The 144,179-nt window shown below is 41.8% G+C and overlaps 4 protein-coding genes and 1 long non-coding RNA gene across 9 annotated transcripts; 1 reads left to right on the forward strand and 4 right to left on the reverse strand.

Annotated features, from left to right (window-relative positions):
• Positions 1 to 3,612: 3,612 nt before the first annotated feature.
• tm9sf4 (transmembrane 9 superfamily protein member 4) lies at positions 3,613 to 21,935 on the reverse strand. 2 transcript variants are annotated; one of them, XM_086213995.1, is made up of 18 exons: positions 21,895 to 21,935; positions 18,436 to 18,546; positions 17,240 to 17,339; positions 16,953 to 17,109; positions 16,665 to 16,809; positions 14,830 to 14,953; positions 14,631 to 14,752; positions 13,857 to 13,968; positions 12,806 to 12,876; positions 12,311 to 12,443; positions 10,864 to 10,945; positions 10,693 to 10,768; positions 10,175 to 10,258; positions 9,456 to 9,631; positions 9,294 to 9,357; positions 8,484 to 8,603; positions 8,137 to 8,226; positions 3,613 to 6,781 (listed from the first exon to the last, which is right to left on the reverse strand). In XM_086213995.1, the coding sequence occupies exons 1-18, from the start codon at positions 21,910 to 21,912 to the stop codon at positions 6,632 to 6,634; spliced, it is 1,935 nt and encodes a 644-aa protein (XP_086070121.1). In that variant the 5' UTR covers positions 21,913 to 21,935; the 3' UTR covers positions 3,613 to 6,631. The 2 variants fall into 2 exon arrangements, with proteins under 2 accessions (XP_086070121.1, XP_086070120.1); XM_086213994.1 differs by lacking the exon at positions 21,895 to 21,935 and adding an exon at positions 18,654 to 18,692.
• An 873-nt stretch (positions 21,936 to 22,808) lies between these two features.
• hck (HCK proto-oncogene, Src family tyrosine kinase) lies at positions 22,809 to 48,789 on the reverse strand. The gene is made up of 13 exons (XM_086213996.1): positions 48,550 to 48,789; positions 38,500 to 38,639; positions 36,291 to 36,321; positions 34,136 to 34,226; positions 33,875 to 33,970; positions 33,075 to 33,178; positions 31,184 to 31,333; positions 29,967 to 30,119; positions 29,702 to 29,884; positions 28,611 to 28,687; positions 27,764 to 27,917; positions 27,433 to 27,564; positions 22,809 to 25,760 (listed from the first exon to the last, which is right to left on the reverse strand). Exons 2-13 carry the CDS (start codon positions 38,629 to 38,631, stop codon positions 25,558 to 25,560), a joined length of 1,506 nt encoding a protein of 501 aa, XP_086070122.1. The 5' UTR covers positions 38,632 to 38,639; positions 48,550 to 48,789; the 3' UTR covers positions 22,809 to 25,557.
• Positions 48,790 to 51,320: 2,531 nt separating this feature from the next.
• rbbp8nl (RBBP8 N-terminal like) lies at positions 51,321 to 64,648 on the reverse strand. 2 transcript variants are annotated; one of them, XM_086213997.1, is made up of 14 exons: positions 61,874 to 62,024; positions 60,548 to 60,643; positions 60,429 to 60,471; positions 60,239 to 60,334; positions 59,937 to 60,049; positions 59,697 to 59,772; positions 59,429 to 59,607; positions 59,291 to 59,340; positions 57,869 to 57,927; positions 56,693 to 57,440; positions 56,513 to 56,576; positions 56,349 to 56,413; positions 56,066 to 56,210; positions 51,321 to 55,924 (listed from the first exon to the last, which is right to left on the reverse strand). In XM_086213997.1, exons 1-14 carry the CDS (start codon positions 61,899 to 61,901, stop codon positions 55,863 to 55,865), a joined length of 1,824 nt encoding a protein of 607 aa, XP_086070123.1. In that variant the 5' UTR covers positions 61,902 to 62,024; the 3' UTR covers positions 51,321 to 55,862. The 2 variants fall into 2 exon arrangements, with proteins under 2 accessions (XP_086070123.1, XP_086070124.1); XM_086213998.1 differs by lacking the exon at positions 61,874 to 62,024 and adding an exon at positions 64,558 to 64,648 and having other exon boundaries at positions 51,322 to 55,924.
• Positions 52,954 to 60,456, forward strand: LOC147256081 (uncharacterized). Its single transcript, XR_015117885.1, has 3 exons — positions 52,954 to 53,538; positions 59,435 to 59,511; positions 59,756 to 60,456. It is a non-coding gene; the product is annotated as an uncharacterized LOC147256081 (long non-coding RNA).
• Positions 64,649 to 106,542: 41,894 nt separating the features above from the next.
• On the reverse strand, positions 106,543 to 115,362 carry gata5 (GATA binding protein 5). Of its 3 annotated transcripts, XM_086212698.1 has the most exons (8): positions 115,345 to 115,362; positions 113,961 to 114,066; positions 112,781 to 113,448; positions 110,732 to 110,901; positions 108,808 to 108,936; positions 108,087 to 108,171; positions 107,842 to 107,972; positions 106,543 to 107,665 (listed from the first exon to the last, which is right to left on the reverse strand). In XM_086212698.1, the coding sequence occupies exons 3-8, from the start codon at positions 113,292 to 113,294 to the stop codon at positions 107,546 to 107,548; spliced, it is 1,149 nt and encodes a 382-aa protein (XP_086068824.1). In that variant the 5' UTR covers positions 113,295 to 113,448; positions 113,961 to 114,066; positions 115,345 to 115,362; the 3' UTR covers positions 106,543 to 107,545. The 3 variants fall into 3 exon arrangements, with proteins under 3 accessions (XP_086068824.1, XP_086068823.1, XP_086068825.1); XM_086212697.1 differs by lacking the exon at positions 115,345 to 115,362 and having other exon boundaries at positions 113,961 to 114,222; XM_086212699.1 differs by lacking the exons at positions 113,961 to 114,066; positions 115,345 to 115,362 and having other exon boundaries at positions 112,781 to 113,464.
• Between the last annotated feature and the right edge of the window lie 28,817 nt (positions 115,363 to 144,179).

Consider the following 144,179-nt stretch of genomic DNA (forward strand, 5'->3'; position numbering starts at 1 on the left):
AAATGTCATATCCTTAAGTATTAGTTTTATGTAATTTCTAAATACTTCTGTCCACAGTTCTTGTGCTCTAGTTTTGTTTGGATACAACACATTAACTCACAACAATCAAGACTTTTGTTAAAGGCATCAAAGAACTCCAGAATCTCCTACAGTCATTTACAGTACAGTGTCATGACGTTCTATGATAACATATATACAGTACATATATTTTTTTTTACTGTTTATTTGCACAGCCAAACTCTTGTCCTCTATACAGGTCTTTGGCCACAACAAGCACATTTCCTCAACTCTCCATTTAGTGGTGATGAACATATCACTTGGTATGGACAAGTAGTAAATGATTCAATTCCATTGAGAAGCTTTCTGGTACGAACCACGAGAAGCGTAAATATGCACTGTGGCAGTCGAGCTTCAGTTACAACTCCCTTAGGTCACTGAACTGAACTTACTCTCCTTTATGAATGAACAGAATTAACGCCGCCAGCAACCATTCCTGATCCGGAATGATAGTCTGCTGTGGAATGGAGGACCACCAGGCACTCTCTTGGTACAACTCTCCACTTTTAAGATGCAGGCTCAAATGAAAGAGAAAAAAATATTGTATTATTGATTGCCTCAGTCAGAGCAGATGTAGTCAGTGCCAGATGTGTGGGACCCAACACACTCGCGGGTAATGTGTCAACTGATGGGATTCCAATAAAGAATGTAACCGAAGAAATATTTTCCCCGTTGGTGGTTTGTTAGTTTGCTACGCGACCAATCCGTTACAAATCATAATGCGTATTTAACATGATAATTTAGATGAACCACAGTTACTGTGTAACTGTAATCTTTGCATCATTAATGTGTGAATTGCAGTTCTCGATCCAGCTTTTTTTTTTTGAAAAAAGGATGTTCAATGCATCGAGACGTATGAAACTCTGGCAAATCTGCCTTGACTTGAACAATCTTGCCTTTATGTCACAAATAATAATGGGCTGGTTTCTCTACATCCAACTCCTTTCATAAAGCTGTAAGCTGTCGCTATGGCTAAAAACCAAACCCAGATATTGTGTATTGATCCATTGGTCTGGTATCGGACGGTAGAGAGTTTTCCTTTACTCCCACTTGAGGACAGTTGAGTTTCCCTTCAGGGGACTGACCTGTTTTAAATTAGAATGGTTTGACCAGACTCCAAAGCTACATGACATGTAGGGTAGATTATCTGATTGAATTAAAGAAAAACTATAGAAACCTAGTGAATTTCTACACACACACACACACACACACACACACACACACACACACACACACACACACACACACACACACACACACACACACACACACACACACACACACACAAAGGTTAATCTCAAAATATCCCTGGGTTTTTGTTACTGATGGCTTGTGTCCCACAGGCTCTGGATTTTGTCTGGGCGAGCTGCTCCTGCGGGGCGACGTACATAGCTGAGTGTCAAGGTTGCCCTAATTATAGTAGGACAGGGCAAACCTATACTTACATCAACTGAGCTGACTCTCACACATACACTTACAGGATGCCAACTGTGCCGTAACTCAGAAATAGCAATTCTTTTTTTTGCTTCTGTAGAATTTTATTTGGAGGAATCTGGAGTGCTTGTAAAGTGGATTTCAGAGAACTGAGATGCCACAACACACACTTTGTAATTTGATAATGGCCTTCTAAACACTGAACGGCTACTAGGAGTTAAACCCCACACGCTTTTAACGGGAGACATATCGTCGCCTTCTTAAAATAATCGCATACGTCACCCCCCCCCCCCCCAAGTTTTTCAGAAAACGCAAAAAAACGGAGGAAAAAAAAACACCACAAGGGGTTGTTTTTAGGGGGAAAAATTGTCCAAAAAATGACTGAAGCGAATATTTTAAGGTGATAATTTAAAAAAAAAAAAAAGTGAAAGTCATTTTAGAGCCACCCAGGCAACCTGCTTTCATACCTGAAATGACCCCAAAAAACAACAACAACAACAACTACAAAAAAACCCACAAATTTTAATACTGCATTATGTGGCTCAGTCATGGAAGCAAGAAGGAAACGATCTTTATCAGGCTTCAGGTTGTGTGTTCGTGTCCGATGAGCATCCCTGAAGGAGATAAGACTGGTTTACGTGCGATGAGAATAGGAGTGCGAACAATGGCCGAAGAGGCTAAAAAGTTCAGGTTGTGCCTAATGATCACATACACGTTCAGATTAATACGAACATGACATCACGCAACACTTAGCAGCCAAAAAAGATCCCAACCACAGGAACTATACAGCAAGGTCTGCATTTTCTACAAACTCAAAAATACCCCACTGGATACATTTTAGGTTGTTAAAAAATAAATACTAAGCACATGTTTTGTTTTGTTTGTTTTTTTGGGGGGGGAAAAGTTCATTTTACACACAATTCTTCAAAGCACCAGCAATTCACATGCTAAGTTTGACCACGATTGGTTAAGTGATCAGAGACGTACATTTGTACAGGCAGTAAAAATTTCTTGCCCTGTACGGTTAGATGAGTAGGTTGGCTCCCTGAATGGCCTCCCATTTGTGTGTGTGTGTGTGTTAATGAGACCACATCGTAAAGTGCTTTCAGTGCCTTGAGAGTGGAAAATTGCATATAAATTGAGTCCATTTAGTTAAATCAGCTCACCATCAACTCAAATTAGGACACAGGTTCGCTCAAATATTGGTGGGGGCTGTCAACCCTTATTAGAGGGACATGTCCCCAATGTCTGTATACAAACCTACACCCCCTAATCAACTGTGCACACACACAGAATAGACGGCTACTCCTCTGTGACACTGCGACAGAGCCACGGATGAAGAACTGCTTTTCAACGCATGAACCAACCTGGGCTGTGTAAGGGCGGCCATCTGCCTCAACCAGTTGGGGTGAACCTGCATTGACGACAATGGTCTGGGCCAAACATGCCGAAAGAAGACAGTACAGGATACGTGAGGATGAAGTGGGACAAGGATGGAAACGTACTGAGCTCAGAGCAGAGCTGAGAGGAACACCACCATGGATCTCAACAGGCTCCAGTATTCGTGAGAGTTCTGTTGGAAAATATGGTATACTATTGGCAGGAAGTTACAAAAAACTCATGAGATATGGCCAAACACACCAATGATCATCAGATTGATATTGCACATGGAATCTACATAATAGAAAAGCTGGTATTTTATCTCTCTACTGTGTGTGTATATATATATATATATATATATGTATATATATACATATATGTGTATATATATATACATATATATATACATGCATATATAACGACCATAATGATACAAGCTCCCCAGTTTTACTGTTGTACATTACAATGACTGAATGACTCAAAAGAAGAAAATTTTTGAGAAGCAATATTAATGAAGACATTTGGAATTTCTGAAACCACCATTCCTAATTTCCTGTGGCTAGGAGGTCAAAGGCTGAACAAATAATTGAAAGAGTATCAAGTAACATCTGTAATTTTGTAAAGACTACATACAGTGAAAATGGAAAGAACTTTTTCAGAATAAAAAGAAAAATCAAAGAAAAACCCCAAACCACACATTGAGCTCAGAAACACACTGGAGGCTAATTTCATATACAACTTTTCATCACTTTATTATTTAGTCATTGTACATTTTTGTAATTTAACATTCTGTAAAAGAAACCAAGAGAAAAGTAACAGAAACAAGCTCCTTTGAGAGTCATCATGAGCATCATGCTTTTGGCTAAAACTCTTGATGGGAATCATTACGGAGAGCGTCACGTACAGCAAAAACGCAACAATACAAAGCTGTTTTATTTACATTGTAAACCCCTTGCTCATACATACGTACACACGACACGGGCCACTTCATCAGTGTAAAAAAAAAAAAAAAAATCTCCCCTGGCGAGTGCATTTTTAACTGCAGGAGAGGAGTTAGCCATTTAAAAAGAGGGTTACACGGTAAATAGAAGACAGTGGTGGTCAAAGTAAAATAACACAAAAATCATGTGAACTGAGGCCACCTCCAGGGTTAGGACGTTGGATTACTTGGGCTGGTCTTGCTCTCTCTTCGCGCAGCGTCTTGACTTGATAACGAAGGAAGTGGTGATGACGGGAGGCAAGTTGGGCACAGGAGAGTAAGTCATTAGCCCCTGGAGAATCAGAGGCGATCTACTGCAGGCACCGGTCCCTCCTCTCTACAGCCCCGCACCAGCTGTACTTCTGTGCAAAAACGCAGACCACGACAGACTGATCGAGTCTCCACTTACATCAGTTTGACTTTTAACCATGAATACTGCAAGGAATATGGCTCCACAAGTGGCTGCCTGCATGGGTATCCACCTGTGGGTCAGAAAGCGACTTTAATCATAAAATTTAAGATTTGATTTGCTTGGAAAGAGCTTGATTCTCAGACCACCCACGTTATCTGTTAAATAGCATGGCAGTTTAGGATATCCACCAATTCATTTTTGGATGGGTTTGGTGAAAATATTGACACAGGTCTCATGCTTGTACACCAAATATGTAGCAATGACCTGTAGCTTGTTAGCTAGCATAAAACTTGGAAACCAGGTTTGTGTGTTCAAAAGTAGGGGTCATGATTACAGGGGCAGTAACACAAGCAAAAATTATTAAAAAATAATACAACCCGTAAAGTGACCAGCAAAACATCCAATGTTCTCTGCACGATGCTATCAAGCTAGCTATACGATGGATGCTAAAGCTTTGTTCCGAACTGTAAGCTAACTACTAAAAACCAACATAAAACCATTACCCGAGGCTTAGTCAGTACTCCTGGTGGTGTGAGCAAGCTGTTGGGAGACTCATTGGTGAGTTTTATGTAGTAAACAGACAAAACCAGGTTTGAAGTTTCCTAAATTCTGTTCTTTGCTATGCTAAGCTAACTGGCTGCTAGCTAGAGCTACATATTTAGTGTGCAGACATGAGTGTATCAAGCAAATAAATGCATTTCCCAAACTATTCATTCAACGATGGTCACTGTGTTGTTATTTGTTTCATATATATTTTGTGCAATTCAGCTGAACTGCACTGGATGTTTAAAAGAAGCTACTCATATGGGCATTTTTGAATGAAATTTGTTTTAAAATGCACAATTTTTGTGACCACACAAATGCAACGGGGGGCTTTAGAGCATGTATAAAGGTATCACAAAAACATACTGACTGTACAGACCTAGTAGGAACACTGGGTTGTAGTTCAACAGGGAGCAAAAGTAGCATTTTTCTCCACCAGCTAAATGAGTAGCTCACATTTTACCAGGCACTCACAAGATGGCTGGTGAGGGAAGCTAATCTAAGACCCATTTGCATATTTCACCAACATTTGGCTGGTGGATAGCGCTAATGTTGAGCCCTGTATTTCAACCCTCCACATCCTGTGAGAACTTTAAGACTGACCACTACAGGTGGACTAACACACACACACACACACACACACACACACACAAAGGACAGACACGCACGCACACACAGAGGACAGACGGACACACGCACTCAGGTGATCATGCTGGCTTTTCTCATACACAAAAAAATGCATCAAGTTTATTTTAAACTTTGAAGAACCGAGGAGTCTTTTTGTGAAGCAAACAAACAGCAGTTGACCTTTCTATGACTGCATAGTTGAGCAGGCGCTAGGCACTGCTTCGGCTACACTGACGGCAAGTTAATGAGTGGAAAAACTTTTTACTACTGGAGAAGCTTCAAACACATACTTGTGCTGAAGGCTCTCAAACACAAAAGGTCATTTCTCTGTTGACTGTATTTCCAGTGGCTTCACCAAACAGTCCACCGCTTCAGGCCAACGGGTTCACATCACCATTATAGCGCCGTTCAGTATCATTTAGAGCAAATGGACCGTTCTTTTGACATTAATAAGAGACTATTGTCTTGGAAGGAGAACCTCATATTTTGATTACAGCTGTGGTCACACCATGGACATGGAAACTGAAGTAAAAAATAATAGAACATTTAATTTATCCTTTCTTGTGTTACAGTGTAGAACTTCCCAGCTTAATTTCCATCCGCATCAGTTCAACACAACAAACTTAACACCGTGACCACAGTTGGACTCTCCGATTCCTCCCTGATCTGTAAAGTCTCTATGATGAAACTAAAGTGACATATGAAAGCAGAGAGAAGGAAAGACATCAAGTAAGGAAAGAAAATGAACGAAAATAACTGCCCAGGAAATGATAGAAAGCAATCAAGTCTCAAAGATCAGTTTTGTGATGAAAAACAAAATCACGGATAAATAAAGACAAGAACAAAAGGAAAGTGTGCAGAAACTGTTGGTTGACAAGCTTTGGCCCGATGTGTTGTGTGCAAGGTGAAACAGCAGAAGACACAAACTGTCCCAGCAGAGGAAGATGCCCTCTGTGTCTGTACCAGAAAGGAGGAGGAGGAGGAAGAGGAGGAGGGGGGATAGAGGGAAGGGGACCCTTGCTGTTCTTCACCGTGAGGCCAGTGGGCGGGGCTGTTGCACTGTAAAAAGCACCCCTCTTTGTCCCCTCAACTCACAAGTCAGTGCTTGTTGGACATAAAGAATAAAAATATATATTAAAAAAAAACAAACAAACAAACAAAAAAGAAAGGCCGTGACGAAAAACAAGAGCAGCAGCGACTCAGTCGATCTTGACCGCGGCGTAGATTTTCCTGATGAACATGTAGGCTGCATAAAAGCCGATTGTGCCCGTTAGCAGCCAGAAGGACAGGACCATCAGGGTGGTGTAGCCGAAGTACAAGAGCGAGGGGATGAACTCCACGATGTCCAGCTGCAGAGCAACAAGAGCAACCACTGTCACTGTGCTGCACATTTATTAGTTGTTAGAATTTCGCTGACTCAGGTTTGGCTTTCTGGAACATTTAGCTGAATATTCAGTTTGTGCATGGGTGAAACCCGAATATTCAGGACAGCTACTCTGGTTATTCCCATGGTGGGAAATGCTCTCTGCTCTGTCTCCTTCAGTGAGGCATTTTACAGATAGTCCTGACATGAGATGGGGGGGTGGGGGTGCAGTGGTTTTAAATCATCACATTATGCAGGTCAGTGTGCTGCTGTGAAGTTCTTGAAAGTTTAAAGTCAGGTCAAACATAATCAGAGAGGCGGATGGAATGTTAGCCGTCAAAACTGGCGGTCTCCGCGTGGCGTGACGAGGCTCGATGTGTAAACACGGCGATGCCTCGACATCAACCACTGCAGTGAATTTGAACTTATTTGATTTCATCCAACAACATGTCATCTGTTCTTGTTTGTTATTGCTGTTTTGTTCAATGGTCAGTTGACTCGATCAGATTTGACCATATAAACCACCCTGAGAGGGAACGTTTACACAAGTGTGTGGTTGTTGCATAGCAGCAAGAAGAAGATTTGCCTAATCATAAAAAAATCATTTGGAATCTACAGTTTAGCCCAGTTGATGTTGTTTTCCGTTTAGTGAGGCAAAATGCTCTTTAAACATAAGGCATCCCTAGTTATTATTTTTTTGAACCAGACAGCAGAGGACGTCAGTGTGATATTTGTCAGTTACTGTACGCTGTGGATAGCTAGTTAAGGAATCACTTCCTGGTTCTGATTCTTTCAGAGTTACCTGCACATTAACATTGTAGAAGCGCCTCAAAACAATATATTTTGCTGTTACTGGAACATGTGTTAAGTTGTAATGGAACTAGGTGGAAGCCACAATAATAATATACAATTAAAGCTTTGTGTCCACCAGTCTTTATTTCCCCCCAGCTAAAAATGCCAGGTGCTCTACTCAAAAGCGCCCAGCTGGGATTGTTTGAGGGTGTTTTGCATGAGCAACGTTTGTTCAGCTGAGATTTTTTTTTTTTTTTTTGCTTGGCTTTGTGTAAAAATGTAGCGCTCACATTGAAAACAATTAAACAGAAACGCCGGCCTCAGGAAAGAAACCCAGCTTTGGTTGACACAGGCCCTGAGGGAACTTGTGATCTTAGTGCCAGTTTGTATTGTAACAACAAAGGGAAAGTTTGGGCATCCATATTAAAATGTTCGACTAGCTATGTCCCAGTGGCTTCACTATTAGTTGAAGTCTGTAATACAATGTAAGAATGTGTTCATCCTGCAAAGGAATCTAGGATGTGTGATGAAACAATCTTGTGCTTTTACCTTGTTGACAAAGTAGAACACAGCGTAAACAAGAACATAGAACGCCGAGCCTCCTGACACAAGGAAAGTTCTCCACCACCACCGGTAGTCCTGTTAGTTGGAGAGGAGAGAGACGGAGAAAACACAGAGCGTGGGTGTGTGTAGACACAATACCAGGGCTGTGTATGACAGGACAATGTTGACAGCAGTATTTAATAACTACACAGGTTTATAGACTTTGACAAGGAGTGAATTGGTTACGTTTCTGCTCATATTCTCAGGCCGACCATGTATGATCTGGCTGAATGTAACAAATCTGATTCCGTGAGTTCAGCATTTGTCAGAGCTGAAGCAGAAATACCTCTTACCTCTGCGCAGAGCTGGAAATAAACCATGACAATGCTGATCTGAGAGCAGGAGACCACCAAGATGATGAAGACCAGAAAGAGGAATCCAAAGAGGTAATAGAACTGATTCTCCCAGATGGCCTGTAGGTGGAGACACATACATACAATACAGGGTCGCAAATGAGCTTTTTACTCAGCTGTCACATTTTTGGCCGACAAAAAAATTCTACCAGGTCACCATCTCTAGAGGATACAAACATTAACACGAGCACGCACTGGGCTTTTGGTGTTTTGTGTCATACGTACATAATCCAACATTGTGATGGTAAATAAACACATTTATTGTACACATAAGATTGTTCTGCTGGGTAGAAGAATTTTGTGCGTGAGAAGGAATCACGATACGGGTGTGTTTATTTCCGTGTGGAGAGCTTGACAGCTCCAAAAATAGAAGACACCTAGGAGCCTGGGGCCAGGCTGAGGGTGGAGCTCCATCATCTGCTCAGGTCATCTCCAGTGCTCAGACAGTTTTGTTTGGATGAGATCAAGCCACAACTTGTATTACACTACTATTTGCGGTTCAAATATTTATCCACCAGTTGGCAGACTGCCCTCAAATTGGTCAAACTGAAACGCTATCTTTTTTTGGTGATTGGCAGGCTTTTTTTGGTAACTAGAATCAACTATTTAATTTAGTAAATAAAGCAATCAATTAGTTAACCTTTTAGGCAGCGTCGGGAAAATTTAATGGGCACAAGATTAGTTGCAAACACATTTGATGGTAAAAAACAGGGGTGATACAGAACTGAGCAGGAGAGAAGTTGTACTCACGCTGAAAATGAAGAAGAGCTCAATGAACATGGCGCCGAAGGGCAGGATCCCAGCCATCAGGATTCTAGTGTGAAGACAAGAACATATTTGCTTGAACCAATAAGCCGCCATGTTTGAGGAGTAAAGGCTAATGATACAGACGAGTGGTTGCCAGACACTCACCCTACGAACTTGTTCATGTACCAGCGCTGCTCTGGGACCTGCCGAGGGATTTGGTTGGTGCGCACAGGGTTGTCATACGGCTGCTTACGGAAACCAAAGTAGTAGCCCAGGTAGACTAAGGGCATGGATATACCGAACCACATGCACAGCAGGGCCAGCATGGTGGTGAAGGGAACCTGAGTGGTGAGCAAAGACACAGGGAGAAATGAAAGACCAAGCAAAAACACTTTGGCTTAAGAACAAAGTCCTTTCTTGGGGTGAGAACTATTGTTACACTTTCTTCTGTGTGCCTCTTTCTCTTACTGCGTTGCCTTACTAAATTATTCAGTTTGCTTTTTTTGTGGGAGTCTGCAGCCTATCGAGTCTTAGTTTACATTTGAGAAAATGGATTGAACAGAATCGATTTTGAGGGTTGAAGAGGAAACACAACAGACCCTCTACTGAGCGATTTGAACTTTGTGGGACAAGTTTCTCACAAACACATACTCTGAAAAAAACACAAAACAAAACAAATCTTCTCTGTTACCCAGCAGCAGATCCATATGTGAGATTCCACCATTTGGACTTTAAATTACATTTTCTTTAGTTAACATGCTCTTAAATTGCATGTATAAAAACAAACAAACAAACAAACAAACAAAAAACGGCATTTTGTGAGTGGTCTGAATTCATAACTTTTAAAGCCTTCGGGGTCTACGTGTGTGAGTGATGAGACTCACAGCCCCTGAGGAGTGCTCTCCCCAGATGAAACAGTTGAGGATGAAGCAGATTCCAAACACCACTGCAGGATACAAGGTTGCTGTCTAGAGGGAAGAAAGCACAAACAGCAGCTCAAGCTGAGGGTTCCCAGCTTAGAAACATAACTCAGAAAAAGAGTCTTGCTGGTAGAACGTGACACAGACATTGGGTATGTAGTTGATTTTTGAAATTTGACTTGATGGTTTCAGTGTGGTAGTTTGTAAACAAAGCGGGAGGGTTTATTTAATCACACAGTACTTTTAAAACTATGAAATATTAAAAAATTATGTTGGGATCTTTTATTTTTTTTCTAAATCAAGATTGTTCAGCAATGGCATACCATACCTGTCTTCTCATTGAAAAAAACAACCAACCTATTTTAAAAAAACAGTGTGCCCTTTAAAATAAAACATCCAGGAAAAAATAGAGAGAGAGAACTGAGACACTTGAGACAAGTAGAGGAAATTATGAAGATAAGAAGCAACACTTATTGACTCACACAAAATGCTCCTTTCTTCCACCGATGACCTTTCAGTGTGCGATACAATCTGCCAGCAAAGTAGCCACCAAATACCCTACAGGAACACAGACACACACAAATAAGCAGTGTAATGATGAATCGATGAAAGATGTGAACTGAGGGTCAGAGAGAGATGAAGATGGTTCTTACCCCATAAACATGAACAGGAAACATGCAGTCGTCATCAGGGCTCCTCTACTGGACGGAGACAACATGCCCAACATGGCAACAACTACACACGCACAAGCAGAGGAAGAACTGATGGTCACTTTAGTCGGAATATTTTTTCAAATCATATTGCAGACAAACATCATGCACACCGCACGTAATCTTGTTTTTGACATCTCATGTACATAAGCGAAGTTTGAAATCAGGTCAAGAGAAACGCATGCAAAGACAGTTGCCTGCAGTTCATGCTGCAAATTGGAGACGTCTGCATGGACATTAATGTTTATCATTGTGTAATCAAAAAGGTGCTACAGTGATTCCTCTAATTTAGAGGTTTTTCAAGTGTGAGGCGGGCCTTCAGGCAGAGGGGGTTCCAGACAGGGAGGGTTATTGAATGGAGGGGAAAGAATATCAGTTATCAAAGGACATCATGTAGAACAACCTGAATGATCGTGATTTGGTTCAAGATACATCAAATAAGAGATTTGTAGACTATAATAGTGGTTTTCCTCTTTCAAAAAGGCAGAAACTAATGAACGGCTCAGAGCAGACTGTTTTCATGTATTTAGTGTATGCTGAAGTTATTGAAGACTGCAATATTAGGCTAGCTTGGCTAAATAGTTGATCTGTAGCCTAGTCAGACCACCTGACTCTCACAAGCTGCAGTTGAACCTGGATCCACCTCCAACTGAAACCTCTATAATAATAGACAGCTCATTCAGGGAATCAGTGAAACATAAATGTGTCACCATTTCATGCCAAATACATTGGAAGAATGGCAAAAACGTCTTTTCCACAAAGAAACCCCTCAAATGCACCCTCCTGAAGGTACATATCTGCTGGGTGGCAGTGGAGCAGTTAAAACACAGCTCTGATTGGTTGATTATTTTTTTAAATTTGAAATAGTGGTTGTAGACAGGGCAGCACGGTGGTGCAGTCACAGCAAGATGGTTCCAGGTTCAACTCCTGGCTCGGGCACAGGATCTTTCTGTGTGAGTCTGCATGTTCTCCCTGTTCCTGCATGGGTTCTCTCTGGTACTCCAGCTTCCTGCCACAGTCCAAAGACATCAAGAGGGGACGAGGCTGATCGATACTCTAAATTGACCGTAGGTGTGACTGTGAGTGTGAATGGTTGTTTGTCTCTAAGTGTTGGTCCTGTGATGGACTGGTGACCCGTCCAGGGTGAACCCCTCCTCTTGCCCGAAAGCCGTTGGTATAGTTCAACTTACATCATTTTCAATTTGAAGTTTAAAATTAGGAACTTCAGAGTTTTGAACTGTATCAATGTTTCAGATCAGAAAAGTTCTAAAAGTATGTTGTGCCACATTTAGAGGGCTATTGCAGATATTTGAATGTGCCAGATAGGCAAGCAACAGATCAAACTCAATGTTGTGAAGTTGTGACAAGAATGACAGTAAATGCCCCTTACAGATAACGATGAGGATCATGCAGAAGAGCTGGATCCCTGAGCCCAGCAGGGAGCTGAGGATCATGGGATACTGAGGTGGCCTGAAAACATCACCGTGGACATTCTTCCATCCTGACTCCTCCATTGTGTCCTCCTGGTAAAAGAATGGGGGTAAAACTAGTCAAGTAAAAGGAAAACACCGACATATTAAACAAGAACACTAAGGGCAGAGAAGTGGCCTCCCCTGACCTCTTGTGTGGTTTTGACAAGTTTCAAACATTTGTCTGTTCTATGAACCTGAATATGTTACAGTGTGCGGACTAACTAACTACATAACTACAACTGTTATCTGAATTTTTCAATTAAAAACACGGAAGGTTCTCTTCATATAATACTTTTCAGAGACATGCTAATCACTTAAAGAAGTGGTTCATCTTTTTTTTCTTGTAAACCTGAAATCTTTTTTGCCAAAGGATTAATTGTGATCATGTTTCTCAGTCATGCAGTCAGACTTACTATGTCGTCCTCTCTGTTGTAGTTTGCAATGTCCTTCCTCAAGGTCCTGATAATGATCATACTCAGGATACCTGAGAGAGAAGAGAGAAGCAAATATTTCGCATGCTCTCATATTCAAATGTATAGTCACCACCCTGACAAGGTAATGCTAACTGAGACCGAGCCCAAGAAGCTGCGGCACGACCCGAAGCAAACCACGCTGGACAGTGACGGTGGTCGTTGCCACAGGTTCCCATCTTCTTCACAGAGGTCGCAGAAAATTACAGCGTCCATTGCCTGCTTTATTTGTCAGGATTTGAGACCTTATTCGGTGGTGGAAAACACCGACTTTAGGCGCATGGTGAACACGTTGGATCCCCGCTATGCTATGGGTTATACTATAGTCACCCGTGAATTGAATTATTGGCTGCCATGGTTTATTTTTAGTTAACCTGTTGGCTAGACTGGCTAGTAGCTACCTCATATGTTCAGTATCAAGCTAAAAAAGCTGCCAAAGAAGGCCACTGGCTGCACTTAAACTCTCCATTGTTCACTTTGCTTTTCAAAAGCTTTTAAGCTACAATTTGCACTCAGGTTCAAAAAATGAAACTAATTTTCTCACCACATCTTGGATTCATTTTGTCCAGCATTTGCAAGCTGCCAGACAGAGCCATATATTGTGTCATTGATGCTGTCAGTTCAATTGATTCAATCCGAGACAATGGAACACGAGATGCCACCAAAATCACTTTGTCCCTTTAAAATCTTTCAGAAAATGATGTAAGTGTATCAAATTGTATCATGAGCTGAATATCGTGTATCGTATCGCGAGATTAGTGTCTCGCTACAGCCCTACTGGATACATAGTTATGGCTTATGGAAAAAACATAAGATGAAAAATAAATGAAAATATAAACCTTATTGTTTTTCTTTGGTGAATGACTAAAGCAGGATAATGCCCTCTGAAGTGTCCATAATCAGAAATCACTGAGTTGCCCCACCTCATTTCATCAGGCATTATCCCTTACATGAAGAGAGTTGGCTGGGCAGGTTTGGTTGACTGAGGACATACCAGAGAGGAAGAAGACAACCACCACAGAGTTGACGATGGAGAACCAATGAATCTGGACATCACTCATGGTCAGATATGTGTCCCATCGAGAGGCCCACTTCACCTCACTCTCCTGCACAGAAAACACAAGAGAATATGAGTTTTTTTGCGCACTTTTTTAAGCTTTTCTGGGACATTTAAATACAGTAAAAATCCTACAGAGGCAGTCTAATTTGCCACCTGTTAAGTCAAGATCACACTATATAACTTGCTGTCTTGAATCAGGAATCTTCAAGTCATTGTGATTTGTTCACTATACAACTGTCCTACACCAGGGGGTCAAAAAAAAGTTAAAATGCATGAATTTAATGTTTAATGCATTCAGAAGACATCCTTTTGAACAGCGAATTTTCAAATGTGCACACTGTCTATGGCCACTATCCTGTGTGCGTTAAACTGGAACATGCAAGCAATAGCTTCCCCATCACCACAGACAGTAAGCTGTGCTCACCTGTGAATAGCGGCATAATATGCACAGGCGAAGGACTGGGGTTAACATACCTGTCATAATGTACATTTTGGACTATTTTCTTCAAGTCCGAAAGAATACATCCTGTTGCGGAAAATGGCCCTAAATCCTAGAGACCATTTTCGACTACAGTGTCTAAACATCATAATAATTTTCACTTATTAAAAAAGAACGACTCAAGGACTTGGGAAGTAAATCTCCAACTATTTCACTCATTAGATCTTTTTCTTAACACTACTGGTGGAAATTAACAAGTTACCACTGACCTCCCAGCGGACAGAGTAGGTGAAGAGGACCTCGTTCTCTTTGTTTGGGTCAATTTCCTGGGGGGCAGAGCCACTGGCGTCAGGCAAGGTGCAAGTTTTAGTGTTTTCAACGGCCTTCAGATCTGAGGATTAACAAAAAGTAAGAAGTTGTGTGCAGAGTTGACCTTGAGCTCCTCCAAAAGAATACGTTAATACCTACCATCCACTTTTACACTTTGTGGTATGACCTCAAATCGCACCACCCTATAGTTGTGCACCTCCCCCTCCTCTACCTTCTCCCTGTGGTAGTAAATGATGAAGGACAGGTGGTTGTGCAGATAATACTGAAGGGGAGAGAAAAGAAGGTGCAAGACAAAGATTACTATGCTTCATGTGGAAACACCTTTACAAATGTATAACATAGTAACAGTAAGGATATTTGATGGCTAAAAATGAAGATGAACACTACGTGTTACACTGGGAGAGTACTGAAGTCTACCACTCATTACGTCAACAACAGGCTCTAAGCCTCATCAAGCAACTATTCTGAACTGACTTATTGTGATGACTAGCGTTGGCAAAAAAAAAAAAAAAACCCACATCAATTTTAATGAATTACTCAAAGAATTGTTTAAAAAATGTACACAGTTAGTTGCACCCTTTCCCAAACATTTGGATTTAGCTTGTAAGTGGAGAGCTGTGAGTAACCTGTGGAGGGCAGTAGTACCCTGTGGCTGGACTTAGTCTGCCAGAAAAATAAAAAGAAGATTCCATGCTAATGTTAGCTGCACAGCTTAGAGCCAAGGTGTATTTTTCCTGAGTTATAATCAGTGATGCCCCACCCCAGAAACACCCCACTCCGAATACTGTGCTTCAAAAAATTAAGGGAGTTTAGAAGAGATATTTAAGAATAAAACTAAAATAACCTAAAGCTAAAACTAAGTTGAACAATTCCTTTTTTCCCCCACACATTTACCAAACTCCATCCATTTTCTACAGCTTATCCTGTAAAGGGTCATGGGGCGGGGGGCTGGAGCCTATCCCTGCAGCCTTCGAGTGAGAGTTCACCCTGGACAGGTCACCAGTCCATCACAGGGCCAACACATAGAGACAGACAACCATTCACACTCACAGTCACACCTACGGTCAATTTAGAGTATCAATCAGCCTCGTCCCCAATTGCATGTCTTTGGACTGTGGGAGGAAGTTGGAGCACCTGGAGAGAACCCACACAGGAACAGGGAGAACATGCTGACTCCACACAGAGAGATCCCGTGCTCGAACCCGGAACCTTCTTGCTGTTAGGCTACAGTGCTAACCACTGCATCACCGTGCCGCCCATATACCAAAATCTATGTTGTATCTAAGATTTCATAGCCAAAATTGATATAGATTATTTCAATTAATTACAAAAAATTCATATTTCTTTTGGATTATTGCTTCACAGCAGTATATTGACATAAATGAGTAATAGCATAATCAATATTCAACAATAGGGTCACACTGCAGCACTCAGACATTTGCTTACAATGCTTTAGGCCACGATTTTATTTGATCAATATGTGACGTCAAATTCTGCAACTGACGAAAAAAAAAACTAAAAATGTATAATTGCACCTTCTGATATCTGTGAATAGTTAGATTATGTGCCTTATTTACCCCAAAATGTATTTCTTATTTCAACACTCTTCATTAAGTCAAGAAAAAAAAAACCCACTTGTACCGCCACTAATAAACCACTTACAGCATGTTCTTTTACAAATGTAAAGTGATTTTACATGTGAACAGAATATGGTCACAATTAATTATATGGTATTGGAAACATTCCGGTTCTGCTGCTGTGATGACAATTTCTGCTATTTCTGGCCATCTGTCGCTATTAGCATCAAGCTAAATATTTACGGCTTGCTCTTCTGCATTCTGGAGTACTAAGGAGGAGATGCAGGGGTGGAAAGCATCATTTTGAGCTCAAGACACTCATTTGTGAGTACTTGAGAGGCATAATACAAATCTTTGGTGAAGTATGGCTCTTAGAGCCAAGGAGACCTAACCTACCTTGTTATTATCCACAAAGCCCAGCCTGTAGCCGTGTTCAAATTGGATATCTTTCATCATATCCTTCTTCTGCTCTTCTTCTACTCCAGCCTCCCTGTTGGGGTTAAACTCCAATCTGGTGGCAACTGGCAGGTTATCTGCAATACTAAAAAGAAAAAGTACACAAAGGAGATCATTAAGGCTTAGTCTGCTTCGTCAAACTAGAGTAGATTTCTTTACAGATGTGTTTTTTGCTATTCAGCATATTTAAATTAACATGAGTAACAACAGCGGGGAAGGGATGCTCACAGGTGAACATAATACTCCTCCTGTATTCTCTCAGCAACCAGCTTGCTCTCTTCTATGCTGAGCTTTTTCTTGTTGCACACCACCTCACATTTCTTGTTCTTGTTCATCTCCACATTGTAGAGAGTATTCACAATACGGTCCCCACGTAACACCTCACCTACAAGTAATTCAAATCCAAAGAGGTGTTTAATAGTTTAAATAGAATTATAAGAAAAAGTGACATAGCTTTTTTAAAAATCTTTTTAGGGAAAGGTCATTGAGGAGCAGAGCAGCAGTTAAAGACTTACCCAGGTTCTCTCCCTTATAAACAACAGACTCTGGCTTGCAATAGGGCAGGGAGTAGTATTCATAGGGAAGCTGGGTTCGAGAGCTGGTCAGCTTCACCGCCTGAAAAACAAATGACAAAACTGATTGACTGAACGGCTCGGAATGATGGGCAAAGCTATTGTGTCGACAACTTCCTGGGTCAATATATAATATTGTGTAATATGTTGATCTTACTATCAAAATTATTATGAATTTTGCCATAAGCTTTCAGCCTTGCACCTGAAATGAAATGCATCAGAGATAAACATGTCACTGAGCAATCATATCTTACTGGTCAGGTTTGGTTCCTTCGGTGATAACGGTACAGTTTTCTGGCGTTTTGGTCAATAATTTCTTTTTTTTTTTCGAGAACCAGGTAACTAAGCTGAAGTTAATATCTAACCACCACTTAATTCTCTGACAGGGTTTTCAAACAGCTCACCAGCAGCTTACAGCTCAGATATGCATGACTCTCTTACTCTCACACACGCAAGCACGCTTCCATACGTATACAGAAGTTGCATAATCAACAATTCAACTTCTGATTCATAAACACCTGCAGTTGTATCCACACGTTTCCCTTACACTGTTGTACTAATCATAAGGATCTGTGGTGTCATACACAACTGTCCAGTGCTTACTTTTCTTTTTATTCTTACATTGTAAGTTAAACTGAAACACACCAGTGTTGATTTGGTCCAAAGTCCAAATGTGAAAGTATGGATGTCCATGTTTATTGTTGATAGTTGAAATCTGACTGCCAGTTGTGTGTGTTCCATAAAACACAACATACCACAAATTCCACACCAAGCTACTACTGTGACGTATCAATGCATCCCTACGCAGCAGAATGCTTTATTGACTCATCAGCTGACTGGAAGAGCTGTCAAGCCATTTGGGAATTACAGGCATGTAATGGGGGGTAACTAGTAGATTGTTTCCTAGTGTCAAGCTCTGTATAGTTTAGGTTTTCCTCGATAAAATATTTAAGTGCAACCTCGCTGTCAGTTTCAATCACTTCCCGAGAGAAGTTTCAAGAGAAGTCAAACAAGCTAAATGTGTAAAAGATGTTTACATGTTTTTGTCATGGGGAATAAGAAATGAATCTCAAAACATGAGGAAAAACTCCAAAGAAATCCTCAAATTTCACGATGAAAGGAGGCACCAGTGGTCTTACCTTAATATCAACTATTTCACCCTCACGGAAGTCCCGGGGAGCAACTCCAGGAACATAGAAAGGCCGAGTCCCAGGCAACAAGGACAAAAGCAGCAAGGCCCACCACGTCTCCTGCAACATACATACAGCAAAATATGCTACATATTATACACTGTATATCACACTATTTGGAAAATAATGATTGGGTTAGCATGACACATTTCAAACAATGAACTTACCTTGCCATGTAAAACGCAAAGCATAGCACATATATTTATTTACCGAAGACAAACAATGAGCTATGCTAAGCTGCAAACTACAAAAGAAGAACAGAATTGCAACACACAGGTAACAGGGTGTGCAACACATCTCATTCAGGAAATGCCTTCAGGTAGAGCAAACATGAAACTCCTTCCCTAACAATTCCATTTTATTGTGTCATGACATTCACACCACCACAACAGAGCTGATTTTAAACAGGTTTACAACTCCCAAGCACCCAGTTGCCATTTGTGAAGAAGTTAAAGACTCTAAGCCTAGCTGTCCTCTAAAAAACAAAAAACAACAACAACAACAACAACAACAAAAACAAAAACACAACAACAACTAAAAACGTTATGGTCGCATATTCAAGTTTACTGAGACACATCAAAAGGCCTTTATCTTTTAGGATTTACTTTGGCACTTTCTGTTACAGATTGATATATTTGTACACAAACTGTTTTTTTCCCCTTCTATTAAGTTTTCTCACTTTTCTCTCTTAGTCAATTAACATCAGCTGGGTATTATGTATTATAAGATTATATAAGTGGCACATCATCCATAAAGTGTATTTTCCCTTTCAAGTACCTACAGATAGGTGTCTTGAGCTTACTAAGATTTTCTTCCCCTCCTGCATCCCTTTTTGGTGACTGCAGAAAGCAAAACATATTTAGCTTGACACCAATAGCAACTGATGGCTAAAAACTGTAACAATGTCCCAATATCCATTGAAAAACTCTCAAGCACCTCATCTGGTCAAGCTACTGCCTAAACATTAGAATTATGGTTTGTTTTTAGCACAAATCAAAAGGGCTTGTGGATTACTGAGCATACAGCTGGTCAAAGAAAAAATGGATTACACTGGACGATGCACTTGTGCGGTTGTAAACATATTTTGGGCAGTTTTGCTGTTTGTAGTCGTCTGTGACTACAGGGTACAGGTAGCTATACATGCAGCCATCTTCATATGCCCAAGACAGCTATTTGTGAGTACTGGAATGGCACTATACACGTATATGAAGTATCTCATTAAGAGCAACAACGTTTGTACATTTTCTGACAAAATAAAAGAAATTCTAAACAAATCCAAGCACTGATGACTAGCAAGTGCGTGTGTGTGTGTGTGTGTGTGTGTGTGTGTGTGTGTGTGTGTGTGTGTGTGTGTGTGTCTGGGGGTTTGGTGTTTGGGTTTCAGTCAGATCTCATGATACATCGAGAGGCCACAGGATTTGCAGAGAGAAGAGCTTGTGGCTACTGAGTGAGGGTAGTAACACCTGAACAGAGGAACTGCGTCCTTGTTGTGGGATCTTGAAAGAGGGCAAAAATCCAAAGAGAAAACCTCACTGACATGAATTCTAGGCTATTTGACATAAGCTGTGTGGAAAAGTTCTCAGAATCCCCTCAGAGAAATTGGCTGCACACAACATTTTAAACCAGAGCAAAGTTTATTTTTCACAATAATCCCTAAGTGAGTTGTATCCAGAAATGAAATGGATTTTTACATTTTTTTTTGTTTTTGGTCGGGCTCTACTGTTTGCACGCGACTGTTGAGTAAAATCACTTACTTCTCAATCACTTACTTAATCTGGGTGACAGACAGGAAATTGTTTTGAAGAGGTCTACAGGAGACCTGTACTGATCTACTCATGGTGAGATTGTCTGAAGACTGCACAGTGTCATACTAAGGCCCGTCATGATAACATATTAAATGATAAACTGCACTGAAATCACTAAATTATATTATTGTCCGATATCATAATAATATAATAGTTTCACACTGAAAGTAAACCCTTTAAGAGTGATTACTTTTTAATTTTACAGAATTTTCAGTCAGTCATTTAGAATGTGATACATAATAAAGTGTCCTAAAATAAATTTAACTGCAAAAAATGTAAGGAACACTTACATAAACAAACCTGCATCTAAACTCATTGGGCAAAAAATTCTCATTTATTGATTGCACTTTCAGTCAATACAGTAATTATTGTATCATGCTAAGTCATACAGTTACGACTGTAAAATAACCACAGTGCACTTAAGAGGTACTGTGTACTTAAGAGGCAGCATACCACAAGCCATCTTCACAAATCACCCTGGCTAGTTACTCTCTCCTCCCCTCTGAGAATGAGGGTGCGATTAAAATATCAGAGGGTTTAACATACTGCACAAGTAAACCCCCTCACAATGCTATATCTAAAAAAATCCTAAAAGGAAAATAACATATAACCCCAGTTTTTGCATGGGTTTCCTGTACATTAAGTACTTATTTAGCCTTTTATATAAGCACTTAGATAAAAGGTTCCCGAATGTATTTTCAATTTGCAAATGGTCCAGTGAGCCATTTATCTTTTCACTATTATCATTTCTTTTTCCCTGCACATCACTTTTTTTTAATTATGTGTAGACAGTACACTAACTGGCTTATTATTACTATTACTGCTATAATTGCTTCTCAAAATACATCTACTACATAATATAAAGAGTCGAGTGGCGACTTTTTCATTCATTGAAACAATTCTCCTTTAATGAGTATGTTTTTATTCTTCAGTGGATAAAAGCTTCGATATATTAATTAGATCACAACTCGAACCCAACAGGACATGATGAACACGAGGTGACAGATACTTAAGGGCATTATGGGTATGACACACGGCAGACACGGAAGTTAGCAAACATTGCTTCTGATATGCAGCAACATAAGACAGTAAGTGACCAATACTATGCACAACAAAGACAGCGTTGTAAATTTCTGTGTCACGACTAATGTACAGCTGTCACTGTGGCATTTTAACCACTTAACTGCACTGTAACTACCTGAACACTGATGTAGCCCCAGTAGCTAACAGCTAACATTAAAACAAAGTTGGGTAAAGGCTAATATCTCATGGCAGTACAGGGAATGACAGTTGGATATCGTAGACAGTGGCAACTTGTACTCTGTCAGCACAAAGGAACAACCCAGACGAAGACAACTCATTCGTGTTGAGAGCCACATCTCACTTACAATCTTGCTAGGTAGGTTAGCTAAATGCCAGGCAGTTAGCAACAACGTCAACATTCAAACAAGAGCAAAGTCTTGTAAACCCAGATGTAGTCAACGTCCAAATATTGTTTATTGGCTAAGCTTGCCACCTACGGTATTACACTCACAACATTATGCTGGCAAGATAGTCTCAGCGGTTCGTAGTTTGAAGAAAAAGTGTTCGCTTCTACACTTACCATAGCCGCGGCCGCCATTTTGAATACGTGTCATTCGTGACGTCAAGGAAGTAGTGGCTTTTTTTTTTTATTTTACATTGATTAATTTATTCTTTACAAAACTCGGACATACCCTCAAATGTAAACATTACTGAGTAAATATGATTTTCTCTCATATGATTTACAAGGTTGCCCATAAAAATGTAAAAGCTTGGTTAAGAAAACATTTTTTTTATGTCATATCTGTTTAAATCAGCGCTACTCCACGGGCGAAACTGGGCCGCCATAAATAAATAAATAAATAAGTATATGGTGTCACCTGTGTTACCATATAAATTTGCAAGTGACAATGTTTTGAAAAAGTCAAATTCACTTCACAGTTCATAGTTAATATTTTCAAAAATATTTTATTTTTTAAATTTAGAGCAGGTGCATTATACAATGCATCAGACAAAATTATGAGAAGTTCTTATATTAATAAAGAAAAACATACGTTTGTAATCAATAATGACACAAAAGTGGGTCCTGATTCAATATTGTCAGACATCATCACTGCTCTATGTTAACTTTTCATAACCTTCTCTGATACTGTGACTCACAGGTTTTTAAATTCCATCCATCGTCGTCTTCCGCTTATTCCTTACTAGTAAGGGTCGCGGGGGGGGGGGGGGGGGGGGGGGGCCGGAGTCTATCCCAGCATCTACGGGCGAGAGGCGGGGTACATCCCGGACAGTCCATCGCAGGGCCAACATACAGAGACGAACAACCATTCACACTCACATTCATACCTACAGTCAATTTAGAGAATCCAATCAGCCTAAGGTATTTAAATTGATTAGCCCAATTTATCATATGAAATGTTTAGTATATTCCATTCCTTCAAGAAAAAAATGACCATCTTTGATCTGTGAAAAAACATCTGACACCATCTCAGATCAGTGGTGAGGAAAAAGTTGTTTATTACTACTGAAATAAAAATGATCATTCATTTTCTGTATCAGCCACACAATTTCCTTTCAAGAACTATTTTCCAATTTCTGTCCATGTAGGAAACTCAATGACAAAACAATAGAATAAAAAAGGTAGAAAAAGATTTAACCTTGGAAAAGATGATTACATTCAAGATACAAGCATGCTCAGAGTAGCAGGATACTATTTGTACAAATAAATTAATTTTCCAAACCGATAAATGAACGCCAATAGATTTTTACATTTCCAAATAAAGAAATAGCATTTAATGGGCCATTAAACAATCAATAAGCATTATGAGTTAACATGTTTTCACATCAAAGGCCCTATTAATCCTAATTCCCAGCATCCTTCGAATGTCCTTTGAATGTAAATGTATACAGAATATATGGAATGTATTAATTAATCTGTCAGACAAGAAAACATTGAAAAAGGCACAAAGGAATAATGTGGAATCAAGCAACAGTCACATGGAGAATATTTATGTAATATAAATACAAGTTGTAATTAATCAGTCGTAAATGTTTCACTTTGCAAGCTCATATTACCTTCCTTCCTTCCACAAGAGCAAAATGCTGGGTTTTAATAGAGGCTGTGTGGACATGAATGGTTGAGTATCATCAGAGCTGACCACTGCACATGAACATCTGTGCTGTAGTTACAACTTCCCCTCATGGATACACAATATGTGGTGTAGCATAAAAGCAAAATCCAGTTATTTTTCGATGTGACTGCTTTCAGATGGTCTATGTGAACATGACGAGAACATGCATCGCTCACGATAGGCGTTTCGGTGTATGAAGCAGTTATTGCTGCATCCATGTTGTGTAGAACTGAAATTCCCAAAAGTAAGGGTTGGAAGATACATGCGGGGGGGGGGGCTTCTGCTGCTGTAAGATGGTTTCCAGAAATTAAAGGAGAATGAAAAATTGTTTTAAAAAAAAGGCTTTAACTCTGTAATAATAGCAGCTGAATTTCAAATACACTGAAATTTGGTCATGTCTCGTCTCATGTCACCTCTGGAGAGAGTCGAAATAACGACCCTCTGGAGGTTCTGAGCCGAAATGTTTCGGAACCCCAATATCGTAGACCATGGAAGGCGCAATGAAATGTACAAAACTGCACTGGGAGCCAGGACAGAGAAGGATAGGGAATGAAAACACATGTTGACAGGCGCATCTTGACTAATGTTCAATTCCAGCTCTCCATTGCTAATTCATTCGCAGCATCCCATTCTTGCTGTTCTTGGTCTTATAACATCGGGGTGTATCCAGGCACACTTGTTATTACTTTTTTTAAATTCACAATTGTACAAAAGAGTTCTCCATGAGTCCATTTTTTTTCTAAATCTGCACCCCAATCCTGCACCTGCAAGACTCAGTGATGCAGTTGACATGTTATAAACAAATATCTCTGGACAGTGATAGTCAGGTCACATCTGTCTGAATAAAACTAACACACCTTTCACAGTCATTTACACCATTAATCAGTACAAGAAAAGTCAAACGTTACTCATTTTTTGTACACACATCTCCTCTTTACATCCAGGGATCTACAACCCACCTCGATGATGCTTGGCATAGTTGATGTAGCCGTAGCCATAATTTAGCCAATAGCCAAACCTTCAGACATGCGCTGCTCTGGCCCTGACATGAGCAAGAGATAGGATGCTACAATACTAAAATATACATGACAACAGCTGTCATTTTCCTGTATGACGTATTTTTGAATTTCAGCTGTGGTTATATTCCCATAAAATCTTGTTATTTCAAATAGGGAGGGTCCATAGGCTCACGAAAAAAAAACTAGAGTTATGATGACAAATTTTATTTTGCGAGGTCACAGTCACACTGACCTTCGACCATCTTCTTTAGGTCTGACAGCTGAAATACACTGACACAACTGCCTCCATTATTTGGAGAATCTACCCTGACCTCGGCAGTCAGGTTTTGTGCAGCCAGTCTGTGAGACTTGACAGTTCTTCAGTTTGATAAAATGAGAGAAAGCATAGAAATGTTTATCAAATGACCACAATCTGTTCAAAATGATAAGGACAAAAACCTTATAGAACCAGGGTTATGCAAAGCAGGAGTGCAACATTGGGGCTTGTAACCCCCCCCCCCCCATTAAAATAGATAAATCAATGGACATTCATGATTATGTAGTTAAAAAGATCTGATTAAAACTTAAGGGAATTTCTCCAACTTTGTCACAGACATCCACTGTGACTCAAGGATGAACTGAAAAGATTTGATGGTCAAAGGCCAAAGGTCAAAGGTCAAAGGTCAAGGTCAACGCTACAGGTACATGTTGAAGAGGAAGAGAAATGAGATGCGGTATTTCTACTTTGAAGTTGGTGTGATGGCAACTCTGTATTTGCAGATCTCAAACCTGAAATATTAGTTGTTTAGTAATAAACCAATTAACCTCGCTATCATTCCCCGATCCCTACTGCCTTGACTCATGATGTCGTGCTCAGCTAATAAGTCAACCAGGATATTTTGGGTCATACACAGTGGGAGGAATTAGACACATGCTGTCCTGATGTAACATAAAGTACTATTAATCTCTCTCATTATGATTGTACTGCCCCATGTTAGTACACGTGTTTGTAAAGAGGAACAGAGAGAGGGTATATGTACGCATGTAGAACCTGGACTTATTGTGAAAAAAATACAGTACAATGAAACTGTAGAGGAAATGTGTGTGTGGGTTTCATGGCTGCTGCTGATATTGGCTCTCTGTGGCAGTGTAAAAATCCTCCAGGACACTCTGCAGGTATTCAAAGGTAGGACGGTCATCGGGCTTGTTTTTCCAGCACACCAGCATGATTTCATAGAGTTCCTTGGGACAGCTTTCCAGGCGCTGCATTCGGTAGCCCTTCTCCAGGGAACGGATTACCTCTGGGTTTGTCATTCCTGAAAATAAACGCACATGAGTGAGTTCAAAAGGGGGTTGAGCTACAAACTCTTGGGGTTCTTATGACATTCCCTGGAATTGATTGGCATGAAATCTGGGGAGGATAAATCCTGAAGACAAGTAGCTAGAAGACAACCAAGAAATAAAATTCATGATCATAGATGATAAATCAGATTCCAAAGTGTAACAACACTTTTATTTCTAAGGCTAATTTAAAGCCAGGAGAAGAGAGTTAAAGCAATACTTGACTCAAAAAGTCTATTTTTGCTTTTCAAGTATTCACAAATAGATGTCTTGAGCTCACAAAGACCTTTTTGTCCTCCTGCTGCTTTGTGACTCCAGGAATGCAGAAACAGCCAGACACAAATATTTAGCTTATTCAGTGTTTCCTCAAGCGTTATATTGTAACAGAACCCTGCGCCCCCTGAAAATCAAGTTAGTTTATATATATATATATATATATATATATATATATATAAATAAATTACATGGAATTAACTTAACATAACATAAGTCATATGAGATCATATTTGGATAGAAGGGGTCAATACATTCTTTTATGAAATAAACTTATTAGACTTGTGTTATTGGTCCAATTTATGCAAAGGCATTTAAGTTCACTCTCTACATCACCGTGCTTTTCTGATTCTCCTCTGATGTTGGTTTTGCGAAGCCTCCGCCCTGTGCGCATTGCACAGACACATATAAACGTGCGCACATACCAACAACCAGACAGAGAGAGAGATCGGAGGACAACGCGGCTCGTCAACCCAAACCACGTGAAAAGCACGTGAAAATATCGGTGTTTTTTTATACTCAAGCTCAATGTAGGACCAGTGGCGAGGATGCTAATATTAGCTCTGCCGCTAGTAGCAGCCAGAGTAGCTCGCTTCCTTCTGGGCCAAGCAGAGAACAAGCAGGCTCATCTGCTATACCCCTCCCCCTGACAAGCGGCTCAAATCCAAGTCACCACAGAATGACAGGATTTGACCCAACTTGGCTGTCAGAGAGGAAATATTCCTCCTGGCTGTACAAAACTGATCTTAGCAAGTAAGTAAGAAAGGATATAAGTTAAAAGATAGCGAGATAGAGAATGTCTGGGGAATTATTTCAGTTTACTTTTTTGGTTTGAGGCTTGATCTGTCAAATATATAGCCAGCACACACACAAAGTTTTGAGAGGGAGCCAAACTTGGCCCATTATAGTTTCCCTGCCAGTCCGACAGAAAGGACAAACTCAGTCAACATGGCATCTGAGCACGCCTGTCAGCGCCAGCCAAGTTTAAACATTACTTATCTCATAACAGGTTTAAAATACAAGTAAAAATAAAGGAAAAAAATTGTAAAAGAAAAATACGATATTATTATTATTAAATAAAACATGAAGACTGAGTCCTTTAACTGGTTGTTCAGGTGTAATCAGGTTAGGCGGTGGTCATTCATTCATTAATCAGAGAGAGATGACGCTTCAGTTAAAAAAACAACATCTTTTTGAGGTCGGGACATCGATTTGTAAGGACTTGGAAGTCAAAACAGAATTATCCCTTTCAAGGCAGTTCAAGCATATAAATGGGATGGGATATTTATCTCCTGGCTGCAAGTGCAAGGTCGTTGCTCATCAGAGGGATTCTGGAAAATAAGATATCGTTTTGAAGCCATACAGCAGCTTTACCTGGGTACGGGGTGCGTCCGTAGCTGATAATCTCAGTCAACAAAATCCCAAAGGACCAGACATCTGATTTAATGGTAAACGAGCCGTAGTTGATAGCTTCAGGGGCTGTCCACTTGATGGGAAATCTGGCTCCTGGCCATTGAGGAATATTGAAAAATGTTATAATCCTGCAGAGATCTTTCCTCAAAGTCATTCAGTCAGCCATACAAGTCACTTTCAAAATTTCCCTTGAACTGAAGAAATCCCTCAAACTTCTTATTAGCACTTTCTCAGTTTCTTAATTATTAACAACAACAAAAATTCCAGAATACATTTGGTATATTTTTCGCACCTTCCCTGGCTGTGTATTCGTTGTCTTCAATGATTCTAGCGAGGCCAAAGTCAGCAATTTTGCAGACTAAAGCCTTATTCACCAGGATGTTGGCAGCTCTCAGGTCTCGGTGGATGTAGTTCCTGTGCTCGATGAAAGCCATGCCCTCAGCAATCTACAAACAATCAACAAATGAGAAAACGTAGTTTCAGCTCAATAGTAATATCTACTAGCGACAAAATGGACCTGACCAAACAGTTAAGTTCAGAACTGCTCTGCGCACACACACACACACACGTGCACATACACACACACACACACGCGCACACACACACACACACACACACACACACACACACACACACACACACACACACACACACACACACACCACAGAGCCTGCCCTGCCAGGTGCCAACCAAAATATTAGATTTCAGATTTTTTTGTATTGAAACTGTACAATAACCAATAAACTATTTTTTTTTGCCCACTTAATTGCAGAGATCTCTTCTGTGGTGGAATTTACATATTATTGTGCTTATCCGGATGGCCCACTGGCAAATGAAGACATCAAATAGCTTGAATGTATATGCATACATAATAATCAATCATTGTGCAAGATGAGGAAAAAAAGTTTAATCTGGGTTTTATAAAAAAATCCGTCCATCCATCCCTCCATTATCCTGTTAAGCCACCGTGGGCGTGGCTGTGAGTGTCAATGGTTGGCGACCCTTAACAGGAATAAGCGGAAGAAAATGGATGGATGGGTTGTAATTCAAACATAAAGGGTGTGAATTTTCTGATACGGAATAAAGTGAGTCACTTTCAACATTAACCAAATACTGAACTGATGCTAAATGAATCTCACCTGGGCAGAGAAGTCAATGAGCTTGGGGAGCTGGACACGGTTGCCTTCATCACTCTTTAGGAAGTCTAACAAACTACCTGTTCACACACGCACACAGACATGGAATTGAATACATGTAGAGCTCACTGCTGGGCGCGAGGAACAACAACGAATTCAGATATTTCAGGATGAACCGAAGAAATTTTCCCATCATTATTTAAACTGATTTTAAATCAGATGTTAACCACGTTAACTCATTAATGCCTGCAACTGAAATTTGTAAGGTCCCCTTCACATGCATCAAGGCATACAAGAATACTCTAATAGGCTAACTACCATAATGTGTACATAACATGGTTTGATATTAAATTATAATTTCTAGATGAATATTAGAATCATCAAGGGCCAAAAGTATTTGGCATACAAGACATACAGAAGGCAGTGTAACAATACACAATAAAAGACACGCTGAATAAACTCACGTCAGCTTTGTTCCTTGTTTGATTTACAAATCCCGATCGTTGATTAAAAAAAAGTGCGATTTTTCACATGATCTTTACCGCAGTACGAGATTTTGCTCAAAATACATCCAAGACTGAAGTTAAGACTTCAGCCGATAAGAACAGATATTGGTGGCATCATTTTTACCCATGCTCATCCAACATTTTCCATTCTTTGAGCTAATTGTATCAACATTGTTGTATTACTTTCAGCAAATTGTAGCAAACATTTTTTTCTGTTAACTTAGCTCGTTATTTCCAACATTTTACAGTACTTGTAGCTTACCAGAGCAAACATTTTTCTATCACTTTCATTAAATAATAAAAAGGCATTTTTCTATTTCTTTTGGTTCTTATAGCAAACAAAAAAAATGTTTTCGCTACTCATTGGGAACATTTTTCTTTTAGTTTGCTTACTCTACTTGCTAACGCACATAGTTTTTTTTTTTAAACCCTCAGCTACAAGTACTATTAACATTGTAACTTCAGGGTTTTTTTCCAAATACTTGGGCTACTTTTCGTCGAACCCCTGTAACCCTGAATATATTTCCCCCTCCTGTAAGACAGTTAATGTATATATTGATAAATGGGTGTTAAGTGCAGCGTACACACCTTTCTCCATCAACTCAGTGATAATATAAATTGGCTCCTCCTTGGTGACCACAGCATGGAGCCGGACCAGTTTGTCGTGCTGTAGAGACTTCATCAGGTTGGCCTCGGCCATGAAAGCTTCCACTGACATGCTTCCAGGTTTCATGGTCTTCACTGCAACTTTGGTGTGTTTATTGTACGTAGCTTAAAAAAAAGTTTAAAAATAATAAGTAAATGATTGGCTGGTATCCTGAAGCCACCAGTAACTGACTGTGATCTGCCTTACCCAACCAGACTTCCCCAAACTGCCCAGCTCCTAGTCTCTTCTCCAGTTTGAGCGATGATCTGAGGATTTCCCAGGCATCTTTCTCCCATGGCTTCTCAGGTTTGGGGCTGAGGCAGGGGTTGGTCAGGGTTTGGCAGAGGCCGTCTCCCTGCTCTGTTATAAAAAAATACAAGAGCTTGAATTCATCACAGGCTGGCGTTCCTCACAGAGTTGCTTATATTTCATCACCTCAGCAAAGGTGGGTGTGTTTTTGTTTGTCTGTCAACAAGATTACACAGTAACTACCCAGATGATTGTCACCATATTTGGTGGAGGGTTTGCTGAAGACCCCGTTCCATTTTGGAACAATTCTAGATATTAGTACTAAGTTCAAAGGAAACACTATGGAATTTGTCATGTCTTTGCTCCCTGAATGCCTTTGTAGTTCAGGCTGGATGATTTTTGTCTTATCCACTCTTTTTGAACATTTTTTTTCCATTTCAATTCATTTCCCAGGAAATACTTAACTAAAAATAGTTGAATATATTTACAGTGATGTCTACAATAATGTAGGACTTAGAGCAGCTCAAAGACATTTGATAGAGCACAGTGCGCTCTCTCTCTCAGTGACCTTTTAGTTTAAAATACGATCAGAATCAGTGCTGTGTGTTGAGTTATCATCCTGAGTGGTCAAAGAGGGAATAAAATAATATTTTGAGGCAATGAGTCATTACCTGTTCCCTCAGTTTAATTATTTTGAAGCCATGAGACACAACTTGGTCCCTACATTTAATTAATTTGTGGCAAAAAAAAGACATAACTTGCATAATTATATATATAGTAAAATAAACTCAAGGGAAACGTTATATCTTGTTGCCTCAAAAAAAAACAAAAAAAAACAACCTACGATGAGGGAAAAATTTATATCTCATGGCTTCAAAATAACTACATTGTGGGAAGAAGTAATGTCTCATGGCCCAAAACAAAAGCTTGGCATGCCAAAATCAGCAGTCTATTCATTTCATGTCATAATGATTGAGGCAGTGTAACTGGCCAGCAGGTGGTGCTGTGCATCAGTTTAAATGCTAGTGTAGAAACATTTTGACAGTTTTGCTCTTTACACCATTGACTTCGACCCAGAGAAAACAAAGGCATATTACATCATCATCCTAATGGAAACCAGCAGTAATGACTCAGCAAGAATAAATGCATAAAGTATCGAGAGAGGGGAAACTCACTCTTGTAATGTTTCACCATCTCCTGTAGGGTATTGAAGCTGATGCGGGGAGAGATGTAGAAACCTCCATTATCCATCATACGGATCTTGTAATGTTTCACAGTATCCCCAGACTGTGGGTCCATGTCCCTGACGGACAACGAGTAGCTGCCTGGGGTGACAGAGAGAGAGAGAGAGGAGGAAGTTAAACCTTACATGTCAAATGCAGTGGATCTTATATTCACCATTTCTTTTTATTGTTTTTTTTAAGAAAACTGGATCCTTCTTTACATTTTCATACTATAAGTGTTCTGTGTCCCCAAGTATCTCACGTTTACTGTAACAAAAATGCTGATACAGTGAGACTCAGCATGTTATTAAAGGTGGATTTTTCCAGTGCAGCTCACGGACAACCTGCACGAGGGCTGGCATCATTGTTAGCTTAAAGCGATACATTTTATATAGCAATATTCTACGAGAATATAACACTTACAAATGGGGGTGATGAGCTGACAAAGACTTAATAATCCTTCGTGCATCACTTCGTGTACGGTTAGCTTGAAGCTAAATGCTGCCGATGGCTATCAACATGCTCAAGTGCATTGTCTGGTGTAATCCGTGCTTCGTTTATTGAAACGTACACTCTGTAATCCACAAACTCGCTCATGCTTGTTCACAATAGTATTGAAAGTTCTATGAGGCAATAAATACCTTTGACTGCTGCAGGGTCATCTGTCTAATGAAAGAATGCCAACCGTATTTCCGTGCAGATCGTTTTTAGATATTTGTATTTTATTAGGGCCTGAGCCTGATGGTACTTCAGTTTGTTGTTCTTACATTTATATATTTTTACTTCTGTGAACGAGATATGATTTTCTTGCTTACAGTCCAGTTGGATATTTTCTGAAACATAGCTCTGCCGTTGGCATGTCTTTATATCACTTTGCAAAAGCTAGTGATTGTAAAATATTCTTTCTACAATAAATTCTAAATGAGTCAAGTAGGTTAAAGAAAATTGGACAAAACATCAAAATTGAAAGTTTTTTTGAAGCTATTTCTCTTAACAGAAACAGATGTGGTTCTGGTAACTGCTGTATGTGTGACAATATTTACAGAAAAGAAGTTCATTTGTGTTCCAGCAGCATCAAGATCAAATGATGACCATTAGTTTTTTCGAATGCATGGTTCCTCTTTGTCCATCTGTTGCTCCACTGAGTTGTTGAGACTGATCATTATTCGTCGTCGTCGTCGTCCTCCGCTTATCCAGTTGGTCCGGGTTGCGCGGGCAGCAGCCTCAGCAAGGAAGCCCAGACTGTCCTCTCCCCAGCCACATCCACCAGCTCTTCCGGGGGAATCCCGAGGCCTTCCCAGGCCAGTCGTGAGATATAATCCCTTCAGCATGTCCTGGATCGGCCCTGAGGCCTCCCGGTCGGACATTGAGCCTCCTGAGGGGGCATCCAGGAGACATCCTCACCAGATGCCTGAACCACATCAACTGACTCCTCTCAACATGGAGAAGCAGTGGCTCTACTCTGAGTCCCTCCTGAATGACCGCACTTCTCACCCTGTCTCTAAGGGAGAACCCAGCCACCCTGGAGGAAACTCATTTCAGTGGCTTGTATTCGCGATCTTGTTCTTTCGATCATTACCCAAAGCTCATGACCATCGATGAGGGTTGGAAAGTAGATTCACAGATAAATCGAGAGCCCCACATTTTGACTAAGCTCCCTCTTCACCACAACGGACTGGTTTAGCACCTGCATCACTGCAGACACCTCATCCACCTGTCAATCTCCTGCTCCATCCCACCCTCACTCGTGAACAAGATCCCGAGATACTTAAACTCCTCCACTAGAGGCATCATTATTTGAAAAGGACACGATATAATCTGCACCTGTATGTGCTTCACTCACCCTTGGAGGTCTCACTGTCTCGAATCATGAAAGATCCCACTTTGTTGCCAGGGGCCAGCAGCTGCCTCTCAGCGTCTTTCCTGCTCACACCCTTGAAAAACCACCTCGATGGAAACGGGAAACATCCGTTAGTACAGAAACACTCGTACTACACATCATGTATGAGAACACAACCTCTATACTCTGTGTGCGGATGTAGTAATGCTTTTTTGAATAATTTCTAGTCAGTCATGACCCTCCCACTACAAAAATATTTTTAAGTACATTATTTGCAAAGGTCTTGTACTTCTTTTAGACAAGTGAGGGTTTGTTCCAACACCTCAAGTCACTGTCCATGAATGTACTGTAATGTAAATATAGTATAATGTCCAATTCTATCACTGTCATGAATGGGTTTAACAATGTACAATTAACAATGAAGAGCATCCTATAGCTTGCGTGTGCATGCTAGCTAGCATAGAGCTAACATTAGCTATTTATCTCTAGTTAACTGCATCAGCTAACAGTCTTTGACACAACATGGAACAGTAAAAATCCTTTTCTGAGTCACAATAACAATGACCTAACGCTTTCTTTTGAGCATTCAACAGTTTCATTTGTTAACAATCCAATTTAGTTGTATTTTTGCTTCACCATGACTTTGAATCTTTTATCTTCTGCCACTTTATGTCAAGTGGGAAATCACATGCAACCCTGGCTTGTGTAAACACGATCGATTTATTTATTTATTTTTAGTGTGTTTAGATGAGGTTTATCTGGAAGAGGAGCTAAAAACTGGTTGTCATTGCGAGCAAACTTACTCCTCAGCCTCCAACGTATCTTTGGCTACATAATTACTGGGGATGTAGCCTTCCTGACCTGTACTGATCATCTTGGCTCTCCACCACTCCCCGGATCTACAGAAAGACAATGAGAGAAAACACAGTTCTTTGTTAAACCCTTTTTTGGGGGTCTTGTCATATACACACAATAAACCACATGCTTCACACATCCATCCACTTCAATTACAATGCACAAGAAACTGAAGCAAACAAAGTTTATGCATTTGATGATCTACTCACTCCTCTAAGATTCTGAGTTTATCTCCCTTCTTGAAGCCAAGATCTCCATCATGAATGGCTTCATAGTCGTACAGTGCCATGGCGATGTCTCCTGTGGCAACACAGAGAGGAAAGAGACAAGAGGAATTAAGGATGTTGTCCCCACTGGGGACATTATGTTTTTAATATGTACAGGTGAACAAGGATCTGTATTCCAGATTCCTATTCCAGCAGATACTCCTGTGGGTGGGTAGGTTATGTTTTTTTTTCCATAAAAAATAACAAAGGTAAGTCATCTGTTTCAAAATGATGTCTGTGCGCCTGATGACATGAACTGCAAGAGCAACTTTGTAAAAGACCTCATTTGGAAAACATTTGGACTACATCTTTTGACACAAGAAAAAAAAACAACCCATCATATATAGATACAATCTAATCAATCAAGTTATTAACTTGTTAAAATCGAATCAGGAAATCATTGCAAACTGTTCATCGAATAATGTACGTGCAGAAACACCTCTGCATATATTCCGACACTATGACATAGCAAAAGACTGTGGAATGATTTGAACCAAATTGCCTGATCTGGATTCTTTCATTTATGCCAAGAAAATTTATTTGGTTAAAAAAAAAGAACAACAATAAAAAGAACAACAATTCATTATCCATCTTATTATTCTTTTAACAAAATATTATAGAAATAAATCCAAATTTAGTAAATCCAAAATCAGGTTGTTGTTTTTTTTTTTTGGCTGTATTTCAACATGAGACCAAACAACATATTAAATCTATTCTATTTTCCAAAAACTAAAAGGTGTTACAAACACACCCTTGATATAGCTTCTTTAATGTGGTTGTTGGAAATTTTATGCTCTCTGGCTTTTCAACTGATTGACGTGTCTTCCCTGGCATTTGTTTATTTGTTTTGTTTCATGCGATTAAGTAGAGGGGGGAAAAAAGAGGAAAGAGGATTTTTTCACAAAGGGTTTCCCAGTGCTCAACCCCTGTTCTTGCTGAGTACATTCAGGTGTGATAAGGGGACCCTCTGCACTTCCTCATCTGCTTGATAGAAACAGGGAGTGTTTACCGCTCTCGAAACACAAACTCACTTCTTACTGTCTATGTCAATGGGGATATGAGCTGTACTTCACTACATTCCCATCCATCCATTTTCTACTGCTTATCCTGTTAAGGGTCGCCGGGGGGCGGCTGGATTGTGGGAGGAAGCTGGAGTACCAGGAGAGAACCCATGCAGGCACAGGGAGAACAAACTCCACACAGAAAGATCCCGTGCCCGAGTCAGGGTTTGAACCCAGAACCTTCTTGCTGTGAGGTGACAGTGTTAACCACTGCACCACCGTGCCGCCCATATACCAAAATCTTTATTATATTTAAGATTTCATAGCCAAAATTGATATCGATTATTTAAATTAATTACAAAAAATCAGATTTCTTTTGTATTATTGCTTCACTGCAGTATTGTGACACAAATGAGTAATAACATAATCAATGTTCAAATATTTCCAAACTATATTAAATATTCATGTGAGAAGGAACTGAAAATAATAATACCATAAAGATCACCCTTTTGAAAGGAATATGCTCGAAAGATGAAGGTAAGGTAATTTAGACGATTATTGACCATAAATAAGAAAAATCACTCAAGTCCTTGAAGGGAATGTGGAGAAAACAAGACCGGTACTGTATGAGTACTGGTACTGGTAAAATATCTCACATAAAATCAAAAAATATTAGCAAATGCAGGTACCAAGAGCAACACAGTATTCTGTTGGGAAGAAGTCCAAGAAATCTACAAGAGGAAGAATTACATCATCTTTGGATTCTTAAAATTACAGCACTCAAGGAAATAACAAGAAATCGGAAAGAAATTGGAAACACCCCAATTTAAACAAGAGGCTGGAGACAGTAGTGGGTGTACTGGATATAGAACGGAGACAGTGAGGGATAAATTCAACAAAACTCAAACTGTTGTAAACAAGATGGGCTCCTTACATAATATGGAAATGTACTAATTAAATTATATAAATTAATGTTGAAAGCCATCCCAGTAAACCTGCGAATGTCTTTACAGATCAGTGGTTGACTTTAGCACATAAACACACGTTTAAATGAGCAATAGAGCCGAAGTAATGTAAAGAGCCAGATTGTGACTTACCATCTGTGTTCGCACCGGAATGCATTTTGCCCTGTGGGCAAAAAAAAAAAAAAGAAGTAAAAAAAAATAGTTAGTATGAGGCAACAGTGAAATTGGTGCCTCTGTATTTCTCACTGGCACACTTGTGGGTGTAATGAGCTGGGTAACTGTAAAGAACCATTTGCCCCGGGGCCACCACAAGCGCCACCACCATTGTCTTCACTATTATCTTTCTGTCTTAACTTTCTTTCCGCTCATCAGCAGTCACTTAATTTGCCCTTTTTTTTTGGGCCTCGGACGTAGATTGATTTAAGGGATGCTGCAGTAAAAACAGATTTACAAAAACCTTTCGCTAATATTTTCACACAGATTCCAACATTTAACAGTGCTGGGGACTGAACGGATTCAATCTTTCCTCATCCTGTTAGGTTTAAAAGAATATGCTGAAAACTGCTGTCAAAAAATTGATTCGAATGTTTTATAGAATTGTACTTTGCTATGTTTGGGTTATTTTCAAGATTATGGCAGTAGAAACACAGTCACGCAATTTAATGTGGTAGTTTTTCTAATCAGCGGTTCAGTTCAGAAGGTGGCAGCAATGAACCTAAAAAGTGTTTACCAACCATCGTTAAAGAAAAGAAGAAGAGAAATATTTTTTGTTGCTAACTTACTCTTTTGTAAAAGGTTAAAAACCTTCCAAAGCAAAAATGGAGACTTGAGGGGTTTTAGTTTCTAAACTCTCTTCACCAGCAAGTCTCGAAGTTGATACACCAAAAAAAGCACAAAAAGGGAAAGCAAACACAACACCTTTACAGTTGGTGAACTTTAAAACGATGACCTCAAAGATGTTACACAATCACAAGACCTGAGCGAGAGACGTAAAGACAGATGATGTCTGTGAACGTCACGATGAGCGACCCCCTCCTTCACCACACGGCTGCTGAATTGGTCTTCATTATCTTTGAGTTTTGGATTTTGTGTGGTTGAAGGCAAATCAAATTAACGTCACATGTTACATTTGCATCGATTGCAATGTTTAAAGCAGAAAAGATACAGGCGCTTATTTGAGAGGGGTGGGGGTGTATTTTTGTTTCTCTATTTCAGAAATGTGCTTATTTTTATCTGTTGTAAAAGCAAACCAGACCGGCAGTTTCTATATTTCAACATACGTAAAACGATACTCTTCAAGCCGAGGCGTGTCTTAGAAGTTGCTTAATATTGAAGTTTTGGTCTCCTGTCTCAGTGGTCTTGTTCTGCTTCTGTCACTTCCTCTTTCATCATTTAGGGTGAAAAAACACACTTGAAGTCAGCAAACAGAAAGCAGTGGCCAGAGGAACCGGCAGCTTCGCCGATCCTCTCATGGCCAAATACAGGCTGGCACGTGGTCACAGTGACCACCAGTAGCTAATCTGTTCCCTCTGACAAGACTCGGAGAGACAAATTCTGATGCGCCTACTTTCTTTCTTTTTTTTCAACACTTTAACTGTGTCTTCATTTGGCACCTTTTCACTTCTTCATATAGAGCAACGGCATGTTTGCAGGTGTTCATGCGGCCATTTGTAAAAGGGTTCACACACAATAATCAGCAATGTGATTAAGACTCTAAATTTACATTCGGTGGTGGAAAGTAACTTGCCCAGTGTATTTATTCACGATTTTAGAGGTTTTACTCATTTTTGTCATCACTGTTTGCAGTCTCAACTGAAGGTAACAAGGTCCCATATTCAGTGATGAAGGTTTTTTTTAGGGGTTTCTAATCCAGCTCAACAGTGACATTGCCAGTCATGTTCCCCATAGAGGAGCTGATTATTAGCCTTCCCGTCATAACCAGCATAGGAGCATTACCATAACTGAGCAGGTTGTAAACGCGAGCGTCATCTCCTATGGAAGATCCTGTGATACCATAGCTGGAATATTTAGTAGCAATCCCAGAGTTTGACCTTTAGAAGTCAACAGGTCAAAGACTGAATTCTACTCAGCACTGGAATACGCAAATAACATGGAGAGTGTATTTTTTACCTATAAGGATTTGAAATTTGCTTTTCACTAGAGTACTACTTTATCCTTGTATTTCTACTTTTGCTTCTGCCACCACTGCATTAAAGTGGTAACTTTTTCCTTAAGCGACGAGCTAAAATTTGACTGACGTTATTATTATCTGTCCTATTAATCATATAAAGGCACGTCCAATCTTTATATTTCAGATACAGTCGGTTCAGTTAGTGCTTACAGCTTTGCTTCCAGAGTTTCCTGCAGTGGGATCTTTGACGTAGTGGGCTGTCTGTGTACGGTTCTGTTGATCATTGTTGGCGGACCCCTTGGCAAGAGGCTCCTCCTCTTTCTTTGAGCCAACACAGCCCATGGTTCCTTCTGCAGGAGGACAACAGAAGAGAAAGAGAGAAACTTTAGAAGCTAGCAGAAAACCACCATTGATCACAAGATGCTTGACAGTTTGTCACACATAAAGACAAATTGTTACCCAGTTTTTCAAGGTACATGACATTACTGCTGATGTTTTTCACAGATAACAACTTTGCTTCAACCTCCTATTGCCTAAGGTGAAGTGAGAGTGATAGATCTTGTGATATTTTGTCTTATCGTCGTGTCTTCTTAAGTTTATCTGCTGTACATTTACTAGACGAATCGTTTCCAAGTATTTGTGTGACATATGGATGCTGCAAAAAGTCCCATTCACCAAAAAAACAAAACAAAACAAAAATTTGTTTGAACTGGCGTTGCTGTAACTGTACAGGTGAAGTCCATCCATCCGTCCATTTTCTTCCGCTTATTCCTGTTCAGGGTCACAGGGGGGCTGGAGCCTATCCCAGCGTCAACGGGCGGGAGGCGGGGTTCACCCTGGACAGGTCGCCAGTCCATCACAGGACCAACACGTAGAGACAGACAACCATTCACACTCACAGTCACACCTACGGTCAATTTAGAGTATCAACCAGCCTCGTCCCCTCTTGATGTCTTTGGACTGTGGGAGAAAGCTGGAGTACCAGAGAGAACCCACACAGGAACAGGGAGAACATGGAGACTCCACACAGAAAGATTCTGTGCCCGAGCCGGGACTCAAACCTGGAACCTTCTTGCTGTGAGGTGACAGTGCTAACCACTGCACCGCCGTGCCGCCTTGTACAAGTGAAGTATTAGGTAAAATATTCTGTGTGAAACTACTCTTGAGTCAATCTAATTCAAGGTTTTGTAAGGTACTTGTATTCTCTCATGTAAATGATAATGGCTCTATGCAATCATGAGTGTTATTGCAAAATATATAGTGGTGCCCGAATGAGTTCTTCTACCCAGTGACCCAAGTGACTTTTGAACTTCCGGTTCCCTCTTCTTCACCGGACATCTGATGCAAGGTCAGTGATTCACACTATGTTATCTTTTTTCTACAAAACAAAACATATAAAAAAATGCAACGCTCATTACTTTTAAAGCATTTATACATCTTAAAAATGGCTGTTGCTAATTAGTTGCTAGGGACAATTATGAAGATCATCACAGAGCTGTAAAAGAGCATGGGTTGACGTTGAAGTCGTTTTATCCTTTGTGTGATGATAACTACTTCTAATGGGTGTATTTACAATTCAGACATCCAAAATGCTTAAGTCTCAACAACTTTTGAGAGCTATTTACAGAGCTACTTTTCCATGATGATCCAAAAACAAAAAAGATGCAATCAACTTTTGGCAGAAAGAACTCTTGGAGATGCCAACTGGGTTGACCAACAAAAACACATCATCCCTTGGGTGCTTTATAGGTGTCACTCCTGGAGTACTGCAAGTATCAGAGGGCATTTGACAGCAAAACAACAACATAATTCTTCAAAGAATCATGATGTAATATAGATGAAGTAGAACACTGTCCATCCATCCATTTTCTTCTGCTTATCCTGTTAAGGGTCACGGGGGGCTGGAGCCAGGACTTGAACCTGGAACCTTCTTGCTGTGAGGCGACAGTGCTGACCACTGCACCACCGTGCCGCCTAGAACACTGTCAGTGTCAATTATTATGAAGAAGTTGTCCAAACATAGGCAGATGAACCACGCGTCAGTCAGTCGTATCAGTGGCGAATTTGACCACTTATAGTTCTTGCTGAAAAGGGACCATTCAGATTCTGTTCATCTTTATATCTTTACTGCAATTCCTTCATCCGAGAGTTTTACCCTCATCAATTTGACAGTAAAAAAAAAAAATAAATGTGTTGTTCTATCCCCCACCAACCAGGTCACTAGCTAAGGTCATCAAGTTCATCCTTCTTCAAAACATTAACTTAAGCAGACTTAACTCGTGATCTTGGTAAATGATCTGCTGACTTAAAACCCATAAAATAACTGATCCAACTGTGCTCTCCGCTTAGTTACCCTTTACATCTGTAGTTACATTGGAACAACAAAAGAGGCTTCTGGTGGAAATTTGAAGTCCTTTTCAAAACGTGGTGCCAAAAACGAGACAAAACATGAGGTCTGCATTGGCATAACGTTACAACACTTTATTAATGCTCACAAAGTTAAAAACCCCTATAAAAGCCTGAGTGTGCTGATTTAAAAACAACACCAGTACAAAAAAGAAGACGGTTAAGTGAGTTTCAACACAGAACCCTTTGATCAGCAACACTCTTGTTTGTTGGGCATGATGACATTTTCCTTCTGGAAAGGCAATCTCAAACTATAGTGGGCTTAAAGGAACTGCTCATTCCCAAAAACTGAAGATCTTCACTGGCCACTTCTGGCTTTTCATTGGCTGATTTCTCATTGAAGTCATGGTTATATTGCTTCACCAGTAACTTCCTTATTGATGTTTGGTTGGCTGTAACTGTGGGACAATGACTTTCAGTCTCCCTATTTCCTCTCAGCAGTCCATAGACAACCAACCCCGGCACAAGGTTCAATGTCTTTGCTGTTTACCACTTCCCATGATTTCATTCATTTTGAAACCTTGGTTCCAATTAATAGCTGCATGTCAGCATCAATGACCGGAATTACCACAGAGTTTAAGTGTGGCCAAGCACTCAACTCCTCCTGTCTTGGAATGTCATAAGTCACAGACATCTTGTTTTATCTGAGCACATCCGGCTACTTGTAGTAGATGTTACAGTTGAGCGCAGTTACCTCAAAGCCAGACATGATGCAACTATCCACAAATTCCTCTTGGTTCATTGTTCTCAACAGGAATTAACTGTTTCATCCTTTCACCTTTAACTTACTCATTATTTGCAGACAAACAAAAACTTGGCCACGCTGCCAGGATCTAAGAAGCAGTCTTTAGCCTTTTACTGCCTTTTGTTGCTTCAATCTGACCGGGCACATTTGGAAAGCACAATCCTGTGTTCCAGCCTCTATACGGTAACACGTTTTGGGAGACCCTGTTTGACTCTTCTCTGATGATTCTTGCAATGTATCCATTTCCTCCTGCGCTGAGTGGATGTGGAGGGTAGTGGGATTTCACATGACACAACTGGTAGGACAGATGACTATGGCAGTCCTTACTCATGTGTCCAATGGATAAAAGTAAAAAAAAAAAAAAACACAAATTTTTCCTTCGAAGAAGTCATTTTTCTCTCTTCTCTCCACTTTGAGGAGCATCTTCAAATTTTGACCTTCATCACACAGCAAATGGGATACCTTTGTTGGCTTATGAGGTAAGTCCCTCTCTCTTTGCTGAACTGAGGTGCAGTTCTAAGACCGACAAACTCAACAGGGTGGCGAAACTACTTCGTCTTTCCTTGACCTGTAATGTTTTGCTTCCATTTTTATATTTTGGTGAAGCACTAGGCGTGTCCTGAACGCCAGCATACAGACAATTGTCACTCAGCGAACTCGAAAACGTTACTGAAACCTGCTTGACGATGGTGCAAGTAGAGCATGCATACTCATATTCAACAGATAGCTAACGTCCTCCATTGCGCTACAGCAGATGCTGTGAAACAAAGCAAATGCCTGCAAAGCCTTGACATCCTTTGACTTTACTGGTGGCCGTAAGAGCTTTCTTCCTGTATGAATTGGCTATTTTTTCCAGACCGTTCTTGAGAAGGTGTCTTTGGTTTTTGACATCCCCTGTCAGGTGGCAGGCGCTGACAATTTTTAACAAAATCACTAAGGTCGTCCCTTGGAATACTCTTCCAAAAGAAAATGTAAGCAGGCAATACTTCTATTAGCATGAGCCTACACTTGATACACAAATACTCAAGAAAATGCACAGTAATCCAGAGGTTCTCCATCAAAGGTTGGTATATTCCTGGGGGCTAATGACAACACGGACTGCTGCAGCATTAGATTGTCTTGATCCGCATTAGTTTGAAATCAATATGTACGTTGGCTTGTGTCATGTACGACAAAGGTAGTGTTTGGCATGTTTTTTTTGACATCCTTGAAGCAGTTTGGTATAGGGCTCATGAGATTTTGATCCATTTCCCTTATAGGTTGTTTCCCTTTTTCCTTTCTTCGCGATACAAATTTGTTGCCTCCTACTGGTAGATAACGAGGCTAATAGCTTTGATCTTTGACCCTACACAAAAGACAGTGTTGAAGTCAGAAGCGCGTTTATAGCATAGCTATAGTTTTTAAACTTCATTCATCAAAAAATCACAAAAGTGGCATTTTTTTATGATGATGATCATGTTATTTTCAATATTCAAGAAAGTAATTGTCATGTGCACAGTAAAAAAAATTCAGAGGTAATACCATCCATCCGTCCGTCCATTGTCTTCCGCTTATTCCTGTTAAGGGTCGCGGGGGGGCTGGAGCCTATCCCAGTGGCTGCAGGCGAGAGGCAGGGTTCACCCTGGACAGGTCACCAGTCCATCACAGGGCCAACACATAGAGACAGACAACCATTCACACTCACAGTCACACCTACGGTCAATTTAGAGTATCAATCAGCCTCGTCCCCTCTTGATGTCTTTGGACTGTGGGAGGAAGCTGGAGTACCAGAGAGAACCCACACAGGTACAGCAGACTCTACAAAGAAAGAGCCAGGACTCGAACCTGGAGGCGTCAGTGCTAACCATTGCACCACCGTGCCGTGTACGTAATACCATACAGTGAAATTCTGTCTTGCCTTTCTCCCTTCGTGCAATAACAACAACAACACCACCACCACCACCAACACCACCACCAACAATAATAATAATAATAACAACAACAACATTTATAATACCTATAATGATAGATGGGCAGCTGCGATAGGCTCCAGCCCCCCCACAACCCTCAACAGGATAAGCGGTAGAAAATGGATGGACGGATGGAAAAAAAAAAACATATCACAAGATAGTAAATACCCTTTGCAACAGAAAACTGCAGACAAAGATGCCTCGCAGCACCACAGTCAGCTGACTGTCGGGAGGATATGTATGACACTGCACTCTGCTGCTGATTCCTCAGTCTTGAAAGTTATTTAGACGTCTGCACCACAACACGTCAGTCAAGCAGCTACAATACTGTCATCTGATGGGTTCGTGTGTGTCTTCATCTGCGACACTCGGGGTGCAACTACGGTTTTAGAATACTGTAATGCTGTGATTCATCGTATACGTTAATGCCGTTGTGCAAAGCTGAAGAGGAGAACAATGTGTGTGAGTGTGTTTTGGGAAACAGATGCTGAGTGTCACTGCTTTTCTCATCAGAGAGGAAGTGTATCTCCCAGTAGCTGAAAGAAGAAACATTGCATTCATACCGAGCACAGAACGATAGATGTTTAGGTTATCATGAAAGTTCACCTTCCGTTTTTCTCTCATCTTTTTCCTCAAACCTTCTTCCTCTTTCTGTCTAAACAAAGAAGGTTAGAATTTTTTGAATGGTTTCCCTCTAATTTAAGTGTTTTTCAAAGTCAGTTCATTACCTGTCGCTTTCAATTCCTCTTGCAGCTGGAAACTTTGACCTGGCAGGCTATCTGTCATAAATGAGATAAGAGAGGCTGATGGTAACACATTGCCCCAGTTTGGCCGTAACGATGCACATGCCATTGATTCATCTTTGCTTCTGTGTGTGTAAAAAAAAAACAAAAAAACAAAAAACAACCCACAATAAAAAAAAAAAACAATACACACAAAGGGCAATCCAAGCTGTTGGTGAAGTGGAACGCGACTGGATTTTCAGTGTCAATGAGCTTGAGGTTGACTAATGCACATGCAGCTCTAGCACACATGCATAGCCTGCAGGAAGCACTCCCACCACTGACTAGATGGCAAAGTGTGCAGCTTAAATTGTTTTATAAACCCATTTAGAAGTGTAAATCAAAGTCCAACTTTAAATTTTCAATCTGAAGGTTCAAATTTTCACTTCAAGCCAACAGGGGGCAGCGTATTATCAGAAAGTTGGGGTATCAACTGCTACAATACCCTTTTCCATCTGCACCAACCAGGCACACACATGGGTTTTAATCCAGGGAAACCAATTTTCAAATGTGATTGGACCTGTTCATTTTATGATGGACAAGTTATTGACTGTCTTCTTTTCTGGTGCTTCAAATTCTACAAAATTGACGGATGGTGTCAAACTAGCAATAGAGTGTAGGTTCATGGTAGGTGTGTGCGTAGGTGTGTGTGTGTGTGTGTGTGTGTGTGTGTGTGTGTGTGTGTGTGTGAGAGAGAGAGATTGAGTGAGACAAACACAAACAGCTGAAGTTGTTTTTCACTTCCAATCATCTGTCTGCTAGAAGAGGTTTTCATTAACTGCACAACTGTGAAAGTGCCTAACCAGTCGACTGCTTTTCACCCACCCTCCTTTAAATGATACACAACAAAGCGTTACACCCGACAAAGCATAGGCCGCTGCAGGAATGATGTATTTTTGTTGTTAGCATCCCTGCAGGGTTCCTTCCACCAAAAACCAATAGGATTGTTACACTTGATTTTGGATTATTGCTGAAAATAAACTCTGTGGTGAGCAAACGTTGGTGAGGCTTTTTCTTCAGCAAGATCATCTTCACTTATCAACTCCACTTTTTGAAGTGTCAATCCATTGATTAGAAGTAATAAAGCTAACGTTATGCTATGAACAAGCTACTTCAACATCCTCACAGCTAGCTTAGCACCTTTAGTCTCATTTAGCCACTTCTTAGCAAAAGCCATTTTTAGGATAAATTAACAAATCTCAATTTTCAAAAGTCACAAGTTTGGTATTCACTAAACGACATAACATTTATTTATCAACTATTAGGCTTGAATGAACCTCAGACCTTATTTCAGGCTTTTTTTTTTTCTCAAAAAAAACCCCAAATTCAGTCCCTTTGACTTTCAGACGAGGGAACCAGACGTTTAGCAATGCTTGTAAAACTTATTTTGGGGTTTTAGGACACATTCCTGTGCCACTTTATGGACGCGCAAAGCCTGGGTGAAGTATTAATAGTCATATATTAAAACATCAGTGTTTTAAATGTGCATGTCATGATTACGTGATTTAAAAGGCCAACTGTCCTGAGAGGTTCGGTTAAGTTCTTCTTTCCCTCCCTCTTTCTTTGTAAAGCACTCTGAGGTTTGGTAAGATGGGAAAGTGATCAATAAATGCAGTCTATTTACTCCTGCGCTTCTCTGTGAGCACATATAGATGGGAGGCTAAAAACAGAGGACGACGTAAGAAAAGCTGTAATTCACTCGGAGAGCTTCGACATCCACCGTGTCCCGTCCAAATAGCCAGGGAATAATGCAAGTGTATATGTCACTGAATTGAATTTTACGATTGGAGGTTGATTTTCAAACACAATTCAAGCACCCTTCACGGTTGTACTCTTGTGACAGCATTTTATTCAGCGCCATCAAATTATATCCAACCATGTAAATTTGTTCCACTGCAAAGTCTGGGTGGGAGGCATCTATGCTTTGATTGGCCTGGAAATTTGTAACCATCAGAAAAGAGACACGCTAGTTCAAAATCCCCCTGATTACAGAACGTCACGCTGTACACCCGGCGTATACGGCGAACTGGATCTACTTTACTGTGTTCTACCAACTCTGGGAAACAGAAATAATTCATGAGTGTTCTGTTATGAAGTAAGTTTGTTGTTGTTGGGTTTTTTTTTTACCCCCAGATGAAATTTTCATGGGCTGTGAGTGTACCTGTTTGGGACTGCCTCAGGCCACAACAACATCCCCTGTCCCCCTAGCACACCCCCAACAGCACAGTAGCGAGGCAGGAAGAGAGAAAACGAAGGAAAGAAAATGTAATACACTGCACTGCTACTTAATAATACAGGAAAGAAGGGAGGACGTCCATCAAATGTGAACATCTTACAAAATTCAATTTCATCGGTTGTTTTTATTCATGTGTTTTTGAAAATGAAGAACATTGTACTTTTGAGGGCATTTAAAAGCCAGTAACACTTTACTTTTGTAAATACCCTGAATCAGTACTACTCTTACCATTTTTTTCTTTTTTCTAGAGTATCTGCCCTTCTATGATTTTGTGTTCTTTTCCAACTGCTGCTTGCTCACGCCTCCAGACATTTCTTCCAGGGTAACAAGACTGGATTCCATCCTAAGTAACTTCCATAGAGATCCATAACGGCATGTACAGAATCGCCACATTTGGTGTTAAACCTCACAGTGTTTTGGAAGAACAAACACAAGTTAGAAGGTATACTTCTATTTAACACACACACAAATTTTCATGACACCAACTACTTGTATGGCTCAATCCAGGAGCTGTGACATGCCATGAGAGTCAAGAGCAGGTTCTGATCCTACATTTTTTTCAAATTATGACTATTTAAAGTATTCAAGTGTTCATTCGGAGTCTATGAATCTATGAATATCCGTGAGTTTGATGGGTTGTCATCACTACTTTTAGAGATCCTCCTGCTTGATAGAGAAAAAAAAGAAACATTTACTGACTTAATTTCCATCCATCGATTTCTACTGCTTATAATGTTAAGGGTTGGGGGGGGGGGGGGCCTATCCCAGCTACCTTTAACGTGCGTGAGATGGGGTTCACCCTGGACAGGTCACCAGTCCATCACAGGACCAACACATAGAGACAAACAACCATTCACACTCACAGTCACACCTACAGTCAATTTAGAGTATCAATCAGCCTCGTCCCCTCTTGATGTCTTTGGACTGTGGGAGGAAGCTGGAGTACCAGAGAGAACCCACACAGGCACAGGGAGAACATGGAGACTTAATTCTGTTCAATATGATGTGTACACAGAACATCTCTGCAGCACCACAACATTGAAGTTAAAATACTATTTCAAACAAAAGAAGCCTTTCATCAATATTGCATCTTTCTGTGATTTGAAAAAAGAAATAACTCATTTTGCATTTTGATCAAGCATGGAGTAATTGTGGAGCTCTATCTGATAGATTCGGAGATACATCCAGACATGTATCAGGTGGCGGTCCGCATTGCTTCACATTTCATTCAATAGAAACTGAAAGTACTTTTTAAAGAATTCAAGAACACCACAATAACAAATAACAGAAATAACAAAAGTAATAATAGCGTAATAACAACCACATATGAAACAAGCAAAGTAAGGGAATTAAGGCGTGTTTCTTAAAGAAACACAGCATCCACTTCCACTACTTATTATTCCATTTTATGGGATTTTTTCTAATATATGTAGCAAGGTTATTTCAATGTTACATCATTTGATTTTATATATCTAAATGATATGCTTCTTGAAAAAAATGTACTTCTGTTTATATATTTTTTTAGCGCATGCAGACAACTGACGTTTCATATCAGCACAGAAGTTCATGTTCAGACCGGAGGAGGAAAGTAACAAGTGGACAGTCTAAAAACAACACACGCGCACGCACACACGCGCGCGCGCGCAGACACACACACACACACACACACACACACACACACACACACACACACACACACACACAGAGGTTTGCGTAGTTATCCTTGTTTGGACATTCCGTTGACTTCCATTCATGTGGACGGCCAGACCCCAGCCCTCATTTTAACATCTCTAATTAATCAGTTTAAAGCCAAACCCCAATGTTTACTCAAACTGACATTTTGAGAAAAGCAACTTCTACCAGTGACTGTTCCTGTCACTTTGTAACTCCTTTAAAATTATTATAACTATTAAGAAAGTGCTGGTTTCACCTCGAGAAGCTGCAGTTCCTCTTTTTTATCTTTCAGGCGGAGAAAAGCATCCTTGTAGTAAAACTGCATTGTTGTCTTTACTCATCCTCTTTAATTAGATCTTCCTCCATGAAGGAAGATCAGAGACACGATAAACTACGTAGAATTTGTTCTTTTCACCCCGACTGGCTCATGTTTCTCCATAAAAAAGATAAAGAATACTTAACACTCACCGTTTCTCAAACGAAACCCTTGACACGATGATTTCTGCGCTTTTTGGAGATCTTCTAAAGTCGGATTATCGTGTAAAGTTTATTCCTCATGTCTTAAATTGCTTCCATGCCTTTATGACCGAAGTGGAATACGTGAAGCGCAGCGCGGCGCGGCGCACTGGACTTGAACGAGGAAGTTACATGTGTGCGCGTCTGATCGAGCTGCTGAAAAGAGGAAGAAGCGGTCTGCCTCATTACCACTCGCCATCACTCATGGCTTCAGTGGCTCAAACAGGCAGTTTATCGCTTGTCCCGCTGGCGGCCTCGTCACTCTACATCAGCGTAACCGAGAGCTGCGCCGTGCGTCAAGACGCGTAAAAAAAAAGATAAAAAAAATTGGAGTGACTACATTTTTTACCTTTTTAGTTAAAGGTTTATTTTTTCCTCTTTTCACATATTGTTACAAAATTCACTATATTGTAGGATGCTCGTGCCATTACATGTTTGACGTGTCAATGTAAAAAGCTAAACAAATGAGGCGTAACTACTGCTAGGATTTGCATGATGTGCAGAATAACATGTATTCAAATGATGGTTTGGCAGCTCTCCTCTGGGTGGAGGCGTGGGTGGCTGAGCTGTGGGGCCACAACAGCAGCTCACTAAGAACACACCAGAGCAAGCTGCTGTCAACTCTTACACCATAATCCTTAATCAGCAGGCGGGATTAGAAATTGAGTAGTTCCGCCCCCATCCTGAAAACCAGGCTGAGAGGGATGTGTTTATGACAATGAAATAAATGAGAAGGGGGGAGGGGTCAAAAAGGTAGATAAGAGTTTTATAATACAAGCTTAATCAGCAGATCAGGAGAAGGAATTGCTGTCCTGCAGCTGTTCTGTAGCAGATGACCTGACATAGTTTAGCGTTAGCACAGGAAGAGATGAGCCTCTATTATTAATGTGGTTTGTGCTAATTTGTACCCAAACATCCAGGGGAACGAGTTTATTGTTCAGCAGCGCTTCAACTGCTCTACCTTTCCACTGACAGTGGAGTATTCATTTCTTTTTGGACACTTTTCCAAAATATCACTGAGAAAGCAAATGTAAAAGTGTGTGCGAGTGCATGGCGTGGCCTGGTCAATGGCTGTCTCGTTACCAATAGGTCACGGGTTCAATCCTCGCTTACCCTTGTGACCATTTGGAAATGTTCTTTCCCCAGCGAGGTATCAACTCCCATATTGCTCCTGATGAGCCGCCTGACACCCTCCACCATCACCGTGCGAGTGAATGAGACAGAATTGTAAAGACTCTTTATACAGGCACCGTTTTTATATGAAAACCACCGCCAAAAGTGTAGAATTGACTGCATCATTTAAATATTCAGAAAGTTTCACAAGTGCAGAGTCTAAAAATAACCAATAAGTTAGGAGAGGAGGGCCGCTGTTGTTTAACACAAAAAGTTCTGTTTTGTGACTTTTTCTTCGGCCTCATGATGTAAAACGAAAAAAAAAAAGACTGATTGACTGACATGTCATCCCAAAGCTAACTTTGCTGAAATGTCAAAAGGTGAGAAGATTTTTTTTTTAACTTACTTTATAATGTAATAAAACATCTTATAATTCAAAAATATAGATTTCAATAAAGTGGTTACCAGATCTCAGTAGCTGCTGATTCTCATCTGGTTGAGGCTATCAGTTTCGTGAGCCGCTAGTTAGCATAGCACAACCGCTTAATTCCTCACAACCATCCAAGATGGAAGATCATCATCATCTCTCATAATGTGCTCACTTTTGCCAGTCACATGGAAAAAAAATGCAACTGAACAAATATAGATGAATAAAACAGAGGTATTGTCAATTTTTATGTGATATGTTGAAGATTGTAGATGTGTCTCAGCTTGAAGTATTTCTAAATACGTCAGTTGTCCTGACTGAGCAATGAATTCATCTCTCTGCAAAGAGAGAAAGATGAAAAAAGTCTAACTTTCCACTGTGCCTCCAGTGAACTGGACTGAGTGATACTGAAAGACAGTTGTGACTAAGTAAGATATCTCTGCTTCTGCGTCACTAATTTTTAACTTTTTAAAATCCAAAATGTGAACATGACAGGGATTGGAAATGGAACATTGTGCTTAATGTGATTTTGGGTGGAATGAACTTCTTCTTCGAAGAGTTGCAGTGGACGCGTGTCAAGTTCTGTTTTAGTTTCACAGAGTGAAAAAAAACTACAAAAAAACCCAACTAAATTTAAAAGACAGGGAAGTTAAAAAAACAAGTTCACCCAAGGCTGGTTTAACTTTCCATCCACCATTTCCTGTGACCAGAGATGTAACCACACCTTTAGTGAGATTTCAGTTCAGAATTAATGAAATGCCCTGCTGTGTTGCTAAAAATTGATTCTGAATCAATATTAAATAATATAACAAAATGGGCTGATCATGATGTTGATATTCTATAACTTTTATGAAGAAGAATTTTGTTTCAAAAACACTGAGGTAAATTCCATCCATGCATCCTTTTTCTGCTGCTTATCCTGTTAAGAGTCGCGGGGGGGGGGCTGCCTCACTCCCACACTCCAAGTATCCTTGAGCAAGACACCAAGCCTCTAATTGCTCTTGATGGCCCTGCGACGGTGTGGTGACCCGTCTAGGGTGAACCCCACCTCTTGCCCAATGTCAGCTGGGACAGGCGACACCCCCGCCCCCACCCCTCACACACACACACACACACACACACACACATGGAGCCAGACTGCTTTCCTCTGGAGATTACTCTTTATTTAAGAAATTTGTTTAGTACTTTCAACGATGACATCATGATTATTGAGCTTCAGAAGGAAAAGACAAAGAACTGAGGAAGAGAAAAAGCTTGCAAGGGAACGCGAAAAAGACAAAAACGATCGTGACCCTCTGTGAGTTTCGTAACACTGGCCCTTCTTATGTTTAGACAAGTTCACCTTCATCATGCGTATGAGAAGTAATAAAAATTACTACTGAGAGTTTCCAACACTTTGTAGTCTATGAAAATGCACTTTATAGTGGCAATAGAATTAAATTACTTGGCTATAACATTGATTGATTTCACAGCTTTGTATTGATTATAAAATAATGACATCTATAATGTTTGGATCAGATATAAGCCTTTCTCAATGAGACAGGACTTTATTGTGGTTTTCATCATTTCATGTCAATCAAGAGATGAAGCATATCAGCCAAATATACCTCTCTATATAATTTTTGGTATATGGCAGGTTCATTTAAGTACCATTGTGATGAAGTACAACTCCTCCATGTCATTTAAAAGGAATCATTTATTTTCTCGTTTGAGAGGCAGAGCGCCATGCTTATTTTTTCACAGGGCAACCTAACATTTTATAAATCTACTCTTTATGACCAACCTGTGAAGGTTTTCCCCGCATTTCCCCATCCCTGATTGTCACATCACAACTGTTTTACATAATATCCTGCACAAAAGCATTAGACGTGGTGTTACCGCCATTTCCCAGAACTCTAAGCATTTGGTGTTCATTAATAGTGTATAACTGTGCGTGCGTGTGTGTGTGTGTGTGTGTGTGTTTTTCAGGGTTTTTGGCAATAAAGGTGAAACACTGAAGAACAAAAAATCACTTTAGCAAAGGGAGTAAAGCATCCTTACCAAAGTGTATAAGACTACGTTGTAGTATTTGAAGTGATGGATTAGCATGTTATGAAGGTCATTTCAGAGAACACTCACGGTGGGACAGTCAGTACAGACAATGCCACTTTAATCAACAGAGAGATGAACATAATGGACTATAAAAGCAAGAGGGACATGGCAGAAAACAGCAAGCGGATGCAAGGTCATGGAAGTGCACGCTAATAGAGGAGAAAATTCAATGAAATTAACATTCTACAGCAATCCTGTTTTCAAATCAAACGTAACGTTTGTGATCCAGAGGAGGATTTTAAGCCGAAAAGGCAACAGTGCTCCAAAAAAAAAAAAAAAAAAGTCGTGAAAAGAGATTCATAGTGCAATAAGGTAATAATGAACAAAATACAGATGTTTACAGGAGTACAAAGTATATCATACACATAGAAACTAGGCAGATTTCTCCAATTGGTTGGGACACGTTCATAATATATACACAAAACGAATGCCCTGACTTTACAGTTCTGTACAGTTTAGTGTGACTGTGCCGCTGTCCCTTTAACACCCACTTGACTAAACCTGTCACAGCTGCGAATGGAAAGTTAATACTTGCAAAATATGTGCTTTCTGAAAATGAAAAGAGGAAGAGGAACGTTTTTTTTTTTTTTTGGTCACTTACTAGACGTGGTTTGAGGAAGGCGGCTTTGTGACAAAAATAGACAAGCAAGACAGTAATGCTGGGAAAGTGAAAGAACTATGATAATGTTACTTGAAGCACGATTATATAGTCGTGAAACTCAACATGTATAGGAGACACCCATGTTCTGTTTGGTCTGTATCGTCTGGCTTTTAGTGTTCTGTTACTGTTGAGAATGCAGTGATTCCTAATCAAGAGTTGAATGATTTACTGGAACTGGATAACCGGAACAGATCATAGTAGCGGATGAAGGAAGGAGAGTGATGGGTGGATTACTGAGGGAGTCAACAATCTTTGTTCAGGTCATCCTTCGAGAGCAGACTCAGAGGTCAGCCATGTAGCATTTTCTGTTTTATATTATTAAGGTTTCAAACAAAAACCTGAAGAAGATGAAGAGGATCTGAGCAGGAAGTCCATATTGGGTGGCGCGCAAACACCAGTTTCTTTTGCATAGAAAGACGGCTGGTTGAGTCTAGTCTCAAAGTTGGCTGTGAGAGGTTCCGAGGTTTAAGACAAGCCACTAGGACTCTCCAACGATGACGCTCAGTGCATAACCCAAAAGGGTTGATGCTGCATCACAGATCGTATCAAATGTTGCCCACACTGGGCTGGATATTGATCTGTTTGCAACAAGCCCGATACCGGCTGCTCCCACTGCACACACCCACATATGTGCTCGTTTCTCAAACAGGTAAGCCCACATCATCTTAAAAAGCTAATTAGTTTCATCCTCATTGTGAGTAGACAAGAAGCTGCCTGTTTTTTGTTTTAATCACTTTCCTCATCTTTACGTTCAATGTAGCAAACACAATCACCGCAGCAGAAAGACGTAAAAGATCTTGTCAAAACAGTACCGGAGTTTAGAAACTTGGTCTTATGTACAATCTTTGGCAGTTGGCAATTTTTTGCTGGAGTCCTTTATTCATACTTAACCTGATCTGAACAAGGATGAATGGATTTTCAAAACTCAGATGACAAAAGTTCTGGAAGCTGCAGACGTAGGTGGCAAGCTTTCATTGTTTCTGTCAGTGTCTTTCCTTCGAAGAGTGTGTGTTTTTTTGTTTTGTTTTACGACAGAGAAAACTGGATATCCGGCGGAGGGTTGGTCTGTTACAGTATGATGTGCATTTATGACACAGGCTGATGTTGAATCTTGAGCGCAGCGGTCAAAACTCTGCGTATTCGTACAAAAACCTTGTGCAGTGTAAACTAAAGCAACCACACCTTCACTTACAAGCTGTGCAGCCACCTCTGATACATGGAGCTAGAAATACTGATCGACATAAATGTCTGTGGTTTGCAGATATGTGTGTTATTCTTGTGACTAAGTTTATGTCACGTTAGCTTTGCTGAACTTGCCTTAACAGAATTGACGAGATGGCAAGCGAAAACAAAATGGCTGCCTCTTGAATGCAGAAACTGATGACTCGATCAAGCTGCTGTCACTTCTGATGGAGGAACAAAAATGGCCCCCCCCCCCAAATTCTCTCAAAGAAAATGATTTCAACCATTTGAACACTACAAATTCCCAAAAGTCTGAATGGATGCTTGTATTAGTTATTAGTACACGACCCCGAATGTTCCAGCGTGTAAGTTTATACAATGTTACTAGGCAGGTTCTTTAAATCGTTTCATGATTTAGAGCTCTCTTGTTTCTGTCTATCATCCCTGTGAAGTGTGCGTATGAAGTCTGTATTGTATTGTGTGTGAGATTACAGCTGTAAGATATACTCTTGCCTCCAAAATAAAAGTCCTTTAAAAGGACAATAAAGCTGATCTCGATTAAGGTTCGCATAAACAAAACAAAAAAAAAAGAGAAGTTCTCTGACAATGTGAAGATCCACTGGAGCTGAACTACCGCTGGGACCACGAGCAAAACAAAATGCAGATGCTTCGGAACAGAAGTGTCTCTATCGTGTTTTCGATTTGAAAGCTCCAGATAAGTTAGCAGGAAAACGCAATGAGTCTGTTGACCTCTGCATTACTCGTGACCTTACATTCCTACATTGAAATTATGATTATAAAGCGATGAAAGAGTTTATCAAAGAGTCATAAAGCTGCTTATCAGCATCAGATAGAGGAAGTTATGGAGGGTTGACAGATACAAATAAGTTCCAGCCTGTCAAGTGCAAGATTTTTCTTGCAGTGTTTGAAATTAGCAGATAAAAGAATAACGAAGAAACTAGATAATATTTACTGTTTAGGCACACATGACAACACCAGGGCCTGTCAAGCATCTACATTCATTTTGCATAAAAACAAAGCCTAACAATTTTAGTCGGATGCTTGAAATCAGGCTTGTGGTTAACACAAGCTTAAGACATTTTAAAATCTGGTTCAACTGCGTAAAATACGTCAGCAACTACGACATTCGTGAAAGTGTGAAAATCAGATGCAAACAAGACTAAAGAGGCTTTCGCAGACATTAAACGTCATCGTGCCAAAAACAGAAAAAAAAAACAAACAAAAAAAATGCAACAAATGAAGTATTTAGTTGCGGTCAAGTTGTGTAAGTTTGTCTGCGGCATAAAGTTAGTGAACGGACACGGATCAGGCAGGACTCTCAAATCAAATGTCCCCCTGGCTTTGGGTTGAAGGAACCTATGAAGGGTTGGCCGACAAAAATAGATGTCAGGAACAAGGAGTAACAGTGCAACTAGCCCCCCAGGCTTAGGCTCCCGTCTGTCAGACTAACATGAGACCTAAAAAAAAAAAAAATTCCTATAGAACACTTTTGTTTTATAGAACATTTTGTGAATGTGGCCCAATGATCGGATGAGTGTAACGGTGTAACATACAACATATCCACTCCAGCCGTAGCGGGACACGTTCATCATTCCAAACGAGTTCTATATTGAATCAAATATTAGGAACTTTTCTCGGCGTAGCTCAGTCCAGGTGAGTAGCGCCACAAGTTAAGGCTTCCAAACCAAACGCGGAGAGAGAATTCGTATCGCCGCTGACTGTAATGCACCTGTCAGGGAACTGAATATGTCTTGTTGGTGTATGTTCTCTTTAACTGGAGCTCTTCTCTGGAGTTCTCAGTGTGATCCTGATCTTCCTCCCCTGTGCGACATCTGTCAGGAAATAAAGGAAAATGTTCAAAAAAGGTTTTTCCTCTTTTTTCTTTGTGAAGGTAGAACGAGTACACCAGAGCATGTGACTTTACACTTCTCGGATAGATTCATCCATTTTCTACCCCTTATATGGACGCTTACTGTCTGTGTCGGAGTCTCTTTCGGAGTCCGTCTCCACAGACAGTCTCTTCCTCTTGCAGCTCTGGTTGTTCTCCTGTCCTGGCGCACCCCCCTCCTCTTCCTGCTCCTCCGAGCTGCTTCCTGGCTCAGCTGCTGACCATGATGACTGAGGCAGAGAAACCCATCAATGCTATTGTTACATTTTGTCACTGTTTTCATTACCTTGTGTTTTGTGGCGTGTTTTTCACTTTGAAGGAATGTTGAAATGTTCGTGCTGTCTCCGAATTGCTGTTTTGCATCTTACCTGACCATTGGTTGATAAGGATTCTTGCTTTTGCAGAGCAGAATTCAGAGTCTCCAGCACTACTACTGTTACAGAAAGATAGCATAAGCAAGCGTGAGTCACCATATCATTGTAAATATAAGGAATACAATAAACACATGTACATATGAGTCCTCAGTCCTCACCTGGACGCAATGATGACGTGAGGACAGAAATCTTCTTCCCATTCTCCTCCTCTTTGATATCCTGCTGGAACAGACCATTATACCTGAGTTGTTATAAATCCACCTAAAATCTTCCTTCCCCTCACTCCCATGTCACTGTCTTTAAAATACAAAAGCAAAAATGCACAGGGCTTCTGTTACCTTGTAGTTTTGATAATTGGAGGTGGGGTCTTCGTCTTGTTGGACTGACAGTGCTGAGCACGCTGAAGGAGACACGGCAGGTGATGGCAATGATACCGGCAAGTTTTCGGACGCATTTATCTTTGCATCCTCGTCACTGCTTTTCTCCGGTCCCTCTCTGTCTTCTAAGGCCCAGGGCGAATCACTTCTTGGCACTTGGACAGATTTGGACTTTCCTCTATCGGACAGGTCCAGAGGCCCCTCGTACAGCTCTCTAGGCCCTTCACCAGAGGCTGTCTCAACCTTGGATGCTGGCATTTCCTTTTTCTCCTGGGGCTTTGTTTGACTCTTTATAGGCTCTGAAAAATTACTCAGCCTCAATACCAAAGTTGATTCTTTCGCAGGTGGTTGAGGGCTGCTCTGCTTATGCCAAGGCGATCCAAAAACGTGCCTCCGAGGATCGGAATGGTTGGCGGGCTGGGTAGTTTGTATGAGGTTTGGAAAGCGTGGTAGACTTGTTTTTGGGGAAGGTTGTATCAATACGTTCGCACCTGTAGCAACCACTGAAACCCAGTCAGAGGATTCAGATAGCGTCCAGGGCAGGGTACCAGGGCTGCCCTTGATTGGCTGTGGTCGGCAGGGGACAGGGGAGTTGAGCACATGTCTAACGGGATTCTCATCACCACTGTTTGAAGAAGAGGAATTCTTCAGCTGGAGAGCTTGAGGAGCGATAGAAGGTCGCTGGTCCGATCCATCTATACTTTTAGGTCTAAAAATTGAGAGACACAAGCCACACAGAAAAGGAGATGTTAACTAACGATGTTTGTAAAAGTTATCAGGCTCACTTTATCTTGTGAAGAGGCTCGCAGCATGACACAGAAAGAGCTTCATATCAAACAAACACACACACTTGCAAAATATATACTGTATATAGAATGCAAAATAAATTTAATACAATTTTCAAAATCCTAAGAGAGGTTATCTTAAGGCCCTTTCCATACAGACCCACTCTACATGGACTCATATACATTACGTCTGTAACGTACATGAGTCCATGCGTGGCACTATGCGTGGCACTATGCGTCTATAATAAAAAAAAGCCTGTTTTGTCTTCTTTTTTTTATTTGGAGAATATTTCATTTAAATTTCATTCACTAAATCTACTTGATTGGCCTATACCACGACATACTGCCTCACCTCCTCTCTCCGGTGTAGGATGCAATGTGCTCTGTCTTCCAGGACGTCTGAGAAAGAGGCTTGCAGGGAAGCAAAAGAACACAGCAAAGTTATTAGTCTTCAAATTGCTGAATTAACATCACAGTAACAGTAGTTTTGGTGGAAAAAAATGTATTCCCTAACTCTCTATGCAATGAGAAGACTGATATGTTACAACCCAGTCATAGTCTATTGTTAACATGAGTCAACCCACATCGACTGTTGACTCGGACTGGGCAGCAAAGCTTGTGCCCGCTCAGGACACTGATACATTAATGACAGATGCCTCCTAGTGGTCAAAGTAATTATGGCCACAGGAAAGTAAGCACACCAATCACGGTCTGATAAGCACTGGACTTAAGAAATGATTAATGACTCTAAAAAATATCATCTTCCATAAATTTTCACAAACCTTCTAATGAAACCGAAACAGTAATCTTTACGAAAGCCTAACCAAAATATTTGCTTGCTGAATCCTAAAGACCGTAAAGAAACTTTATTACTTTATTAAGAAACTTTTTTTTTTTTGCTTTGTAAAAGGAGCACAAAGAAACATTCTGATGTGTCGTATAAAAAGGAGCAGAGTAAACCAAACTATTTAAAAATGTACTTCACCTAAATAATACCTGACATAAACTTTTTTTTTTTTTTAACCTTTCAAGTGATAGTGTTTCTCCCTCCTGTGCAGCCAACAATAGCTACAACAACAGAACAACAGCAGAAGTCCCCAAAAATGTCAGTTTACAACCACTCCTACGCTCGGAAATCCACAAAGTCTTTGATTTGAGGTAAAAATAAATGATCACTTCCAGTCCAGTACTTATTCACCGAGCGTAATCAGCCGGCACATTCAGTTGAACCAAGTTGCTTGCAGTTGTTTCAGGTATCGCTGAACCACGAGTATTAGAATTTGTTTTTAGCTCAGTGTAGACCAGCGTTACTGAGCATACAGCTGGATATAGAAAAGACATAGATCATACCGAACAATGTCCTTGAGAGTTTGTAGAGCGACATTTTCAGGTAGTTTTGCTGGTGTTAGTCAGTCAATCTCGATACACGTGGCTAGCCCTTGAGCTAAAAAAGATGTGTTGGCTGTTTTATTAACTTTAGATGGCAATATACTGACTCTTTACCTCTGTTTCCGCAATGCATGCTAAGCTAAGCTAAGTGCCTCCAGCTTCATATTTGATAAACAAACATTTAACTGGCATGGATCGTCTCATCCAGGTCTTGAGAAGTAAGTAACAAGGACATCTCTTATTTATTCGTTTGCGTTGTTCACTAAAAAGAAATATTTATGTAAACGTCACTTGGGGTTATTAAGGAAAATGAAACTGTGCAGTCAAGGGTTTTATTTTTCTCTTATTTGTAAGAAATGTCTTTTTTGCTGATATTGGAACTTACAAAGTAGCCTCTGCTTGTTCCTCTCAGTGGTCTGTGTTCAGATGGAGTTTCTGTTCAGTTAAATAGAAACAGATATGACAACAGGAACAAGATAACTGACAAATTAATGATTGTGAATTTCCCCTTTGTCCACCTCACCTTCAGTCCTTTGGTCTGCCTCAATTTTCACTGCAACATCACCACCTGCTGGTTGGTTTGGAGCCCTGCAAGTTGCTGTTGAGGTGAGAGCTACTGGTCTTGAAGGAGGTGAGAGGTCAGGGGAGTGGTTTTGTTTGACCTCTGTGGTGGTGGTGGTGCTGTTGTTGTATGAATGATCACTGTCACACACAAATGCGTACACGCACATTACCCATCATCCTCCTCTAACACAGCTTTCCTCTGCTCAAACACTTAGTAGCCTACTCACACAAGTGCCGCTCTCAGACTCGCGACCTCATCTCTCAGTCTCCTGTTGTCCTTTTTCAGGTTGGTCGACTCTGCCGCTATAACGTAAAGGAGTCATCATCAGGACATGGTTTAAAGACAACAGCGGGCAAAGAAGAGACCAGGGTTGAACTTAAAGGTGGTTCTTCTCTGTGGCGATGCAGCAGGACTCATAAGAAGATGGATAACAGATGGCTGGATCACTGATTAAAAAGACGCCTACCCAGGAGAGTGATGTGCTGGAGGGTCTGCATCTGTGAGACTTCAAACTCCTGCTGTCTTCTCTTGGCCACCTCCTGAGTTACTGTACATCTGTCACATAGCCCTGCCCTCAGCCTGCACACGTAATCACAAAAAAACCCTTACAACAAGACAGGCTTGAAAAATAATATTCCTGTTGTGATTATCTTGACCTACGAGGATCCTTCTGCCTCCCTCAGTGATTGTTTCACATCATTGTCTTTCTAGCTGTGCACTCATAGATATTCTGATGGTGAACTAAACATGGACTATTGCATACAGCACCTGTTTTCAAGTGTTTTGATGTTCTCTGTGAGTATCCTCTGCTGTTCTTTCATCTGCTGGTTTCTCGTGAACAGCTCTTCCATTCGCTTCGTATCACTGTTTGATTGCAAAATAAGCATGTGAAAATCAAATCCAGAAATACACAGTCGAGGCAACAATGGCCAAAACTTGAACTGAAGGAGACACTCACCAGCCCTTTTTGTTGGACAACTCTTGGACCTTCAATTGCCATGCTTGAAAATAAAAACAAAATATGGTATGACACTGTTTTTTCTCTTTTATGTTCGTTTAATGTTAATTTCCACTTACCTTCAATCTCTCGTTCGTGGACCTCCCTCAGTCGAAGGAGAAGCTCATTGAAACAGTCCATTCCTATGGTGATCACCTTTAAACTTGACGAAGAGTCTGGGGGAACGACAAGAGAAGACATTTCCTTGGAGATCAACAGTTATTGGAAGGTGTTGTCCTACAGCCCTGTACCTTATGGGTTCCAAAACTTGTTCAAGTCAGAGGCGGGAAGTTAAAGTTCAAAAATAGCAAATTGTTAACAGTAGTTTGAAATATTTGTAAAGAAAAGCAAGAAGAGGGTGACACGGTGGTGCAGTGGTCAGCACTGTTGCCTCACAGCAAAAAGGTTCCGTGTTCGAGTCCCGGCTCCGGCACGGGATCTTTCTGTGTGGAGTCTGCATGTTCTCCCTGTTCCTGTGTGGGTTCTCTCTGGTACTCCAGCTTCCTCCCACAGTCCAAAGACATCAAGAGGGGACGAGGCTGATTGATACTCTAAATTGACCGTAGGTGTGTGTGAATGTTTGTCCGTCTGTATCTGTTGGCCCAGGGTGAACCCCACCTCTCGCCTGAAAGCCGCTGGGATAGGCTCCAGCCCCCCCCCCCCCGTGACCCTTAATAGGATAAGTGCAAGAAGAAAAAATGATGGGAAAACAAGTTGAGCTGTTTCTTTTCTTGACTTTCACTTTGGATGGGAATGGACATACTCATGATGAAAGGCCGGTTGGATCTTTACGTGTCCCAAGATCGACAGAGGACGAAACTTTGACTAGGATACCATGAGCTTGAATAGGCTGCAAAATGGGAGGAAATAGACCAAAAAAATACACAAAAATAAAATAATAAATGTGCTCTGAATTTTTTCCAGACTCTTCCTGCTTTTGCTTTTTAGCCAATAGTATCAGGGCTCTCTCCGGGTCTATTGGCTCAAAAAGTGCTTCGTCCCTATTAAATACCCACAAAAAGATGTAATTAGCTTCCAAAGATGTTTTCCATTCCTGTATTTTTTTTTTTTTTTTTAGACTCCAAGATGCAGAAAGAGCCAGCCATGTATATTTAGCTTGAATCTAATCGTGACTGACTGCTAAATTGTCTCAAAAATCTATTTACAAACTCTCAAGTGCATCATCCGGTATAAAGAAGATACGGATAGTGCCGGATGATGCACTTGAGAGTTTGTTAAGAGTAGTTAACTTCAGGCTAAATATACATTGCTGGTGCTTTCTGTATTCTGAAGTCAGAAAGAAGCGATGCAAAGGGGAACTGTCTTTGTGAGCTGAAGACACCTGTTTGTGAATACTTGTAAAAACACTTTAAAGTTTGAAATATAACTTTAAATAGAAATTAAACCTGCTGCGGCAAACTGTTGATTCTTCATTGCAAACTTGGTGACAGAAAAATCCAATTTTCTGTATCAGGCTATGGGGATGCTGCCAACAATGCCAAATTGATGAACATACTATCCATTAGTGTCTGGTTTTAACTGCCAGATTAAAGCACATGCTTTGACAAAAGTATCATAAACAGAGATTTTATGGCTCCTATTTGCTATCTTGTATCCTCTCGACATGTTCTAGTCAGAACCAGTTTCCAACGGGCATATCTCAGGAAATGAACACACCCCTAGTTCCCTTAATCTTTACAGCGGGACAGTCAGCAATTTCTCACACTTCAAAGGTCAATATTCAATTTGTGGTTTAAAAGTGGCGCATGCATTTTCTCGACCACAACTTTTCCAACCCAGTTACACCTTGAATTCATGGATTTTAGTAAATGACAAAAATCTTAAGGTGTTAATTGAGGGTAAACAAGAGTGAGAACGTGCACATGTGTTATAGCCTGGGGACTTCTTCATAACTCTGAGGGTTGACAGTACGGCACATCTTGCTAGTTCTGCACTTCTACAAGCTGTTAACTCAAATGTGAGCAAATTTGGCTGTCATATTGAGGTTTATTGTCATGTGGCTAGACTGGTCCTGCAATGTCTGTTGGCAGTTTGTTGCACAGAGATAAACCTCCATTTTCATGGGAATCTCATGCCCTCAATTGAAAAATGAAGTCCTGAATGTTAGCAGTTGACTTGCACAGGTGTCACCTCTGGAAAACGTGGACATAGAATTCATGTCATTTATATGCTGCTCATCATTTATCTAGAACAGATGAGTAGTTATATAACAACTGCACCAGATCACTGTCATATATTGAGGGAACTTAAACAGCATCTAAAAAAGGTCTTGTCTGGCAGGGGTGATCAGAACAGCCACACACACACACACACACACACACACACACACACACACACACACACACACACACACACACACACACACACACACACACACACATCCTTGTACTTATATCTTTGTGAGTGTTTTCATTGATATAATACATTCCCTAGCCCCTCACCCTAACCCTAAACCATCTCAACTGACTGCCTGACCCTAACCTCGACCCTAAACATAACCTGAGCCTGATTCTAACCTTGACCCTAAAACCAAGTCTTGACCTTCAATCGGCCCTTTGAAGATGTGAGGACCGGCTAAAATGTCCTCACTCTGTTGGTTAAATACGTATTCTAGTCCTCAATGTGTAGCAAGTAGAAGAACACACACACACACACACACACACACACACACACACACACACACACACACACACACACTACTGCTGAGACTAGTGACAGATGCCTGGATGCCATATTATTCCTCATGTGTGGTATCAATCTTACAGTATATGAGTTGGGAAAGCAGTAGTGACCCCATTAATGATCGATCGAGATTTTTGCTATTCAAAGGTAGAAAAACAAATAAGAAATTAGATAATTAGGTAGCAAGAAAAATACTATCCTGGCAAAACTTTCTTGGCACCTTTTAAATCATAAATAGAACAAAGGAAGAATTCAGATCACGGAGCAGTTTTCTCTCTGGCCTCGGAGCTTCTGTAACGTCCAATGTTGACAGCTGAATTAGATTCAAATCATAGGATTCCTGTTCATTTTATTCTTTTTGATATGTTAGAGATGGACAAAAGGAAAAAAAAAAAACGTTTGGGTGAATAATGTGATAATACATTTGAATCATTTCTATGAAATGATCACTTGAGAGCACAAAAGCGAGCATTGAGTTTATTTTACATTTTGATCGGTGTGGATCACACACTCCCTCGACATGTCCTGATATGTCAGGGAAATGGCTGTTCACATCACCTCTGTGCAAGAAAAGACCTGTCTGCTTTTCTATCTCTACATCATTAATCACAAACACACACACGCACAAACACACACACACACACACACACACACACACACACACACACACACACACACACACACACTGTCACAACTGCTGAGACCTGTGACCCATGCCTGGATGCAAAATACCTGTAGAGAAATACATCCAGTGTAAACAAACTGTCTGCATACATTATAGCTTCTCCTTCCTTTCTTTTAACACCTCACATTCACCAGGGGGTTAAAGATCACACCTGAGAGGACGTTTTGGCATTCTGACCTAATTCGCCGTTGTCAGCAGATGCAGGCTAAAGTCATTGTCCTGAACTCGTGTGGAATTGCCACCAGTCAAGGACTCTTATCTCAACGCTCATTCTGTTCTATGACGAGCTCAGAGAATGACTTTAGAGCAAATAACGATAAATACGGACATTTTAAGATTGCGCACCACCCTGTAAAAACACTCCTACACACACACCAAAGCCAATAAATATATCTGTTGTTCTGAATATCAGCATCTGAACGCTTCATGCTTAAGTGTTTAGCAAGTTGCTCAATTAAAACTGCATGCACACACACACGCACGCACGCACGCACACACACACACACACACACACACACACACACACACACACACACACACACACAAAGGCCATGAAGGTGCCGGTGCCAGTCCACAAATAACACCGCCTACTCTGAAGGTGCTGGTGCCAGTCCACACAAAACACCACTTACTCTGCCCACCCGTTGGCCAATCTATGGCCTGTGGGCAGAAAGTCAACACTTAATCAATCGTTTAACTCACCTCATACGGCTGGGGACTCTCTTGGCCGATCACCCTTTATTCTCTCAGACTTCAGAGATGGACTGAGTGATACAGAACCAGGGGAAGAGAGGAAAACCAGGTGAGTGAGAACGCCCCACACCCTCCCTTCACTCATCTCTCCACCCCAGAAAACCGGTTGGAGCGGTTGTTCCCTTAAGGAACACAAACATTGAGGCCCGGGCAAGTTCTCCCTTGATATTCCTGTTCTGCTGAAATCTCACATAACTGGCTAAACCAGCCCCATACAGCCTGTGGGGATAGAGGGACAAAAAGCGATTGGGAAACAGCAGCAGTCCGATGCAGAGCCAGAGAGGAGTGTAGTTCACTCCAATTTATCATTGACTGACCATTTTTAGCCCACAATCCAAAATACATGTGAAATATTCATTATAAAAAGTTGGACAGATCGTGGAACCAAGATGAACCCAAAACCGACCATAAAGTAAGTGTGTGTATCAAGTGAGCTCTTTTGTAGGTTCAATGGCAAACATCAAACAATAGAACTAACATGCATGTCACTTCTGAAACTGGATATTATGCAGAATAGACACACACACACACACACACACACACACACACACACACACACACACACACACACACACGCACACACACACACACACACAAAAAGCATTTCCTGATACCTGAACCAGATTCCTCATGGCCGGCCTGACTGGGCATCTTCATTGTCATCATATTTGTCTCGATTTTCCTCTACCGCTCCCAACTGCAGGACGCAGGTACCAGAAACATATTTACCAACATTAGCAGAGACCATAAAAACACACACCGGTTATCTATGAGCAATCGGATTTTTTCAACATCAGCGTAGCAAGTGAGAAATGAACAATTTTTGGACGCTCATAGCGAACCATGGCGTGTCACGTTGATAGATATTATCAATACACTTTCTCACTGGGTCAGGGCGAGGCCCCAAATTGATCCTGCTGAGGGCCCCCTAATGTATAAGATAGGCTCTGCTAGTCAGGACAGTTCAAAGTATGTTGTGTATAACATTCACACTCACAGTCACACCTACAGTCAATTTAGAGTACCAATCAGCCTCGTCCTCTCTTGATGTCTTTGGACTGTGGGAGGAAGCTGGAGTACCAGAGAGAACCCACGCAGGCACGGGGAGAACATGCAGACTCACACAGGAAGATCCCGTGCTGGAGCCAGGACTCGAACCCGGAACCTTCTTGCTGTGAGGCGACAGTGCTGGCCACTGCACCACCGTGCCGCTTTATATTATTACCTTCTACACATTTTTATTTGCTCAGTATATGAAACGTTTTTATCAGCTCAAACTCCATCGCTATTGTTTCAGCTACCATTGTTGAAAGTCAGGCTTTACTTGTCTGGCTGTAAAACAGGTGATTTATTGCTGTGATTCAAAACTTTTTACAAAAAAACACAAGATTTAGAGAAAACCAATGGATTCAACTATTTCATCCACATTATTATATCTTTCCTCGTGCCCTGGTCATGCTTTATACTTGCTGTATTTCACAGTATAGCGAATGAAAGCAGTATAAATATGCACGAAATGTTAATAGTCTGTCATATTTTGATATAAGATGGAAAATGCGCAATATGTCATGTTGGGGAGGTGACGTACGAGGACCCAGATGCAGAAAACTGAGATGAGGGGAGAAGCATCCAACTCAAAAAAGTGAACCAAAATAAATGAAAAGAACTTTGGGAGCAAGATGGATGAGCAAAGTGGAAAGAGAAGAGTGAAATGAAGACCTGACAAAGAACCGATTGACAACTGAACTAAGGGGCCGTCCAAATGGTGACTGGTTTAGGGACATCCACACATCTCGTCCACACAGAACTGGCATTTGGGAGGCCTGAGTGTGGGCCCCAGACTGAACAAATCTGAAGACACAAGTTATGCATTTCCATGTTTACAATCCATACACATCTTTAGTGGGATGATGGCCACACAGATAATTGACTTGTTTTACGTTCAAGCTCCATGTCTTCTTCTCTGTTTTGGTGCATTTCTAGGGCAGCGTTACAGCACCACTTAAAGGCCAGGAATATATACTACAGCGTTTTCAGTGGTTGTGTGGAAACAAATTTCTTGATATGACGCTGAGTTTACGGAAAACATTTTTATTACAAGCTCATTTTTATCTCAGTGTAGAGAAGGCCTAAAAATACACGCTCTGACACAAATAATGCACAACAAGAAACAGGTGGAAGCACAAGGGCAGGGAAGGAGCTGATTGGTCAAGAAACACCAAGCGCAAGGTTGTAACTGACGAGGACTGATTAACCGACTCGACACAGGTGATTACCTGACAAAGCCGAAAAACATTTTCACCTCACATAGTGAACCTATCTGCTTTTGAACATTTCTGCAGGTCCTTTTCAACACTCAGGATTTCATATTTGAAGAGAGTAATTCAGTTGGTCAGCCCCTGACATGTTTCTAGGCCGGCTCGATACTTGTTCAGCGTAAACAGGGTTTTTTTTGTTTGTTTTATCTGTGTATTATTACAATATATTTTTTCTTTTATATTGGATTTATTTTTACTCCGGAATACTTTTTCGTCATGCCCCATTTTGTGACTGAAGGACTTACACTGTGCTGAGGAGTTAGGTGTTAGGCTGGTACTCTAATCCCATTGTAAATGCCGAAACATGCCGGGCTCTCTTTGTCTTGTAAGTGGCTGGAATGTTCCGCGGGTATCTCAAGAATGATCTAATGGCTCTGGCACTGACTGCGTCGTTCCATTCATAGCAGGTATAGGCAGCTTGTGGCACCTGCGTCTCTGTGCTCCTAGTTCTATTTATTGCAGAAAACTTGTCTGAAAAAAACAACAACAACAACAACCCAGTACGAAGAGTTCTCAGTGCCAGTAAAGTGAAAAAGGACCTGAGTCAGTTTCTAGTGGCTGGAGAGAAAATACTTAATTACAAGGAGCAAAAAAGTTAATTGTTTCGAAAGATAGGCACAAGTGGTGGGGCAGAGCATACAGCAGGAGAAGGAGATCCAGACCCCAGACGGGAGGGTACGCAGCTAGAAAAAAAAACAGGTAAAGCTTCCATATTCGTTATCCAATGTCCGGCCACAGTGAGATCCAGTGTTTTTCAGAATGGTTACATATTTAGTTTAACTGATATTTAATTGATACTATACTGCATTATGGAGACCCCAAAGGAATGAAAGAATGGGCAGTTATTAGAAGATAAATATAAGTTCCATACTGTAACTTCAGATTCTACGAGTGCTGGGTTTGCCCTCTTCGACTATTACAAGAGGGTTTATCCCTTCCTCTGCTCATGAAATACTGACCGAGCTAATCCACACCACATTGACCCCACCTCAGGGTCCTTTCACACCTTCCTCATTTTGTCTTGACTTTCTGACTTTGCAGTTTGATCTAACTTAAGTGACTGGTGTGAAATTTCACTTTAACCTAAGTCTAACCAGCATCAGCCCAAACAATCAGACCATGGTCCTCCTGGAAAGTCAAGACATGGTCCATGTCCAAGTGAACCTCAGTCCAGTTTGCTACAGGTGAGAACAAGACCCGATACAGGAAGGGATGAAATAGTTCCTGATGAAAATGCTGGTAGGAGACAAGTTTATGCAATATAAAAGGAAATCAATCATTCATAATACACTACAATTTTCTGTATCAGTGTGATTGACTGTAATTTCTCCCAGCGTTCTTTTTTGGTCAAAGACAAAAGGTATGTCATTTATTTACAAATATGACATACGTCAGAAATGTGATCGCATACGGGTGATGTGCTCTGAGCATGAGAAGGAGTACTTGTGATTTCTTATCGAAAACTACTTAGGTAGCTTAGAAGAAACTGGTGTGTGGATTGCAAATACGTCCTAAAGTATGGCGTGTTGTCCTTTGGGTCAAATGACAGATGTAATGTGCTCATTGCAAACATGGAGTGAAATATTCATGTGATTCAAACAAAGCTAATGCAAGGACACAAATATACACTAACTCGGGTTTATTCATGTTGGGTGCCATAAATGACTTGAATAGAAATTTGCTTGAAGTTGTGTTGTGAAATTTTAGGAGCCTGCAGGTCACCCTGATGCCTCCGAGACCCTTTGAGTCAGATAATGGAGGACAAGTGGATCGTTGCTTCTAAAACACACTCTGGTGTTTTTGCACCAAATTTGAAAAGTTTAACCAAAACAGAATAATCAGAGATAGCAGCAGATTTCAGGATGTTTGGGTTTTGGCACCAGTGAGCACTACATTATGTCGACAAAACAAGTTGAGGTTTGCTGCTGGCTCAAATGTTTCTGTAATTCCTGATTTAGAGTCGAAGGGGGCGGGGTTCACCCTGGACAGGTCGCCAGTGCACTGCAGGGCCAACACATAGAGACAGACAACCATTCACACTCACAGTCACACCTACGGTCAATTTAGAGTATCAATCAGCCTCGTCCTCTCTTGATGTCTTTGGACTGTGGGAGGAAGCTGGAGAACCAGAGAGAACCCACGCAGGAACAGGGAGAACATGGAAACATACAGAAAGATCCCGTGCCCGAGCTGGGACTCAAACCCGGAACCTTCTTGCTGTGTTAACCACTGCACCACCATGCCGCCCTGCTTCTGTAGTGGTTAAACATTATATGTTGTCAGAGATGCGAGCTACTGTGTGGGGACAACTAACCTTGGCATTCACCAGTAGTTGTGAGCGATTAGCTCCTACGGTTCACGACCACATCAACTCGGTCGGCAAAATTCAGGCATCACACAGATAAAACTACCACAGATTAAAACTTTAAACATGTACATTCTTAGCTAAAACATACTTAAATGTATGTATATAATGGTAGTAGTACTGCAACAGCTTTTGATAATCTTGACGAGATTACTCATGGACTCGCACAGGGCAAATATACATATACATATACATATACACTATTGCCTCAATTATATACCATCACTGTTCTGACATTGACAAATGAAAAATGATGGTAGAAATAGTATTCATGGCTGAGCTGTAATGGTTTGCATGTATTACAAATAGTGATTTGCCATATAGGGATTGCAACTATGTATTCAGAATAAGGTGCTGGTGTATTGTTACAAAGCAGTGGTTCCCAAATTTTCTTCCAAGTCCTATGGGTGCTGAAACATTTGCGTGCCATTCACAGATAGCACCGCAAGCTACCACCGCTAACCTTAAAGTAGCACTAAGCGTTGTTGCCTGACGTCACATCCGTTGGCGTTCAAGCAGATCAAGCTCGCCCCTCACCCCGAGTTTCTATAAATGTCATGAATGCGCATCCACATGGAAAGTGGATCTGTGGTGCGCTAACGTCGCTAAGATGAGTCAGCAAACGCCAACTGTTCGGTGACTAAATTTATATTCTAAGTCTTTCTAGAATATCTTTACAATATTAGGTTATGAGTTACAGTTGATACATATAGCTCAAGGAATAAATTTGGAAATTAATGACTTCTCACTGGCACGAGGACCCAAGTGAGCAGCGTATGCATATACAACAACCACTCTTCAGGTTTACCTACCTATCAGGTAAAAACTTAACCAACTGTACATGGGATAGGAGGCCCTTCTGCCGGCGGAGGTTTTGCCACCTCTGAAACGATTCCTCAATGTAAATGCGGGTTTGCTCCTTCTCAATCTCTTTTCCTCACTAAATATTCATCTAAGCGTCTTTTCTTTGGTCGTGCCTCAGCCATTTCCCAAAGTGTAACAAAGAGTTGTTAGATGCCGTCCAGCTATCTAGCAGCTTGCTACTATGTTACTCAATCCACTCTGCTTATTCCCCAATTTAGGCATGCGGAACATGGTTTGTGTGCACATCCTGTGCACTCAGTCTTTGTGTGCCGTTAGTGAACCCTGTGTTGTCTCCAGAGACCAGACTTTTTCTTAGTCTATCCAGGGGCCAGGCAGCTAGCAGATCAAGGGGAGATAGCTATAATTTGAGACAAAAATAAAATGGCGCTGAAACCATGCAGCAAGGCTTAGTGCACCTTTAATGCTATTTCCGGAAGCACTGACAGAGCAGATGGTTTCGACAGTCGTGCGCTGTCCTCAGTTGATGTCCTGTGCTTAATGCTGATCCCGTGAATGTAGTGGCTACTGAAGGATCCTATTTTCTAGTTATAGATTTGTGCAAATCCCCACCTGTGTCTCTACCATGCCTCTGATTGGTCAGTATTTGGTGCCTTTAGACGAGTGAAGATGAATGAAGGTCTGGGCCAATCAGAAGAAGACAAGGAACCGATCCTTGCAGATAACAGAAAGAACAACAAACATCATTGCTTTACTTTCGTTTTTTTGATAGAGGATTTTAAGAGGGGGCTGCAAGGTGGTGCAGTGGTCAGCGCTGTCGCCTCACAACAAGAAGGTTCGGGGTTCGAGTCCTGGCTCGGGCACGGGATCTTTCTGTGTGGAGTCTGCATGTTCTTCCTGTTCCTGTGTGGGTTCTCTCTGGTACTCCAGCTTCCTCCCACAGTCCAAAGACATCAAGAGAGGACGAGGCTGATTGATACTCTAAATTGACTGTAGGTGTGACTGTGAGTGTGAATGGTTGTCTGTCTCTATGTGTTGGTCCTGTGATGGACTGGTGACCTGTCCAGGGTGAACCCTGCCTCTCGCCCGTAGCTGCTGGGATAGGCTCCAGCCCCCCGTGACCCTTAACAGGAATGAGCGCAAGACAATGGATTGATGGATGGATGGATTTTGAGAGGTCACTACAGATCTCTTGCTGTGCCTACATCCAGGGTACAAGTAGCCCAGTTTTGGAATAAACCTATTATGAATAGGGATTAGAAAAATACATTTTCTATTTTGAGGCAGCAGCAGCTTTCTAAAAAAATTCTATCTAATTTATAATTTATATTCTATCTTCCAAGGAAGGAAGTTGAAGTGGACTGAATTCCCTCATTCACTAATGTAATGTCTTTTTCATCCACAAGAGGGACCAGTTAAACCTTGAAGCTGGGAAAGGACCAAGACAGGTTTAATGAAAACAAAGTATCTGTGCTGCCTCCCAGTTTGTGACAACGCCACTGCAGCCATGGTAGTGATGAGCTGAGGGAGGTTGAGTGGAGGGTGTGTGGGGGGGACCCCGGGGTGAAAGGTCAAGTCTGCAATTTATCGCTGTCCAGCTTTCCTCTTTGCAGGGGCTCCGTCCTCCTTCACTTACCTCTCAGTGGTTGAGCTGAACAAAACATATTTCATTGTATTTACGGAAAAATTATATTTGTGAGAATACAACAAATACATATTAATGGAAATGATATGAGAGTCATACCCAGCATGAAGTGTAATGTTTGCAAACTGTAACACAATCAATTACCTTACACAGTTTGGCAAGAATCATTTCCATCCAGTTTTGGTCATGACCTGATACTGCAGAAATGCAGTGCAGCTGAGTCCAGCTACTCCTGCGTCCAACAGGGACATGAGTAACATGAACAAACACAGAGCTGCAACGACACAATCCTATCAGAATAGGTGTGTATTTTACAGGGTGAGTCTGTCTCAAGAGCTTTCAGGTACTAAAACACAGACCAGTGTGTGTGTGTGTGTGTGTGTGTGTGTGTGTGTGTGTGTGTGTGTACGAAGGTGTGTAAGTGTGTTTGCTTGTCTGAGTTGATACATTCAGCTAAATGTGTTCCTGGAATAACAACTGTGACTGAGACATTTCACTAAAAATATGGACCAAATAAAAGGAGAGGACCTCATGGGACCTGATTGTGGTACCTATAGAATGTGTTGCACCAGCTCAGCCCTTAATAAAAGCTAGTTTTAACTTGGACTTGGAAAAATTTGAGGAAGAGCATGAAGCACCAAACCCTCTTTTATGTTTTCCCTTTGGATGTTCTTATTTTGCTCGCAATTCACGAATAAGATCATCTTCAGATTCACACGCTTTGTCATAACTCATGAATGAAACTTTTAGGAGGCCAAACACTTCATAAATGTTTGACTCGGCTTTATGCGTATGTGACTTATTACATGCAGTTAATAGTGTTTTTCCAGTTTGTAGGAGGAAATGTTTGTTTGAATGCTAACCTAAGTGATGCAGTAAAGTAATTCAGTGTGTTATCAGCGCAGAATTTGTTATTTGATGTATATTGTGCTGTTCTTATGAACTGTAATTGAAAACATGACATATTTATTACAGGTATATCAATGCAAAAACCCTTTTATGCTATAAGATCTTAAATGCTAGCAGGTTAATGGAGGGTAGGAACAGAGATATAATCATCTGTCATGTAATGGGCAGAACCAAATATTTTTTATTAATTTACAGCAAGTATCTTTATTTAACCTCAGTGCCTATTTGGAAAACTTGGGAGGGAATTTCTTATAGAATCTGGCCAAAGGGTACAATTTTGAGGGTATGACAAAATGTTTGATACCCAAATAACCACATGTAATGAACATGTACTGAAAAAAAAATCAACATTTGCTGTTGAACAGTGACGCTCTCACGTGTACTTCGGGTTACGTTATGAGTTTTTTTTTTCTTTTTTCTTCTAAATCGGAATAATAAGTCACATATCTCCTGTGTGCTGGCGCAGCAAAGAAGGGGGACATCTGGTTGGGTGAGACCATCTCTAGATCAGTGATAGATTTGTGCTGTCTGATGTATCTGATGATCTACTTTGTAGTCTTTTCTAATCATGACTGATGATGAACAGAGCCATGTACTTTTCTTGGGGTTTGACGCTCAAACCCGTTTTGGTATATCAAATCACAGTGAAGATTCTGCTCATGAAGTTTCACGGACGAGCAAAATTTTATTTGATGCGCAAGTACCGACATTCTTGAAATACTTTTTGACTGAATGGGTTTTCTTCACTACATGAAGGTAAAATTACAAATTTTGGTAGGGAGACTACATTATTAAGTTGGCCCTTATAGAAAAAGTCCAACTTTTGCAGGAAATGTGATTATTGTCCATCCTTTTCGATTGAAAATACTTACATACTTGGAATTACTTCCCTGACGTTAATGCAGGATACAGTAATCTGACGGAAAACTGAAAAGCCCCATTTATTGATGACTAGAAGAGCAACGGCTGTCACTAGACATGGCCGACTTTGTTCGAGAAGATGAGGAGGATTGCTTCTGGATGAAACCAAGATCCTGATCTTTTTGAACCTGAGTTTACACTGAGGAGGAACTGCGAGCTAAGGAGGCTGAGAGAACACGACGGGATCGGGGATAGAAGAAACCAAGTAGCCAAAGGTAAGTATCCAAATGACATCGTGCAATTTTCAAGTTTTTTTCACAGCAAAAGTTAAGCACAACCCTAATTCTTTTAATGCAGTCAAAGAGCATTGTGGGGGATAAAAACCATCAATTACAAATCATTACTATAAGCTAATGAGCAGTCAGCCATTCTCTGGGGTCTTAGCACCTTAAAGCAGAACCTGTTTGCTTGTCTGGCTCTGAAAAGGACTAAAGATACTTCAAAAATTGACTGTGTACGAAATCATAGACAATGCATTCCATCATTAACGATGCAAATTGCATTGCACCCTCATCTACATATGCAAATAAGCACTGATCAAGACTGATGAAGGTAGCTAAGGGTGATTCCATGTCAGAAAGTAGTGCAGGGAGAACCATTTCTAAGTTGACATTGAACAACTCCGTCTTTGGGTCAACACAAGGTGCTGTAAGTTACGACATCCATGAGCTGTAGGAATTTGAACCCGTCCTTACACTTGTTATGATCTTCATCTACTCTCTCGCTCGTTGGCCCCCTCCACACACACATACACACACACACGCTCACCCCTCATCCGCCTCCTCTTCTGCGCCTCTTATTTATGATCATTACCTTGACCTGCACCAGCCATCACTAAAGCACTCACATGCTTGTAAATCACCGCAGTCTCGCTCTCTTTCAGTTACATAAACAGCATTTAACAAATCTTTGGTGGAGGCGATATAGGCCTACTGGGAGCTAATCAGAAAGACACTGTCACTGTCTTTCTCTTGGAATGTTAAGAGCACGTTTGGCTATTTAGTTTCTGTTTCTTGGATGAATTCATTTCTCATCCCAAAGGCAAAGTTTCACTCAACTCTTCGGTTTTGACTCAGGGCCCCGACACATTATCAGGCTTGTTCTAGCTTAAATCACTGCTCAGCCTGTCAAGAGTGACACGGCCGCACCATACATCACTCGCCTGGACTAAAAAGCAAGTAGGAGGTCTGCTGCTAAACAAAACGCAAACTTCTAGGAATTTGAGCGATATGAAAAGATTTTTGGAGATGCTTCTTCTTCTCTAACAATGATTTTTATAAAAGGTGTACGCACAGCAAAAATTACATTCATTCCACTCGCACACCCAGGCACAAACACACACACACACACACACGCACCTCAGCAGATAAGACATCAAAGCTGCGGGCAGATTTACAAGACACTGCTGAGGGCCTTTAAAAAATACTGCTGCATAAATGTTTATGCAGCTCTCTCCATGTCAGGCACTAGGGGGAGGAGAGCATGGTCGTGCAGCGCGAGACTAGACACTTGGTTAATTAATGACCGCCTATGAATCTGACCAAGCGTTTGCATTTCTGTGAGGGAGGTATCGTAATAGCTTTAAATGGCTCGTGTAAATCTGCTCTGCTTTGCGGGATCTAGCAGGTTTAATCAAGGGGGGGGGGGGCTTTGGAAAGTGTGCAGAGTTGGAGTGAGGAGTGCTCTTATTAGAGAATGAGAGGCAGTGCAGGTGGCTGATTTTGTAGTGGCTTTTCTTAGAAATTTTATGGAGTTTTAGAATTGCAGGACCTGGCAGAATTTGCGGTTTGGTGTGATGTTTAGTTTAGTGATGTTTTGTTTAAAACAAACGAGCAACATCCCTCCTATCATACTAGCCTACCTAAAGAGTCCTCGAATTAATTCCTAGTATTGTAGACATTCTAGAGCAAAGAAAGACCTGAGAATATCTTAGTTTTCAATTTGTCTTATTTTCAAGACCCCATCCATACAAACAACAGCATTAGTAGTCTTTATAAAAACATAACCCAGACAAAACAGTGGCACTATTATATATTTTGCGGCTATTTTCTCTGCCTCTGCCTCGCTTAGCTTTGCAGAATTCCCCTTAAGAAAATGGCGACTGCCGCATCAACGAAAAAACGCGACATTTTCCAGCTTTTTACAGTGCGACTACTGACTTTATGAAGGAAAAATGCGGGAATTTGTAAAATACGGAAGCTCCTACATATTCAGCACACCTTGGCTGAATCTGCATGTATTTACACAATTGCTGAGTCTTGAATAAGTCTTAATACTGAGCTACAGGGTGTGTACATGTCCCAATATTCCACTGCCAACATATGCAAGATTCTTACAGCAGTTGCAGTGAATGACCTCATCACACAAAGGTGCCAACTTGTCAGCCAGCCCTTTTGGATGGACTGTTGATCTCCAGATAAGGTTATTGCAATTGAAAGCTCTCTACGCCACCACCCTCGTGGCTCCCACTCAGCGTGTGTGTGAGCAGGTGTCTGATGCACGTGTTACTAACCCTTGGTCATTGGACTCAGGCATGTCAAGGTGGAGTGTAGGTACTTTTTTGGTTAATACTGTGTGTCTGTTGGAATAATGCCCGTGTTTAGATACACACTGTAGGGTAGCCCAGGAGACACACAGTAAACTCCAAGAAACGAAGGTGCAACAGGAAATCCCTCCAGCTTTTGATTTGACATTCTAGTTTTACTTAAAATTACATCTTTAAAACTGCTGTGATCACAATCAATATAATAACACATTGGCATGTCAAAATTGCATGTTAGCAGATGATTGCTATTTACACATCTAGCTGAGAAAAAGCACTCTCATTCATTTGGAGCTGATGTGTCTGTTAAATTTATGCTACATTCACTCTCCTTACAGCTCTGGTTTTTCTCCATAGTAGGCAGGGGTATTTATGGTCTCTCCCTCTGATCAGCTGTGACATAAACATTGAACACCCAGTTGAAAAGTTTTTTGCCCCCATTTCAGACGCACTGCCTGCCCACAAACACCATTAAAACGTCTGTCAGCACCACCACGCTGTTAAACCGCAGAGGATTCATTTTATTATCTACACAGCCGACACACAGAGCAGCACACTTATGCTCGTGATGCATGCAAATAAGCATTAGCCACATGAATCAACCGAAGTATCTCCCACCCCGGGTGCTACAATCGCTGTGGGGCCGATCTTATATTCATTGTACACATTCATCAGTTGGTTGTTAATATCACTGCAGGACTCTGCGCCCCATCATTTTCTTCACAGGCCTGCAATAAGAATGGAGGATTATTCTCGCCTTTTGCAAACTGAGTCATTGTAGGCTAGAATAGAAGTTCTTCTGTCTCTGAAATGCGGAAAACACCGGAGGAACTGCTCAACAGGTAACCTCAATGATCCACTCGGCAGCACTGAAAGCGTTCGCATAAGACATGCTCATCGCTTTGCGACACATCGCTACTTTTGTTTCCTTGTCATTTGCTGACGCTTTCCTCCAGAGTGCCCGTTAAACTGCTATGATAGAGCTGCAGGGTGTGCCAGAGCCACAGCATAGCTAGTTAAAAACCTTGATCTCCTAGTGAAACGTGTCACCCGTATATCCTGAGTGTTTTTAGACTCATAGGAAGGGTTATTTGAGTGTCAGCCTAATAGGATCCAACCTATGATTGCAAAAGGAAGTATGCACAAGTATTTGAAAGCTGAACTGTTAGGACCTGCCATGTCTCTACACAATAAATACAAGATAGAAAAAAAATGAATCCTTTGCTTTGGAGCATTGTGTACTGAACTGTACAGCACCACTGTAGGTGAACATATTCATATAAATGAAAATAAAATAATGTCCTCTCTATACAGCAGAGCTAGATCAGGGCTGGCAAGCACGATGCAGCCCACCCAGAGCGATGAATAAACCTGAGACGTCCAATAGCAGAGAGGAAGGATAAATATTTCAAACGCCAAAGAGATGGAGGAGAAGACCGCGCAGGCTTTGGTGAGGGAAGGAATATGACAGAGATGGAGAAAGTCCAAAGAAGAAGAAAGTCTCACAAAGTGAGTTTTTGTGCTGTGAATGTGTACACAGGTGTGTGTATTGTATAGGGTGAGCGTGTCTCTGGGGATTTATTGTAAAACAATACTAATCTTGATGAACAAATAAAATGTGTGTGTGTGTGTGTGTCTCTGTGTGTGAGGGGATTTGTTTTTATGTAGTTAACAGATGGAGTCTGTGTATACAGTAAAAATACAGGAAAGAACCGGGAGTCTTAGGTTGTCTCAAGGTGCCTCTTTGTGTAGGACGCATGAGCACATGTGCTCTCTCTCTCACACTCACACACACACGCCCTGCCTGGCCTCAGATATCGTATAATCTTATATTTCTCATCCTGTACTATGAAAAAAAATCGATATCTGCTGCATTCGCGCGATGTTGTAATGTCATAGTTTATGTTGAGTACACATGCTTTATATTTGAGATGTGGGAACAAAAATGCATTTTAATGCTCAGGGCATTTAAACAAGACGTCATCGACTGTTTCAAGTTGTTTTCGTGGAATGAAGAGCAATGAATAGCAGATCATTGTTACCAGGCGCAATGCTATAAATAACTTAACAACTAATCTACATTCTACATGAGCAGCAATATCATATTACACATTACACATGATCACAAAATCTTTAATGCAAAAGCAAACTACTTAACATTAACCAAACGTTGACCTTGGTCTGCCATGGTTCTACATATGTAATGTAAACTTGCCAGCTGTAGTTTCAAATTCATCTAAGACAGAGTTGTTTTTCCTTCATCTTAGTGGTGATTCATGCGTACGTTCACATTATGATGTTGTCATCGCACGATGCAGTAATAATATGTGCAACATTAAGCTTGATAAGGCTACTGGTGCTACCACCTGCTCTCACCCTTGAACGTGACCAGTCAAGTCTAAGGAAAGAAGCCCGCATTTTACGTTTGTTTGGTTTTCATGAGATGATGTTATAAAGTATATTTCTCACACTAAAAGAGTGAGAGTTGGCAAAAGTGTCCGGTGAGGGAGATGGAGCTGATTTTAGTGTGTGATTAACAGGTCAGTAGTTAGAGTTTATCTGAAGTCCATTTCATCCTGCGTGTGAGATGGACCTGAACAATTTTGAAAAAATACCACATTGCAATTATTTTAATATTGCACTTGTGATGTCACAGTATTCGAATGAATCATCATTCTTCATTCTTGTCATTCAGATTTTGATTGAGAGAAAGAAAACCCATTGAAACGATATTGGTGTATACCGAATTATTTCCTTAAATCTGCAAAATACCAGACTTACATGCTGGTATACCTCATAGAGAATGGTCACCTGTGATTTGGACTATGATGGGAATAACGGCGTTAAAATAAACGGCGTTACTAACGGCGTTACTTTTTTCAGTACCAGGTACTCTAACTAATTACTTTGTCTATCGTTACAACGCCGTTACCGTTACCAACACGTTGTTACTCCGCGTTACTGAAGCGACTCATTGAAGCTGCCATCCGCTCGGCTCACACAGTCACAGGAGCTGCAAATGCGGTTTGTTTGTTTGTTTTTCCTCCTTTGCTGTGGGGAGGGGAGGGGCGAGATAACCGCCTAATGCTGATTGGCTAAGATAGAGTCAAGATTTCACGTTGAGCCAACCAGAGACATCAGGTGGGCGGGTGTTTGCTCACGAACCCAGCACGAAGCAGCACACACGCAAACTATCAGAGATGGCGCGTCCGGAGTCGCGGGGAAAGACAGCGTTTTCAAGATGGAAATAGAGGCACTACTTTAACTTCGTGGAGGTTAAAGGTAAAAACGTACATATTGAGTGGGCGTTATGTCGTCCCAGAGCGAGAGTGAAGAGGTTGTCAACATTCAATGTCAGCAACTCCGATTTAATGAAGCGCCTCTCGACGGCCCAACTCTTCTTCTACTAAACTAGTGGCCAGAAACTGCGTTGACACCGCGGCTGGTGATAGCAAGTAGGAGCTGTTAAGGTGAGCTCCGCTAACAGAGAAGGACACGGAGCCACGCATCCAAGCAACCACAGCAGGATTTTTCTGCCCCGCTCCACAAAAACTTGTGACACAGACAGAACTTAACGAACTGATAGGCCTTTATGTTGTTGAAAACAGGCTGCCGTTGTCAGCAGTTGATTCACACTCCTTCAGAGCCCTCATAGGCACCTGCCCCCCCCAAAAAACCCTCCAAATTCTTTGACATTTTAAACTTAAAAGAAAAAAGTAACGCAATAGTTACTTTCCCTGGTAACTAGTTACTTTCATAGTGGAGTAACTCAGTTACTAACTCAGTTACTTTTTGGGAGAAGTAACAAGTAACTATAACTAATTACTTTTTCAAAGTAATGTGCCCAACACTGGATTTGGATATTGCTCAAGGCCATATTGTCATTTGGATTAATTTCCAATATGATGTTAACTCAGTTCAGAGTCAGGTTCTTATGAAAAATGAAACATGCTATTCTGATGAGATGCTATGAATTGGTGTAAGAGTGAGTCCTAAAACGTTACTTAGCATTATTAGCAATGAGGTTTTTTAAATAGGTCTTCGCTTAAAAGGCCTGAAATAACATCTGTGGTTCACATTAGAAAAGAAATGTTTAAACATTTTGTTCCAGAAAATGAAACACCAGTGAATGCAGTACTCCTGAATTGTTAAAGCATCAATGTGTTAAAATAGCGGTTGTTAAAGAATTTTTTGATGTCCTCACATGGTTTAAATGTACAGTATACAAAAGTCCTACACACACACACACACACACATGCGCACAACCTGCCAGACAGACTCTTTTGAGTAAATTTGTTTGTTTATCAGTAGTCCACAATAAGCAGTCATTGTTGTGTGGTTTTCTGGGTCTTTTCGTTGTTACCACGGCTTCCTCCCTGTACCAGCCTGTTTCCTGAGTCGGCGTGCCTCCATGTTCAGGACGCCTGCAGGCTTCCTCCCCTGGATTAGTGTGTGACTCTGCTGATAAAAGGATAATGGCACCATGTGTTTTTCTCTCACAATCTATTTCTGTTTTCTCTTCTTCTTCGTCACTACTTGACTCACCGACAGAATCATCTGAAACGGATGGCCAGTGAGCGTATACGTCCACATCGATCTTCATTGCATGTAATAGAGATGGACAGATGGTCTCGGGTAGACTAAGAGCACCTAACACAAGGGGGTTTCCAGCCAGACTGATGGACTGAGGACAGACTTGGAGGGCAGGGGGGTAACGGATGGCTCAGAGATGGTCAATATTAGGCATTCTCTCCACTTTTTTCCTCCTGATAAAGTAAGCTCCCCTCTCTCTCAGTCCTCTCTGCCTTGGTAGACAGATTGCTTGGCCTTGGATGGAGTAAGTGTTCTCGAGTAAAGGGGGCCGTTTTAGGAGGGAGGTAGAGAGAGGCAGACTTTGCCCTGATTTATGCTCTGTTTCTAGGCCGTAGCCTTCATGTAACACCCTACAACTTCCAAGCTTCCTGACTTCTCGAAAGTCAGTCTACACATGAGCCACTGTGAACAACTCCTGCTGCTGGTACCACTTTACCATTGTATCATAGAGCCTTTAGGTCCGATGGGAACCAAAACTGCAAACATGACTTGGAATTCCCTGTAAAGAGAGCGTTGAATGTCCCTGACTCCAGAAAAATGCTGTTTACTCTCTCGCTCACCCTTCTCACCCTGCTGTGGCCCCATTGGCTGTCAGCGGAACCATTTATCGTGGGAGGAGCCAATGAGCGATAGGCTTTTGCTTCGAGTTAAGCCAATCAAACTGCAGTGAACGGTGACATTGAGGGAGATGCTGAGAATAGCAGGCCCATGTTTATGGGCTCCTGCCTGCCTGACAGAAAGCAGAACCCCCCCAACGGGAGGGGGGAAAAAAAGCAATTAGGCAATTACACCATCTAGTCCTATAAGGATCCCACATCACACTGTTTTCTTAGCCTCTTTGTGGGCCGATAAGGGACAGCCGCCGCCACGGTTGAGGCCGAGCTGAAAAATGAGTGCTGGAAGGACCGGTGGAGGATGGCAGGGAAGAGGGATGAGAAGGGAAGAGGGATGGGGAAAGGCTGAACAGCAGAGAGGAGGCAGGGGAGAAAGAAGAGGTAAAAGGGTGAACAAGGGGTGAAAGAAAGTTTAGAGAAGGGAATGACAGGAGAAAGTCGACTAGAGCATCAGTAAAGAATAATGATACGATATGTTTTTGTAACAGTTTTAAAAAGGTAAAATTTAATTAAAGCAGGTAGTTTCCAAATACATCCCCCTATCTGTTGCCCCCTAGTGTTTTAAATTGGTATTATTTTTGAGCCAGGTGTGCCAAAGCCAACTGAACCCCTTAAAACCCAAACCCATGACAATTGTCAGTTATTGACTTCGCAAAAGGCAGAAGCTCTTGTAATGTGGAAATATGCCACGTCCAGGTCACAAACAAGCTTGTGTCCAGCACGTGGTTGAAAAAACTTAAACACATTTCTATCACCATACTAGGAGGTATTTTGAGGGGAGAAGGAGGTAGTTGCATCTGAAAGATACCCTCTACACATGTATGACGGTCTATGAAATATTCTGATATATTCCATCAGTGGCTCAGTGAACTCAGGAATGTGCTTCGTATGGAAAGATGCGCCAATGTTACTGTCCCCCTGGCCCATCTGTCCCCCTGGGGGCTAGAGCCTACAGCCGCTCTGCCCCTCACCTCTGCAACTCCTTCCCTGACATCAGGAACATTGGGCATGTTTCCACTGGCTAACTTCGGTCTGGGTCAGGTTGCTTTTGCCCAGTTTCCACTGGCCCCAACATGATACTAACCGTTAACATTTTGGTCCCTGCTCTGCAGGGATTCCAAGCGAGCCGAGCAGGGACTAAGATGTGACATGAACACATAGTGGGGCTCTGATCGGGTAACTTACCCGCTTACGTCGTCTACTTGGTATCATCTTAGCCTTGGCGGAATACTGGTTGATCTCTTGGTAAAGTCTTCTATATTTTCTTGGGTGTTCTGTTTCGCTGCTTGAAGCCTCTCCTGTCTGTCGTTCCTTACTTTGAGTTTAAGCAAAAACCACTGACCGAGCAACAGGCATAACGCTGTTTCCATGTTGTCCATTGTTGTTGTTGTTGTGTCGCACACAAATTACGCTGGGGAACTCTCGGCTGGGGAGCCGTACCGACCAGACCGCACGCGACCCAAGCCGAAGTGAGCCACTGGAAACACGCACATTGACTCCATCTGCCTGTTCAAAACCCACCTCAAAATCCACCTGTTTAGGCAGGTGTATCATTAATTGTTCCATTTTTGTTCTGCTGCAATGTCTGCTTTTAAGTGTGTTTTAATGTTTTAAATGTATTTTTGATTTGCTGTATGGTGACCTTGAGTGCCACAAAAGGTGCCTTTTAAAATATTATTATTATTATTATTATTATAATATCATTAAACTTGTGAGAACTTGTGCTGTATCTCATGCACTTGAGACAGTAAGATTTTAACACAACAATTTAAAACAAAAAAGTCATCGTGAGTCTTGTCAATTACACATTGAGTTCCACACTGATGCTCTTTAAATGTTATTCTTGTACTTTTTATCCCTTTTATTTTTGGTTAGCTCCTTTACAAGTTCTACCATGCTATGATTCATTTTGTTCCTTAAAATAATTTCACAATTTTTTTCTTCACTTAATTTCATTTTTTTTATTCTCCCCAATATCCCTCTGTCCAAAATTTACAACAATAAATGTTAATTTGTTATTGTTTTTTTTCCACTCTTGTAGTTTTCTCTGCTTTTTATTTCTCTATGACAGGAATTTTAGAGGACAAGAGGGTTGAAAAAAATGAGGAAAAAAAGAGGGATGTGTATTATTTTCTTTTTTAAACGATTGCCCTGCAATAGAGATGAAAAAACTTTGTAACAATTCCTATAACAACGTTACAATCCTTAAAGCGCCATCTCCATTTCTGCCTCTCGGAGTTAAATTCAGAAAAATAACAAAATCTACCAAAAAACAATTTTTTTTTGTGAAGTTATATTACATATTCTGAAGCACAAAGTATGTTAATTTGGTTAAAAAAAAAAAAATGTACCGGTACATAGTTGAACTTAAGCAGGAGGTGTTTTTGACACATGATGGCAGATAATATAAGACATTGTGTTTTCTAAACATTTCCCAGCAAAAATGATTAATACAGTTGAAAAATTACCCTCAAAATATGGTACTAACAGTATCAACTTTATTCATGTTTTTCTAGGTCAGTGTGTCTCCGCCTTTCTAGAGCTAAAAATACACCCTGGGTAGAGCTTTAAAAAATGCTTTCAATTGGCTCTCATAGTCACAGAATGAGGTAATAAGTAACAAGAAACATAATCTTTTTTCACTGAGGTGTGTGCCTCCAGATTTCATGTTTACGTGTGCAGGAGAGGGGGGGACACGCCACCGAGGGCCCTCCTTTATCTTGGGTGGATTTTAGTAACTTGAGAAAGAACAATTACTAGCAGAGAAGCAGGATTCCATGATGAGGTCAATGCTCCGATCCAGGGTGATGTGACGCTCAGATGTGCACCGTCATGCTTTATGCTGAGGATGCTGAGTCACAGGATCAAACCGTAGCTGGCGAAGGACCCACCAGAGGCCATTTGTCTTACGGCAGTGGGTGGTCTGCAGGCATCTCGCCCTCTTTTTTTTTCTATTCTTTCTCCTTTTCTCTGTCTCCCTCTCTCCTTGTATGTCTTTCTTTTCTCCTCTGCTGTTTATTTCTCCCTCCTTCTCTCCTGCACACTCCTACGTTTCTTTCCTTCTCTTACCCTCCCTTTTCTCATGCATGTCTGTCCAACTAGCTAACGGCACCACAATAACCCCGATAAAAGCCATAAACAGTTTTCTATAGCATCTCTCCTCCGCTTCCTATCATCGGACTCTTTATTCCAAAGCCAGTTATTCCCTCTTTAAGTATGCCATTGAGAGACACATGAAGTCCTCTCAGTCCATTTCAAAACTAATAAACAATTGTCAAGAGAGAGGGAAAGCAGAGAGAGAGCGGGCCACTTTAAAAGCACATCAAAGGCCAAAGGGAGGAGAGGGCTCGACGATGCAAAATGTAGACGGATGAGGATGAACGTGCACGCAGAACAGGATTACATAAGGGTCAGGAAGAACATCTTATATTTGTGAAACAGTTCCGAAATAACTTAGGGAGGAGGGGACGAGTGCTACAGGGTGATGTGGAGGTTAGAATCTGTGCTCTGGATGAAACCAAAAAGTGAAAAATTTGTGTAAAATTTTTTTTAGGCGCTTACAGACAAAAGGCTGAGCTAAAATGTGTAGAATTCCGTGTGTGAGCATGTGTAACTACCATATCCTTGCAAGCCACCTGGATGCTAGAGATATTTTATGGAATAAAGCTCAGTGTTGGGATGTTTAATACTAGTACTGACAACTGACAACTAAAACCAGATGATAAACTGACTGACAACAAATGGCTAAACTAAAATACAAATTCAACTAATCACACAACAAGAAACAGGTGGGGGAACGCAAGGGCGGGGAAGAAGCTGATTGGGTGAGAGACATAAGGAGCAGGGTTGCGACTGATGAGGGTTGATTAACTGACGAGACACAGGTGAGTTACTGAAAGAACGGCGTTAGACAGAAGCAGCGAGAGCAGCATATCCAGGCGCAGAGGTGAAGATCGGAAGAGGAGCTAACTACTGTTCAGCCCTGGAAACTGGACTGGAAGATGAATAACAGAGTTTACAACTGAGCCCATCAAGACATAAAATAAATTCCAAAACTTAAAGTCCAGAACTAAACAACAGTCCAGATGGGGCCATAACACAAATGTCACATCCTCCAAAGTGCTGAACAACAGTCTGAGGCTCAACCAGCAATGGAAGACCCTGTTAAAAAGCAAGTCTATTTGTGATGTGGAAGGTTGAGTGGCAGACTGGCAATTGATGGGTTGCTAGTTTGATCCCTGCTCCAATCCCATAGAGGTAGAAAAGTAAGTGGATTTAGCATTTAGCGCATATTTCTGCTTTTTAGGTTTTGTATGGTCTAAAATTTAGACAAGTCCTGAGCCAAGGGTTTGGTTCTTTCTGTGCACATTTGAATGAATCTATTTAGGATAAAATACAGACAATCAGATCCAGTCTAAATTGTCTTGTGAATTTCACTGTTTCTATCAACCTTTTATCATGCGACACTGGAAATCCAACTACAGTTAAGAGAAGACACTGATTTACTTGTAACACGTAAAATCAGTTTTTATCATAGCGTAAGTATACAAAACGCTCAAGTTTCATCACTGATGGATGAGAGATCGTAGCATCTGTGACTAATGAACATGAATTCCTTGGGTCCGCTCAGATATTAAAGGTCTCCAAAAAAGGCTGAAAAAGCTAAATGCTCCAAATGTTACTGACCTTTATAGATTAAGCTAGAAACTTAAGCTGATGATGATCATTTCAAAGGACAGGTAAATCTCCCCAGAAAGGAATTTACCCCTCACACCTCCACTGTCTCTCTCCCTGCCCCCACCACCAACTATCCCCACTGAAGGAGCCGGGCTGGCTGAGATGGAGGGAGCCAATAGGGTGAGAGGGGTTTGGGGGAAGGGGGTGGGGGGGTGGCGGTTGGCTGGGAGAGGAGTGGAGATAAGTCGACTTCACAGCCTGTGACATAAATCAAATAAAGACATGACAGTAGTACATTGACCAGGACCACTGAATAAGCCCAACAGAGGAGGACACACACACACACACACACACACACACACACACACACACACACACACACACACACACACACACGGAATGGGAGAGGTTATTATTACCTCTCAAGCCATCACTGACCACTAATGAGCAAGTGGGTGGGATTGTTTAATACAGCTGTCTGCTTCTGCTGCCCTCCACTGTAACAGAGGCTATTTGTGTTATTTAGATGGGGCAGGGGGGGGTCTCATGAGCTCATAGTCTGAGAAGAAATATTATCTGTGAGGTGAGTGGATGGTCTGGAGAGAAGGGTGTCGATGGATGCAGATGCTGAGTGTAATTGGTTAGGACAACTGAGGCTGCCGCTAGAACAATGTTTTGACAATAATCTATAGGGTGTTAATCATTTAGGCTCACTGTTAGTTTGTTTTTTTGTTTTTGTTTTGGCACTCTTCATTTTCAGAAACTCATTGTGATGTAAAGAGTAACACGGACACACGAATGCCTAGTAATTCTAGGAGGATCCGGGCTTAAAGGCATAGTTTCAACTCAGAGCAACCCACATATTCATGAAAGATTGGAAGCTTTAGGACGTACTTTCAGGGCTAGATGCTTGTGTCCTGCATTGCAACCTTTTTTTTTCCCCATCATTCCTCATGTTCCTTGTCTCTTTTGATGCTCACCTGTTTCACATCCTTCATTTCCTGCCCTCATGTGGCCTCCTCATGTGTGATTACCTGGGTCACACCTGAGTCTCGCCGTCTCCCCTCCTCCCCGCCCACTGTGTCAGTTCATCTCGTTCCTCGTGTTCAGCTGTCCAGCCTTCCTATTGTGAGCTACTTTTTAAGACCTGGTTGCTTCGATTTTCGTCATCAGTTTCTGCCCGCCGTTATATTAACGCAGCCCTTGTTGACTGATATCCCTTGTAATGATTTTGGACAAATCACAGCTGGAGTTTCAATCTGTTGCCTGCATCCTGTAACTGCATTTGAGTCCATGTTTAACTCTCCGGTGTCACAACTACGACAAAGCCATTCGTATAGTGAAATTTTCACAGTAAATATGCCACCCCGGTGGGCGTTTCCACAGTTGGCCCCTCTCAGCCCTTACAGTAAACTTTTGTGCAAATTTGAACACTCCAAACCAACTCAGACCCATCAGAACTGTACCTGGACCATCTCATGAGGTTTCCAGTGCGTGTTGTGGTTCTCTAATCAGTGTATTGTGAACACAAATCGTTCCAGGTTGACTTCATCCCTTTTCAGTTGTAGTATAGCTTCTGAGCTTGCTGTAGACGCATTACAGGCACCAGGAGGCTCAGTGCTTTACAAAAGTCAAATATAGCAGCAGCCATCTTGTTCAAAGTAAAAATTCCCCTCAAATATGCACTCCAGATAGTGTGAACAGAAAGAGGACTAAGGCCCCGTCAGAGCGGAAGTAGAGCAGAAAGAGAACCAAGTCCTTTTCCAAATGTACAAAAAATGTGAACACGAAATGAACTGAGTCCCTTTCCTGTTTGTCCTAATTTTGGTCCACTTTGAGAGGACTGAGTTTGGTTCTCTTCTATATGTAGAAACACCCTTTGAGACGGACTGAGCAGTATCACTGGATACTTTTGGAGTTGGATTTGAAGGACATGATATTATAGTTTTGCTGGTGTGAATGAACCTGGTAATCACACGGAGTAGAAGTGCATCTGTTGTGTTTAGACCCTCACCCACCTGACAAACAGTTCCATGAGTCGATGAGGACTCCCTCCCTCAGCTTTTGTGCTCTCACTCATATGGGCACAGGGGAAAGAACGAAGATTCATAAACTGTTTGACGGTTCTACATTTCTTCCGCGGGGCTTAAATTAACTGTTTACCTAAACGGCTAATTTGTTAGAAAAACCAAGCGTCCCTCCATCGCTGCGAAGGGCCCGTACGTCACTGCTGCAGCCTCTGAAAGCCAAGCAAAGTCTGACAATGACAAATGAATAGTCCAGCACTCTGAGGCTTTGGATGCAGTTGTTACTGCCATGGCATCTCATTTGCACCCCTTCCAAACATGACTGTTGTTAAGAAACCTGTAGAGCCAGTTAGTTGAGGAAATGCCAAGTTAGGACTAATCAAAAAAAACAAAAATAGAAAAACTGACCAACACGGGGGTGGCTGGTTCAGCTCTGTGGGAGTGACTTGGAGGCTGCAGCAGAGCGCATAAGATATAGTTTCCTCAGTTGAAGCAAGTTGTATACCGCGGCCTCATACTTACTGCATTTAGGGGGAAAAAATCCACCTTGCGGCCAAAAATTAACAATAAAAAAAAATTACAGTGCCCTCAATATATTTCCATCATGATGGCCATTCCAAAAATTGAGAAGAGTCAAGTCAATTATAATTTCTGGACAAGCAGCAAATTTAACAGGGAAACGTGTGTGTGTGTGTGTGTGTGTGTGTGTGTGTGTGTGTGTGTGTGTGTGTGTGTGTGGCGCGTGAGTGCATCAATGTATACAAAACAGGTATTCCTCATGCTGTGAGGACAAGAATTTCAGAGTGGAGGTTGGACTTTAAACTTTGCCCACAATGTCAAAAACTGTTCTTGGCTTCACACATGGATTAAAAAAAAAAACACAAGAAAGGAACAGAGAGGCAGAGAGGGCGCGTGAATGAGTTAAAATTAACATTAGAGTTTACATTCTTCAACTGCTGTGCAGTTAGAACAGGCAAAACCTGCAAAACAAATTTTTGCGGGGGGGGGTGATAAGTCTCTAGGATATGAACGTAATGTCCTCAGAAGTGAGGACGTTAGGGTGTGTGTGTGTGCCAGGTATTCATCATTTCATCAGCTGATGTTGCAGGGGCATCAATGAGCTGCACTAATTCTTATGGTGATGATCGGTTTGAGGTACCTCGGTGATCATTGGGGTTACAGTTAGTGTTATTCAAGTATTGGCTTGAGTTAGGGTTGGGGTTGGCTGAAAGAGTGTGTGTGTGTGTGTGTGTGTGTGTGTGTGTGTGTGTGTGTGTGTGTGTGTGTGTGTGTGTGTGTGCTGGGATTCCTCATGTCTGCCTCATTGTCCTGGGCCCTGTAAGACAAAGGGTTAAGTAAATGTTTGGGGAAGATAAGGCCACTCACCCTGACAGGCAGCAGGCCCCACTGCTGAGGGGGACCTACACCCAAATACATCACACACACACACACACACACACACACACACACACACACACACACACACACACACACACACTGGTTGATTTAAGATACCCCGACCTCCCTGATTTCATGGGCTGTCTCCACCCGCCCAGCACACGTTCTAGTCATCCTTCAGCCCATATAGACAGAAATACCCCTCAATCTTCACCCTGTATCTCACTCAGAGTCCATGGATGTCATCATCCCATATAGAACACCATATATTGGGTCATACTTATATTCCCCAAATACCGTCATCCATTAAAGACTGATGCTCCTCAATAAAGTAATCTTCCTACACTCTGTGGCTGTCTGTGGATTTCAGTGATCAGTTTTTACTCTTATGATCCATATTTATATATCAGAATCTGTAATATTTATATCGAGGTACTAACATGTAGGGAAGTATGTACAGAACACAGCTCAGTCACCAGAATAAAATGTTGAAATTGGAATTGAAAATACTCTCTCCTGCTGACTAGCTTTGAGCTACGTCCTCTAAGATGGTACTGTTGAACAACAACAACAAAAATACGTGTCAGGTTAGGTCCTGCCAGGTTCAAACATATTCATTATTTATTAATATTATATACATAACTGCCTCAGCTACTTCGTTTAGAACAGCTGTCAGTCATGACCGGACATCCCTTTTTGTAGCGTTGAATAAATAATTGCTGTGTGAACAAGCCTACCAGAGAAATGTACGCTGGAACATTCATCGGTGAAGTAAGAGCTGCCTAAAATGACAGAATTTATCTTTTAGGATAAAAATCAGAGCCGCTTACCCTGACACTCGGCGTGAATTGCGTTTCGTTTCACTTAATTGTCACTCAGACTTGGGTTCATGGCAGATGGGCGTCTTCATCGCTAACCAATCACAGCATTTAACATCACCGTAAAGTGATACTGGTCAGCTAGCTTGACCCAAGTGAGTGTCTGAATGACTACAATTTAAAAATAAACTATATCCCACAAGTAGGACCTCAAATCTCATGGTTAACCACCACAGACATTTTAGCCAGCAGCCAATCTCAACATGACTCACCCCGTAACCCTGTTCTTGTCCGAGGACGTCTACAATGTGTCTGTGTCACGAGCAGTTGTTCTCTGGAGTCTTTTCAAAAAGAGCTTAGAAACTGATCGAGTAGCGTCATTTTATTCCGTTGACCTCACAGCTGCCGTTCCGCCATTGTTGTTTTGACTTCCCGTGCTGACTTAACAGCATCGGCTTCTTTCCTGTCTTCAACATGTTGATGTACTCAGTGGTGTAACTTGACGATTATGATACAACAATTCACACAATTGAGCCGTTTGTCTAATTGCTTGAGTGGTTCTGGCCGAGCTGGCTAGAACTATTTATTTCTTCCTTACATTAGAGCCACTTTTCAAGGCTGCTGTAAAGACGCTTATCTGTATGTTTAGCTGCTGTATGAGAAGAATGCAGCAATCAGCCTTTGTTTCTGTGTCAGGGTTGTGTGTGTGTGTGTGTGTGTGCGTGTGTGTGCGTGCGTGAGTGAGGCATTACATGAAACTGTGCTAAGGGGTGTAGAGAGACAGATTTGATATGTGTTCTTTTTGTTCACGTAGTTTCTATAAGGTTGATCTGTCACTGAAGATGAGCAAAGCGTAGAAGTGATGAAGACGACTCGTACAAAACAAAGCCAAACATCTTCTGATTCTTTTGTGTTGGTTTTATAGCCTTCATCTCAATGACAACGACTCTCCCAGTGACGGCCATCGTCCCTGGTCTCGTTCCCCATACCTGGGATTGAGGGGAAGATTGTTTCGTTTGGTGTTGGATCACTTCTGGAAGGCAACAGAGACCAGGACCACATCCAAAATGTCCACCTTCAAATTTAAAACACTTTCGTAAGACTAGCTGTATTGAAGTCCACAGGTTAAAAACTTTTAATGTACAGTATTTCACCAGTCAAAAAAAAAAAAAGCCCTCTTGCTTTTCGAATCATTGCATGCAGTGTTTACCGTAAAACTTTAATTTGTTAACTCCTTTTGTCAAAATCTTAGCTGGCAAAGATGGGAAAAAAATCATACCAGTGCCCTGAATCAAAATACCGGAAGCCTCAAGTGACGCACCATGGACAGACAAATCGACGTTGAATTCAGATGGGCAGTGCACTGGTTGGAGTGAAGACTTCTGTTTTACCACTAAAATTACATTATCAAACGAAATGTTCAAAGTCAGGTACCATAGTTAGTTACTGTTGGGTACCACTGCTGAATTCAAGGTACAGTTATTGGTACTGGTACTCGTAAATGTGAATGAGTTTTAATTCCAGAGATCTACATCCCAAAGGGTGGTCTCATCGAGACAAAAAGGAGAGTGTACTTCCCACTGTCTGAGTATGAAACCACAGAGAAGATTTCTGGGAGAATGTACAAATCATCCCCAATGTTTTTTTGTTGTTGTTGTTGTTGTCCTGCTTTTGTTTAACTCATACAGAATGTGGCCAAAAAGCACAATTACAATCTGCAAGCCTGCACAGCTCCCTCGACAGAGGGTACGGATTCAGCCCCAACTCTTTCTCGACTTCAGTGAGTCAGTTGTGCTGCACATTCTTTCCCTCACGCAAATCAATAAAATAAATAGGGTGCATCTCAGCACAGGAAACAGAGGGGAGGCTGCACTTTGGGTTATCCAGAGTGCACATTCAGAAGCTCGGACAGAAACAGATGAGCCAGAAAGACAGATGAAGGTAAAGTAAAGGTGGGGTGAGGGAGAATGAAGAAAAAGAAATCAGGGGAATAAACTAGAAACGACAAGCGGGAGGCCTTTAGAGCTCTGTTGAGATTTGTAATGCAAAAGAAAAGAAGAAATCAACCAGTTCTGGACAGAAATGTGATTGCAATTAAAAGAAAACCCTTTTCTGAGGAGTCTGTTGGTGACATCAGATGGTACCGAGAGGAGGGGATTGAGGGAGAGAAAAGAAACAGGAGGCTGATGGGGGAGATAATGGAGAAGGATGAGAGAAAAGTCCTCATGCGGCACTTTACGACAGCTATAATGATCATTATTTAGTGCCGTGCTCAGGCGCAGGGGCGGCGGCAGAGGGGATGACGATACTGACTGCAGCTTCATCAGGAGATCAAACAGGGTCTGTCGGGGCCGCTGGCAACGCACTGCGCACAATTGCATCTTCAAAGCGTGAGTCTTAGTATACGCAAGGTAATATCGCTGCAATGTGTATTCTGCTGCAGACCAACAAAAAGATCAGAGCAGATAGAGGAGCGCTGGAGATCTATGGTAAGAGCAGTGTAAACACAGCTGAGCGGCAAACGCGCTAAAATTATTACAACAAGAAACAGGAAAGCAAATAGCCTCTCTTAAGGAGAACTTTCTACAATCATTTCAAGTCTGGTCTACTCCGGGACTCCACTAGAATAACTTCATGTGACCTCATTTATGTACTCCTGGGCCTCTATAAAGGCCTCACTTCATTCTCTGTCTCAAAGAAGCTGTTTTAGCGCATGTTTCTAGAAAGCCCCACTCCCTAAAATTCCTGTGATTGGCCTACTGAGAGGCTAATGGCTTTACTTCATGCACGTACCGAAGACCATCCATGACATAGCTGACATCAAATTAGATCATTGCAAAAGTAGACAAAAAGCTAGGAAAGGGAATGTTCGGAGTTGTCTGAGTCTGGGCACCCTCACTTCATTTTAGGCACCTGATGGACAGGGCCTGGCAGAAGGTGAGTGTTGGGACGTCAGTGAGCTGTTGCCCCCATTTTTGTGGTGACTTTGGCACTAATCGGCCATTGTAAGCCGCAACTTTGGTTTCTTGACTTTGCATAATTGTTGCTGGAGGCCATCAGTGAGAGACATCACTCCAGGTGGCTGATCAGGTCCTGTGAATCAGAGCAGATTCCACCAAAAAACAGCTAACATTTGGCCTTTGCGTGCGATGGGAACAGGTTTAATCGGCAGTCGCTCATTTGACAGGAAAGCTTGTCACCTCCACTGGAAAGCTCCATGCGATTCTGTGGTCTCAGACACAAATTCAGCTCTTCTGTGTTCAAGCATTGCTCCAACTGGTTTGCATTTTTTTTATTCCACTTTTCATCCTTGCTTCAGAGAATCCTGGAAGGTGTCCCTCGACTCTGTGAGAACAGCCACCCAAAAAGACATGGGGAGTTGGGTTGGTTCAGTGGTTCTCGATGCTTTTGTCCAGCAGGGGGCCAGGACTGAAGTACTCAACCCTGTTTCAGTCCTTATTCATCCCTGTTCAAAGAGCAGGTCGCACAGCCCTACCCTCTGAGGTAACCCTTCTCAAAGTGTGGGCACCCCTTTGTAGGCCACTGAGCACAAAGTATTTGTACATTTTTTAAAAAGTCTGATCATTTCACCACAAGATGTTGCACCTAACATAGTAATATAATAGAGGAGGCTAGAAGGTGAAGGCTAACACTGTGAACGAGTTGCACCTCCATCCAGGTAGCATAAGCCGATGTGTGCGGATGCTAACATAGTTGTAGTTCTACTTGTGGATGACCCTTTACACTGGAGGGCTCCACAGCAGACCAGCTGATAGCACGCATGGGTTTGGGTGACCTATTGCTTTTACTGGTTTGGGTTTTGTTTCAGGTTTAGTTTCCCTCGCGTGTGCATGAATGTACTTGAATTATATGAGGGCTGTCAGGCAAATAGCCTGGACCATGTCACGTATAAATTCAGGGATAAAGTTCTCACAAACACAAAGTATTTCTCAGATTAACCTTTACATGCAAACACACCTCCAAGTGAAGAATAACGGCAGCCACAGGAGTGTAATTCTAAGTTTATGGCGAGTCAAATGGCCAAGATGGGAGGACTAAAAGTTACATTCTGGCTTGTTATCAAGACAGAGAAGCTTTAGAGTGCCAAGATATCTTCAAGACAGTAAAAGTCTTATCAGACTCACACTTCCTTTTTCTCGCATAAGCCAAAGATATGGTGTCATAATGGCGTCTTTTTGAGACGCACTTGACAACGATCATCCACTGAGGGTCTTGATTTTACCATTTGACTGTGTTATTGAAAACTGTCCCGATGTTTCCGGGAGTTTAAACAGAGCACAGTGTCAGATATTGTCTGACACATTTTTATGTGATACGTGTGGAATTAAATGCGAAGGAACCCCTCATATGGAGCCTTGAGTGGCCACAGATTGTTTTCATGCAATGATAAAGAGAGAGAGAGAAGATTTTGATGCCACGAAACATTATTGTTCCCATAATTTAGCTATTTTGAGGACATGTTACAATTTGTTTGCTATTTTTTCATTTTAGGATAGAAGAAATTGCTGGATTTCCTGTGTTTATCTGAATCTGAGGGAGATCAGGCAGGAGACCATCTCTGGTGAGTCACTGACCTCCCGGCAAACCAGGAGGTGTATGTGTGTGCAGGCATGTGTGTGTCCGTGCATGTGCGTGTCTGTGTATAAGTGTTTGTGTGTGTGTGTGTGTGTGTGTGTGTGTTAAAAATACCAGCAGACCCCTGGAGCCTCTGTGCCGGCCATCGCTGACACCACCATGACATGGACTCCGAGGTGGTGCTCTGAGAAGCATGTTGACGCCCATCTCAGAGGGCTGTACCTGGCACACATCACTCCACACCTCACTCTCCAAAACACAAACACACACACACACACACACACACACACACACACACACACACACACACACACCATTTACTGGCACTCCCCTTCTTTCTATCTCCTCTGTCTTACCCATCTATCTAGTTCATGTACCTGGTTTCTACCTCTTTTTCTGTTCATATGGGCTCCCAGTACATCATTAATGGTTCTAATGACCTGTTTATGTATTTAGGCTATAATCTGCATCATAATGTAATCAGCTGCTGACCAAGATAAAGACAGACATCCACAATTTAAAGCTAACTGGAGCATCAGTGTAGCACCCACCACTACTAGCTGGTGTGCAGTAGCAAAGCCTTGTTGGCTTCCCAAATCAACAGGTAACTGAACTGCAATTTTGTCACTGCATTAACATCGTAAAATGTAACGGTTTCAAAGACCCGTGGGACCCAGAACACACCGTGCCTGTTGTGTTTTTGGTTTCATTGAGGTGGGGAACGTATGTGTGTACTTATTATTGTGTATTGTGTTGCTTTCTTGTTCATTTACTGTTGTGCAGTCTTGTTCATTTACTGTTGTGCAGTCTTTCTATCTGTCAGCAATGTAAGCGTGATTACTTGCTAAAATAAGATGTTGAAGAAGACCAAGAACCTTTGGAGGAAAGCGTGGTGCTAGTTAGTGTTGATTGCAGCTGCACTAACTAGTGGTCAGCTGTTTGCTCCTAATAATTGTATAGATTTGGAGTGTTTTTTTGGGGGGCCTTGGTGTTTTTTGGTTCCATTTGTTTATTTTAGTAATTTATGAATCATTTTTTCCTCAAGAAAATCCATTTGAGTTTCTTTCAGTGACATAAAAGAGTTGCAAGTAAATGACAGGGAAATTTTTGAATATGAATAATCAGGCAACAAATAGATCAATGAGTAGATCAATGATGCTGTGTAACATTTATGCTGTTTATATGCATATTACATAAAGCCGCTGTCCCACAAAATCCAACAATTTACAAATAAACCCAATGAATTTGTGATCCAGTGTTTGTCTGATTAGAAATAAAGACTCTGCCTCTTTGTATTGTTTTCCTCTAGATTCTTTACTCATCTATTCCTTTCTCTCGCTCCATATATCTGATCCTTTCACCAAGCTTAATCCTCCAACCTTCCATTTCTCAGTCCTCCCCACTCTCTCCTTTTTTATTGCTACCTCACTGTTCATAGATCTCCTCCTCCTCTCATTAAGTCTTCTCTTCACCCATTCCATTCCACACACACCCCCCCCCCCCCCCCGTCCCTCATCTGAGGGTGATGGAGAGGGAAGAGAGAGAAAGCAGGGAGGGGAGTTGGGAAGGGAGGGGGAGGGCCTGTGGGGGTTGAATAAGCCTGGACTTGACCCCTGCTTTCTGGGCTCCGAGTAGTCTCCTCTCCACCCGGGCCAATGACGGATGGAGAGACAGCCCCCCCCCCCCCCACACACACACACACACACACAGGCAGGGAAAGTGACCCCCTTTTACTGCGCTACACTCCCACATGCAGAATATAGATAGCACCCATCCTTGTATTAAGTCCGAAACGCACACTTGTACCTATACACACACACACACACACACACACACACACACACTTACACACACTTACACACACACACACACACACACACTGAATTTAAGTCTTGGAAATGGGAGACATGAAATCATGTGATGGATGTCCATTTGGGCGCCTGCTAACAAATTCATCTGTCTTTGCATCACTTTGCATCCACATGCTGCATACCACAGACTGCATATTATATATGGATATTTCGCCTCCACTCTCTCTGCTTTGTACCGGAATGAAGACAGAATATCCCGAAGGCTGCCATTCTGCGACTGTGGTGCCATTTGGATCCTCAAGACTGGATTCGTATCACCAACTGTGAGGGACAAGCTAACATCATCAGTTTGGGGTCAGTTTACTAGATGACAATTCATATCTATGATTTGGAACAAAATCACGGCATCCCTATTTCTTTTTTTTTTCTTGATGCAACTCCTAAAGACAAGTCCGTAAGCGTCAGCGCAACGACCCGTGCTTCACTCAGAGTTGTTGTCGCGATGTCACAGCCCCTCTTTGTATAAGTGTGATGAGAAATGGGAATGAAGGAGGACAAAGTCAAAAGCCACTTTAAGACTTAAAGTTTTGTGTGTTTAATCGTAGACACTATTAGCCCTGGATCACATATGGTTCTTTCGGCCCATTATTGTCTGCATTTAAGACCTGCAAAGATTAGATATATGAGTCTGTCGAAGCATAAAAAACCCATTATTTCATTTCCTGGTTCAATTTACAGTTTGATGTTGTCATACCTTATCATTGGTCGTAAGCGTTTGAGGACTTTCTGTTATATGATTACAAGGAAATGTGCCGAGTACTGAACCAATTCGAAGTTGTCACCAGAAAGGAACACACACACACACACACACACACACACACACACACACTCAGTAAGTCCAGCGACAAATACTTTTAAACTCTCTCTCTGTGACAGTATATCCGATTCATAAATAAATAAACTTCCAATCTGTTATGACTTCCTGAGACTTTCTTCGCCTAAAAAGATTTTTAAAAAAGAAAAAAAATCACGGAAATCCATCATTTGATGTGCTTTGTTAGTTTGGTCCATCCACTAATTGGGAGGGATTCATGACCCGTAGTCTACCAGCCACCAGGAGCTTCCCTTTTGTGAGTTCTCATGGAGTCTGTATATATTTCTATGTTGAATATAGTGTGTGCATGTGAAACTGACAATGTCTGATACATGGCAGATATCAGCACTGGTTTAGACCTCACAGTGGTCAGAAAGGTCACAGTACACTAGGGAGCTTACCACTCCGGACATTTTCCTACTGACAAAAATTCCCATTGACCTCAGAGATGAGGAGGAAGAATCAAAGTGCAGGACATGAATCTTGCTCACAGGCGCTTGCACTTTGAATCCCACAGAGGTGTTGGTGCCAAGTGACAATAAATATCCGCTCAGTGTATACAGTGGACACACTAAATGCATTTGGTATGAAGTGCTATGGGGTGCTACAGAGCAATGAGCCTTGGTGTTCGGCAGATGTTTGTGGGGGTGATAAATCAGCTGTGTGGGATGGAGTGTGGACAACATGTTGTGAACAAGCGTGTGTTTTTAAGAGTAATGTGTATAAGAAAGCATGTATGTGCTGACGCTCACTGTACAAACGAAGGAAGGTTTCTCCATTGATTTCCCCACTCAAGGGTAGATCTTGAACCCCTCCCGTCCCCTTCCTGTAACCTTTTTTTCCTCTCAAGGAAACAATCAAACTCACGGACACGGAAGTCATCGTTCTCGGGTGTCTCCGAGTAATCCATCACCCTGCTGTTCTCTGTCTTATTTTAGGCCTCACTCAGTCTGTCCTGTTGTTGTGTTTTTGAACCTAAAAGTGGAAGAATAAGTCTGCGAATAGACCCAGTCTTGCTAAAGAGCTAATAATATCAGTGGATTGTTTGATTCATGGTCTTTTTTTTTGTTTTCAGTAAACCTGTCCTTGCACGGTAAGAACCTCTCATACCCTCTGAAACAAGGTCATCAGACCATGATGAAACATTTACTAGCATGTTAGTTTTCAGCTGCTGCATCGATGCAGTATTACTTCTGTGTGGGGTGAGTATTGTTGACTCTAGATAAAAGTATGAATGAAGTGTAGCTGAAGTGGGTTCACTGTGCCCCTCGAATGACCTCTTGTATTAGCTCGTCTGGGTTGGGCTGTGAGTTGGGCCTGTCTGAATGGTTGGTGTGCGTTCTATTCGTGGTTGATGTGAGTCTCTACACTTTTGTGTATCCAGTTTGAATTGATAGCTTGTAGTTCTGCTGTTAAGACTGTGTTTCCGTGTTCTTCTGAAGAACTTGTCGGCCATTATGTTGACCAATTTGGAATCTCATTTGTAGCCATCCAAATGCTAAGTTCTGAGCTAATGCTAGCTTATTTCAAAATGTCTGCCAACAAGATCCTTATTCATAAAACAACAAACAACTACATTTTAGAAAATTCAATAGGCTGCCTTGTCCTGATGTTCTGTAAATTAATTTTGCAGAGTCATCAGTACTGAAGCCTGGTTTGCACCTTCAAAAACATGCACACTGAAGATAAGCCAAACTGCAGGGCCTGATTAAGATGGCCAGAGGGATCATTGGGCTTGATGGGCTACCAAGACGTTTAATGCCCTAATTATTATTAGGCTGATCAGGTTGAACAGCACAATCCTGCATCAGAAATGAGGATTCCAGCAACTACTTCATATCCGTGGCGGTTAGACTGCAAAACGGTAGAAATGTTGTGTTTTACCGAGATTGTAAATAGATGGTGTTTTTCAGAATATGATGTTTTTATATATTCTAAAATCCATGATCATCCAAATGTGTGTAAAACCTTTACTTTCCATGACACAACTGTACGGTTGCCCTCCAGTAGAGACGATCTGAACCGCCATCCCTGTCCTCAGTGATTACCACGCCTCCATCTCCATTTCTTCTCACATTTGCCAACACCTTGATTCCTGATAAGGTCGTACACCACATCATACCAACTACTTTGTATTGAGAGCATATAAAACAGCCTTAAATCAGGTTTGGTTTGTGAGCTGAGGACAAGGTTAATGCGAAGGAGGGGCAGACACGGAGGTGAGGAATGAGGAGCATGTGTCAGAACAATGCTCATCTCCCCTCAGAGTGGAGCGGAACAATGGTGACGAATCAAATGCTTCTACGACCCCAAAGCAGAGGTCAAGCGGAGTTACAGTACGGTGACAGCAAGGAGTGAACATCGTAGCTGAATGAATTTATTTCATTAGATCTTTGCCCGTAAGTTCATGTTAGAGACCATTTGAGAATGAAAGCACAAAGTATTTAAATTACTATTTATTCTTTAAATTTGTATCATTGTTGTGCTTGTGGTTGATCTGGAATGAGCAACATCTGTTTCTCTTTTTTCTTCTGAACTAAATTGTTGCTGTTGAATGATGTAGCCAGTGTGTGTGTGTGTGTGTGTGTGTGTGTGTGTGTGTGTGTGTTTATTCCTATCCAGTGATACCATCCCACAGGTAAGATGTACTTTGATTTATGGCATCCTTGTTGTATTTCAACCTTTGCCCTGCTTGTTTTGGGACCTTTAGCCTGCTGAAGATGGGTTATTATGTACTCTACAGCTGCCTCCCCCAGTCGTAGCTATTAATACTAATAATTTGCAAAAATGAAAGTTTTAAGCTGGCTTTTTATGGCAGTTTCTGACTGAAAGTTTTTGCATCCCTGCAGCATAGTTTTCAACAAGAGGACTATGGTTACTTGGAGCTCACGAGGTCCTCATAGGGATCTCATGAAGAAGATGGCATTCCTGAATTGGACTCAGTGTCCTTTATATAAACACAAAGTCCCTCCACAGTAAACCACATAAAAAAGATTCAGACTTTGGCATTGAATAATTGTGTTTTACATCTGGCGGGTTCTGGCTGCTGACATGAAGTATAATTATTTTGGTAAATCATTGCAATTTGTGTTTTCTAAGAATAAGATCTATTTATTGCATTGTATACAAATCTACGTTCAATATTACTGTAACTTAACGAAAGATAAGGGGATTTGTTTTCATGGTTCTTTTTTCTGTGTTCATGTTTATTTTTGTCATCCTAAGGAAACAGTGGACTGAAGCCCACAGACGGCAACAACGCCACCGCATCCCACGAGCTGAACGTCAAGCTTTGGCAAGGAAAAAATATTCTCGCATATACAATATATCAAAGGGCAACACACAGACGCACACGTTTTTTTTTTCCTTCCTGTCACAGAATGATGAATAGTACCTCAGGGCAAATTACTGAACAGACAGCTGGCGGAAGTTTTGATTTAAGGCTGGATATTAGTTGGATAAATGTGTGTCTACACCATCCCATATTCTCGGAGGCTGTACCCCCCTATCCCCCTCTATCTCTAACACACACACACACACACACACACACACACACACACACACACACTCACACAGTAATGACCCCAAAAGATCACGATAAAGAGAGCAAGAGTATCCTGTTTGTTTGGAGGTGGTAATTGAATGGAGCAGTCAAGACGTATGGCTGTGGGAAAGGCCGTCTGTGGCTTTAGACAAAGGAGCAAAGGGCTTGCTCATATTATTGCTGGACTGCAGCCCTCCAGTCTGTCCAGCAATGGAGCGGGTCCGACTGATGTAACACCGCACACTCACACTTTAAGGAAGGGTGAAACTCAGGGCCCTCAAAGGCTGAAGTTCTTATTGCCTTATTCCCACTGGCCATTTGCAACTGGAACACCTTTTTAGTGGAATTCAGCCCAGGTTAAATGTCCCTGCAGTAGACAGGAGGTTTTATCGGCTCCACTTCCAGTGCCTCCAATGATGGGCACAACAAGCGGTCGAGCTCCCCTCCCGACCACGTACATGAAGCAACATGTCGTCCTCTGAAAACATCTACATCTTTGTGTCCTCAGCAAAAAAAAATTCAACCCGTCTGTCCTCCCGCAGCGACACTCTAACATCTATTGTTCAGCAACAAGTTAGATAAACAAGCCATCACTGTCCTCCATGCTACTTTTTACTACAGCTACCAAGGATTGTACTGTATATGGGCACAAGTACAACATCTTAGCAGTGTTTTAGCAGCAACTTTTACTCCTTTCCGGCTTGATGACTGCAATCATTGAATGTGACACACCGGATTAAAAAAAGAAACAAAAACAGACATGCAACTCTTCTTCTTCTCCTTGCATCGGGGACAGGATCGATTAGCTTTTATTAGTGGGATGACCCTGAGTTTACAAACTTCACACGGGTATGTGCAGCGAGAAAGGAGTGTAAATTACACACACGCACACATACAGGCACACTCACAGGGAAAGTGTCTCTTGAAGGATGAGTCTGGGTTCTCGGTATTGAGAATGATGACACACCACATTTTTAGTGAGAGGCCGCCGTCATTATGGCCTCGACACTGGCGTAACCCCCATCCTTGATGCTTTCAAGTCTAAATCAAACCCAAGGTCTATTTGTCAGCCGTATTAGCCTATTAAAGCAGTAAATAACAGCGTGAGGCAAGAAAAGTAAAGGATTTATTCTTTAGCAGAGAGAACAAGTGAGTGCATGGTTTGACTTCAAGGAAATATTTTACAGAGTGTAAACATTTGTGTCAGTAAGGCTGAACCTTGAGTTTCTCTTAAAACAAATTGGTACGTGCAGCATGTGCCTGTGACACTGACCTTGACCTCTGACCTTTAACCACAACAATCTTTTGAGTCCATCCTCGAATTCCAGCTGAAATTTATGTTGTTGTTTTTTTTTTATTGTTTTTTTTTTTTTTTTTTACAAATATACATATCAAAATTTAAGGTTAAATGTAGTATTTTACATTTATAAACGACCTTTTTCGGCACCTCGATAAATGCGTCAGGTATGGATCGATAAGAGTAAAACTTGAAAATCGACCAAATTTATGCGAAGCAAAAGATAAGAGCCAGTAATCCGAAGTGCTTTTAGACCAACAAGTTTAAGTTCTAAGCCTACTGACAGGTTTGCTCACATTCATATATTAACTCTGCTCACAGATGTTCAATTGATGAAAATAATTTGATCCGATACTACGTGAAATTAGTTGTCGTAATTATAAAAATCAAGAGTCGCAATACTTGACAATTTCACCTGGTTAGTTATGTGAGTTAAACCCATGCAGAGCTTATTTCAAAAAAATCATCCGTTTCACGCGTACTTTTGCGCCTACATTTCCGGTACCCTTTTCTAATGCGATCAAAACAAACAACACTGAACAATGACAACGTTTTATACCAGAACCACATTTTTTTCAAGCGTGTTTTTGTCCTTTTTCTCGCGGAAAATCAGCTCACAACTTGACTTGTTTCTCGGAGAACATCCATCTTCTGACAAATCTCATGAAAAGAAAACAACAATTCAGAGCGCAGACAGTTTCATCACAGGCTCTTAATCGTGGAATGTGTGACCCTCTGTCACCTTTGGGCCATGTAATGTGTAAGACAAAAAAAAGAAAAAAAAATTGTATTTTTAGGCCACAAGATCCAATCAGAAGATAAGTTTAGTGAGGGTCAGGGTGTGTGCGGGTTGTTGAGCCGCCGACCATCCTCCAGTCACACTCTGAGGACTTGAATGTGACACGGCTGTAATGAAGCACTCAATTCACAGACAATTGAGTGTAAATGCGGCAGCAATTGTGGTTTGTAAGTGGAGAGACGGTCTGATTAGCACTTAGCCCTCACTAAAGCAAAGACCGAGGCTGGTAGCTTTGTGTTTGTGTTTGTTTAAGAATGGAATGAGACTTTGAGGTTGCAGCTGTTAGCTTCACAGATAAAATGACCTCTTTTGATGTTTCAATATCATTGCCCCAACATCCACCTGAAAGTGGAACCCTGCTATTTTTCATGAAAAGATGAATTTCTTAATGTGTATTTTGAATTTCGCCTCCGATTAAGTTGAACCTATCAAATCTGCTGTGATTTTAAATAATCCTGAAGACACAGCGATCAGGAGGGGGCATGAAGATTCTATTATTTGCATGAAGGGAACTGATCCAGTTTCTGTAGCTTGAGCCATGTTAGTGTCACTGGATCTCCACCTCAAGTACTTTCAGCATGGTCTTTATTTTAAGTGGTAAGTAGGAAGCATTGTGTCTTCTGGTGGTCCATCAATCTTTCAAATGCCTTGAGTGAATTTCTTTGAGTTTAACCCAAAAATTCCACTGGGACTCAAGGATTAATTGAAAATTAAATATCGTATATTTTGAATGGTCAAAGGTCAGGAACTCTGCCACCTGGCATAAAAGCAATATCATCGGAACGCATAGCGAGAATTTCTTCAAATAGTCACTGGAACTCAAGAATGAACTGATTTTGGTGGTCAAAGGTCAACATCAACTCACATGATCATAACCTCTCAGGAACACCTCAGAAATCTTGTCATCCAATGGGTTTTCAAGGATGAGCTTGTAAAAAAAATAAAATAAAAATGGAGGGGTCACTTCTTGAGAAATGAATAGAAATGCAATGGATTCTTCCTTGGTTCCACCCTTCCAGCAAATATCATTGAAATGAGTGGCAGTTTTTGTGAAATCTGACTGATGAACCATTTTTTTTTAAAGCAGACCGCTGTCTAATTTGCGTCAAAAACACATGCTTAAATAGTTTTTAATACGCTTTTGAATGGTTGTAATTTAAGACGTAGTTCTGCACCATCCCGCAAACCTTCTGATCTTCACGTCAAGGACCCACTCTCCACTTTGCCTTCATGTGTTCACAACACCTTCATGTCTTCACAACAGGCCTCTCCCAGCAACAGATAAGACGGCAACATCTTGCCATCAGTCATAAAGCTGAGCGGTGTTGTTGGTGCAGCGGTGCCTGGATGTCGCTATGGCGGCAGTAAAGTGACAGGTCTGCATTTTCCTCAACTGTACGCCTTACTCAGACCCGGCCGCCATAAAGCAGAGTTGGAACACAACCTTTGGTCGACAATGTCAACTTAAGCAACCGGCTGGAGCACGCACCCGCCTTGCCCACTAATACATACACAATGAATTCATGTTTACATGACTGTGAGGCATAAATCACTATGTGCAGATACATACAGAGTATGGGCTAAATATATACAGACACACGGTAAAGAAATGACCAATAGACACTAAATCCACATTGAGATCTGATTATACATGTGCGAATCATTAAATAATATATTACATAACATAATTAAGATTTCCCTGTGAATAGAGCACAAGATGTGTCAGATATTTAAGAGTTAAAGTCAGTTACGCTCATGACAATGACTCCTTTCTAGAGTTACTGGAGCTGACGAGACCGTGCATGGAAAGCTCATCAACTCGACCACAACAAACCGACCTGGGAATAGAAGTTGGAATTTGATTAAAATACTATTTGCCTACATTTATTAGAATACCATTTGCTGATATGTAGGAGGGAGTGGAAAACAGCAAGAATGATCAGCCATCACATCTCACCTTATGTTTCAATTGAAAGCTCGTGTTGGCTACTCAACAATAGTAAAACAGTTATTTGTTAAAATGGTAACCTAATGGCTCCAATTTCAAATTACGTTGATAATTGGGTGAAAGTGGTTGAAAACCTGGTGAATAACTGACAAATTTAAGTAAAAGTCATGTTTTAAGCCCCGCAATACTTGGCAAAAAAATAAAATCCAAAATTGGTCAACAGTTAAATTGAGTAAACATATTTCAAATATGGTCATGAAAAAGTTGGCTAAAAATGATGTCGAAATATTTTAAACAATGAGCAAAAAGTAAAGAATAAATTGTTTCAATAGTTAGCCATAAAAACTGTATGAAGCATTCATATATTACCTTTAAAGTATGAACAGTTTTGCCTATTACGCTAAAAATAATGTTAAATGCATAAACGGCTTGAGAAATATTAAGTAAAAAGTTGCAATTGCAGGTTGTATACATTTGAATATTAAGTTGAAAATAATGGTGGAACACAGCGAAATCTCATGTAAAAAAGGGTTAACATATCTCACCAAAAGGAATTGATGAATGGTTAAAAGTTGTTAACTTTGCATGTAAACGGATTAAGTTTTTAGCTAAAAGTAATGTATGAACACTTAAAGAATATTCATGTAAAAATAATTGAATCATCTACTAAAAGTTATGGATAAATGGTTGAAAAGTAGCTAAAGTAGCTTCTTAACACTTCAAATATTTAATCATACAGTGTGTGAATAATGTAAATATTTACCTGAAAATAATTTCTAAAAGTTTGAAACATTACATTAGAAGTAACCGATAAATGTATTTATGGTTTGTTTATTTAGTCGGGATGTTGTATGGTCTTTACCTGTTCCACAGTTAGCTTCATTGCTAATTTACATCAGCATCGTCCTTGGGCAAGCAACCAGAATTAAAAAGTTAGCTTACACAGTAGGACAGTAAACATTTAGCTAAAAAAAAAAAAAAATCACGCATAAATGGCTGAGACAATTTGCTGAAAACACTGTATAAACGACTGAAATGTTGAGCTAATTTTAGCTACCGGTAATGTTGCCTGTGAATTGTTGAAAGGGTTCACTTGAACTAAAAATGAAACATGAACATTGCTAAAAATCCTACTCAAAGTGCTTGATGAATGGTCATAGTTCTACCTTCTGCCACCCGAATTGGTAGCGTTACGATGCAGATCTGACTTAAGCAAACGAAACATCTAGAACTGGCGTCAGCGGAGAGCGAGATTATATCCCAAGTACACTGAGGATATTTGAGAGATTTCCTCTTTATTGAATTCATTTGATTTTCATGAATCAAATGAATAACATAATAAATCAGTTTTACCTGAACAGATTCCAAAGAGCTTTGGAGAAAAAAAAAAAAAAAAAGAGAGAGGAAACAGGGTTTTTGCAAAGCCTTCTAAGAATAAATCCCTTCTGCAGTTTCACAGACAATACATTGAGATTATGTTTACAATAATTTCACACTCTTTATTTTACCTTCAATTTTGAACAATATTTGCATCATTGCACTTTTTTTTTTTTAATTAAATTTTGAAACCGTACAACTACTAAAAATCGGATATGTGGTCATGTTGGAATATACCCAGATCTGAATTATTCAAGACGCAACACATATCCATTACATCTCATCAACCAAATTGCTTTTAGATTCGAAGCACCTTTGCTTCAAGGCCAAACAACATGCACGCCGTTCTCCACGGCCAAGTGGAGTGAACGGACTTTTTACTCCCCTTATCTCAACATAAATAATGCGTCTATAAAAGTTAATCATCTACATGTTGGTAATGAGACATGTTCAACAGTCATAAAAAAAAGGTATTTTCTCTCCATTTGTTTTCCTGTGATGACGGTAACAAGTTGGAATTATGTTCTCGAAAACGCCACAGAAATCAGCGAGGGTGATGTCAACAATGAAAAAAAAAAAAGAAACGTCACAATGAGCCACCGGCAATAAAAGAAGTTAATGTACTCGTTTTTGTTTTTTTTAACATTCTACTTGATTGCCTTTGCATTGGTATATTTGCATACTCCAAAAATAGAGAACATGTTTATTAATAGGTAGTTGTTGTCTTCCTTTGGAAGAGGTGTGGCTTATTGGAAAGCCTGGCTGAGCAGTCATGTTATAGTACACACTCGTCCCTTTGTTAACGTGAACTTCAAGTACCCTGTGTCCTTGCTAAGTGAGAGCTCGGTCCGGTCCGGGTGAGCTGCGTTGGGCCTGTTTGTTAAAAGTCCTCGCTGTAGCCATCGGATACTCTACAAGCTCCGTTTCATGTTTACACAACGCCGTTTCTCCACATCCTGCACAGTCTCCAGACAGTTTTAGGATGGAGGTCTGGCGTCACTGACGGAGCCAGAGGGAGTCCTGCTGGTTGAGCACAAGCTGCTCACGCTTGAGACAGAGCGCACCAGGAGTTCTGTGAAGCGATGGAGGTCGGGGTAAAGACATAATCCTCATATTTAATATCCACATGTCCCGATCCGGTGCTGTCTAACTGGTTGGCCGTCTGCACAGAGGAAAGAGACACTTAAATGAAGGAAAAATACATACAACTTGATTGACACAAAAAAGTGTGGGGTCACACTAGTATTTATAGTGCGATTTAAAGTGTTTGTGATTACTGAGCATCAGCCTGGACGGAGGAGATGCAGATTATTATGCAGTGTATCAAATGAGATTTACCTGTGTGGCAGATGTGACGGTCTGTCCAGCGTATGGTGAGGGGGCCATGTTGGGTTCACTCTTAATAGTGGAGGCATGTTCTGAGACTGATAGGGAGGCTGGGGAGCTGGTGTCAGAGGTGGTGGATCCCCCTGAACAAAAGACATATCGGATGAAATGGTTGTCGCAGCAGATGAATTGCTTATATGCGTTACCCAGTTAATTCCATTATAATTAGTCAATAATAATAAGAAACCTCCCCTTACCTATGGATATTTTATTCTTAGGCATCTTGGGTTTGCGCTTCCTGGTTTGAATGCTCTCTTTCTTCATGGCCAGAGGCCTGGGCACCTGCAGGGAGTAAAGAATCACACATTAGTGGACTGGCTGATACGACAGAGGCCACAGTGTCATGGCAACCCACACAAGCTACCCTCCAACACTGCTGCTCTGATAACAATGCCCACCATGCCCTTGGAGAGGTTTCATGCTACACAAATAATCAACCCCACTGCACTGTTGCAGAGACTTGATGGAGGAACTAACACACACACACACACACACACACACACACACACACACACACACACACACACACACACACACACACACACACACACCTGTTGATGAGGAAGGACATGTGTGGAAAGAGGAAATAGAGCATAATAACTTCAAAAAAGTGTTTTTTTGCTTGTCAAGTACTCATAAATAATCGTCTTGAGCTCTCAAAGATGTTTTTTTCCCCCAAAAGAATTCAGAAAGAAAGAACCGGCGACGCATACGTAGCCTGAAGCTCACAGTGAGTTCACCACTGCTACTTCCAAACTGCCCACAAAGCTTCTGTTCACAAATTCTCTAGCACAGCTTCAAGCTAAATATAAGCAGCTGGCTTTTACTACATTCTGGAGTTACAAAGAAGTGATGCATGTGGGGAAACACACCTCTGTGAGCTAAAGACGCTTAATAAGACCCACTGGTGTTACCTACCCCATGCAGCTTCATGTAGAGACCACAGGCGTTACACACAGGTTCTCCCTCTGCATTGCGCCTCCACAACGTGGTTGTGCTGGTGTGGCAGTTAGTGCAGCATAGGCCGGCACGACGAGATGTGGTTTGCTGCAGGTAGAAGGGAAAGAAAAAAAAATTAATGCTTGAAATCTCACAGTAGTTAAAAAAAAACCCCTGCAGATTCACATGTATGTTAAACCCTTGACTGAGACACCTGAGTTGCGTGGTTTGATTCACGTTTTTAGTTAAATACAGTGAGGAATTATAACACAGTCCCATTGAAATAACTGAAATAATCATGCAGAACAATCTCAGTTTTCTGACAAGTGCAACTCAAAAGAACCAAGTAGCTGCAGAGAATCACATTGCTGTGAAGTGCTGTGTCTAAAAACGGCCCTTCCAAGGGCAAGGTCGCTGTAGGACAAATAAGAGCAGAGAAAACAGCCCAGTTTTGTGTGTGTGTGTGTGTGTGTGTGTGTGTGTGTGTGTGTGTGTGTGTGTGTGTGTGTGTGTGTGTGTGTGTGTGTGTGTGTGTGTTTGGGGCGTTGTTGGGCAACTCACAACCACATCTGCTCCACAGAAGCGAGTTCCTGGGAAATATACAGCCGGGAAGCCTTGACACCCCCCTCACCACCACAGAGCTCTTCCCGTTTTCTACGTGCTGCTTTAGCACAATTATCAGCTTTGACCTCCGTCGTAGAGTCTATAGACATCATAAATAATTCAAGTATTGCATTTAAGATGTCTTTTAATGATAGGAAATATACGCAGAATCTGATAATACTGCACTCTTAATGCATCCCAGTGGAACCAGTATACTCTCAGCAGTGGAAACAACGATGCTGTTGAAACGCCACAGGCTGAAATGAATTGGGCTCTTTCACTATTTTGACTGTTTAGTGTCTTCAGTTTCTCCTTAAACAGAACCAAACCCTGTTAACCTCCTTTCCTTTTCGTCAGAATGTCAACTGTGACATCAAGCTGCACCATTGTGACAAAATATCTGCATTCCACACACATTTAGCTTTCTTGAGATCTGGAAATTGCAGTCGGCCATATCGCGATTTAAATTAGAATTTGATGAAATGTGCGTCACAGTGTGACAAAACAAGAGTATTTTGATCAGTGGTTTCAATTCAGCGAGCCCGATCAAGTCTGGATTATACAAAATGATCCAGACCAATATCTGAATGTAAAACTGCCCAATAAATATCAGCCATGCCTTTTAACCCAATAGACTATAAACAATAATGCTAATATGATTTTGTTTAATCCATTTATAACAATACATTTCCATAAAAACTGATCAGATATAGAAAATATCTCTGAAAAGATGATGTATTCTCACACATGCCTCTCTTTCTCTCTCTCTCTCTCTTTCTCTCTCTCTCTCTCTTTCTCTCTCTCTCTCTCTCTCTCTCTATATATATATATATATTAGATAGATAGATACAATATGTCTTTAAAGGCAGGTAATAAAATCAGCTGACTGATAAAGCCTCATCAAATCCAACATTAAGTGGTTCCAACTCTCTAATGTTTATGTAATTGAAAAATAACACAAAAAAAACAGCTTTAGGACAATCAATAACAATATAAGCACTTGTAAATAGCAAATATAGCTGTCAATCCCAGAAGGTTTTTTCCTCCGCAAACCACTGGAGTGGCACTAAAACGAGGGCACATAAAAGACTCATAAAAGTGCCTCAGCTTGGATTTATTTTCCTCTATAGCCAATATGTGTTTTAACCTAAAATATATCCATAATAAAACCTAATGAGCTTGCCTGCTTTATTATTCTACACACGAGATGAACAAATTAGATATATATAAAAAAATCATTTATATTTAGTTTGATTGTGTTTGCGGATGTGCTGCGCTCGTGCTCTTTGCGCATCTTACCCAGGCGTTTCTGCGGCTTGATGAGCGGCCTGTTGATGCCGTTCATCTTGTGGTACAGGCCGCAGGCGTTGCACAGGTAATGTCCGGTACCGTCTCTGCGCCACAGCGGGGTGGAGATGGAGCCGCAGTTGACGCACTCCCTTCCCTCGGTGGCCATGTCATCCATCAGGTCTGCAGCAGCAGCAGAGAAATACATATCGAATTAAGTTAGAGGCCTACAGCTTAATTAGTTATTATTGTTCAATTATTGACCAGCGAAAACTAGCACGTGATGCTAATAACTTTGCTGGATGTGTATTTATCTCTATAATAATAGTGAAATTAATAATAATAATAATAATAATAATAATAATAATAATAATCAATAATAATAATAATAATAATGATCCCTGATCACGTGGTAATACAATCAGGAAGGGCATCTGAAATTCAACTTTTACGGGGCATTGATGGGGCTTCTGGTTACGGGCCAGTGCGTGATGAATAGCCGAGGAGGAATTTAAACCGCCCCCATCCTTTTGAGTTCTTGTGAAGATCAAAACCCACAGTGGATCAATTGGGTGGGGGGGGGGGGGCAGAGGGGTCTGTGCCCGGCGAAAGGAGGGGAGGGGCGCTCGGTTATCAGCCTGGAGAATCCAGGGGTCCCCTCCATCCATCACCAGTCTGACACACGACGGACTCCTGGCATTAATTGCCCCCACCCCACCACCCACCTCCAAAAAAATTCCTAATCCCTCAACCGAGAGAGAGAGACAGAGATAGAGAGAGAGAGAGAGAGAGAGAGAGAGAGAGAGAGAGAGAGTGCCAATAACTTATTGATCCCTTTGAACTTGTGATTGTCGTTCTTAAAGTTCAAGTAATCATTAACAACAGTAATGAGGAGAAGAATTCAAAATCCATTCAAGATCACGTCACGTGACTGATCAGTGTCAATAAAAGCTTAATTAGATTAAAAAAAACTAGTGCGTGCGTTAAGGTGTGAGTGTGCGTGTGTGGGGGGGGGGGGCAACTGTGTATCTTTTGGATCCCTTTGTTCCTTTTCTGTCAGTCAAAACGAGTCTAATAAAAACTACCATTAAACCGAAGCACGAACATCCTTCACGCGTTTATGAGAATGACCGCAGGCGAGCTGACGTCACAACATTTGCTGCTCGAACGTTAAAAGTCTCCTCTCTCATCATCACCATCATCATCACCACCACCACCACCAGCAGCAGCAGCAGCAGCCTCAACGCAGGTAGAGACGCTGGCAGTCCCGAGCGTCTCGGTCTGATCCAGGTGATAACTGCTCCTGATTGTTGGGACGATCCTCCCACTCAGTGTCTTTTTGTCCTCGTGTGTATTGAAGCAGCTCTCATCAAAACACTGGACTGTTGCTCCGGGATTAAATTAACATTTTAATTAAGTGGGCCTCTCTGTTGAAGAATGTGGATCGACACGTCGAACGTTGGGTTGCTGAAGAGGACGTGAAGCTGCCATCACACGCGAGGCCTGGAGTTGTAATGTTATATAGCAGTAATAAATAAATAAATGTAATATCAAGGACAGAAATACTGAAGGGAGGCTGGTGGGAAGCGTTTCGTGATCAAAATGGGCATTTTCAGGGTTTCTAATGAGTAGAATACGTGACTCGTTTTAATAAAAATACAGCTTGCTGGCATAGAGTGACAATAACGAAAAGAAATTAAAAACGGGTCACACGTATAGAAACAAAAGAAATTATTCATATTGAAGGATTTGCAGTGAACTGCCTGAAATATTGGAATAGTGATGTTTTACCATTAACCTCAACCCGAATTTAATTTAAAAAATATATGTATTATCAAAATTGAAAGTCACAAGAAATCAATCCGGGTAATTACCGGATTAAGACATAAATTACCCGATAATTTCCCTGCACCATAAAAATATTATTTTTACAGTGATGATAGCCTTTGGGTTGAGATTTGTTTTAATTTTGATCATGTGTTTTGCTGTTGAGATTTACGTTAATAAATACATCTTATAAAAATTAAATATTTTATTAGGCTTCATGTGGGTCGGTTCTTACCCAGACTGGGCCTTCTCGCAGACAGCCCTCCCTGACGTCCCTGCAGGCTAATCACGCCGCTCTCGAAGGGTCCTGGAGTCCAGGAGGAGGTCGCCATCTCCGGGCTCATGTATGCGTAAGGGCTGGAGTAGGAGCCCCCAACCGAGCGCACCAGAGCTCCTCCGTACTGATCCGCCCGAGCGCCGTTACCGAGGACGAGCGGGCTCTGATAAGTGGCGTCACGGCCGGTGTTGGTGCTGACGGGCGGGCTGTGTGAGTAGGAGAAGCCGTGTGGAGGGTGAGGGCTGCTGGGCGTGAAGGACGAGCCATCCGTACCGGTTTGAGGCCAGCCGTGAGGCCCTCCGAGGCCGTGGGACTGGTGGGGAGAGTCGCAGGTTTGCAGGTAGGGGATGGTGGGCAGCATGCCCGGGACTCTGGTAGTGGGAACGTAGACCGGTGAGCTGGCCGATGAGTGGATGTAATTCCCGGAGTCATAATGAGACTGGCTGGAGGACAGGGCCAAGCTCTGATACATCTTCTCGGTCACTTTTCTTTCAGGAAAATAAAACCGGTCCCGTGAAGGTGTCCACGCGCCAAGTTGCGTCCTTTTTGTGCGTTTGTCTTTTCTTTTCTTTTCTTTTTCTTTTTGTTGTTGTTGTTGTTGCTCAAATTCTGTTCAGATTCTTGTCCTGTGAAAAACATAATTCAATTACAAAGCAGTAAAACAAACAACAGTATTCCTTCAGGTCAGGGAAAGTTTTACAGATTGAATTTCCATCTTTTTGAGGGGTGTTTGATTGATAGCGTTTATTGAGTTCATCTTCGTCACAGCGCCTCCGAGGACACCGTCCCCCAAGCAGCCAGCGGCCATATTTCACCTGGATCATTTTGACTGACACGGAGTGAATTAAAATGACATTAACGGGTGTTGATAACTTTGCAGTCAGATAGAGGCGACTATATCAGCGAGCCCAGATATCCTGCAGCCTCGCTCTATAACGGAAATCAAACAGATAACGGAGCTGCATGCGTCTATATATTTTCTATCAATAGAAATCACACGCACACACGCACGCACGCACGCACACACACACACACACACACACACACACACACACACACACAAAACCTTGATAATAATGTCTGTCGTGTAGAGGAGGAACACTATTCAGTTCCAAGGGCTCTCAGTGTATTATCTCACCAGATAAGGACGGTTGGGTGATAAAGCAGTCCGCTCTTCAGCCGTCCAAACCTCCGCGGAGGAGCGCAGCAGCTAGACTCGGTCACTGCGGGAACACCGGCGGAGTCTCCAAAGATCACGGCGGAAGGAACGTTAAAGTTAACCGGTCATCAATGAAAGCAAGAAAGTTCTGGGTTTAGTTTTTGTTTTTTGTTTTGGGTCCTGCTGTGTCTCTGCTCCTGCTGCCAGTGTATCTGCAGATAGTTCCTGTCGCTGATAATTACTGATATGGGTGTGCTCCTACTCGCTCTCCTACTGGAAAATTTGTACAGAGAAGAAACACGTGACGCAGCGCGCAGCTCCGAGGTAGGCCCGGAGGAAAGGAGGGAGGGAGGGACGGAGGTGGGAGGATGGAGCGAGAGAGGAGAGGACCTAGAGTTTCACATGCACCTGTAGAGGAAGGTTAAACCCATTTACTCTGCTGGCAATTCTGATTTGACCCTTTGCTGTCCACAATGTGAACGAAATGGTGTCAGCATACTGTCGATCTGTTCACAAGGAACAAGTAAGGCACCCTGAGGGCCTTTTTAAGTGTCGCATCTGAGTCATTCCAGAGAATCCGATTTCAATGAGCTGGCTGTTCAAACTGTCTAAAATCATTCTGGATACAATTCAGGACAATTTGAGTTTGTCTGTCTGAACCAGGTTTTATGTTGCATTCAAGTGAGGTTGGATAAATTGGAATAATAGTTTATCACTTGGGAAATCAAATGTCAACTTTTGACAGGAGTTGGCTGTCAGATGACGTCATATATGTAGACATATGGCGGACAAACGTCAATATGTAATTAATAATGGTGATTGTGTGCGTGTGTGTGTGTGTGTGTGTGTGTGTGTGGTGTGTATGTGTAAGTGCGTGTGTAATTCGTGTATTTAACGGCATCCATTACACATAAAATTGAAGCTCATGTAAAATCGGTGGAACAATTTCCCAACCGGAAACACAGACTTTTCCGATATTACATGAATGCAGCATTTGTGACACGATCCGCGTTTGAAACCACCGTGGAAGATTTATGCTGTTAGGACGGTTCGGATGCTGTGAACTGGCTTCTTTTACGAGGACAATCTAACTGGAGTGACGGAATCGTGAGCGGAGGAACCGACACGGCGATGATTTAGTTCAAGTGTTCTGAGATGAAAACCCACTGGAACAGGAGAACTGCTTTGTGTATGGCGAAGAAATACATTTATTTAGCCTCGCAGAAACCTGAACTTAAAGGCCTTGATATTTTCAATGATAGAAACTTGCACAAAAATAAGCAAATAAATAGCACAAGTGGTATATATCAGCTGACGTCATAGCCGGACGCAGAAAAACATCCATCCATCCATTTTTCTTTACCATTTATCCGTTGAGGGTCGGGGGAGGGGGGCTGGAGCCTCGGCTCACCAGTTCGTCGCAGGGCCATCAGGAGCAATTAGGGGTCAGTTCTTGCTCAAGGATTCTTCGACATGGGCACCGGTGGAAGTGAGGATCGAACCAGCGACCCTTTGGTTGCTAGACAGCCACTCTACCTCTGAGTGAAATACATTTTAAATCAAATGATAGACACAACAGGACGCATAGAGTGACGCCAGTTATGGTCGAAGTTGCTGGCCCCTGTCCTCCTCCCCCTCGCTCCGGTGATTTAGCCCTCGACTACTCGGCTAAAAGTAGCTCTAATGAAGCAGTGGACCTCTTACTGATAACTACGAGAGTTTAGGAATCTTTAAAATCGGTTTATGGACTAAATTTAAAATGTTCCATTATTTTGACATGCAGTAGATATATTTCTGTATTTCTAACGTTTCTTAATAATTAAACGTATTTGTAACGTTTGTTATCTTGGTTTCATTCGACACAATCGAACAGAACAATGAAAAAGAACAAGAAGAAAAAGAATAAAATCAGTAATAATAATAATCATAATAATCATAATAATAATAATGATGAAAGGTAGGATACTGCACGCCTTTCGTACACCTAATACCTTTACATGTTCAATGTGAATCTCAACAATAATTCCATGTATATGTGCTCCCAATCAAAAGCTCTAATATTTTAAACACACAAACATCAGGAAAGCCGTCTTATTCGAAGAATGTTTCAATTTTAATTTCTTTAGTTTTTCATCTAAATTAATGTGATCCATCATTTGACATTCTCTTGATTTTATATTCTTTTGATATACATAAATTATTATGGTTAAAAGATAATATAATTTTAACGAAAGCCTGACACCAGTGACTTCTTTGTCAGAAACCATTAAGTAAACATATCTGCCGTCTATTCCGTCACCAAACCTTCAGTTAGTTGTCCACATCCGTTCATTTATGCAGGACAGTTGCAGACGTCTGTCTGCTTCCCGTCTTCCTCTAAGGGCCCGACACTTGAGGCCCATCTGTGAAAAGCTTTCATCACTGATGCAGCCAATAGTTACTTAAGTATTTCGAGCGTTATAGTGTGACTTGTTGAGACAAACTACAGTAAATGAGCAGAGAGAAATCAGCTTATATATTATTATTTTTTTACACAATTTTAACTTCAAGCTCTATTTGTTGCACCAAATGTAAAACTCAGGATTGTACACGTTCAGCTGCAATCAATCGGGAGACAAATTTTATTTCTTTTAAATATACATCAAAATGACGAGGTGGGCTTACAAAGACGTTGATAGGTCTCGGCAGCAGCAGCAGCAGCAGCAGCAGCAGCAGCAGCACAGATGCAGCTGCAGCAGGTTGAGTGTTACTGAGATCAAATAACCCTCCTCTTATCTGGCTCTCTTCTCTAAACAAAATTGGAAGGTCATCATCTTCCCTCACCTTCATAAACTCTGACATTGGAAACATCCCAGAGCACAAACCTCATTTCGTTCAGCAGAAATAGATTTAGCATAGATGGACGGATACACGAGGTACATGTCTATTTAGAACCCTTGAACAGTAAGGATTTCGAACTTTTTTTTTTTTTCCCAAGTCAAGTGTAATATTTTACAATTGTTCTATACAAATGTCAAGACTGCATCCCAGATTAAGAGGACTTCATTTCTAGACATCACGAGTGAATATTTTATTTTCTCAAGCTGGATAAATTGCATCAGGTCACTCAGCCCATCGAAACTTGTGGTGGGTTTGTTGAATTCCAGTGTATTAATAATCTTCAGTGTGCAAACAGCGAGCTGCAGCTTTTTCTTTTTCCTTTTCCAATCATTGTGTTACTTTTCTTTAAAATAAATTGTATCTCCCTACTATACAAATGTGTATGAGGTGAGATGAACTCACCGAACACTTTGGATTTCACCAACATTTTTTTTACTCCTGCTGCATTTGGTTGAAAATTAATGTTTAATACCTCTGGTAATATTTGAGAAAAACGGCTGACATATAGGTTGCCATGGGAACAGGACACCTTGAGTTAAGGTATATTTTTGGGTAGCCTTTCTTTAGAGAGATGAGCTTGATGCAGACCTTTCAATTTTTTTTTTTTTTTAACTGGACATTTTTGAACTTCAATTATCATTAAAGAATCTAAACAGAATCTGCCGGAATGTAGAGTTTCATTCTGACGGATTTAAAATCGATGCTTCCTCCTTGTACCTTCTTTTGAACCCTGGCTCCTTGGAAAGCACAACAGATGAATGTGTGATTCCAACACGTGTTAAATCATTTTCACCGTGTTGCGATGAAGCTGATTCGCGTTTGAAAGTGACCTCAGACGGTTAGAAAAAGCATCCTTACAGTTGTTTCAACCAACGCTGAGGCACTGACGACAACAAGTCATGGAAGGTTAATGCAGTGACTTTAAAAATGGGCAAATCATTCAAAAATCGTACGGAAAAAGACATAAAATAAAACACGTCCTCGATGGTGGGCACACCAGCATATGTGAGTATCTGGTAACATCATCCAGTTACTGGCTTTAACTTGTGACTGTGAGTGTTGGACTGGTTAGACTGGTACATTGAGTTTTACTCCTGCTAATGCGAAGGAAGGCAGGTATTTCAGGTAATAGGCTGCCCCCTATTGATTTAGATTGAACGGGATAAAGCAATATTTTGATGAAGTCGCCTCTTGACAAAAACGGGACGCCAACGCTCACCGCTAGGTAAATAAATCGGTGGTTTCTGCTTCAGATGCATGGTATTGCTATTACACGTGTAACCTGCCAAATTAGTGTTAATTTAGGTTTAGAAATCGGTGAATTGAAATATTTAAAAGGATGGAGACTTAATATTCTGTTCACTCTAAATAAATGTGAAGTAATTCAAAAAAAAAAACAACCTGTCCTTTATTTATCTGTATTTTTTGCGAAGAATATGAAACTGTAAAATTTTGTGTTCATTATTTTTGTACCGTTTTGCAACAGGAAAAGTGTAGAGTATAGTTTCATAAAGAATAAGTAGACTGTGTTTTCATGAACTGTACATTTTTGCATCAGTTAGGTAAAGGTCATTTTAATAGATTACAGTGAATTCACGTCAACGTTTCTGCCAGTTTACTTTTTTTTTTTTTCAAAACAGGAAAACTTTCCGAGCAGCCGCTGATAGCCACTGACTGTCAAGCCATTCTGAATTGAAGTGTGGTGACAGCCTTCAAACAACGCTCAGTGAAATAAGAAATTCGGAGATACGATATCAAACACTGAATGATGCATTTCACGATCATTAAAAAAAATGCATTATTTAAAAAAACAACAACTGTTTCTTCTTCTTACTGTTATAATTATTCCACTTTATGTTTATTCTGTAATGTCAATGGAACTCTGGAGTTGCCATAGGAAAAACAAAAAAACAAAAAAAACAACAACTTGGCATTCATAGACAGAAAATTGAACATAATCTGATGAGGGTGATGCAACATCTTCCCTCAGTCTAACTTTCTCCCTCAGTTTATCTATTTGATACTTTTGAAGAAGGTGAATTCAGGGCACAGGTTTTATCTGGTGGCCTCAGATGAGACCACATTATAGCTTGAGATGTGTATTTTATTTTATTATGTGGTTATGGGTACAATCTAACCCCACGGCTCTTCCAGACCTCCCAAAGTAAGGACAAGAAAGGATGAAGGCTTTTATTTTCCCTGCAGCTACCTTTGAAATGTTCTGGATGGATAGCACACAAATTAGCCTCTCGGTTCTAATCGGCGTATGTTTCTGTCACCTCCTGTGGGCATACCGCGTGTATTACATGGAATTACCAGAGCACACCAGACGTGTGGAAATGAAACACTAGAATAATAATAATGTGCACACAGTTGCGTGCGACTCAAGCAACCCAGTGATGGAGGCATGGATTTGTTTAAGAAAAGGAGCACATTCCGGCAGGAGAAACTTCGCCCAAGGTGAATATCCACAGGTCTTCAGGTGTAGGAGATTAAATCCTTTTCATGAAATCTTTGTTAAACTATTCTCTGAAGTGCTTTATTTCATTAGTAGCCAGCAGTAAAAAAAAAAAAAAAAAGGGCAAACAAGTGAGTTGATTCCCTCCTTCCTCCTGGAAATATAATCTCTTTAGTTTGGCTTAAAATGGAAATGAACACAAGTGTTCCAAACACACCCACTTGTGTGTGTGTGTTTGTCTTTGCTCTCGCACGTACTTTCTGAGATTATAGCTTCTAACGTCATGCTCATGTGTAGTCTTAGAGGAAGAAATATGTGACGTTTCAATAGATATTTCTACTGTTATATTTTTCTAAACTTTAAACTCTGTGCGCACCATCTGCCATAACCTCAATCTTTCAGCCTGGAGAAAAAAGCCGATGAGGTGGTTTAGCACATGAAGTAATTCTCGTCTCTCACTATGGCAGTCAGATAGCAACCTTATGAATGAGGTGATCGGTGAGGCTTCGCTCCACCACAGCCTCAATTACCCAGTCCATCATGGCGTTCAGCATGGGGGGGGGGGGGGGGGGGCAGTCAGTCTGTGGTTATGTCAATAAAAAGTGGGATCCACAAAACGTGCTCTATTCCGGCTGCAGGCCACAGAACTGCTGTTTAGGTCGGCCTTTGGTAATGTTCCTCTGCACCATGACTGATAGACCAATCCACAAGGGAGGCCTCGTCTGTGGAGAGAAATGCCTTTTGACTTTGATCACGCTCAAATGCAACGCCGCTGTCCTTTACAGCTGCATTCTTTGCACTGGAATGGAATTTCAGCCACTATCTTCATTTTACATACACATGCCTGCAAGATAAGTTTGGAATTTCCAGAGGTATTTATTGTCTATCAAAGAACAGGCTAAATGTGCGTGCGCGTGTCTGTGTGTGTGTGTTTGTTTGTGTGCGTGCGCGCGCGCGCGTGCTGTCCCTCGTGTTTTAGAGGGTTTCGCTCTAACGTATTGTGATCGTTGCAAATTGATGCTGTGATCATTCCAGATAACATCAGCTCAGTCTTCATCCATCACTGAGGAAAAGCATTGTCAAGTCAAACCATGACCGCCAGTTAGCGGTAACACGTAGGAACAGTTCCAGTAGGACCTGCTCTGCTGCAGAAGGAGGCGAACAGAGGGACAGGTAGATAGCGGCTATCAGCGGGAATCGGACCCCAGCTTCATTCCTCCTCTTCACGTGATGGCAGACGGCTCATACGTTACATGTGTGTGGAGGTTTGTCAGATCTGGAGCAGTAACAGAATGTGTTGTATGCTTACAACGTGTGTGTGTGTGCGCGTGCGCGCGCGTGCGTGTGCGTGTGCGTGTCACCCAGTCGGGCAACTGGGACAAAATGTTGTTTCTTTGAGGGTAATAAGAGCTCATCACCAACACTGCCTATGTATTCGAGTGGAAAAAAAAAATCCTCACCATCTACATAGTCTGTGCGAGCAGCAAACGGATATCTGCAGGTAAATATAGAATATGAAGGCATTATCAGGGACAATATGGTTTGGGATCGAAGTAGTTCTGGCTTCTGTTTGGAGAGTGAGCAGTATTGACCAATCACCTTCAAGTGGGCGTGGCTCCCTGCAGGTAAAGGGTTTCAATGGAAAACAGAGGAGTTGAACTATATTTCAAATGCAGTCATGTGTTGATCATTTGGCTTTCATGTTTGTTTGCATTTAATGTGTTGACAGGTGTCATTTCTGATTGATTCTCTCAGTGTGGACGCCTCAGAGAGTGCACAGCGTCACACACAACAGTCTTGAAGGCACTGGTCGATTTAACATTCCTTGTTTGAACAGCAGAAACCCAAAAAATACTCAGTTTGTATAAATATACAAACAGAAATGATCACACGTGCAGTGAACTGGTTCTTACTTTTTCTTCTGTCTAAATGCAACAAATATGAGAAAGTGCTGACCAGATTTTTACATATCTTGTTAATAACTAGATGTACATGTTTAAAATTATTTTTTAAAATTTTTAACCTAATTTCTTGGTCATTTGTAATTGATCCTATAATTTTACACTCATTTCTCTGTTATTTATCATTGCATTTTCACAATTTTTAATGAAAGGACTTACAGTAATGACCGCAGAAAAAAAAAACCTTAAAGGACACAGCTGTTAAAACAAAAATTTGGAATTTTTTTTTACCTGATATTTACCTGAAAAATTGCACTGAGAAGTTAACCCAAAAACTACCATAAAATAAACATGCATCCCTGACCAGTTTAGAATTCTTTCACCAGTGTGAGTAGAACGCAACTTAAAATTTCAGTGAGTGATGAATTTTAACTTTACAATTATATTTATAATTACTAAAAATAATAATAATGAGTCCTTCAATTGAAAAAGAATTAGCACCAACAATACATTTTCCAAAGTCAGCAAAATAATCACGTGACAATTTTGGGAAAAATCAGTTATTATCATTTCATCATTGATAAAAATGACTCAATTTGGAATCTTAATGTTTATAATGAGAAAAACAATTCAACAAAATGATATTCAGAATCAGTTCTTTGGTATTTTTGTGGATCTGATCACAGTGTCTTGTATATACATGTTTTGCGAGCGTTACCTGAAAGCAGCCTTCATAACAACTACGTCCGATTTATGAAGCGTTCCTGTTGAGCAAAACCACTTCAAAAGCAGCTCCGCGGCAGGTTGTCAACTTTGGGGTCCAGAACATGAAGTTAGAAACCCCCAGGGGAACATCTATTCGCTGTCATGGGATTCATTTTCCCTTTCATTCTGTTAATAGAGCTAAGAACTCGGAGTAAAATAACTTTATGATTGTGTTGAGTAATGATGAACAGCTTTTCTCAGCCTGATCACCGTTTTCTGCCAACAGCCTTTCCCAGAGCTCCACTGCAGCCCCACGGAGCCATGCATGCATGCAGGCTAGGCAGGGGTCTCACATCTTGTCTTTATACTGTGTCTCTGGTGTCGATGTACTGACTTAATCCCAAAAAGAAAAAAAACAGAACATTGCCATTCACATGGAGAAAAGTGGGGCGGGGGGGGGGGGGGTTTAAAGGGTTTCGAACAGGCCTCTTGTGCTCTGCTGGCTGGGGAATGTGAAGTAGGAGTCAGCCTAATCTCCAGCACCCATGAGGGACTGGCTCCTGTCTGCCTGGCTGCCACTTCCCTATCTGTGTGTTTCATTTCAGCCTGTCAGTTCCTATCTGGGCTGCTACTGCTGGCCTCAGTCCCGACGCTGGCAAATACTTTATATGAAACAAAATTGACTTTACTCTTGAAAAATAAGCAGTAACCACACCTGCTGTGTCTTACAGTAAAATGTCTTCCCTATTCATCTCTATCCAGCTGTGTGACGAAATTGTTCTTCCACTGCTGAAATTGAACTGTGACTGTGTCACGCAGGCTGACTCACTGCTGTCTGATGCACAGTCTCAAGGTGCTCCAATGATCCAATCAATCATGACAGATAAACAGCTGTGTTGATCACGTGCTTATCTGCACATGAACAGAAATCAATAATTGTAGCCCCCCTCACATGCACAGCCACAAATCTCTCTCTCTTTTGATAAATGTTTGTGTGAATGTGTGTGTGTGTGTGTGTGTGTGTGTGAGAGAGAGAGAGAGAGAGAGAGAGAGAGAGAGAGAGAGAGAGAGAGAGAGAGAGAGAGACAGAGAAGATCAAAGAAGATAGGAATACAAATTTTGTACTACATTTGAAAATATTTCTTCCAGGCGTTCCTGATATATTGTGTTTTTATTAGGGGTCGGTGACCTTTGACCACCAAAATCTTTTCAGTTTATTATTGAGTCTCAGTGAATGTTTCAGCCAAGTTTTATAAAGAAATCCATGAATGAGCTCCTCCCACAACAACATTTTCTTGACTGTTGGACACTCCTTTGGTTTACTATTTTCTTAGTATCGGGATTCTTGGAAATTCAGTAGTGTTGGCTACCAGGTGTCCAACCTCTATGTAAACTGGATCAGCATCCAAGAGGACTGAAGCATAAACATGACCCTGTTTGTCACTCCTGGGGCATGTATCAAATAGCAGGATCACAAGGTTAGTGTGGTAATCAGGTTCAACCTTGAATTTACAGATCACAATGGGAACTGAAGCCACAGACTTTTCCCATTGGCCTCAATTAATTCAGGAGCAATTTCTTCTTCTACAAACCCTTGTATAGTGACAAACTGATACAAACATTTATTGGCTGTATAGATTATGGCAGGGTCAGGTAGGTTTGGCATATATAAAACCATATCTTTAAGAAATGCATTTCTTGTTCATAATTTTTTAGAGCTACACAAACCTTATAGACACCTGTCTGTCCTCCCTGTGTGTATTACAGAGCTCAGGACCTCCACTGGATGACTGCTTGGTATCTAAGCTGCAATAAACACTAGCAGCAGAACTGCTTGGGACAGAGAGCTATCTATCTACTTCTCTGTCTCTAAAAATGATAAACAATAAACAAATAGACCAAAATAGTTATTTTAACAGTTTGAATTATATGCGAAAATACCCAAGCAACCTAGTCAGTTAATGGACTGTACAATTATTGTTATAACAAGATCAAATTATGCTTAAATGATGAGGCAGGGATATTGAGAAGTCTATGAGATTCACACTGCTTATTGCAAGGTGTCCCTCCTGGCTTTGGTGGCAGCACCTGCTTCATGTGTATTATTAATTCATATCCCTCCCATTTACAGAGATAATGGCTGATAATATCCTGATGTCTGGCCCAAAATATCAAGATGTTTTGCCAGAGACACAGCAAAAATTCCATCAATACTCCAGGAAACAACATACAAAAATTATGACAACATTTTGCTAAAATTAACTGGTTTTGTCACCAGAAACAGGGCTAAAAATATCCAGAACATCTTACCTGAAATACCTGGCTTTGTTAGCAGAAACACAGCATAAAACATGTGTTCATCGTCCCAGTACAAACATCCAAAAATGTCCCATCTCATTAAATATAAGTGGTTTTGCCATCAGACATATGACTGCAAATTTCCTGTCTACTTGTCTTGCAGTTACATGGGTTATCATACAAGTCGTACTGCAATACCTTTCATCATGAGAATAGACTTGCTTATTATTGCGGATGTTGTTTTTGTCAAGCCAGCTCACTACAGGATAACCTGGGTACTGAACTTGAACTTGCAGCATGACGCAAGCATCTGATCCTGGGGGGCAACAATGTCTCACTGCTCCAAAACTCCCCGGTTCAACTAAAAAGCTCATTATCAGGCTTCTGCAGAACTTGAGTCCAGGATTCTTGATCTTTGCTTACAATAGCATCATTAACAGGGAAACGCACACACAGATAGAATCTCTGCAACACACTCCAGGGCCTCTCTCTCTCAAAAACACACAGGCAATTGTCCTTCAGCGTTGACTGTTAGCCAGCAACCTGTGCAACAGCTGGTGGTGAGGCTCCATGTTGTGTGATTGAACAGCGGGTAAATGATCTGTGTAAATTGGCCTTTTATGGGACTGTGGGGAAGGATGTTTCACACTCTATTTAACTCTTCATCATTATTTGGTCAGAAAAGGCTCAATCTGCAGGAGAGTCGTGATAAGTAACGGTGGTTCAACATGACATGGTGCTGCTGAACAGAGAGGCAAGCAGGCACTTGAGGAACCATTAAATGTTAATCAAGTGATGTATTTTCAAAGCACACAGGAAATTGAAGCAGCTAGGTGTGGGAATTCAAATGAATGTTCAATTTTCCTCAATGTTGAATTGAGTTTGAACTTTCGAGTCAGGTTTTTTTTTGTTTTTTTTTAACGGGATGAAATCAAATCATTATAAAAGTGGCCTTCATTTTCGAATATTACAATGATGAACTAATCGCGCAAGTCTCATAATCTTGAGTGCACCACAGAACAGGGCCAACACACACATAGAGACAGACAACCATTCACACTCACAGTCACACCTACGGTCAATTTAGAGCATCAATCAGCCTCGTCTTCTCTTGATGTCTTTGGACTGTGGGAGGAAGCTGGAGTACCAGAGAGAACCCACACAGGAACAGGGAGAACATGCAGACTCACACAGAAAGATCCTGTGATGGAGCCAGGACTTGAACCAGGAACCTTCTTGCTGTGAGACGACAACGCTAACCACTGCACCACCGTACAAAATCCAAGAGAAAGATAAATCCCTCATCAGTCATCCATCTTCTTCTCTCTTCATCTAGCAGGATGCTGCTCACAGGAATATTGTTAGGTAATACACTTATTGATAATCATGAGATCCCCATCATTAGCTGGTGAATGACTCCTGCGACCAGGTGCACGTCTCATTTTTGGAGATGTCAGAGCATCAAACTGCAGCTGTTTGCCCAGAAGAACGATATAGAAGATGCAATACAAAAAACTAGTCGTACTATGCTCTGCACTTGTCTGCACTTCAGGTGTAAATCAGCCCTAAAAATACAGATGGACACTTTGGTCTGCCATTTGTGATTTTATTCAATAAGCTCAGAACATTCATTCATTCATTGTCTTCTGCTTATTCCTACATTAAGGGTCGCGAGGGGGCTGGAGCCTATCCCAGCGTCAACGGGTGAGAGGTGGGGTTCACCCTGGACAGGTCACCAGTCCATCGCAGGGCCAACACATAGAGACAGACAACCATTCACACTCACAAGCACAGAACACTACTGCACAAATAATTGGTGTATGCTGCCGTTATCATGCTTGTACACCAGCTCTTGCACCTTTGATCCACTAATACCAGGACAAACGCCACACAAATAACCTAACATGCACCTCCAGACAGTCTTAAAAGGTGCTGCACCACCACAGAAGCGCAGCCTCCCCCTTTATGGCCTGAAGTGCCCTACAGACAAACACAAAGGTCCCTGGTGTTGGTATCAGGCCTGCTCGTATCTTGAGTAAATGCCATTCTGTCATTCTGTACATATTTCTCTCCCCACCTACTGGAGACTTTACCTGGCTGAACTTTCTACACCTTTTATGATGTAGCTCCCACCCATCATTTTCCATTCCCTCCTCAAACCAGCCTCTTTCATTTCCGCTTTTCCTCTTTTATCTACAATAGTAAGTGTTTCCTGACTGTCTGCCAGCTGCAGTGGGCATCTCACTAACATTAGCTTATTGCTAAATGGAACAGGTTTCTGCCAGTGTTGTCTGAGCTGACAATATGCACTAAAAGGTGACCCACACCTATATGTGATACACCATGCTAGCAGCAGGCTGGACCCTTTTGAGCCCCCCTCATCAGCAATGTCCAACACATTCTATTCCAATGACATCAAACAACAACACTCCCACATCGACAAACTGTGTCATTTTCTTGGCCTCTGTGTTTTATACCAACACACAAGGTTTGTTTGTTTTTTTTCTCCCTCCTGCACGACTTCTTTGTGGCTCCAGAAAGAGCCAGGGGTGTGTATTTAGCTCAAAGCCAAAGTGGCTAACGCGTCTAAATGGAATGTGTTATGACACTACGACAGTCGTGTGGTTTCCTCCCTTTTTTGCAAACTAGTTCAATCACATTAATTTTATAAAATTCTGCTAAACAAACTACCTTTTTGGACGGGGATATCAATGACATCATCATCATCATCATCTATAGCTGGCAATACATATTCTGTTAATGTAATAATCGTTGCCTTTTTAAAATAATCGCCCAAGTCATTTTTTTCAAGTTATGCAGAAAACACAAAATAACTGGAGACAAAACATTATACGGAGTTGTTTTAGGCAAAAAATGTTTGAAAAAATTGTCAAAAAGTGACTTAGGCAATTATTTTCAGGAGGTGACGATATGATGCTTGATGTTATGTAATGTGCAACAGATATAAAATTAGCTCATGGCTAAATATGGCGCAGTTACTTTTTATTGCACGTTGTCCCTGTAAAAATATCAACGTATCAACAAGCAATAAAAATGCCAATGCCAATGCGAATGAAATAAAAAGTGCAAACAAAGCCAAGCACATACCATAAAATCAGCATAGCACAATGAAACAAAAAAAGACACAAAAATATTAAATTGTTGTTAAAAGTAAAATCTAAATGTGTGATTAATGAAATGGTCACAGTGCTAGTATTCAGTGCTATGGAACAAAGTTCCAATCACTCAATAATACCAAAACACATGGTGTGAAGATATTGATGGTTTATATTATGATACTTACCTGCTTGGAATCTTTTTAGTTGCCTTTGCTGACACATTATTGCATTTCTTGGCAATGTAAAATGAATCAATTAAAAGGAGAGTGTATCTTGACGAAACAATTAATCAACAGCGCTGCTAGTCACCCAAATCTTTGTCATCAACAAACTGCTTTGAGAAGGAACACGATGATTTGTGTGAGCTGCTGTGTGCGGCCACGACTGTAGCTTCAACTGAAAATGCTGACGGCAAGAGAGATATGTTTGGCTTGGGTTAGTTTGAGATAAATATAGAGACAAATAAGAGAAACTGTCTGAATGAAGAAAAGGACAATAGGAATTTAGTCTCTAACATTGTGAACATCTGGAGCAACCTTCGCTAAGACATTATACTGTTTCAAAACTTTTTATCAGTGTGCTTATACATAAATTCAAGTGCATTCCCTTCACGCAAAGACATGCTAGTCACACAATCACTAATGACACGCCCACACACACACACACACACACACACACACACACACACACGCACACAGACAGAAACAAACATACAGAGCTGATAGTGAACTGGGAAATACTTGCAAAATACTTGCAATAGCTTGACTGACCTTGAGATGGAGTGTCATACTGAAAACAAGAAGGAACACACACATACACGCACACTAACACACACACACACACACACACACACACACACACACACACACACACAAAGGCAACGCCGTATCAATTATAAACCATTTGCTTGTGTTAAAGCAAGCCAACATTGGAGATACCCAGATGACACTCACACAGACACACACAGACACACACACACACGAAGACAACAACATATCAATTATAAACCATTTGGTTGTGTTAAAGCAAGCCATCGCTGGAGATACCCAGATGACGCACACACACACACACACACACACACACACACACACACACACACACACTCTACATCATGTGAGGAAAAAAACCTGTGATGTTACAGGAATAATAGAAGAAATTAACCCAATCAGAAAGAGTGAGGGGTAATAAGTAAAATGCAAGAGTCATCATGACCGGTGCGCGTGTTGTTTGAAGAGGCTCTTTCTAATCATTAGCTGGGGTTATGTAAGAGTCATCACCTCAGCTTTACCTATGGAATTGTGCTGACCGTTGGTTTTTCTTATCTCCAGCAAACACACACAGACACACACACACACACACAGAGATGGAAACGATTTAATCTTAAGGCAACAAGCAACTCAAAGATTTTGTTTCACAACAACAACAAATATTATCAGGTGACTATAATTAGTGCTTATTTTTTAAATGACTCCTTAATCAGACTTTTCTTGGATCACCATAGACAGAATAGTGAGCTGTCATTTGCCCCCCTTTGCAGGAGTTGCAGTACAAAAGACCATCAGAAGGGGGCAGTATGAACTTTCCCATCAGTGGCTGTGACCGGGTCCCTGCACTGCGTCTGCAGGCTGAGAAACTGCAGTCAAGTCTCAGTGTGGACTCAATGTTCTGATCTAACATTACTGTATGTTCACTGTTCCGATTGCTCAGATTTAAAAGCTGCACCACTGCTGCTGCCTTACGGTGGAGCCTCACAATGCTTGAATAATAACTCAAAATATAAGAATATGACAATGGAAGTTGATGAATGAAAGAGTCCTTGATTTACAGTTTGTCAGGATGTAATATCTCTGAATAGGCTATGACTGATTTATAGTTTTGGAAACATCTTACTCTGCGAAAAGAAAATGACACGTTTAAAAATGTATGCACATATTTATTTTACCAGCTTGTAACAGACTGTCCAAACTGTCCTTATGTTGGCTGGCACTTGTAATGCACTCATTGTTCCTCAGATTTAGAACAGAGGGTATTCACATGACGTCACAGCAGGCCAAAGTCAATGCAGTTACACCCACGGAGTTGTACTGTAGTGTCGCATTCAGCTTGGATGCAGCAAAACACACACACACACACGCACACGCACACGCACACACACTGAAGCTGTATTTAATGTGTTTACATTCAAATCTGGTCCCTAGTTTTCCTGGTGTGCCTATGCTAATTGTTCATTTATCTCATTATTTGGCAAATACGTTAAAAAAAATCCCATTTTACTATTTTTGTCAAGAAATTCCTTGTCTCTTTTCTTCCAATCAAAAAAGAAATAACTGGATGAGTCATGCAGCACTCTGGAGAGCATACTAATTTTGTATCAATTTAAAATGCTTTCTCTGTTTTTTTAAGGTTCCTCAAACATCCATCATGTAATCCATTCGAGCCCCAAAGGGATTTCCCTTCTTTCCCTGCCATAATCTCATCCGTTTGCTCTGATAATATTTGTATGTTTTCAAATTGCTGCAAGATTAAATAATTTAAGGGTCAATCGCAAATAACTAGCTTGCTCTGCTGTCGCTAGTTATGGATGGCTGTCGCTAAAAAAATGGTGTCAATGTTTAGAGCGTCACACAAGCCTCTATAGCGACAGTGACTCTGACTTGTGGTTCATCATTTGCTTGCAGTATTGTTGTTTTGTTTCACAAAACTGCTAACAAGCTACTATGGTGACATTAGCTGCTAACCTGAGCTGGCTTTCACAAGAAGCTAATACTGCTCTTGCTCATAAGGTGTCAGCCTGACTGGTTCAGAGTTTACCTACAGTGTGAGTCATTAAACGCGCTGCCGTTGAAATGAGGATCATATTAAGACATTCAAAAAAGTCAAGAAACCTGAATCCTGAATCAGTGAAGACCACTGTTGTGATTTGAGTCTGTCCTCTCAAGAAACTCAACTAAAAAGGCACTAAATTAATGAGATAAAAACCTCCATGTTGGTGCTGACAGAAGTGTTTTGTAGCAGCCAAGTCTTGGTTGTTCCTTCAAAGCTATGGTGCAGGTATTCAGCTTGCCTTCTTTTGTCCTTCCTCGGTTCCTTTTTTGTACCATCACACATGAACCTCCCCGGTCCAGCCAAGCGAACCGGCATTCAACTACAACCTCGGATAAGCCAAGATGACCGGCCGAGTTTAAGCTTTTTACAAAAAGCTGTAAAAAAGCAATGAAAGTTAAGAATTATGAAAAGGAAATATCCCACTTTGGCACAGTTATACCTTTCCTAAAGTGCTGTTTTGAACCCAGATCATGATCCTCTCCTAATCAGACCTTAAGACGGTGTTGACACATCACATTTTATGACATGGAACTATCCTTCATGCGGTGTATCAGACAATAGCAACAAATTGTGGGGGTTGGAGGACTTGGCGGTTTGGATTTGTAGATCCTAAATGTAGACATACTTGTCATTCAGTGAGAGGGCACGTCCTTGTGGATTGTGACGTGGCGCAAACAGCCTGTTAATCTACACAAAGAACTGCTATTGTGTTTTATTTTGAAGCATGGTTGAGTAACCAGAGTACTCCAGACATGAGAGCTCTGAAAAACCTTCCACTTGTAAAACTATACTGTATAATTTGTTTGTCACTGTATAATGTGAACAGCAGCGTGTGTATGGTGAGGCGTCGAGCTTTGTAGCACCATTTAATGCATAAAGCCGTCCTCATTGGCTTTGGACATCAAGGCTGCTGACTGCCAATATCCTATTAAATGTGACCTCTGCAGGACAATGACAGATGATCAGTTATTCCTGTTTCTTGGCTTGATTATTTATGCCTGATGAGGTCAAGTGCATCTTAAAATGCTTTTGTGCACATTGCACACTCTTGTTTTTTTAAACGTATAGGCAACAGCATATTTGTTGTTTGTGTTTTAATATAATTAGTGTTTCTCACTGTCTTTGCCTTGTTTCTCCAGGAAGGGGCTCAGTCACCGAGGACTATAGCGTAACAGCTCCCAGGGTGTTCTCCAACGTGAGACAGAAAAGGAAGCATGCTGACCGTAATCATATTAAGCAGCACTTCACTAAATAAAGCAAAAGGCCCTTCTCATCAAATCTGCACAACCACTAAGTGGGCCTCTGAGGCACCATGGCACCCTCTCTCAGGTGTGTGTGTGTGTGCTATCATGAGTGACAGTGCATGTGTGTGTGTGTGTGTGTGTGTGTGTGTGTGTGTGTGTGTGTGTGTGTGTGTGTGTGTGTGCGCGAGAAGGAGATTTTTTTTTTTTTTTACTGGAGGTAGGCAATTTGTTACAGGAGACAAAATGTAATTTATTATTTCATGTTATTGTAACTTTGCTGCTTTGCTTCTACAAGAGCTGTGAGCCATTTTTTTTGTACTGGCAGCTTACATATTGCATACATAGACAAAGCTACTGTCTGTTAATAAAACGCTTCATCACATTTTGAGCAGCAACGTCCTTGCAGCCCTGAGCTGTTGAGGTTTGCTGTCCAAAGCTGTTTTTGACTACAGGGAGTTTCTGCATGAGGGAAATTTGAGCTTGTTAGAGCGAGAGAGAGAGAGAGAGAGAGAGTGGAAGAGGGAGGGAGAGAGAGAGAAAGAGAGAGAGAGAGAGGCGCAGCTGATGGAGATGGACATGTGTATGCATGCTATCCTAGAGATCCCTGTGCTCCTTATTAGAATGTGGCTCTAGGGGTCCTGTCCAGGTTGCTATTCTTGGCCAGCACTGAGGTCAGCATATCAACAACAATAAGACCTCTCCAGACCTACAGGACAACAACAGCCATTCTACAAATCACTCTTTATGGGCGGGGACAGGTATCCACGTGTGGTTTTACTTTAGCAAGTGTCAGCAAGTGGGAGAAGCTATTTTGAGTAGTTCAGGTTCCACAAATAAGAATCCAATTCATTTTCTCTGAGACAATGTTACACTTCTATGGTTTGGATCAGCAGCAAAAATATTAACGTATGGTTCTTTGATGATGATTAAAAAAAAAAAGTCTAAGTACATAATCTAATTCCAAAAGTGAATTTTAAAAGAAACATTGAATCACTGCACTCAAAGTTCTCCTGAGTGCATCATCACCGAGCGGAAGCGTACAGTTACGTCCTTTAAAATGACGTGAAGCAATCAACAACAAAATTGCTACCAATTGTTTTCTTTTTTCAGATATTATTGACTAAAATTAGATTAAAACCCCCCAAAAAAGATAACCTGATTGAAATTTGACTTCAACCTTCATTTCAGTTGAAAGACTACAACTAAATCCCAATCAGTAGGCCAGAACAACTTAAAGAAACACATGAAGGCTCACCACAGAAGAAGAAATCAAGCGTATCCAAGCTGTCATTGGGTGAGAGTTCCACCCTTGACAGGTCATCAGTCTATCACAGGGCTCACTTATACCCCTTTCACACTGAAAAACACGTGTCAAAGCAAGTTTTTGTACCCGGGTTCGCTCTGCATTAGGGCGCATTCAAGCTTCCTCCCGCTGTGAGGCTGCGCGCCTGTGTTTTTCTCTCTCGAACGTCATCGCGCTGACAATGTCATCATTACACATTCAAGTGCGCAGTGTCTCAAAAATGCTGGTGAAATTCCCAGAACCCGTACGGTTCCAGAAATCTGTCGCCGGATCTCCTCTTCACCGTGGATGGCGAGCAGCTCGTGACTTCACGATCTTGCCAGTGCGCTGCCATGATCGATTAAAAAAGTGTGCAAGATTGCAATACGAGTTGTTTATAAACACGGTCGCGCCTGCACAGTTCACCTTAGGGTGCCCGGTTGGTGGGAGTTCCCGAGCAGAGATTAATTCCCATAAGATCATCTCACATGTAAATTGTTAGAAAAAAAGAGTGTAATAGAGTCTGGAGGACATCAACAGGAAGACTGATGTTATGACAGAGGCCAAAACTTTATTGAGAGACGAGTGAGGAGCTCTCACAGCGCAGGCCAGCCCAGTTTTTTTTAATTTATTTATTTTTTTCCGGAGCTTCCACAATGACAGCCTGACAGGCGGCCGGGGCGACAAAATCAGAATGCAACAGGACGGTCGCGTGAAACCTGAGACAACGCGAGTTAATGCAACAGGACGGTCGCGTGAAACCTGAGACAACGCGAGTTGCCTTTTCACACTGCAGGCGAGCTGCTAAATACCCGGGTCGCTTGGAGGGTCGGTGGACGCGGGTTGATGTGCCGAGTCGTCGTCGTCGTCGTCGTCCTTCGCTTCATCCGGTGGGTCCGGGTCGCGGGGGCAGCAGTCTCAGCAAGGAAGCCCAGACTGCCCTCTCCCCAGCCACTTGAACCAGCTCTTCTGGGAGGATCCCGAGGCGTTCCCAGGCCAGCCGAGAGATATAATCCCTCCACCGTGTCCTGGGTCGGCCCCGAGGCCTCCTCCCAGTTGGACATGCCTGGAAAACCTCCAGAGGGAGGCGCCCAGGAGGCATCCTCACCAGATGCCCGAACCACCTCAACTGGCTCCTCTCGACATGAAGGAGCAGCGGTTCTACTCTGAGTCCCTCCCGAATGACTGAGCTTCTCACCCGATCTCTAAGGGAGAGGCCAGCCACCCTGCGGAGGAAACTCATTTCGGCCGCTTGTATTCGCGATCTTGTTCTTTCGGTCATTACCCAAAGCTCATGACCATAGGTGAGGATTGGAACGTAGATTGACCGGTAAATCGAGAGCCTCGCCTTTTGGCTAAGCTCCCTCTTCACCACAACAGACTGGTTTAGCAACCGCAAGACTGCGGATGCCGCCCCAATCCGCCTGTCAATCTCCCGCTCCATCTTACCCTCACTCGTGAACAAGACCCCGAGATACTTAAACTCCTCCACCTGAGGTAAGACCTCCCCCCCGACCCGGGGTGGGCAAACCACCCTTTTCCGGCTGAGGACCATGGCCTCAGACTTGGAGGTGCTGATTCTCATCCCAGCCGCTTCACATTCGGCTGCAAACTGTCCCAGCAAGAGCTGGAGGTCGTGGCCCGATGGCGCTAAGAGGACTACGTCATCCGCCAACGGCAAAGACGACATCCTCCCGCCACCAAACTCAACCCCCTCCACCACCCGGCTGCGCCTAGAAATTCTGTCCATAAAAGTTATGAACAGAACCGGTGACAAAGGGCAGCCTTGGCGGAGTCCAACCCTCACTGGGAACAAGTCCGACTTACTACCGGCCACACGGACCAGACTCTCACTCCTCCGGTAGAATGACCGAATGGCCCTTTGTAAAGGGCCATCCACCCCGTACTCCCGGAGTACCCCCCACAGTATGCTCCTGGGAACACAGTCGTAAGCCTTCTCCAAGTCCACAAAGCACATGTGGACTGGTTGGGCAAACTCCCATGCCCCCTCCAGCACCCTAGCGAGGGTGAAGAGCTGATCCATGGTTCCACGGCCAGGACGAAAACCACACTGCTCCTCCTCAATCTGAGGTTCGACTATCGCCCTGACCCTCCTCTCCAGTACCCTGGCGTAGACCTTACCAGGGAGGCTGAGAAGTGTGATCCCCCGATAGTTGGAACACACCCTCTGGTCCCCTTTCTTAAAGACGGGGACCACCACCCCGGTCTGCCACTCCAAAGGCACTTCCCCCGATGTCCACGCAATGTTGCAGAGACGTGTCAGCCAAGACAGCCCCACTACATCCAGAGCCTTGAGATACCCAGGGCGGATCTCATCCACCCCCGGGGCTCTGCCACCGCGGAGTTGTTTAACTGCCTCGGCGACTTCTGCCCCGGAGATTGGACGACCCCCCCCAAGCACTCCCCAGACTCTGTCTCCTCCACGGAGTACGTGCTGGTGGGATTGAGGAGTTCCTCAAAGTATTCCTTCCACCGCCCAATTATCTCCCCAGTTGACGTCAGCAGCCTCCCACCCCCACTGTAAACAGTGTGGGCAAGTTGCCGCCTTCCCCCCCTGAGGCGACGGACGGTTTGCCAGAACCTCTTTGGAGCCGACCGATAGTCGTTCTCCATGGCCTCACCGAACTCTTCCCACGCCCGAGTTTTTGCTTTGGCGACCGCCACAGCTGCACACCGTTTGGCCTGCCGGTACCGGTCAGCTGTCTCTGGAGACCCACAGGCCAGCCATGCTCTGTAAGCCTCCTTCTTCAGCCTGACGGCTCCCCTCACCTCTGGTGTCCACCAGCGGGTTCGAGGATTACCCCCGCGGCCGGCTCCAGCAGCCTTGCGGCCACAGCTCACAGCAGCCGCCTCGACAATGGCAGAGCGGAACATGGCCCATTCGGACTCAATGTCCCCCACTACCCCCGTGATGTGATCAAAGCTCTGCCAGAGGTGGGAGTTAAAGATCGTTCTGACTGGTTCTTCTGCCAGGCGTTCCCAACAAACCCTCACTACTCGTTTGGGCCTGCCAGGTCTGCGCGGCATCTTCCCCTGCCATCTGATCCAACTCACCACCAGGTGGTGATCAGTTGACAGCTCAGCTCCTCTCTTCACCCGAGTGTCCAGAACATGCGGTCGCAGGTCAAATGATAAGACTATAAAATCGATCATAGACCTGCGACCTAGGGTGTCCTGGTGCCACGTGCACAGGTGGGCATCCTTATGCTCGAACATGGTGTTCGTTATGGCCAAACTGCGACTTGCACAGAAGTCCAATAACTGAACACCACTCGGGTTCAGGTCGGGCCTGCCGTTCCTCCCAATCACACCTCTCCAGGTCATGCTGTCGTTGCCCACGTGAGCGTTGAAGTCTCCCAGTAGGACAATGGAGTCCCCAGCCGGGGCACCATCCAGTACCCTTCCCAGGGACTCCAAAAAGGGTGGGTACTCTGAACTAGTGTTCGGCGCATATGCGCAGACCACAGTCAGGACCCGTTCCCCGACCCGAAGGCGCAGGGAAGCAACCCTTTCGTCCACGGGGGTAAACCCCAACGTACAGGCAGAGAGTCGAGGGGCAACCAAAAAGCCCACCCCCGCCCTCCGCCTCTCACCCGGAGCAACTCCAGCAAAAGAGAAAGTCCAACCCCTCTCAAGGATTCGGGTTCCGGACCCAGAGCTATGTGTCGAGGTGAGGCCGACTATATCTAGCCGGTAACGCTCAACCTCTTCCACCAGCTCCAGCTCCTTCCCCACCAGAGAGGTAACGTTCCATGTCCCAAAAGCCAGCTTCCATGTCTGTGGTTCAGACAGCCGAGGCACCCGCCTGAAACTGCCACCCAAACCACATTGCACCGGACCCCTCCGGTTCCCCCGATGAGTGGTGAGTCCAAAGGAGGACATGCCTGTGTCTCCTCTTCGGGCTGGGCCCGGCCGGGCCCCACGGACCAAGGCCCGGCCACCAGGCACTCGCCTTCGAGCCCCCACCCTGGGCCTGGCTCCAGGGCGGGGCCCCGGTGCCCCTCCAGGCGGGGTACACATCGCACTTGTTGGTTTTTCCATGAAGGGTCTGTTGAACCGTTCTTTGTCTGGCCCTTCGCCTAGGACCAGTCTGCCTTGGGTGACCCTACCAGGGGCAAAATGCCCCCGACAGCATAGCTCCTAGGGTCACTAGGGCACTCAAACTCCTCCACCACGGTAAGGTGACGGTTCCAGGAGGATGTGCCGAGTCGACCCTTTCAAAGTCCCCAAACACCCGTTTTTGGTGCAGTGTGAAAGGGGTTTTAGAGATAGAGACAACCATTCACACCTGCAGGCAATTTAGAGTCTCTGATAAACTTAATTTGCATGTTTTTGGTGCGTGGGAGGAAACTGGAATACACAGAAAGGCCCCAGCAGGCAGTTGGCAGCGGTCCCAACCACTGCACCGTTCAAGAGGGACTTGCAATGTTGCATAGTGCTGCCGAAAGCGTGCAGCATGGTTTGTCGGCCGCAACTACAGAACACTTCAGTCTCATGCAGAACAAGACAACACAACACAACAACACTTATGGGCTTCAAACTGTAGCAAAGTGGCTGAAGTCAGTGACCTTTCTGTGGTTTTCATTGCCTCGTGCTCAACCCTCTTTTTGCCTCATTGGGTTTTGGTACTGTGTTCAAAAAATAAAAACACTACCTTGATTGCCTTAAAAATATTTGGCCAACTATGGATGAATTCAGTGTTTTGTTTTTTCTCAACTGCAACTTTCAACTAGAACAACCTCTGATTGGCTCCCTTCTAATTGCAGCGGCAAATGAGGCACATGGGTATCATAATTTAAAAGCAAGCGGAGCAAATTTATTTTTATGGTGCATTTTCCTGTATGGGACAACCAAAAGTGCTTGAAAGAGAGAGAAAAAAAATAAGACGAGCACGAAGGAACCGAGGGAAAATAATAAAAGCAGCAAAATGGTGAGTACAAAGAAAACAATAAAAAAGATGTGCAACCATCTGTCACACCAAGGTGATGGACAGAAAATTATTTACTCCAAAATGTGGGAAATAAGAGAGACGCATATAAACATTATTTAAGAGGCTCTTTTCACTGCAGCCATTTAGACATGCATAGACGGGTAAACACAGGTGTAGTTATTATGAACTGAAGCCTAATTTCTTATTTTCTGGAGGTGGGGGTGGGGGTGTCAATTCAATCTGCTGGCTTAGAACTGGGAGATGCCGAAAAGCTGCTGTGTGACGGGATGAACTACAAACCAGCTAAAGAACCCAGAAAACTACTTAAAAAAAAAAAGCTGTCTCAGTTGGCATGTTAAACAATTTGTCTCCAAAATCAGCAAAATGTAGCTTAACAGCTAAAACTTTAGTTTTATTAAAACCTGGTTCGGTGAGATATGAGTAGGGGGTCTCACAGTGGGACATGCTCTCATGGGTTGCTGCCTCCCTCAGGTCGAAATAGAGGCGGGAACGTTGGGTTACCTTTGAGAAAAAATGTTTTCACATGTATGGGCAGCTATATGCGCTGTTTGTTTTTGTTTTTGTTTGGATATTTGATACGCTAGATAGCCCAAAAATCAGCAGGATACGATAGAGCCTACATCCTATCTTTACCTAATTGTACTGTCCTGACATAACTCAACAAATGCTGAGGACAAGTAATTCTCACCTAAAATGGGGCATAAAGATTTATATTAGAATATGTTAAATATAATACAAAAAAGCCTCTGGTTCTAAACTTAGAATGCAGCATCCTACCTGCCAATCAAATCCAGATCTGAGGGAGAATGATACGGAATGGAGTTTTTTTTTTTTTTTTTTGCAAATCCCAGCGATTTGTTGCTTTTAAGGGTTAGGGTCTAGCATTAACATGTTGAACTTGAGCAAAAAAGAATCCGCCCCCGTCACCCTACCTATGAGTCTAACAGAGAAATTCCAGTCGCTAATGGTAAACGTGACCTGAGCCGTCCTGTATGGGACATATTTATTTCGCTCAATATACAGGACATCCCGTCTAATTCAATTGGTAACCTTGCACACTATCTGTGTTTTCCCACAGAAGCTCCGTTACACTACACTGGTCCTGACTGGCAGATGGACATGACATCGGCTCCCCATAGGAGGGACTTCATCCTGCTGAAGAGCCTGACGCAGCATCACCTCCTCAGTCTTAGTAAGCACACCTCTTCCTCGCTCCAAGGAGCGTGTTCTGGTGACATACCTCACGCTTGTTTCAAGATCTCTTTCAACATTTCTCTCAGTATCTCACTATGGCCAAAATCAATAAGTCAGCTATAGTTGTAAAAAAGATAGAGTATACCAAGTGAGACAGTGTGGCCACAATAACAACCTTCTGTAGAATCTGGTCAAAATGCACTGATAACCATTAGAAAGACCTTAAAGATGTGTCTTGTAGGGATACTCTTGCAACCAAATATGCTTTCACGTAACCGCCATGAATGACTCCCTAACAGATGGTCGTAACACCTGGAAAATTATTTTATACAGACAATAAAGTAACAGCAAATTTAAAGGCATTATGAGGGATGTACTTACAAATCAGTGGACACAAAATGTTTAAGCAACCCACAACTGGCTGTTCACAGCCCTCTCAGTCATGGTGATGCACACAGTGCTCAGGTTTATCACATTGTGCGAATAAACACACTTATCATCCATGACATTACTATTTGGAAACAGGTAATATTCAGATCAAAGAGGTACAGACACAGAAGCAGACGATGCTGAGTTACACCCCTAGTGTCCAGGACGTGGCCATGCCACGAGGGGACTGAGCACACAGCTCCAAAGGAGGTTGTAAATCCCTACTTTTATGATCCATGATGCTAGCCTCCATGCCTTAGCCAGTAACTTGTCCTAATCCATGGCGAGGGAAGGTTCAGGATCTGTTTTCAAACCAGCTGGCGTAGGAACTGAAACGAACAGCGGCTAGTATGGTGGCTACTGGCTAGCCTCAGCAGCTACTGATTGAAAACAATTTTTGCTCAGTTCAATAAACAGATAAAGTAGCATTCAGCAGCCAAATTCTTAGCTTATTCTGGGAACAGGGTGAATTTCCTAACAGTCTGTAGTAGTCATACAATGGGCATGATAGGTCAGAGAATTGGAAAATATGGTAGATGAAACACCGGGCTCTTTGGAAATGTTACTATCTGACGACATTCCACATGTGCTGAAATATATAATTTGTCAGCCAACACTAATACCTTTGGAGGTCTGATTCTGTTTTAACAGCTTGGATGATGGTTGACTTGACACCCAGTGACAGTGCATAGCCTCTGCACTAACCCAGGCTTGTCTTGCCTCAGTGGTGGGACAACAGCTGAGGGCTCTCGCCAGCCCCAGCTTCCGGCTTTGACAATGATGAACAGACTGTTGCTGTGTGTTTCACTGCATCCGCAGTGAGCCGACAACAGTGGAGACTTTCCTGCTGGCTCTTGTCTGAAAGGAGATGGAACAGAACCAAACCCCATACAGGCACATCAGAGCAGACACGTCTTGGTCCAATTTGCTGTTGCTGTTTACTCTATTTTCCTGTGACCCCTGGCTCCCCCCAAGGCCAGAAGTTAGTCTGTCAGTCTGAGAGCGGATGAGCTGTTTCAGGAAGACTTGCACTCATTAATCTCTGCTGGGAGTCATGTTGGCTTTTATCAAACGAGATCACCGTGATGTGCTGCTACTCTTTAATCCTAGAAGGACTATCATGAAACTGCTTCACTCAGTGGCTTTTTTAATTGGTATCATGCCACATATCAACCACTCGATTCATTGTTATGGAAAACTTAATATTTAAAATGTGGCTGATTAAAAAGCACTTTTTATATACATCCATTATGGCACTGCACTCATTTTTAGAAATGGTTTAGCATTGTTGTTGAATTATTCGGGTCGACATCAAAGTGTTTTAATCCTACTTATTGGGCCCCTTGCAAGAATATTTTCAGATTAGCATCTGAAATTTACTGTACGTTCTGAGTGTGGTGGAGCTGTGCAAGTGCAACATCACATACACCAAATACTTGCGTCGCCAGGAAACACTTTAAAACGAGTTTTGTAAACACGTTGTTGCAAATTCACATAATTCATGCCCTCAAAATACCATATAAGGTCACAAGGTTATAAATTCAGAATTCAAAACGTCTTCACAATCCATTAGTCAATACAAAGATTTTATAACTGAAGAGTACGTTGGGTGGGTTAGTACTTGCAACCGGTTGCACGAAAATATCGCTGAACTCTCAAATAATTCGCTTGTTTGATTGATTTTAGAACCAGTCTGTGTTTGCGAGTGGTACTTCTGGCCCGATGTCACAAACCTACACGCTGACTGCCCTCTACCAGCTTCAACCTGGCTATTGCAATTTCATTATCTACTGTTAGGTGATGTAATGGAATCAGCTTTCATCGCCAACCAACCACCGCTCCCCACCCCTCCAATAGAAGGTCTGTCCCCTTTCTGCAGACAGTAATGAGGAGTGTTAACACCCTCTTATTGCCTCTGCAGGAAGCAGCAGCTACTCCAATCAGAGGTGGTAAATGGACAGTGTTTAAATCCCGCTTTCTACCTTTGTGGTACTAAAACCACTTTTACAGTGTGTCCTCCTTTGCCCGTTCACACGCTCACTCGCTGTTGGTGGAGGCTGACATGCAAGGTACCGACCCACCTATCAGGAGCAGTTAGGTGTCCAGTTTCTTGCTCAGGGACACTTCGACAAAGAAGCCCTGAGGGAGGTGAGGAGATGGGTGCTCAGTTTCAAATCACACATACAGTATACACACACGTCATTTATGGTAACTCATGTCCCTGCAGCAGTGAAGCAATAACCATTTTCCGTTTCCACCACCTCTGCGTGTAAAAGTTTATTTAATATGACAGAAAATAAATCAGTAAATATACACAGTGCCAGAAAAAGTGGAATTACTGCATTGATATGACTAATATTGGACTTTTAAACGTACCATTTCAGTCACACTAAAGCGTTTCCATCTATTTCTGAAGTCGGACTAATGAAGTTTCAATCAGCCGTAAACTGGTCTAGGCATCTGTGAATGTTCCTTAGTTTCTTGCTGCAGTGTCTTCCCTGGAAGTGGAACAACTCTAACATTCAAGGGGGGGTGAAACTACTTGCAAATCCGACACATTTCTGAACAGGTGAGGGGATTAACTTCATGCTGTCTCAGTTTAAGGATTCGTTTGTTTTTCAATTGAATTGATGTCCACTGTTCAACAGGGATGCTATTGATTAGCATGTTTGGTTTGTGACAGGTGAACTGGAAGAAAGTCGAGATAGATTAGTTAGATGTTGGACATACGTCCAACAAAGGGATTTTTTCATTTAGTTCCACAAAACGACGTAGCTGAGCTACAACTACAGCTCGACTGCATGGAAAACCCAATGTTTGTCTCACAGGAAAGGAGGACACAAATTACTTGTGCTGCAGCTGCTGGCTTAACTTCTGAAATTGTTTGAAGAAGACCTCCGCCAGGAAAAAAGGGAATCTGTGTATCCATTCCATTTAACTATGCAACATCATGTCACTGACCTCAGCGCACGCACACACACACACACACACACACACACACACACACACACACACACCCTCCTGCACCATAACCACTTTTAAGCATTTTTCAACATCATGCAGTTGGTGGAGCAAGGCTCAGACCCTGGCAGTGCTTAGTTACTCTTTAAAGACTTTTAAAACATCCTCGAGGACAAATATAAAATATCTCCGCTTCTAGCCACCCCATTAACTGTACTGGTGAGCGGGTGTACTGTAGTTGGCAATGAAGAATACACTAGAATCTCAGTCATGAGTGGAAGATGTGTGTGTGTGTGTGTGTGTGTGTGTGTGTGTGTGTGTGTGGCATGAGTAACTGAATTCACGCCTCTTGACTCACTAATGAAACTATTAATTGAATAAATTGAGAATGTTGTTTTGATCGCCATGTCAGTGGTCCATGAAATGAGTGACTGTACTGTGTATGTTTGTGTGTGAGCGCATTTGTGCTGCTGTCCTTGCCTGTATTTGCTTGTGTGCGACCTCCTATGGCTGTGTGTGTGTGAGTGTGCGCCTGTGTGTGTGTGTGTGTGTGTGTGTGTGTGTGTGTTCAGCAATGTGTGCCACAACAGAGTGACAGTGCGCCCCGTAAGCACATTTCCAACAGGCTAATTAAAGCTCCTCCGGAATAAGGCTGGCCTTATTAACATCTCAACACACCCACTAAAGTCTGCTCATAACCCAACATGGATCAATGCTCTTCATTAAGGCTGGACCCAATACTGCGGCCCTGCCATCTTAGCCACCCAAATCAAGCCTACAGGGGGAAACTGCAGCATAAGAGAAGTAACCACCACTATGTTTGTGTCTGTCAGTGTGTCACTTTGTAATTTATTGCTTCACAGGCAGGACTTGGTCCACTTGCCTAGTTTTCAAAATGTTTACCTTTACTCATGCTAATATTTTACTTGAGAAAAACAGCATCTCTTATCTGACGGTTTAAATCAGGATATTCCAAATGTTTTCATGCTCTGGACCCACAAGTTAAAGGAGCATGCAAGTTTTGGGGAATAAATTTGTTATCTAACCTTTGAGAGCCAGATAAGCTGATAAATACCTTTTTATTCTCTCTGTGTGCAGTATTGAGCTCCGGACCCCGACCAGACAGCTGGCTGCTACTAGGAGGAAGCCAGTCTTACACTAAGCTAAGAGAACACGTGAAGCTTCAGCCAGGAGACGTGTAGCACCAGTGCGTGTGTGCGTGTGTTTCCCAGCATGTTGATCAATCTCTTTAAATGGAATTCAAAATCTGGCTTTAAAGTACAAAGTACAGTAAGAGGAACTAACGTATTACTGGTTTCCTCTCATCACCCTCAGTGCATGCTCACTGCAACCATGTTTTACTGATTTCACGATTATCACCATCTTAATTTGTAGCATCTCATCCCAGTTATCGAATTTGTCCCCAGCTGTGAAACTCCGCATTTCTCTTTTTCTTCATCCCTCGTTTTATCCCATCCATGAACACTTGTGACCGGCCTTGTCCTCCTCAGGTCTGTCTTTAAGTCTGCTTCAAAGTGTCAATCTCTCCCTGTGGTATGACGACCTGCTGACACTCCGAAAGATCAGATTGCAACAAGGCATCACGCTCCTCCCTCCTTTCTCTCAGCAGAAAAAAAATCCCCCTCTTTCACTTGAGATCATCAATTAATAATTCTCTCCCATGGGACTGAGAGCTTGTGTACATAAGCAGAACACACACACACACACACACACACACACACACACACACACACACACACACACACACACACTGAGGGGTATTTTTTCCTCCCGCTGCTGTTCATAAAATTAGTAATTCATTTGTTTGTGTGTGTGTGTGTGTGTGGGGGGGGGCAGATTTACAGTCGCACAGGCAGGAACATATTTCCTGGGTTCCCCTGAGGGCGTCATTGCTGACTCGTGTCATAT

Source organism: Aulostomus chinensis, chromosome 9 (assembly GCF_037954235.1).
Source record: "Aulostomus chinensis isolate RoL2024-O1b breed Wild chromosome 9, RoL_Achi_v1.0, whole genome shotgun sequence".
In the NCBI taxonomy this organism is placed as follows: Eukaryota; Metazoa; Chordata; class Actinopteri; order Syngnathiformes; family Aulostomidae; genus Aulostomus; species Aulostomus chinensis.

Excerpts from the sequence above, each read along its gene's own strand:
- tm9sf4 (XM_086213994.1), bottom strand. The coding sequence starts at position 18,677 with ATGCTTTGCGTTTTACATGGCAAG. Across the intron at positions 12,444-12,805 it reads ACAACAGAGAGGACGACATA|GAGGACACAATGGAGGAGTC; the intron begins GTAAGTCTGACT and ends TTCTTTTACCAG. Across the intron at positions 9,632-10,174 it reads GAGAGCACTCCTCAGGGGCT|GTTCCCTTCACCACCATGCT; the intron begins GTGAGTCTCATC and ends CTCACCACTCAG.
- hck (XM_086213996.1), bottom strand. The coding sequence starts at position 38,631 with ATGGGCTGTGTTGGCTCAAAGAAAGAGGAGGAGCCTCTTGCCAAGGGG. Across the intron at positions 34,227-36,290 it reads TTCCGGTGCGAACACAGATG|GAGACATCGCCATGGCACTG; the intron begins GTAAGTCACAAT and ends GTGTTGCCACAG. Across the intron at positions 30,120-31,183 it reads GATGGTGAAACATTACAAGA|AGCAGGGAGACGGCCTCTGC; the intron begins GTGAGTTTCCCC and ends TTTTTATAACAG.
- rbbp8nl (XM_086213997.1), bottom strand. The coding sequence starts at position 61,901 with ATGAAGAATCAACAGTTTGCCGCAGCAG. Across the intron at positions 60,472-60,547 it reads CCACGAACGAGAGATTGAAG|CATGGCAATTGAAGGTCCAA; the intron begins GTAAGTGGAAAT and ends TTTATTTTCAAG. Across the intron at positions 56,414-56,512 it reads CACGTCATCATTGCGTCCAG|TAGTAGTGCTGGAGACTCTG; the intron begins GTGAGGACTGAG and ends TTTCTGTAACAG.
- gata5 (XM_086212698.1), bottom strand. The coding sequence starts at position 113,294 with ATGTATCAGAGCTTGGCCCTGTCCTCCAGCCAGTCTCATTATGACTCC. Across the intron at positions 110,902-112,780 it reads TGCGAGAAGGCCCAGTCTGG|ACCTGATGGATGACATGGCC; the intron begins GTAAGAACCGAC and ends CTGCTGCTGCAG. Across the intron at positions 108,937-110,731 it reads TCAAGCCGCAGAAACGCCTG|CAAACCACATCTCGTCGTGC; the intron begins GGTAAGATGCGC and ends TTCTACCTGCAG.